This window comes from Orcinus orca, chromosome 17 (genome assembly GCF_937001465.1).
Source record: "Orcinus orca chromosome 17, mOrcOrc1.1, whole genome shotgun sequence".
Lineage (NCBI taxonomy): Eukaryota > Metazoa > Chordata > Mammalia > Artiodactyla > Delphinidae > Orcinus > Orcinus orca.
The window spans coordinates 46,196,081-46,309,649 of record NC_064575.1 but is presented as its reverse complement, the minus strand read 5'-3'; the positions used below and the strand labels follow the sequence as shown (position 1 = coordinate 46,309,649).

The following is a 113,569-nucleotide window of genomic DNA, read 5'->3' as shown; positions in this document are numbered from 1 at the left end:
CTGCCACCTCAACGTTATGCTCCTGGTCTGTACACACCCTTGTTCCAACCTACCAGCTCTGCTAAGCCTATGTTCCCTGTGCCTTTTCTGGCCTGTGACTTTTCTTGCTTTTTCACTGGCTAGGTGCCTAATTCCGCCTCCAGCCTCTCCATATCTGGAAACGTTCCACCATTACCGCTGCTGCAATTCTGCCCCCTAGCAGCTGAAACTGAAAACACTCATTTCTGACGGCAGTGACAGCACTCCCTCTGTCTAAACTCCCTCCATCTTCAGCCTCCGTTCCCAGAAGGACCCAGGCAGTGGAGAATCTCTCAACTCGGGGTGGGGGGGTGGGGGGAGCGGTTCAAGAGAACTGGCTTTCTCTGTGAGGTGGTGAAGGCCAAGGTATTTCTGTATTCAGTTACACTCTCCCCCTCAAAACCTCGATGGTATGTTTCCTTTTTTTCTCCATGTCCCTTATTCATGATACAGATGGCAGTCACTCCCAGGGCTGGAATGAGAATTGGGTATCCCTTCAAATAACAGATATTTTGCAAACGTTCAACATTTATTTAGTGAGGGTGGAGAGAAACTAGTTTTCTATTAATAAAAATGACTCGGACTAAAGGATTTATAACATGTACTCTTCCAAACTTCCTGGGAAGAACAGATTTTTGCCCTCCTGAGATAACTACTATTCTGACGTCTGTTACCGTAGATTACATTTGCCTGTTGTTGCACTTCTTATAAATGGAATCAGACAGTATGTGATTTTTTTTTTTTTTTTGGTCTGGCTTCTTTTTCACTCGTCACATTTTTGAGATTTACCCATGCTGTTGCATGGGATAGTTCTTTTTATTGCTGAATGCTATTCCATTGTATGGATAGAACAGATTTATTTATCCACTCCCCTAATTGTTTTTTTTTTTCTGCCGTGCCACGTGGCACGCGGGATCTTAGTTCCCCAACCAGGGATCAAACCCGTGCCCCCTGCAGTGGAAGCATGGAGTCCTAACCACTGGACCGCCAGGGAATTCCTCCATTCCCCTGCTGATAGACATTTAGACTGTTTCAGATCTCTTCAGGCTGTTATGAATAAAGCTACTCTGAACATTTGTATACAACTCTTTTCACGGATGTAGGTTTTAATTTCTTTGGGGAAGTTACTAAGAAGCAGAATTGCTGGGTCATAGGGCATATATATAAGTTTATTAGAAACTGCCAGTTTTCCAAAGTAGATGTGTCATGTTACATTTTGGGAGATATATAAAACCACTTAATTTTTTATTTTTAAATGGCAGTGCCACAGTTTTTTAAAATAATTAATTAATTAATTTTTGGCTGCGTTGGGTCTTCGTTGCTGCACGTGGGCTTTCTCTAGCTGCGGCAAGTGGGGTCTACCCTTGCGGTACACGGGCCTCTCACTGTTGTGGCCTCTCCCGCTGCGGAGCACAGGCTCCGGACGCGCAGGCTCAGCGGCCATGGCTCACGGGCCCAGCCTCTCCGTGGCATGTGGGATCTTCCCGGACCGGGGCACAAACCCGTGTCCCCTGCATCGGCAGGTGGACTCTCAACCACTGCACCACCAGGGAAGCCCTCAAGAAGCATTTTTAAGACCACATTTGAGTATTAGAGTTATTAATTGCCTTTGAGTTTGTCATTATTTCTTTTCTGTTTTTTCTTTATCTCTTCCTTTCTTCCTTTCATTCGTTTTGATAAAATACTTCATGAGTCATACGATATTTTCAATTCTAATTCAGGACTACGCGATTTTTATATAACCTTCTATATTACATCTGTGCCTTATTTTCTCCTCACCAAAAATCCTGGTTCTCAAGGACACTGGAGATAATAGAACTAGAATATCATTCTCTTGGCTTTATTTCTCTTCTTAATTAAAAAAAAATTGAAGGATAATTGACATTTAGTAAAACTCACCCATTTTAGGTGTACAATTTGATGAGTTTGGACAGATGCATGTAGATGTGTAGCCATGACTACAACCAAGATATAGAACATTGACACCTCAGACTTGATGTAAGCAGGGACTATAAAAGGGCATAAATAGTGGGAGGTGTTGTTTCGCTGGGGCCATATTTGGAGACTTGCTACATATCAAGCTTCCATCTGGGGCCCTCTTCTTTCCTTCTCATTCCGCATACTCTCCCAAGTAGTTTTATCTACTTCCACGTCTTTAATTACTGGTTCATGATAACTCACATCCATGTATCATGAACTCTAGACCTGACATGCCGTCATAGCCTCCTGAACGTGCCACATCATCTTTTCCTAAATCTGCTCCTCCCCTGCATGCCTTATCTTGGTCGTTACCAATTACCCAGTGATTTATCCTTTATCTTAGACCATAATATTCTCCCTCAGCTCTCCTTCAATTCCCACAGCAAACAGGTTTCAAGTCTGTCAAATACCTTTTGAAATATCTCGAGACTCAGTCCTTCCCACTATAATTTTTAGACTTGAACCCTTGCCATCTCTCACCTAAATAACCTTTTTGTTTGTGGAAACTTTCTCCTTCCAGGCTAATACTTCCCTCCTCTCCATCCCACCCCTCCTACTCACACTTCACACGTCTTCCTTCTTCCCATCTCTTACCTTCTTTTAGTTTATTCTCAATACTCTGCAGAGTTATATTTCTAGATATAAATCCTGTCATATAATTCTACTGCCTACAATTTCTTGAATTACTTGTCACTGTTTATAGGATAAAATGCAAACATTTCTGCATCCTATACAAGGTCTTTTTCACATTCTAAAATATACTTGTAGTTTCCCCAAATAAGCCATGATTTTTCCTTCCTGCATAAAGTTCTCTTTTCTTGGCATGTCCTTCCACAATTCCCTATCCATAAATTTCTTCCTCTCCTTCAGGAGATAGAGTAAGAGCTTCCTTTTCTGTGTAGTCTGTCTTGATTTTCCCAGACAGACGTAGGGTTGCTCTCCTTATGTTCTCATTATATCTTTTACATAACTCAAGTATGTTTCTTTTTTTTTTTTTCTGGCTGCATTGGGTCTTCGTTGCTGTGCATGGGCTTTCTCTAGTTGCGGCAAGTGGGGGCTACTCTTCGTCATGGTGCACGGGCTTCTCACTGCAGTGGCTTCTCTTTGCTGTGGAGCACAGGCTCTAGGTGCGTGGGCTTCAGTAGTTGCAGCACATGGTTCAGTAGTTGTGGCTCGCGGGCTCTAGAGCGCAGGCTCTGTACTTGTGGCGCACGGGCTTAGTTGTTCCGTGGCATGTGGGATCTTCGCAGACCAGTGATTGAACCCGTGTCCCCTGCATTAGCAGGCGGATTCTTAACCACTGTGCCACCAGGGAAGTCCCAGTTATGTGTCTTTATATAATCCTCACCACAACCACAACCCCATTCTGGAAAATATGCTTCTTCAGAATAAGAACCACCACTTTTTTAGTTGTACATTATCATTGCTAACATAGGGAATGGCTGTATCTGTTAAGAGTCTTCTGCTATTAACAATGGAAGCCCGACTCTAATTAACCTAAACCAAAGGGAATTTACAGGAGGGATATCAGCTCATAGAAGGGAAGGATGGAGAGCCAGATTTGGAAGTAGGAAGGGTCCAGGGCTGTTCTTAGGAAATAGGAAACAGAAGTGGACAGAACAGTCTTGTAGCTGGAGCAAACTGGATGAACTCCAACCATTTTCTGTCTCTTTGGCTGGGCAAATTTCAAGAAAGGAATATCCAATTGTCCTAGCTATGCCCATCCCTAGCCATGAAAGCAGGGCCCCTGATGAAGTACCATATAACTGATGAACTGGGATGAGGCAATTTCTTAAAAGGAAATAAGATGATTTTGGGAAGAGAAAATGGATACCCGGTAGCTAAAAAGACAACAAACATTCATTATACTAGCACATAGTAAGCACTCAGTAAATACTTTTATATGAATCAATGACTGAATGCTTGAAAATTTTATTTCCTGTCCTATTAAACAGCCATTCCCTGGATGCCTCAAGTAACCTCTCACTGCCCCTTCTCACATTTGCAGGAGCCGCCACCTCCATTGGGATGATCCTTTCTCTTCTCTTCTGCCTGGAAATGTGTTTGTTCCTCCAAGATTCACCTTAAATGAAACAACCTCTTGGAAACTTTCCACATCCCTTCCCTATCCTTCTCTATCGTGTGCTCTTATAGTCTACTCTCTTCCTCTGTCATATGCTTCATTGATTATGATTCTGTACACGTCAAGCTCCTGTAGAGTTGATTCATGTTGCGTTGTAGCAAAAGTATTCTTACTGATACACCAAGACAGAAACATCTCCTGCTCTCCTACACCTTACATACTAGAATATAGTATCAAAATTCAACTTCCAGTGTTGTAGGTTTGGCCACTGAACTCCCACTTTTACCAGTTTGGTCATTGAACCACCAATTTAAAAATTTTCTATGGGAAATCTTGTGCTGAGCTCCTGAAACTTAACTAATAAACTATAGAAACATGATATTATAAATTGTGGCCCACCTGTTTATATTTTTCAATAAATATTTATTGGATTGTGATGGATCCATGGAAGAATAAAGCCTGGTTCCTGGATAGTTTTTATCCCTATCTTCAAGAATTCACATGTATAGTCTATTGGGAGAGACAGATGTTTAAATAACTAATTATATCAGAAGGCAAAACGTACATTCACAAACAGGCCGCACAGCTCTTGTGAAATCTTAAAAAAACAGCGACTTCTTTTAAGGACCAAGAATTACCTTTTACCTCATTTCTGTCTCTCATGATGTCTGCTAGTGTGGTGTCCAAAAACGGGGCTCAGTAAACAGTGTTTGATTGTTTCTCTGATATAGAGGAATTGAATGACAGTATAAAAAAGGAACCTCAGCAGAAATTAAGAAAAAGAAGACAAGTTGTAAATAAATATGTTCTTGAAATGACATATAGTAAAATAGATGAGATAATGCCTACTTGGCACCTTAAAAGGTCAACCTGAGATTCCTGTTTATGCCTTATGTGTCATTTTATGTATAAACAAGATTGTCCCACTGCTGACTCATGAGGAAATTTTGTTTTACTAAATGACCTATATTATGTCCCGAAGCACAGTAGGTTTTCCCTGAAGGTCTCCAAAGATGTCCAGTTAGTTGTGCCTAGAAATAAAGTTAGTTTGGGAGAGTGGCATAATAGCTAAGGTTCCATTGAGAATTTTTCTATTTTTCTTTAGTTTTTTCTTTTTCTATGACAAACGTTTCAAAAGAATATTTAAAATATTTTTCAGGAAGAATATGTTTCCCAAGTGTTGTTTTTAATTTTAAGATTTAAAAAATAAATCTCTTTTCAGATCACCAAGTTCCAGTGTGAAATGGAGGAAAAAAGGCATTAGGAATAGGAGTCAATTACTGCAATCAAAAATATTATATATACTTTAAAATGTTTTACTCACGGCTTCGAGATTAATCCTTTACAGTTGAAATGGAAGGCTTTTATTAAAACCTAACAGTTCTAGAAAAAAATAGGAAATAAAAAGTTTAAAAACTCTTTTAAAATATAAACTGTGTTGTCAGTCTTCAAAATGCTTTTGTGAGACAGGATGGTGTATGAGACATGCAAGTTTGGTAATTACTTGACTGCACACAACCAGACATCTATTTCTGAAAACTGGTGAAAGGAGTTTCATTGCAGATGCCCGAATAAGTTTGTGATTATGTAATGCCCAGGTTAATTTCAGAAATCACTTAATTTCTGAAATTAAGAAATTTAATTGGGGTGGGGATTAAAGAAGGAACCCAAAAGGATCAAAATATAAAAGGGTCATGTCCAGATATGTTTCTTAACGCTCAAATCAGAAGCTTTGATTTTTACCCTTTTCTTTTTTCAACCTGCCAAACTGGCTTTTCTGGAGGCGGGCTTGATCCAGATGAGTGGCAGGTGGTAATATTTCTGTTTGGGTAAAATCTCCTTTGAATTTTTGGTCTCTTACTCCTTCCCCTTAACTCTTTAATCTTTCTCCTTTTTTCTTCTTTTATCTCTTTGTTGTGTGCTTTTTTTTTAACATCTTTATTGGAGGATAATTGCTTTACAATGTTGTGTTAGTTTCCGCTTTATAACAAAGTGAATCAGCTATACATAAACATACATCCCAATATCTCCTCCCTCTTGAGTCTCCCTCCCACCCTTCCTATCCCACCCCGCTAGGTGGACACAAAGCACCAAGCTGACCTCCCTGTGCTGAGATGATCTCCCTGTGCTATGCGGCTGCTTCCCACTAGCTGCCTATTTTACATCTGGTAGTGTATATATGTCCATGCCACTCTCTCACTTCGTCCCTGCTTACACTTCCCCCTCCCTGTGTCCTCAAGTCCATTCTCTATGTCTGCATATTTATTCCTGTCCTGCCCCTAGGTTCTTCACAACCATTTTTTTTTTTTTTTAGATTACATATATATGTGTTAGCATACAGTATTTGTTTTTCTCTTTCTGACTTACTTCACTCTGTATGACAGTCTCTAGGTCCATCCACCTCATAACAAATAACTCAATTTTGTTTCCTTTTATGGCTGAGTAATATTCCATTGTATATATGTGCCACATATTCTTTATCCATTCATCTGTCGATGGACACCTAGGTTGCTTCCATGTCCTGGCTATTATAAATAGAGGTACAATGAATATTTTGGTACATGACTCTTTTTGAATTATGGTTTTCTCAGGGTATATGCCCAGTAGTGGGATTGCTGGGTCATATGGTAGTTCTATTTTTAGTTTTTTGAGGAACGTCCATAATGTTCTCCATAGTGGCTGTACCAATTTACGTTCCCACCAACAGTGCAAGAGGGTTCCCTTTCCTCCACACCCTCTCCAGCATTTATTGTTTTTAGATTTTTTTGATGATGGCCATTCTGACTGGCCATCAGATAGATAGCTGATAGATACCTCACTGTAGTTTTGATTTGCATTTCTCTACTGATTAGTGATGTTGAGCATCCTTTCACGTGTTGGTTGGCAATCTGTATATTTTCTTTGGAGAAATGTGTTTTTAGGTCTTCTGCCCATTTTTAGATTGGGTTGTTTGTTTTTTTGATATTGAGCTGCATGAGCTGCTTGTATATTTTGGAGATTAATCCTTTGTCAGTTGCTTTGTTTGCAAATATTTTCACCCATTCTAAGCGTTGTCTTTTCATCTTGTTTATGGTTTCCTTTGCTGTGCAAAAGCTTTGAAGTTTCATTAGGTCCCATTTGTTTATTTTTGTTTTTATTTCCATTTCTCTAGGAGCTGGGTCAAAAAGGATCTTGCTGTGATTTATGTCATGGAGTGTTCTGCCTATGTTTTCCTCTAAGAGTTTTATAGTGTCTGGCCTTACATTTAGGTCTTTAATCCATTTTGAGTTTATTTTTGTGTATGGTGTTAGGAAGTGTTCTAATTTCATTCTTTTACATGTAACTGTCCAGTTTTCCCAGCACCACTTATTGAAGACGATGACTTGTCTCCATTGTATATTCTTGCCTCCTTTGTCAAAGATAATGTGACATATGTGCGTGGGTTTATCTCTGGGCTTTCTATCCTGTTCCGCTGATCTGTATTTCTGTTTTTGTGCCAGCACCATACTGTCTTGATTACTGTAGCTTTGTAGTATAGTCTGAAGTCAGGGAGCCTGATTCCTCCAGCTCTGTTTTTCTTTCTCATGATTGTTTTGGCTATTTGGGATCTTTTGTGTTTCCATACAACTGTGAAATTTTTTGTTCTAGTTCTGTGAAAAATGCCATTGGTAGTTTGATAGGGATTTCATTGAATCTGTAGATTGCTTTGGGTAGCATAGTCATTTTCACAATATTGATTCTTCCAATCCAAGAACATGGTATATCTCTCCATCTGTTGGTATCATGTTTAATTTCTTTCATCATTATCTTACAGTTTTCTGCATATAGGTCTTTCATCTCCCTAGATAGGTTTATTCCTAGGTATTTTATTCTTTTTTGTTGCAGTGGTAAATGGGAGTGTTTCCATAATTTCTCTTTCAGATTTTTCATCATTAGTGTATAGGAATGCCAGAGATTTCTGTGCATTAATTTTGTATCCTGCTACTTTACCAAATTCATTGATTAGCTCTACTAGTTTTCTGGTGGCATCTTTAGGATTCTCTACGTATAGTATCATGTCATCTGCAAACAGTGACAGATTTACTTCTTCTTTTCTGATTTGGATTTCTTTTATTTCTTTTTCTTCTGCGACTGCTGTGGCTAAAACTTCCTAAACTATGTTGAATAATAGTGGTGAGAGTGGGCAACCTTGTCTTGTTCCTGATCTTAGTGGAAATGGTTTCAGTTTTTCACCATTGAGGACGATGTTGGCTGTGGGTTTGTCATATATGGCCTTTATTATGTTGAGGTAAGTTCCCTCTATGCCTACTTTCTGCAGGGTTTTTATCATAAATGGGTGTTGAATTTTGTCAAAAGCTTTTTCTGCATCTATTGAGATGATCATATGTTTTTTCTCCTTCAATCTGTAAATATGGTGTATCACATTGATTGATTTGCATATATTGAAGAATCTTTGCATTCCTGGGATAAACCCCACTTGATCATAGTGTATGACCCTTTTAACGTGCTGTTGGATTCTGTATGCTAGTATTTTGTTGAGGATTTTTGCATCTATGTTCATCAGTGATATTGGCCTGTAGTTTTCTTTTTTTTCATGGCATCTTTGTCTGCTTTCAGTATCAGGGTGATGGTGGCCTCGTAGAATGAGTTTGGGGGTGTTCCTCTCTCTGCTATATTTTGGAAGAGTTTGAGAAGGATAGGTGTTAGCTCTTCTCTCAATGTTTGATAGAATTCACCTGTGAAGCCATGTGGTCCTGGGATTTTTTTTGTTGGAAGATTTTTAATCACGGTTTCAATTTCAGTGCTTGTGATTGGTCTGTTTATGTTTTCTATTTCTTCTTGGTCCAGTCTTAGAAGGTTGTGCTTTTCTAAGAATTTGTCCATTTCTTCCAGGTTGTCCATTTTATTGGCATATAGTTGCTTGTAGTAATCTCTCATGATCCTTTATGTTTCTGCAGTGTCAGTTGTTACTTCTCCTTTTTATTTTTAATTCTATTGATCTGAGTCTTCTCCCTTTTTTTCTTGATGAGTCTGGCTAATGGTTTATCAATTTTGTTTATCTTCTCAAAGAACCAGCTTTTAGTTTTATTGACCTTTGCTATTGTTTCCTTCATTTCTTTTTCACGTATTTCTGATCTGATCTTTATGATTTCTTGCCTTCTGCTAACGTTGGGGTTTTTTTGTTCTTCTTCCTCTAATTGCTTTAGGTGTAAGGTTAGGTTGTTTATTTGAGATGTTTCTTGTTTCTTGAGGTAGGATTGTATTGCTATAAACTTCCCTCTTAGAACTGCTTTTGCTGCATCCCATAGATTTTAGATTGTCATGTTTTCATTTTCATTTGTTTTTAGGTATTTTTTTTATTTCCTCTTTGATTTCTCCAATGATCTCTTGGTTATTTAGTAGTGTATTGCTTAGCCTCCATGTGTTTGTATTTTTTACAGATTTTTTCCTGTAATTGATATCTGGTCTCATAGTGTTGTTGTCAGAAAAGATACTTGATATGATTTCAATTTTCTTAATTTTACCAAGGCTTGATTTGTGACCCAAGATATGATCTATCCTGGAGAATGTTCCTTGAGGACTTGAGAAGAAAGTGTAATCTGCTGTTTTTGGATAGAATGTCTTATAAATATAAATGAGGTCCATCTTGTTTAATATATCATTTAAAGTTTGTGTTTCCTTATTTATTTTCATTTTGGATGATCTTTCCATTGGTGAAAGTGGGGTGTTAAAGTCCCCTACTAGGACTGTGTTACTGTCGATTTCCCCTTTTATGGCTGTTTGCATTTGCCTTATGTATTGAGGTGATCTTATGTTGGGTGTATAAATACTTAAAATTGCTATATCTTCTTCTTATATTGATCGCTTGATCATTATATAGTATCCTTCTTTGTCTCTTGTAATAGTCTTTATTTTAAAGTTTATTTTGTCTGATATGAGAATTGCTACTCCAGCTTTCTTTTGATTTCCATTTGCATGGAATATCTTTTTCCATGCCCTCACTTTCAGTCTGTATGTGTCCCTAGGTCTGAAGTGGGTCTCTTGTAGACAGCATATGTACAGGTCTTGTTTTTGTATCCATTCAGCCAGTCTATGTCTTTTGCTTGGAGCATTTAATCCATTTACATTTATGGTAGTTATCGATATGTATGTTCCTATTACCATTTTCTTAATTGTTTTGGGTTTCTTATTGTAGGTCTTTTCCTTCTCCTGTGTTTCCTGCCTAGAGAAGTTCCTTTAGCATTTGTCATAGAGCTGGTTTGGTGGTGCTGAATTCTCTTACCTTTTGCTTGTCTGTAAAGGTTTTAATTTCTCCATCGAATCTGAATGAGATCCTTGCTGGGTACAATAATCTTGGTTGTAGGTTTTTCCCTTTCATTACTTTAAATATGTCCTGCCACTCCCTTCTGTGTTGCAGAGTTTCTGCTGAAAGATCAGCTGTTAACCTTATGGGGATTCCCTGTATGTTAATTGTTGCTTTTCCCTTGCTGCTTTTAATATTTTTTCTTTGTATTTCATTTTTGATAGTTTGATTAATATGGGCCTTGGCATGTTTCTCCTTGGATTTATCCTGTATGGGACTCTCTATGCTTCCTGTACTTGACTATTTCCTTACTCATATTAGGGAAGTTTTCAACTATAATCTCTTCAAATATTTTATCAGTCCCTTTTTTGTTTGTCTTCTTCTTCTGGGACCCCTATAATTCGAATGTTGGTGCATTTTATGTTGTCCCAGATGTCTCTGAGATTGTCCTCAATTCTTTTCATTCTTTTTTCTTTATTCTACTCTGCCATAGTTATTTCCAATATTTTGTCTTCCAGGTTACTTATCCGTTCTTCTGCCTCAGTTATTCTGCTATTGATTCCTTCTAGAGAATTTTAAATTTCATTTATTGTGTTGTTCATCATTGTTTGTTTGCTCTTTAGTTCTTCTAGGTCCTTTTTAAACGTTTCTTGTATTTTCTCCATTCTATTTCCAAGATATTGGATATCTTTACTATCATTACCTGAATTCTTTTTCAGGTAGACTGCCTATTTCCTCTTCATTTGTTTGGTCTGGTGGGTTTTTACTTTGCTCCTTCATCTGCTGTGTATTTCTCTGTTTTCTCATTTTGCTTAACTTACTGTGTTTGGCGCCTCTGTTTAGCGGGTTGCATGTTCATAGTTCCTGTTGTTTTTGGTGTCTGTTCCCAGTGGGCAAAGTTGGTTCAGTGGGCTGTGTAGGCTTCCTGGTGGAGGAGACTAGTGCCTGTGTTCTGGTGGATGAGGCTGGATCTTGTCTTTCTGGTGGGCAGGTCTGCATCCAGTGATATGTTTTGGGGTGTCTGTGACCTTATTATGATTTTAGTCAGCTTCTCTGCTAATGGGTGGGTTTGTGTTCCTGTCTTGCTAGTTATTTGGCATAGGGTGTTCAGCACTGTAGATTGCTGGTCGTTGAGTGGAGCTAGGTCTTAGCGTTGAGAAGGAGATCTCTGGGAGAGCTTTTGACATTTGGTATTACATGGGGCTGGGAGGTCTCTGGTGGACGAGTGGCCTGAACTTGGCTCTCCCACCTCAGAGGCTCAGGCCTGACACCTGGCCAGAGCACCAAGACCCTGTCATCCACATGACTCAGAAAAAAAGGGAGAAAAAGAAAGAAAGAAAAAATAAATAAAATAATTAAAGTAGAAAAAAATTATTTAAAAAAATTAATAATTAAAAAAAAAAGAGAAAGAAGAGAACAAGCAAACCAAAAAACAAATCCACCAATGATAAAAGCACTAAAAATTATACTAACAAACAAACAAACAAAACCAAAATGGACAATCAGAACCCTAGGACAAATGGCAAAAGCAAAGCTATACAGACATAATCACACAAAGAAGCATAAACATACACGCTCACAAAAAGAGAAAAAGGAAAAAATATATATATATGAAATTAAAAAAGAAAGAGAGCAACCAAATCGGTAAACAAATCTACCAATGATAATAAGCTCTGAATAGTAAACTAAGATAAGCATAAAACCAGAAACAAATTAGATGTAGAAAGCAAACCCCAAGTCTACAGTTGCTCCCAAAGTCCACTGCCTCAATTTTGGGATGATTCATTGTCTAATCAGGTATTCCTCAGATGCAGGGTACATCAAGTTGATTGTGGAGATTTAGTCTGCTGCTCCTGAGGCTTCTGGGAGAGATTTCCTTTTCTCTTCATTGTTTGCACAGCTCCTGGGGTTCAGCTTTGGATTTGGCCCTGTCTCTGCGTGTAGGTCGCCTGAGGGCATCTGTTCCCCACCCAGACAGGATGGGGTTAAAGGAGCGGCTGATTTGGGGGCTCTGGCTCACTCAGGCCAGGGGGAGGGAGGGGTATGGAATGCGGGATGAGCCTGTGGCGGCAGAGGCCAGCGTGATGTTGCACCAGCCTGAGGCACACCATGTGTTCTCCTGGGGAAGTTGTCCCTGGATCCTGGGACCCTGGCAGTGGCGGGCTGCACAGCCTCCCGGGAGGGGAGGTGTGGATAGTGACCTGTGCTTGCACACAGGCTTCTTGGTGGCTGTAGCAACAGCCTTAGTGTTTCATGCCTGTCTCAGGGGTCCATGCTGATAGCTGCGGCTTGTGCCCATCTCTGGAGCTCGTTTAGGTGGTGTTCTGAATCCCCTCTCCTCACGCACCCCAAAGCAATGGTTTCTTGCCTCTTAGGCAGGTCGAGACTTTTTCCTGGACTCCATCCCGGCTAGCTGTGGCACACTAGCCCCCTTCAGGCTGTGCTCACGCAACCAACCCCAGTCCTCTCCCTGGGATCCTACCGAAGCCCGAGCCTCAGCTCCCAGCCCCGCCCACTCCGGCGGGTGAGCAGACAAGCCTCTCGGACTGGTGAGTGCTGGTCGGCACCAATCCTCTGTGCGGGAATCTCTCCGCTTTGCCCTCTGCACCCCTGTTGCTGTGCTCTCCTCCGTGGCTCTGAAGCTTCCCCTCCATGTACCCCTCTGTCTCCACCAGTGAAGGGGCTTCCTAGTGTGTGGAAACCTTTCCTCCTTCACAGCTCCCTCCCACTGGTGCGGGTCCCGTCCCTATTCTTTTGTCTCTGTTTTTCCTTTTTTCTTTTGCCCTACCTAGGTACGTGTGGACTTTCTTGCCTTTTGGGAAGTCTGAGGTCTTCTGCCAGCGTTCAGTAGGTGTTCTGTAGGAGTTGTTCCACATGTAGATGTATTTCTGATGTATTTGTGGGGAGGAAGGTGATCTCCACGTCTTACTTCTCTGCCATCTTGAAGGCGCCCCCTGCCGTGTGCTTTTGGCTTTGCTTGGTTTCCTCTGGGCTCTGATTGCCTCTCCAGTATTTCCCTCCGAAGCCCTCCTGCCCCCTCTAGTCCTGCTTTCCAGGGGCAATCTAGTCCCGTGCCTGTTTTCTGACACACTGTCCTGGAGATGGGACAGTAAACAGCAAACTTTGCTTTTCAACTGTCCTGGGTCAATTATTAATTATTGTGACAACTCTTTTTATTTTTTTATTGTGACAAATCTTAACGAACAAGTATAATTGTTTGTTGGTAGTGTGCTTGCTAAGAATACACGTGACATATAAAATGTGGGTGGTTCTCACACTCAGTGCAATAACTATGATAAAACAAAACAAAACAAGGGGCTTCCCTGGTGGCGCAGTGGTTGAGAGTCCGCCTGCCGATGCAGGGGACACAGGTTCGTGCCCTGGTCCGGGAGGATCCCACATGCCGCGGAGCGGGTGGGCCCGTGAGCCGTGGCCGCTGGGCCTGCGCGTCCGGAGCCTGTGCTCTGCAACGGGAGGGGCCACAACGGTGAGAGGCCCGTGTAACGCAAAAAAACAAAACAAAACAAAAACAGAAAATAACAAGTGTTGACAAAGGTATAGAGAAATTGGAACCCTTCCTTGTGTACTGCTTGTGGGAATGTGAAATGGTGCAGCCTCTGAGGAAAACAGCTTAGCTGTTTTCCTGAAAAAGTTAAACACAGAATTACCTTATGACCCAGTAATTCTACTCCTAGAATTATTGTTATTGTATACTCCAAAGAATTAAAAGCAGGGACTTGAGCAGATACTTGTACACCAATGTTCATAGTAACATTATTCACAATGGCCAAAAGGTGGAAACAACTAAAATGTCCCTCTACTGATGAACAGATAAACAAAATGTGGTATATACAGACAATGTAATATTATTCAGTCATAAAAAGGAATGAAATTCTGACACATGCTACAGCATAGATAAACCTTGAAAACATTTGCTAAAGTGAAACGAGCTAGACACAAAAGGACAAATATTGTATGATTCTACTTACTTGAGGTACCTAAAGTAGTTAAATTCATGGAGACAGAAAGTAAAAAAGAGGCTGCCAGGGGCTGGGGGTAAGGAGATATGAAGAGTTAGTGTTTAATGGGTAGAGAGTTTCAGTTTGGGATGATGAAAAGTTCTGGAAATGGATAGTGGTTTTGATTACACAACAGTGCTAATGTACTTATCTGATGCCACTGAATTGTATACTTAAAAATGATTACAATGGTAAATTTTATGTTATGTAAAAGACTAGTACTTTTTCCCAATGAGCCGTCTTTGGGCTTTCTGACCCAGCTCTGGATCTGCTCTGACTTGAAGGACCGAGAGGAGATTGAATCTGTCTTCTCCAACCTCTGCCTGGCGTCAAATTACCATCATTAAGTGGAGTACTTCCTAGAAAGCACTAATTAATAAGAATCAGAACTTTGGAAAAAGCCCAGAGCTGTGTATGATAACTGGCCTTGATATGGGACCTCTCTAGAGTTATATTGGAGAACATTATATTGAAAAAAACCCAAAACACAAAACCTCTTTCATTACCAAAATAACACCTACTTATTATAGAAAATTTTAAAAATGATGGTAACCAGGAAAAAAAAATCACCTATAATCCCATCTTCCAAAGAGAGATAACTGTAACATGGAGTATAATATATCTTTTCAATTACTTGTATTTCATCTATATTATACATATAAAACTGTTTTACAATCTCCTTTTTTAAAAAATTTGACAATTAAACATATCTTTTGATGGGAAACATTTAGATAAAATATTTAATGGTTATTTAACTAAATTGGTTCTATTAAGTTTTTTGTTTAACTTTAAAATAAACTTTTATTTTGGAATAATTTTAGATTTCCAGAAAAGTTGCAAAGTACAGAGAGTTCCTGTATACCCTTCATCCAGCTTCCATCTTCCATAACCTTGACACATTTTTAAACATAAATTTATTTATTTATTTATTTTTGGCTGCATTGGGTCTTCGTTACCATGTGCGGGCTTTCTCTAGTTGCGGTGAGCATGGGCTACTCTTCCTTGCCATGTGAGGGCTTCTCATTGCGGTGTCTTCTCTTGTTGCAGAGCATGGGCTCTAGATGCATGGGCTTCAGTAGTCGTGGCACGCGGGCTCAGTAGTTGTGGCTGGAGGACTCTAGAGGGCAGGTTCAGTAGTTGCGGCGCACGGGCTTAGTTGCTCGGAAGCATGAGGGATCTTCCCAGATCAGGGCTCAAACATGTGTCCCCCGCATTGGCAGGCGGATTCTTAACCACTGCGCCACGGGAGGTCCCGACACGTTTTAAGAAATATTTATTTACTTATTTATATATTTATTTGGCTGCGCCGGGTCTTAGTTGCTGCATGCAGCATCTTTGTTGCCGCGTGCGGGATCTTTAGTGGCAGCATGTGGGATCTTTTAGTTTCGGCATGCAGGATCTAGTTCCCAGACCAGGGACTGAACCCAGGCCCCCTGCACTGGGAGCATGGAGTCTTAATCCCTGGACCACCAGGGAAGTCCCACCTTGACATATTTGTCAGTAATAATGAATTCATCACCATTCATTCACATGGTGAATCCATGTCACCTTTTCTCAGGTCTGACCATGAATCAAACTCATCTCTACAACTTTTTAAAAATTTAGATATCAGCCCAATTGCCTCATCTATTGAACCTAAATTTAAGAAGGCAGTGCCAAACATTTTTTGTTTGTTTGAGTCCATGAGTGACTGGAACGTTAGGAGAGAATCTAGAAGACATGGTTAAAATAATTCAATAATTCACTAAATTGAATTGACTCTATCAGTTTTTTGATAAATTTGAGCACATTCCTTTTAGTAAATTCATCAATAGAGATATAAATAGAGGCAATTTTTCATGAAATCTATTAGATGATCATTATAAAATGACCTGTCACATCTGCATCTCTACTTCTACCTGCTTGAATAAGTCCTGCTGCCTGTCAGTGATCAAATGACTGCAATATTGTCTAGAACTTCTTTACATGAAATTATCCTCCCAGTTCCTCTTCTGTGAAGTGGCAGGGAGCCCTCAGAATACATTGCACTTGTCATTTTATAGCTTAGTGTTGCTTTTAGCATGGCTAAAGCACTGTTACCCTTTCAGTATCCGGGGCCCCTCCCTTTTTTTTTCAGCCACTTTTGAGAGCTCAGTCTGAAGTGTAAAAGGTGCACACATCTGTGTGAAAAGCTGAGTTCGCTTTGATTCTCTGCTACATGATCTACTGGGGCATGTCTGCACGCAGTAGTGGTCAGAATTTGTATCCTCATGACCTCACTTTTGCTTACAAAGCTCACTTTGTCACATGGGCCACTTAACCATTTTGGTGGAGCAGTAAACAAATAGGAAAGGCTCCCAGGAATTATATTATATGAGGAAAACAGGACTGAGCCGCTTTATGCAAGTTACTTCCCTAATTTATGTACATGTTTGGGTTGGAACAAGTCAAAGGCAAAGATTACGGCTAAAGAAAAATACTGCAGAATTTCTGGAGATAAAAGAGCTTCAAAGGTTTTTTCTCCCCCTGGTGGCCATATGGAGTCAGTACAGCAACTTGCAGAATTAAACTCTGCCTTCCCTCCCTGGCCTTTGTTGAAGTTCCTTAAAATAGACATTCCTACCAAAGAGTTCTTCATGACAAGAGACAATAGAGATTTTTAAAGCTTCTGTTTTTGAGTTCAAGAATTCTGTCCTAAAATGGGAATAATGTCAGCTACAAGGATATATTGTACAACACAGGGAATATAGCCAATATTTTATAATAACTATAAACAGAGTATAACTTTTTTTTTTTTTTTTGGTGGTACGCGGGCCTCTTACTGTTGTGGCCGCTCCCGTTGCGGAGCACAGGCTCCAGACGCGCAGGCTCAGCGGCCATGGCTCACGGGCCCAGCCGCTCCGCGGCATGTGGGATCTTCCCGGACCGGGGCACGAACCCGTGTCCCCTGCATCGGCAGGCGGACTCTCAACCACTGCACCACCAGGGAAGCCCTAGAGTATAACTTTTAAAAATTGTGAATCACTATATTGCACACCTGTAACTTATGTAATACTGTACATCAACTATATTTCAATTTAAAAAAGTTTAAAAAGTGGGAATAATATCAATACCTTAATTTGAAAACAGAAAGGACAATAATAAAAGACAAATTAAGGGTTCCAATGAATAAAACATAGTTAACAGTAGGGGCATTTAGGAACAATGACAGTATTAATCAAACATGAAATATGAAGCAAGACGGAAACAGCAGTTCTGGAAGAAAAAAAGCTACTACGACATTTTCAAATATTCAACAGATAGGTAAAATTGTACCTTTTTTATTCAGTTAAAGGGTATCTGTTTAACAGCGTCAATGTGTGTAACAGATTCGTGGGCAGAGAACATACTAGTTGCTCTTTTAAAATAAAAGCAATACCTACTTGTCTACAGTGTTATATCCCTCTGAACTAATGCACAAGTCCAATTTCTCCCTCCTACACAGAAAAACAGACTGTTGAAAGACTCTGGCCAAACTCAAGTGCTGCAGCATGGCAATCTGGACAGGTGAAGAATGAGAGTAAAGGTTATTTTCTAACAGCTTTCTTTGCTAGATGGCTCTAGTCAAAGGGTGTGGCTTGGGCTGTGGCCAGGTGGGGACGGAAGTTGGCCATAGGTGAATACAGTCTCACCATGGTAAGTCCTCTATGGGGAAATAAGTCAGCTTTATTCAGAGAATCTGTACCTCAAGGAAGCAATCTGGGGCTGCCACAGCATTCTCTCTCAGCACTGTCAGTGTTGGTTCCATGAAAGCATTTAGTCCGGCCTCAGAGCTTTCCCACACAGAGGTCCCTCACTGGTAACACCTTTCTCCACTCTTCACAGCACTGATTTCCAATCCTTCAAGCCTCAGCTTGTTACCCTCTTACACATGGCTTCCCTGACCATCACACCTGCTCTCTATCAGGACCCTGTTTTTTCCCTTGCTAGCACTCTTCTTACTTTTTTATTGTATTCCTTGGTTTGCTTACTTGCTTAGTGCCTCTCTTCCCCCATAGACTTTGACCTCCACTAGGGCAGGGTCTGCATCCATTTCCATCAACATTTGTCTAGCACAACACATAACTCATAGTAAAAACTGTATACATATATGTTGAATGATTGGACAAATTTAACATTGGCTAAAGATAGGAATATAGGTTTTTATCTCCTGTGCTGACTCAGACCTATGGCTATGAAGTGCTTGTGTTAGGAATCTGAGACCAAGTCTGTACTCAGTAAGAATTGAAAGATTGATCATTAATGGCGGGCTGAATAATGGCTCCTCAAAAATGTCTACAGCTGAATCCCCAGAACCTGTGAATATGTTACCTGACATGGCAAAATGAGGTTTGCAGATGTGATTAAGTTAAGGATTCAGAGATGGAAAGATTATTCTGGATTATCTAGGTGGGCTCCATGTCATCACAGGGAGGAGAAAGAGATATGCCAATAGAAGCAGAGGTCAGAAAAAGAGAGAGTAGAAGATGCTATGCTGCTGGCTTTGAAGATGGATGGAGGTAATTCCTACAGCCAAGGAAAGGAACAGGCAATCAAACAGATTTTCCCTTAGAGTTTCCAGAAGGAATGCAGCCCTGATGACCAATGTCAGACTCGTTACTTCTGCAGCTATAAGATAATAAATTTGTGATGCTTTAAAGCACTGAGTTTGTGGCAGTTTTTATACCAGATACAGGAAATTAATACACTCATCATTGTCACAATATTTTCACAATATTCCTGAATAATTTACAATAAGCTTTCATGAGCAGGTACAAGCTGACTCCAACATACCACTGCAGCTAAGAATGACCAGTAACTTGGGACTTCCTTGGTGGTCCAGTGGTTAAGAATCCACCTGCCAATACAGGGGACAATGGCAAGGCCCCCTTTAGGTTTCCATATTGGGCAGTGCAGCCCTGCCTCTTGTTGGTCTTCAGATTGCTTCCAAATAGGAAGGATATTTAGAAGCTGGACAACCAAAACAAACAAAGGTCCACTACAGAATTTGTCCATTTCTCCTTTGATTTAGTGGTCATATTATATTATATTTATTAAATATATTTGTATTTATTATATGTGTGTCTATTTCTCCACTAAACCATCAATTCCTTGTGGACAGTGACCTTATCTTTTCACCTCTATATTCATAGCTCCTAGCACATTGGTTGGCACCAGATCTATATAAAAGAATATTTATTCAATTTCATACCTGTGGAAAATGTCCATATTTTGTTCTTTGTATGTCCCTCATATTTTCCCTAGTTATTAGTTAAAATTAATTAAATAGTATCAGACCTAAACCTCTGCCATTTGCCCTTTAACATTTTGTAGGTGTCTATCCCTTGAATAAAACTTTAATATTACTAAAAACAAAGAATATTTATTCAATAGATCACTTAACGGATATAAACTATACTCTTATTTGACAGTATGTTATATTACCTGCTCAGTGGAGTTTTAGATGTAGCTTTTCTTCTAAGCTAAAATATATTTATATATTTTAAATATGCATATACTTTCAGTTTTTAAATACTTTGACTCACAAGAAGTTGCAAAAACAGTACTACTGAGAGTTCCTATATGCATTCACCCAACTTCTCCCAATGATAATCAATGTAAGTTTTTACATCCGTGGTTGAATATTTCTTGACCCTGCTGTCTCTTTAGTCACTTCTCATGTTGCCAACTGACGTGAATGCAGGGAACTCATGCTAGTAATCCGTGTTTCCTCCATCATTTATTCCCATCTTCTAATTTCCTCCTTTTTCTTTCTGTCTGTCTCTTTCTGTTTGCTTTCTACGGTTATTCTCTTTAATGCCTCCCCTTTCATTCTTCTTGTACTCACTTTAAACTATATTTAAAATGTCTTAATTCCAAAGATACTTGGAGGCATAATAAAATATGCATTAGTGTGTGTGCACGTGCACACACACACACACACACACACATACACACAGATAAACTGGTCATAAATTGGGGGTGAAAGGAAAGTTGGTGCTCAAGCACAGGAGTTTGTCTCATGTGTCCCTCTTCTCCCTGGAGTCCATCTACCAAGTCCACAGCCATCTCCAGTCTGGGCACTCTAAGGCCCCAAAAGTTCTTCCTCTGCTTGCCATGGATTAAATATCCTCCTTGATTACAGCCACATCTTCGGCAACTCCTGTCAGAGCAAGGTGGAGTTCACTACATGGAGCAGTGTATCAGTCTGCTTGGGTGTCATAACAAAATACCATAGTTGAGGGGCTTCCCTGGTGGTGCAGTGGTTAAGAATCCGCCTGCCAATGCAGGGGACACGGGTTCGAGCCCTGGTCCGGGAAGATCCCACATGCTGTGGAGCAACTAAGCCCATGCGCCACAACTACCGAGTCTGCGCTCTAGAGCCCGCGAACCACAACTACTGAAGCCCGTGTGCCACAACTACTGAAGCCTGCGTGCCTAGAGCCTGTGCTCCACAACAAGAGAAGCCACCACAATGAGAAGCCTGCGCCCCACAACAAAGAGTAGCCCCCGGTCACTGCAACTAGAGAAAGCCCATGTGCAGCAGAGAAGACCCAATGCAGCCAAAAATTAAATAAATGAATAAATAAATAAATTTTAAAAATACCATAGTTGAGTGCCTTAAACAACAGAAATTCATTTCTCATAGAGAACTTACTCTTGAAATGAGTGCATATAGCTGATTCCATGTGTGACAGGAGACAACTATTTAACTGGAAATTCTCCCAATTCACTCCTGTCTGGGAAGCCCAAGATTAAGGTGCCCGCCAATTTGGTCTTGGTGAGACCTCTCTTCCTGGCTTGCAGATGGCTGTCTTGATATGTCCTCACATGGTCCTTCCTCGGTTTGTGCATGCAGAGGCGGGGGGTGGGGCGAGAGAGAGAGAGAGAGAGAATGTATCTTCCTCTTTTTTTTTCTTTTTTTTCTGGCCATGCCACATGGCTTGCGGGATCTCAGTTTCCCAACCTGGGATTGAACCCAGGCTCAGGCAGTGAAATCGCCAAGTCTTAACCACTGGACCGTCAGGGAATTCCCTGTGTCTTCCTCTTCTAATAAGGCCACCAATCCTATTAAATTAGGACACCCACCCTTATGACCTCATTTTGCACTGTTGGTGGGAATGTAAACTGATACAGCCACTATGGAGAACAGTATGGAGGTTCCTTAAAAAACTACAAATAGAACTACCATATGACCCAGCAATCCCACTACTGGGCATATACCCTGAGAAAACCACAATTCAAAAAGACACATGCACCCCAGTGTTCACTGCAGCACTATTTACAATAGCCAGGTCATGGAAGCAACCTAAATGCCCATCGACAGATGAATGCATAAAGAAGATGTGGTACATATATACAGTGGAATATTACTCAGCCATAAAAAGGACCAAAATTGGGTCATTTGTTGAGACATGGATGGATCTAGAGACTGTCATACAGAGTGAAGAAAGTCAGAAAGAGAAAAACAAATATCGTATATTAACGCATATATGTGGAACGTAGAAAAATGGTACAGATGAACCTGTTTGCAGGGCAGAAATTGAGACACAGATGTAGAGAACAAATGTATGGACACCAAGCAGGGAAAGCCGCGGGGTGGTGGTGGTGGTGGTGGTGTGATGAATTGGGCAATTGGGATTGACATGTATACACTGATGTGTATAAAACTGATGACTAATAAGAACCTGCTGTATAAAAAAAATAGAAAAAACCTGTTTATTAGGTTTATAGACGTGTGCAATTTAATAAAAAACAAACACTACTGTTACCTTGGGGGAAAAAAACTGGTAGGTACTTTATTACTATTATTACATTATTATTTATTTAATTAATTTTTTTTTAAACTGACAGACACACACCTATAAAGTTCAGTAGAAGAAATTTTTCATTGTCTCTATTTCTCTTCTTGTCATTGTTATAATTCATTTAATTTCTTTCTTTATTTTTTTCCTTTTTTACTTAGAGTAAATGCAGCAGTAAATCAGCAGTTGAATTCCATTACAATTGTTATGTTGGAAGAGGAAGAAGGGGGGAAAAAGTCAAACACTTTCTTAGTAGAAAAACACACACACACACACACACACACACACGCCCTCCCCCCCCCAAATAAAAAACTGAACAGAAGGAAAAAGTGAAGAGCTGGGAAGTAAACACTAAGATTCCTCAAGCCCAACAGAGCTCACAGGAAAGCAGAAGAGCTGGTAGGGAGCAGAAGAAAGGCAGCAGATAGGTCCAGAAGCTAAGGCCAATCCTGTTCCTAAGGGGGTTGGGGGAGGGGAGATGAAGCCTGGTGAAATGGTTTCCCAGTCCCAAGGCAATGAAACATCTTCTCTCCTGCTCCACAGAGAAAGCAACACAGAGAAAAACTTCATTTTTAAGAAATTTGAGGGCTTCCCTGGTGGCGCAGTGGTTAAAAATCTGCCTGCCAATGCAAGGGACACAGGTTCGAGCCCTGGTCTGGGAAGACCCCCACATGCCGCGGAGCAACTAAGCCCGTGCGCCACAACTACTGAGCCTGAGCTCTAGAGCCCGCAAGCCACAACTATTGAGCTCACGTGCCACAACTACTGAAGCCTGCGCGCCTAGAACCCGTGCTCCGCAACAAGAGAAGCCACGACAATGAGAAGCCCACTCACTGCAACGAAGAGTAGCTCCCGCTCGCTGCAACTAGAGAAAGCCCGTGCACAGCAACGAAGACCCAACACAGCCAAACATAAATAAATAAATAAATATATTAAAAAAAGAAAAAAGAAATTTGAGAGCTATCCTAATTCTTCCACTTGTAAGGATGCACTGTGGGTGCCAGGAAAGGAAGGGGGAAATGTATGCGTGTTTCAGGGCCACGGGCACCAAGGCTGCCCCTGGAAAGGAAAGGAATTGAAGGCCTAAGTGGGGGAACCTAAGCTGGGTCCCTCAGAAGTTCAGTTTTATGGCTTTCTCAGCTGCTCTGGGACAGACGGCAGTCTGTAGGCCAAGAAGGCAGAAAAATTCCATCCTAAGTCACTGTGGTCTCTCCTATCTACTTCCCACAATTTTCTCAAAACTCTGGGCTAGAACAAAGGGACTTCAGAGTTCTCTTTTGCCTTGATGGCTTCCCAAAGACATCCTAAAATACCTGATGAGGGATGTGAAGAGAGGCTAGAGATTTAGAAAGTCCTCTGCTGCTGTGAGACAGCTGTGGGGGACCTTCAGTGCCAGTTGTTCCCTGTCCACAGGAACACGTGTTATGATATAAGGGGCCACAGGTAGGCTTCTGTGGTGCTACCCCCAGTGGTAGAGGGATTAAACCACTGGTTGCATGGTGGGTGGGTTTGGGCATAAGCCTGGAGGGACCAAACTAAAATTACTAACAAAGGAGAAAAGAAATAGGGCTCATGGGAGGTGGGGGACAGAACAGACTGTACAGTGGAACTGAAGATCATACCTATTTAGAGGGAGGTAGAAAAAGCTTGGTAATCAGTGGATCAAACTGAATGTGAACCCTGGGAAAGGATAGAAAACCCCTCCCTCTTGCCTGACTCCTCCTCATTCCCCTACTGTGGTCTACACTATCCTGAGATCCTTCTCCAGTTTCTCAGTTAATTCCCCAGGAAAGGCAAACCTCTACCCAAGAGCTGGGTTGGCAAGAATATAGGTGAAGCAAGAATCAGAATTGGAGGAAGCTGACAGTGGAGACTGGGTTGGAGTAGCTGCCGCCCATACTGTTTTCTACAGCCCCTCCCCAAACCTCAAATACACCTTGGATTCCATTTAATTAAAAAGGTAAGAAGGCAGGTAAATCAGTCAGAACCCTCATAAAACAACTATCACAACTGAACTACCATTAAAGAACAAAGTGCAGGGGGATTTAGTGGCTGGGGCTAAGGCCATCTGCAGGCCAGAGGGGGGAAAATGCTTATGTATAAATCAGAGCATGGGTATCAGAAACTTGTCCCTCCTCCAATTAGATCACAGCAGCACCCAAGATTCAGGCAACCAGTGAAGATTCTTTGGAGGACTCTGGGGTCCAGAGTCTCCCCCACTATGGGGGAAAAGCTATCTAAGAGGTTGGGTGAGGGGAAACTAGGTCTTGGAAGAGATCCAGAGGCAGATGACACTGCATCTCCACCTCTTTCACCTCTGCCCAGTTACTAACAACATGACTCTCACCTGGTGCCCAAGATTTTTCTTCCCATTCTCACCTCTACTTAGAAACACCCTCCACATGGCCAACTCATGAATACTGCAGTGTTTTCAAATATGAGAAACTCCAACCAAATAAAAACAAAAACTCCCTCTTGCTCTGAGCTTTACCTTCCCCCCAGGGCCTTTAATGTCATTGAACAGAAAACCTCCTTCCTCAGTTCCTGGGTTCACCACCTTCTCCATCCTGGGGAGGGGAGGAAAAGGGGATGCAGATTGACCGAAAGCAGAATGGGAAGGGGCAGGAGACGAAAAATGTTTTCTGAAAACATGGGGAGGAGGAGGAAAGATAAGTAGGTCACTGTCTTGTACCTATAATGCAAAGTAAAGAAAGTTTGCTTTAGAAGGTGAGTCCTGGGGGATCTGACCCCTGACCCCCAAGCCCCAGGGTAGGGGCTGGAGGCCAGTGGCAACAGCTGCCTGGTGTTGGTTGCTAGAGTGGTAAAAAGTGCCATGATGGAACTGTTAAGGGGCAGCCCTTGGGAGCCAGGGCTTAGCGCGCTTCTACCGTAGGGGCTGTGTGCTGAGCGGTGGGGATGGAGGTTATTTCTTAGTTCTCATGCTAGCTCAACACTTGTTTGCTGCTAGCCACCTGCTCCGTTGCTACAACACTGGCTCTTATTCTGCTGGGACTCTTCTTGGAGATCCATACCCAGGCTTTGGCCCAAGGCACCCCCAGATTCTAGGGTTCATTCTGGCAGTTTCTTAGCTGTTGCCAGGAAGGAATAATTCATGTTCATAGCTGTCTTGGCTTAAGTCTCCATAAACAATAAGCTGTTTTCATCTTCATACACCTGGGCCCCTCCATATTCTACCCTGTGCTTGCTGCCTGGGTCAGCTTTGGTCCCTGACAGGGCAATAACCATGCTAGGACTGGCCTGTCACTGTAGTTCCTTTATTCATAGTCTAGTGAAATACAAAGACAAACGTATGGAGTGGCACTCAATAATTCAGGGACAAATTTGTCATTTGTGGGTTTTATATGCTGGTAAGATAAAAATTTCAGTCTTAGGGAATTCCCTGGCAGTACAGTGGTTAGGACACAACACTTTCACTGCTAGGGCCTAGGTTCAATCCCTGGTTGGGGAATTAAGATCCTGCAAGCTGTGTGATGAGACCAAAAACAAAACAAAACAAATAAAATATATATATATATATTTCAGTCTTAATAACCTTCTCAATTTTAAGACCATTTGTATAGAGATAAATATTCTGTGAAATTTTCTGGCCAAAATAGCCTGTTATCCTGGTGAAGACACAGCCATATCAGAAAAAAAAAAAGTAATAATTAAATTTTTAAAAAGTCATGTTCTGGTTTTACTTGTAAATCAAAAAGAAAAAAGATTAGGACATGTTAATACATGTTTTGGAAGATATAGCTACTTTCATTCAGTTTGATAATTTGATCAGTCACTAAAAAATTCTTTAAAATTTGTAGTTTTTTTTTTTTTTTAAATTTATAGTTTTAATCTTTCTTTGGATTTTTCTGGGTTTTTAAAAAAACAATTGGTGAATTTTTTAATTAATCAGAATTAATTATAATTATATAAATTTATGCTTATGACACAAATGATAGTGATTGAGATGTATGCTAAGAGATTGTGTGCTTAAAAAAAACTAAATGAATTAAATAATCAAAATTTTAGTATCACTAACTGATAAATAAGCCAGTGTTTTTCAAGCCTTTATATGTGTTCAAAATGTCAAATAGGTGGCAGGACTTTCCAAGCGTGTTAAACTTGTGACTGAAGTTATAAAATATTGTTAAAGGTGTTTTGTTTACAGTTGTGTGTACAGTTATAAAAGGTTGTAGAAGGTTGTTTTGCTGACTATATTTTTACTAGAAATAGTCTACTTTAAAAATACTCTAGGTTATTATATCAGAAAAAACTCTTTTTGTTGCAAGTCATAGCAACTCAGTTTGATAGCCATTGACCTTCTTAGTTTCATGTGCTTACAGCTTCTGTGTGTTACAGGAGTGGGTAGTCATGGGAAGGGCTGTGGCTCTCCCAGGTTGAGTTGTGGACTCAGCTCTGAAGCAGTCACTTTGCCATGTGGACAGGTTAATCCAAAGGTATCATTTAGGGCATGGGGTTCTATGATTGCACTCCCATCTGGACCATAAGGAGTGAGGAATGGGTGGTTCCCAAAGGAAGGCATATTGGGCAGATAAGTCACATTTGTCCACTCAAGTTTCCTTTCAAAATAATTGTTACCTGTGAACAGCCTTGTGGGGCCTAAGTTTGGATTGTCCTCATTTGGAAAATGACAATACTGCTGGATTTACTCATTATTTTTATGAAATCATAAAAAGAATAAAGTTGTAATTTGCATCATTATAGATCTCAGGGTTTGTGGTGAAACTGAAGAGACTTTCTTACAGGATAATATTTATGTTTGGTAGGAAAGGTACCTCCGAAATTAATTATGTTCATTATCTTATTATTTAGAAATAGCATATCTGACTTTTTATTTTTTATTTTATTTTTGACTGTGTCAGGTCTTAGTTGCGGCATGTAGGATCTTCATTGCGGCATGTGGGATCTTTCGTTGTGGCACTCGGCTCAGTAGTTGTGGTGCATGGGCTCCAGAGCACGTGTACTCTGTAGTTGCAGCATGTGGGCTAAGTTGCCCCACGGCATGTGGGATCTTAGTTGCCTGACAGGGATCAAACCTGCGTCCCCTGCGCTGGAAGGCGGATTCTTAACCATTGGACCACCAGGGAAGTCCCTTAACAGAAGAAAACCATAGTGAATTTATATAATGCTCCACTATTTAAAAATTCTTCTCTAGAGTTTGGTAGGTTGTGTTAGTTTCTATAAAAACTTACTTGCAAAATTTAATTTCATTTAGCAAATGTAAAATTTAAGATGATCAATTCAGTTCTATTTTATTCAATAAACAATAACTGAGGGTAAACTACAGGCCAGGGACTGTGCTGAAAGCTGGGAGTACAAAGATGAACCAGGGCACAGGGCAGAGCCAGGGCACAGTCTCTGCCATCAAGGAGCCAATTGTGAGAGGGAAGAAACATACACACAATTTTAATATAATATGCAGGATACCATGTTAGAAGATTGCCCAGACATAGGGGAGAACTTAGAGTACCCAGCACATTCAGGAAAGGCTTCATGGAGGAAATGAGTTGAACCTTGAAGAAAGAACAAAATTGAGCTGGAAGAAGACGCTGAGAAACGCAAGGCTGGCAGAGGCTCAGGCCTTGAGCAATGGCTCAGAGGTGTGAATTAATATGGCACATGCGCGGAAAGCTCAAGGAGCTGGATACAGTTAGAACATAAATGTCAAGGTGAAGAGTGACAGGAGACAGAGAGAGGAGTGTCTTGACATTCTTGGCTATGATGCTAAAGAATTTGCCCTTAATGCAGGTTAGAGTTACATTTCAGATGGGCTGCTGTGCTGCAGTGTAGCCGATGGCTTGAAGAGGGGTAAGACGGGAGGGAGGGAGTCTAGTCACAATACTAATGCGACAGTCTGGTGAAAAGATGATGAGGGATTGAACTGGGTGAGACAAAAAATATTTTTTATTCATCTTTGACTCTCTAGTGCCTGGTATAATTCCTGGTACATGGAATGAACTCAAATAATATTTACAAATTTAGCTACATTTATTTTTTCTCTTCTGCATTCCAATGAAATCTCCACCTTTTGGCTTTAGAACCACATTTCTAGTGACTATCATAATACAAACTGGAGTTCTAGAAGCTAACTCTACAAATACATCATGCAAGATACAGCAAGAATATATATGCGGCTGAAGAACATCTGCTTAACGTGACCATAATTCATTCCACAAACATCACACTTCCCTTTGCTTTTCCTGGACCACAGGGTTGTGGATAAGAATACAGATTTAGAAGGATTGTTTAAATGATCATTGCAATAAAAAAAACTAAAGCCAAATGGCCCATCAACTAAGCAATGATTTGTGCATAAATAAGCAAATCTGCAGCTGTGTTGCCCATAAAAGACCATATACCTTGCTGGGCACTTGATTGATTTGTTGGAATATGTTTTAAAAAGTCTCTGAAACCAGAGTTTAGTCTGAAATTGGGCATTTCATATAAATACATTACCGAAGACTGAGGTATCAAGATGAGGAGAACTAAACAAAGCTAGTGGGTGAGGGCAGGAAAGGAGGAAAGAATCACATGAGGCCCCAAGCAGGTTAGATTATTAACCACTGGAAATCTGACACCATTCAAGCCCTTCGCTGGGTATCAAAGGGAGTTTCATCTGTGCCCACATTTCTTTTACTTTTTGATAAAGAATCACAGTTTTCACATTTCTTTTACATTACTAACTTTTGGACTTTTTTTCTCCAATGCCCTCTAAATCCATGAGATATTTTGGGAGAAAATTTACTAATGGTGATGTCATATGTAGCACCTACCTTTTTTTTTTTTATAAAGGGAACATTCTCACAAGATGTTTTACCAAGACATGTGTGAGATCTCTTCACTTTGTGAAATAGGGATGGGAGTGGAGCAAGGACAGTTTTTTTTAACATCTTTGTGTATTAGTTTCTGCTTATAACAAAGTGAATCAGTTACACATATACATATCCTCCCATATCTCTTCCCTCTTGCGTCTCCCTCCCTGCCACCCTCCCTATCCCACCCCTCTAGGTAGTCACAAAGCACAGAGCTGATCTCCCTGTGCTATGCGGTTGCTTCCCACTAGCTATCTATTTTACGTTTGGTAGTGTATTTATGTCCATGCCACTCTCTCACTTTGTCACAGCTTACCATTCCCCCTCCCCGTATCCTCAAGTCCATTCTCTAGTAGGTCTGTGTCTTTATTCCCATCTTGCCCCTAGGTTCTTCATGACCATTAAGGGCAGTTTTTAACAGGGAACATTTTCTGGGAATATTGGAAAGTCTGGGCGTCATTTTCCTGTAAAGCTCTTGTGATTTTAGAGTCTACAATTTACCCTGTGACAGTGTCCTTAACAGTTTGCCATTCCCAGAGCTAACTATTTAATACTGTTTCATTTCTTTCTAACCACGGTGTCACAAACGAGATAGAAAAGATTAAGCATGGCAACTATTGGCAGACAAAAGGCTCGTGAAATTGACACAATAATCTCATACTGCTAAAAAATTGTAAAACAGCATTAAATCTTCTGGTTGCAAAACCACTCCTGGTTCTGTAATTGTTTGTTTTCATAAATTTATTTATTTTTGGCTGCATTGGGTCTTTGTTGCTGTGTGCGGACTTTCTCTAGTTGTGGTGAGCAGGGCCTGCTCTTCATGGTCGTGCGTGGGCTTCGCATTGCAGTGCTTGTTTCAGAGCACGGGCTCTAGGTGCACAGGCTTCAGTAGTTGTGGCACACGGGCTCAGTAGTTGTGGCTCGCAGGCTCTAGAGCACAGGCTCAGTAATTGTGGCGTGCAGGTTTAGTTGCTCCGCGGCCTGTGGGATCTTCCCGGACCAGGGCTCGAACCCATGTCCCCTGCATTGGCTGGAGGATTCTTAACCACTGTGCCACCAGGGAAGCCCTCTGTAATTGTTGAGTTGGTGACTAAGTAGAAAGAAGTTGCTGCCACCAAAGACAGAGCCGAGTCTGAATACGTCAGACTTTTGCAATGACACAGTCTTTTTCAAGACATGTTCCATTGTTCCATGGCTGTTAATAGGTGTTGCTCAAAAAGAGGTTTCTTCAGTCAAAGAAGCTTGTGAAACAGTTGACTAAACAAAGTTCATCGGCCTCTCCGCCAAAGCATTCCTCAAAGCCTTCGCTAAACTAGTGAGCAAAGGGAACCTCTAAGAGGGGGTTACAGTATATATTATTTGCCAGCATTCTTTGATCAGAGGACTTTTTCTTTGAGGAGCATCCCACTGGACTAATATTAAGTATAACTGAGTTTGGGCTTTAGACCATAAACGTGAGGTGGATTTTAAAATGTGGTTTTAAGATAGTTTATGTAGTGGACTTTTGTCAGTTGCCTTCCCAGCAATATTCTCATCCTCTCCTTTCCTCCAATCCTCAGTTTCCTTTTTGGAATCCCAAGGTTCTGGGGAGACTGATTCTATCCTGAATCCAGGGATGAAACATATGACCTAGGCTAAGCCTGGGAGTGTTCCATCCAATAGGCTACAGTGCTTGGTTGGGGGTAGGCAGTTGACAGAACCAGTCCAATCAGAATTTTTCCTGAAAATGCTGATGGGAGAACTGTGTTGGCTTCCTCCTGCTGGATGTCAGAAAGCAAGCTATCCCAGGAACTTTACAAAAAAGGCAGTGTACAAACAGCAAGAAACTTGTCCTCAGGATTAGGTTTGGAGTTAGCCCTACCTTTGGGCATTTTGTATATAAATTCCCTTCACTGTTAAACCAATTGAGCTTGGTTTTCTATAATTTGTGACAAAATTCCTGCTTCCTGGTAGAGTTTGCTTACCATAGTAAGACATATACTATAAGGGGTTACCACCTCTTTTAAGAAACCAAATATTGATTTAACCATAAAAAAATTTACACCTTTGTCCCTCCAGTTGAATTTCAGTCTCACTTTCCTTTGTGATCTGTAATTGTTTACTGTTGCTATGACAAGGATGTTCCAAAAAAAGTGTATTGTTCCCATTTTTACACTCCTACACAAGTGTAATCAAAACCTCCTGCTCTGATTTCATCAAATCAGCATTTCTAGAACCCACTATGTACCAGGCAAAAAGGGTTCAAAGATATGACAGTTCTTGACTTTTAAGAAACTCACAGCCTAAGAGAGTTTTCCAAACTTTACAAATAATTTTACTTGAAATTGTGGGAAATAAATACAGAAACTGGAAGCATTATAAACAGTCTGTTTTACAAAGAAGTTTCCACATTTAGCACAGCTAATCTCTTCCCATTCTGCTTGCCCTTTCGAGATATTTTCAATCCAGCTCCAAAGAGTTGGCCCAAAGTAGACTGCCTGGGTCCCTCACCTCCTGGCTGCTCCCTTTTCTCTCCATGGAAGAAGTCATCTTCATTTAATACCCAGAAGTAGCTTCCTAGGCATCTTGGTTTTATTTATTTTATTACTTTATTTTTTGAGGTAAAATTCAAATAACATAAAATTAATCATTTTAAAGTGAACAATTCAGTGACTTTTAGTTCATTTACAATGTTGTACAACCACTACATTTTCATCACCCCAAAACATTTTCATCATCCCCTATCTAGTTCCAAAACATTTTCATCACACCTCAAAAAACTCTGTACCCGGGAATTCCCTCGTGGTCCAGTGGTTAGGACCCCTCTCTTCCACTGCAGGGGGCACAGGTTCGATCCCTGTTCGGGGAACTAAGATCCCACAAGCCACGTGGTGTGGCCAAAAAAAGCAAAAAATCCAGAAAACACTCTGTACCCGTTAAGCGGTCATTCCCCTTTCCCCCCTCCCCTCAGTCCTTGGCAACTACCAGTCTGCTTTCTAACTCAGTGGATTTACCTACTCTGCATAGTTAATATAAATGCAATCATGTGAGGTCTTTTTTATGTGGCTTCTTTCACTTAGCATAACGTTGTCAAGATTCATTCATGTTGTGGCATATAGTAGTATTTCATTCCTTTTTATGGCTGAGTCATATTCCCTTGTATATATATATCATAATTTTTTTTTTGGCCATGCTGTGCAGCTTGTGGGATCTCAGTTCCCTGACCAGGGATTGAACCCAGGGCATGGCAGTGAAAGCACTGAATCCTAACTACTAGACCACTAGGGAACTCCCCATAATTTGTTTATCAATACATCAATTGATAGATATTTGGATTGTTTCCACTTTTGAGCTATTGTAAACAGGGCTGCTATGATCATGTGTACACAAGTATTTGAGTCTCTGTTTTCATTTCTTTGGGTCTATACCTAGGAGTGGAATTTCTGGGTCATATGGTAATTCAGTGTTTAACTTTTCGAGGAATTGCCAAACTGTTTTCCACAGCAGATGCACCATTTTATATTCTTCCCAGCAAAATATAAAGGTTCTAATTTCTCCACATCCTCACTTCATCTTACACTTATTTTTGTTTTTTTGATTATAGACATATTATTGAGTACGAAGTGGTATTTCGTTGTCGTTTTATTTGCATTTCTTAAGAATCAGTGACGTTGAGTATGTTTTCATGTGCCTGTTGACCACTTGCAGATCTCCAAAGAAATGTCTTTGAAGTCTCACATTTTAATTGAACTGTTTTTTTTTGTTGTTGTTGAGCTTTAAAAGTTCTTTATATATTCTGGATAGTAGACCCATACCAGATATATGATTTGCAGATTACTTTCTCCCATTCTGTAGGCTGCCCTTCCACTTTCTTGATGGTGTCCTTTGGTTTCTAGGCATTTGACCCTTCATTCAGCAAAACCACATTAACTATTTATCTTGGACTGCCCTCTTTGCTTCAAGCTTCTGACTGAAAAACAGACTTCTTCCTTCAGTATCTGACATCACAAATGACCTCACCCTTCCTGGGAGACCTGCAAGAATGTAGCTTCATCCCTACAGTGTAATACTATCTTAATATAAGAAAGCACAATGATCACAACATTCACATAACGGAATTGCACGTATATGGTAACAGAGAGGTACTTTTTTTTCTTGCAGACATCCTCAGGGAATAGCCATAGGGGGTTGCGGGAAACTATTGACCTGGAATTCTGTCACCTTAAAGCTAGAAATCTTGTAGTGGGTCATGAGGTGATATTGTAGTAATATAAGTTTTTAATACTTCATGAAGTTTTTAGATAAGGAAAGTTAGAGAAAAATTGGTCATTGTGGACCTAGCCCTGCCTGGGGAATATGGTGTGCTAACCGACTGACAACAATGTTATTACATGTTAAGATGTTTCAGTTTCAAATAAAAGAAAACCTAACTCAGAAGGACTTAAACAAAAAGGATACTGTAGTGTCTTGTAAAACAGGAAGTCTGGAAGAATAGCTGTACCAAGGATCATTAATTCAGGGACTTAATCCTATCATCAAGAGCCCAGTTTCTGTCTTTATGCTCTGCTCCCCTCGGAGTATTGTGTTGTCCCCTCATGGTTGCAAGATGGTTACTGAAACTCCAGCAGCTCCAGGCATCACTCCACGTTAAAAACTGGAGTTAGGAAAGGAACTGTTTCATTCTTGAGTCTCTCTCTTTTTAAAAATTGTGGCAAAATATATATAACATAAAATTCACCATCTTAACCACTTTTCTGAAGTACACTCACATTTTGTGAAACCATCATTACCATTCATCTCCAGAACTTTTTCATCTTGCAAAACTGAAACTCTGTACCCATTAAACAGTAACTCCTTGCTCCCCACTCCCCCGAGTCCCTGGCAACCACCATTCTACTTTCTGTCTCTGTGAATTTTACTATTCTAGGTACCACATATAAGTGTAATCATACACTACTTGTACTTTTGTAATGGGCTTAGTATAATGTCCTCAAGATTCATCCACATTGTAGCATGTGTCAGAATTTCCTTCTCTTTTTAAGGCTGAATAATATTCTGCTGCATGGATATTTGTTTATCCAGTCATCTATCTGTTAACGAACATTTATGTTGCTTCTATGTTTTGGCTATTGTAATAATCCTGCTATGAACATGAGTGTATAAATTTATATTCGAGTCCCTGCTTTCAGTCTTTTTGGAAGTGGATTTGCTGGATCATATAGTAGTTCTATATTTAATGTTTTAAATTAAATAGGACCCACAATACTGTTTTCCATAGCCTCCACACCATTTTCATTCCTACAGTGTACAATGGTTCCAGTTTTTCTACACCCTTACCAACTCTGTTCTTTCTTCTTTTTTACACTATCCATCCTAATGAATGTGAGGTGATATCTCACTGTGATTTCAGTTTGCATTTCTGTGATGATTAGTGGTATTGAGCATCTTTTGCATGTGCTTATTGGCCATATTGTCTTCGGAGAAATGCCTAAATCCCTTTCCTCATTTTTTGTTTTGTTTTGTTTTATAAAAATATTTTTAAAATTGAGATATAGCTGCTGTACAACATTATATAAGTTTCAGGAGGCTTTCCTGGTGGTGCAGTGGTTAAGAACCCGCCTGCCAATGCAGGGGACACGGGTTCAAGCCCTGGTCCGGGAGGATCCCACATGTGGCGGAGCAACTAAGCCTGTGCACCACAACTACAGAGCCTGTGCTCTAGAGCCCGTGAGCCACAACTACCAAAGCCCGTGCGCCTAGAACCCGTGCTCTGCAACAAGAGAAGCCACCGCAATAAGTCTGCACTCCGCAACAAAGAGTAGCCCCCGCTCACCACAACTAGAGAAAGTCCGCATGCAGCAACAAAGACCCAACACAGCATAAATAAATAAATAAATTTAACAAGAACAACAAAAACTTTCAGGTATACAACAGTTATAATTTTTACAGGCTATACTCCATTTAGTTATTATAAAATATTGGCTATATTCCCTGTACTGTACAATATATCCTTGTAGCTTATTTATTTTATACGTAGTAGTTTGGACTTCTTGATCCCCTACCCCTATATTGCCCTTCCCCTCTTCCCACTAGATTATTCTCCTATATGTGTGTCCTTTTTGTTGTTGTTATACTCACTAGTTTGTTTTATCTTTATTTTTTTATATATAAATTTATTTATTTATTTGTTTGTTTATTTAATTTTGGCTGCGTTGGGTCTTTGTTGCTGCGCGCTTTCTCTAGTTGTGGCGAGCAGGGGCTAGTCTTCATTAGGGTGCGCAGGCTTCTCATTGTCGTGGCTTCTCTTGTTGCGGAGCACAGACTCTAGGTGCGCAGGCTTCAGTAGCTGTGGCATGTGGGCTCAGTAGCTGTGGCTTGCAGGCTCTAGAGCTCAGACTCAGCAGTTGTGGTGCACGGACTTAGTTGCTCCGCGGCATGTGGGATCTTCCCAGACTAGGGCTCGAACCTGTGTCCCTTGCATTGGCAGGCAGATTCTTAATCACTGCGCCACCATGGAAGCCCTGTTTTATTTTTTAGATTCCACTTATAAGTGATATCATATCTCTATCTGACTTATTTCACTAAGAATAATACCCTTCAAGTCCATCCATGTTGTTGCAAATGGCAAAATTTCATTCTTTTTTATGGCTGAGTAGTAGTCCATTTTGTGTGTGTGTGTATATATATATATATATATATATATGTCACATTCTTCTTTATCCATTAATCTGTTGATGGACGCTTAAGTTGCTTCCACATCTTGGCTATTTTAGGTAATGCTGCTACGAACATTGGGGTGCACATATCTTTTTGAATTAGTGTTTTCATTTTCTTCAGATGTATATCCAAGAGTGCAATTGCTGGATCATATGGTAGTTCTATTTTTAGTTTTTTGAGGCACCTCCAGGCTGTTTTCCACAGTGGCTGCACCAATTTACATTCCCACCAACAGTGTATGAGGGTTCCCTTTTCTCCACATCCCCACCAACATTTGTTACCTGTGGTCTTTTTTTTTCTAAGTTATTTTATTTTCAATTATTTTTTATTATGTAATTCTTTATTGGCCATGCCATGTGGCATGCGGGATCTTAGTTCCCTGACCAGGGATGGAACCCATGCCCCCTGCAATGGAAGCACAGAGTCTTAACCACTGGATCACCATTGTGGTCTTTTTGATGATAGCCATTCTGACAGGTATGAGGTGTTATCTCATTGTGGTTTTGATTTGTATTTCTCTGATAATTAACAATGTTGAGCATCTTTTTTTAAATTATTATTTATTGATTTATGGCTGTGTTGGGTCTTCGTTGCTGCGGGTGGGCTTTCTTTAGTTGCGGTGAGCGGGGGCTACTCTTCGTTGAGATGTGAGGCTTCTCATTGTTGTGGCTTCTCTTGTTGTGGAGCATGGGCTCCAGGTGCACGGGCTTCAGTAGTTGTGGCATGCGGGCTCAGTAGTTGTGGCTCATGGGCTCTAGAGCGCAGGCTCAGTAGCTGTGGCGCACGGGCTTAGTTGCTCCGCGGCACATGGGATCTTCCCGGACCAGGGCTTGAACCCGTGTACCCTGCATTTGCAGGCGGATTCTTAACCACTTTGCCACCAGGGAAGCCCATGGTGAGCATCTTTTCATGTGCCTCTTGCCAATTCTTATTTTTTTTTAAATTTATTTATTTTAGTTATTTATTTTTCGCTGCATTGGGTCTTCGTTGCTGCTCGTGGGCTTTCTCTAGCTGAGGCGAGGGTGGGCTACTCTTTGTTGCAGTGCGCGGGCTTCTCATTGCGGTGGCTTCTCTTGTTGTGGAGCATGGGCTCTAGGCGTGAGGGCTTTAATAGTTGTGGCTCGCGGGCTCTAGAGCACAGACTCAGTAGTTGTGGTGCACGGGCTTAGTTGCTCCACAGCATGTGGGATCTTCCCAGACCAGGGCTCAAACATCTGTCCCCTGCATTGGCAGGCAGATTCTTAACTACTGTGCCACCAGGGAAGCCCTGCTTATTTTTAAATTGTGGTTTTGTTGTTGTTCTTGAATTATATGTAGTTCCTTGTATATTCTGGATATTAATTCCCTATCGGATATATTGATACACAGAAATTTTAATTAATTTATTTTATTTTATTTTATTTTTAAAATTTTGATAGTCCAATTTATCTGTTTTTTTTCTTTTGTTGCTTCTGCTTTGGTGTTTTATCCTAGAAATTATTGCCAAATTCAATATCATGAAGCTTTTCCCCCATGTTTTCTTCTAAGAGTTTTATAAGTTTAGATTTAACAGCTAAAAAGTCTCTTCTGGAGGCCCACTTAGTCAACTTCCCCGAATGTCCATTGGCCTAAGTGGAACCACATGCTTCTCCCTAAATCAATCACTAGCATGAAGAATGTAGTAGCCAAAAAAAAAAAGAATGTAGTAGCCATGAAAGGAAATTAGGCCAAACAAGATTTGTTCTCTCAGGCTAGAACTGATGCCAGCTTTCCTAAAATTCATGGTTTTAGGGGAATGAGGAATGTGGTTAGGATTCTCAGCATAAGAAGAAGCAATCATGGGAACTCCCTGGTGGTCCAGTGGTTAGGACTCTGTGATTCCACTGCACAGGGCATGGGTTTGATCCCTGATTGAGGAACTAAGATCCCGAAAGCCACACAGCATGATCAAAAAAAAAAAAAAGAAGAAGCAATCATCTTTGTTTACTATAGTTGTCATCTCCCTTATTAGATATATCCCAACAGAGGGAAAGGAAATTTGGAGCTAACTCATCTACACTGGGCTTTGTAGTTTCCTGAGTCCATTAATCACCCCTACAACTGTGATTCCATAAGGTCTATCACAGTGAGTTAACATATGTTCTGGTTTTTCAATGAAAATTAAAAAATCGAAATTTGTTTATAAGTTTATTTGTGTGATTTTTTTAACTTAAATTAAAAAATTTTTTAAAATTTATTTTTTTGTCTGCGTTGGGTCTTCGTTGCTGCGCGAGGGCTTTCTCTAGTTGCGGCAAGCAGGGGCTACTCTTTGTTGCGGTGCGTGGGCTTCTCATTGCTGTGGCTTCTCTTGTTGTAGAGCGCAGGCTCTAGGTGCGCGGGCTTCAGTAGTTGCAGCATACGGGCTCAGTAGTTGTGGCTCTCGGGCTCTAGCGTACAGGCTCAGTAGTTGTGGTGCACGGGCTTAGTTGCTCCATGGCATGTGAGGTTGAACCCATGTTCCCTGCATTGGCAGGAGGATTCTTAACCACTGGGCCACCAGGGAAGTCCCCTGTGAGTGTGATTAAAATGGCTCTATTCTGATCACTCCTGAGGAAACCAGTTAACAAGAGTTTCTAATCCTATGGGGTCAAAGACAAGCTCCTAATTGCAGATCAAGTACCTAGACAATGATCATGCTAAGATGCTGCACCTCACCATGACTCTTGCCTCAGTCAGTCAGCCACACCTATTTACATTCTTATGGATTCATGGCTAATATTCTGACACAGATTCAGAATACATGGTCTCATTTGGGAATATAAAATAATGAAAAGATGAATATATTCCATAAATTAGTAAGAATAAAAATATAAAGCGATACACATAATCTCTCGCCATTCCCAGGAGTGGTTAGGTAGAAGAAAGAAATGAATACTTATTGAATACGTAATATTTGTTAGGCACCCATATGGAATTTTAGTAATTCACCACGGAGAATGGTGGATTAGAATATAATAATAATTTTTTAAAATGTTATGTGTATTTTGAGACTTCCCTAGTGGTCCAGTGGTAAAGAATCTGCGTTACAATGCAGGGGACAAGGGTTCCATCCCTCGTAGGGGAACTAAGATCCCACATGCCTCGGGGCAACTAAGCCTGTGTGCCACAACTACTGAGCTCATGTGCCTCAAAGAGGGAGCCCACGTGCAGCAACAACAGAACCCCCATGCCCTGGAGCCCTCGCACCACAACTAGAGAGAGAAAACCCGCATGCCACAACTAGAGAGAAAGCTGAGCACTGCAACGAAAGATCCCACATGCCTCAACAACCTGACGCAGCCAAAAAAAAAAAAAAAATTATGTGTATTTTAACACAATAAAAAAAAGAAAAGAAAATGATATTCATAGTCAAATAATTCTGACCCTTGGTATATTGCTTTCTAGTTTTTTATATGCATGAATTCTTAAAATTTTATTTTGTTTTATATACAATATTTGCAATCATAACACTGATGCATTTTTCCAAATAAAATAATTTTCCCATGTAAATCTAAGTTATTTATGAGTATCATTTTGATGGCTGTAAAATATTTTGTTTTATGATTATAGCACTGTTTACAGTTACTATTTTATTAAACATTTACATTATTTCCAATTTCTTTTTATTACAAATGATGCAATACAAATTTTGTAAATAAAGCTATTTCACCATTTTGTGATTACTTTCTTAAGTTTCCAAAATGAAAAGTATTGGATCAAAGGGCATGATTATTTTAAGGATACGTGTATGGTTCCAGTATTATCAACACTAACATATCAATATTCATTTAAATGTAGTATCACTCTACTAGATTTTAAAACATATTACTACAACATGGCGAAAATAAACATGTTATGGTATTGAACAAAAATTTTAAAAAACTCAATTTGTAGAACAAAACTTATGCCTGGTACAAACAAGAGTATCTTTACCTTTCAACCTGTTTTTTCTCCATTCTTTCTTTTAATAACCTTGTAAAAGCAACCAGAAAAGCTTCACCATTTCAAATCTTAGAAGTGAGGAAACTGTAAACCTAAGTAAATCCTAAACACAACATTGCAAATCAACTATACTCCAATAAAAATTAATTTAAAAAAAAAAACAACTAAGGAAATCCTACAACCACTCAGTAATGGGGTAAAATTAAAATGGGATAAGACACCAAGCTTGATCAGCCACTAGCAGCTTCCCAGGGTCCCTAGATCTGGTAGTGATACAGCAATTCGAGTATACAATAAAGAATAGAAACCCCTATTACCATCTAGCTGCTTGACATTCCGATGACTGTATAACGTTAACCGTGGCTTAAGTTTGTAGGTTTGCAATTAGGAGAGTTTAGTCACTTCTCCTCTGCCAGCAGGTGGCAGTAGATATTGTAACAGGGCCTTGGAGTCCAAAATGTAAAACCTTTGCCTGAGATTTAAATTTTCGACATGGCTTTTTAAGTTTAATAAACTTTATTAAAACAGCTGAATTTATTAACTCATTGTTTTGTACCCTCTTTATTTCTGTCATTAGTACTGACCAGAATTTTAGTGTCGAATAATCAGTAAACATTGAGTTCCATGCATTTATGCTACTCATTAAGGACCATTATTTTAACAAATTTTTATAATTATTTATTTATTTATTTTTTGGCTGCGTCGGGTCCTAGTTGAGGCACGTGGGATTTTTGTTGCAGCGTGAGGCTCTTCTTTGCGGTGCGCAGGCTCCAGAGCTCATGGGCTCTGTAGCTGTGGCACGCAGGCTTAGTTACCCCGCGACATATGGCATCTTAGTTCCCTGACCAGGAATCAAACCCCCGTCCCCTGCATTGCAGGATCAATTCTTAACCACTGGACCACCATGGAAGTCCCTATAACTTCTTTCTTTTTAATGTCTCTTCTCATTCGTTTCCTTTCCATATCCACTGCAAACAATCCAAATCCAGACTTTTAACCCCCTCACATGAATTATTTTAAGAATTTTCTTAATGACCATTTTGCTTCTAGTCTTTTATTTCAATTAATTGTAAACATCCCAGGAAGAGTAATCTTCCTGACACATTATTATATAATTTCATTCTTCTTTCAAAAACGTCAAGGCTCAACCTCAACTCCTCAGTTCACTCCCAGTTTACAAAACAAATTCCAGTGTGGAATTCACGGCAAACCTCCATTGGACCTCAACTGACCTCTCCCATCTTTAGCTCCTACATTCAAACTCATCTACTCACTAATCACACTGGTCTTTCTGCCTCTGCTCAATTTGTTAAACCAACCAGAAACTCTCTCCCCTCCTCTTTGGCCATCTCAATTTTACCTATCCTTCAGAAACCATTTAGCTCAAATTCCATTTCCATAAAGACTTAGCTGACCATCCCAATTCTCATTTATTCAACAACTCATTCAACTATATATAGAGGGTATATATATATATATATATATATATATGTGTGTGTGTGTGTATATGTATATATATGGTACTAATTGTGTTCAGGTACTATTAGGCAAGGAAATACAACCATAAAAATTGTGTAGTTCCTTCCTTCACGGGGTTTGCAGTTTCTAAAAGGAAGTTTAATTACAATGCAGGAATAAATGATGTAATAAAGTGTACAGTAAGAGCATTTAGGAGCCCCCTGCTTGTAGTGGGTGTGGTGGTCAGACAAATTTCCCCAAGTTCTAAAAAGTGAATCGGGAGTTAGCTGGCAAAGAAGGGGCACGGGCATTTCAAACAGAGGAAAAGAGCATGATTAGGAGGATAAGAAAACATTTATAACCTGAGGACCAAAACCAAAACAAAACGAAACCACTCGAGCATTGTAAACACTTAAGTAGTTTTAAATGCTCACTCTCAAATTCTGTACTTAAGCTAGGAACTTAGTTGGCCAAATCTGTATTTTAAAAGATCCCTCAGGGGACTTCCCTGGCGGTCCAGTGCTTAAGACTTCGCCTTCCAATACAGGGGGTGTGGGTTCGTTCCCTGTTTGGGTAGCTAAGATCCCACATGCCTTAGGGGGCCAAAAAACCAAAATGTAAAAAAAAAAAAAGCAATATTGTAACAAATTCAATAAAGACTTTAAAAATGGTTCACATCAAAAAAAAAAATCTTAAAAAAAAAAATAAAAGATCCCTCAGGTGTCATTCTGGAGGATACATTGGAGGAGAGCAAGACCAGTCAGAAGGCTGCTGCAGTACAACGGACAAAGGCAGAGGAGCTCAGCTCAGGGAGGGCAGTAAGGACGGAGAGGAGGGGCCACGTGTGAATGTCATTATGGAGGTGAGATGCTCAGGACTGACTGGATGAGACCTGAATGACTGCCAGGTCTCTGGCTTAAGCAAGTTAATGAAGAGTGGTGGAATAAGTGGATGGTGGTCTAAGGATCCCCATTTTATGGGATGGGGGTAACTGAAGATCACTGAGACTAAGTAACTCTCCCAAGATCACACAGCGAATGAGTGTCACAGCCCAGAGCACAGCTAATTCTGTTTGCTCCACCAGATCCATTTCCTGTCCTTCTCTGCCCTGCTCCATGACTTGATTGGCTGTACACTGTATCACCTGGGCCTTTCTGCCGTCTGGCTTCTAAGTGGGTTTGGCCCAAGGGAGAAACAGAGGTCAGAGTGTGGGAGGAAAGAGAGACTGCGGAATGCATTTTCCCTAGCTCTCTCCTGAAGTGAGGTAAAGCTGAAGTTTTATCAGAGGTTAAATTCCTCCAGACCAGTGTTTCTGAAACTATCAGTGGTGAATGACCTTTTTTAAAAATTACCACCCACTCGGTGGTTAAGAATCCGCCTGCCAATGCAGGGAACACGGGTTCGAGCCCTGGTCTGAGAAGATCCCACATGCCACAGAGCAACTAAGCCCGTGCACCACAACTACGGAGCCTGTGCTCTAGAGCCCGCAAGCCACAACTACTGAGCCTGCACACCACAACCACTAAAGCCTGCGCGCTTAAAGCCTGTGCTCCGCAACAAGAGAAGCCACCGCATTGAGAAGCCCGTGCACCGCAACAAAGAGTAGTCCCCGCTCACTGCAACTAGAGAAAGCCTGCGCACAGCAACGAAGACCCAACACAGCCAAATAAATAAAATAAAATAAAATAAAATAAAATAGACAGGCTCCCAGAGTGTTATGCCTTTATGAGGTTGGAAAAGAGTTGGAAAATAGCTAGGGTCATTGAAACTTTCTGAACAACTGGCACTAATGGGTGCGCTTATTTCGAGATAGTTTGTGTAGATAATAGTTACAATTTATGCTTCTCAAATCTTTTGGTAATCTCCAGACTACATTCTGAAGAATAATGTGGAAGTTTCACAGCAAGCCCTCGGCTTGTAGGGAATTATCATAATAAAGTCTCATGGATGAAGGGGACAGCTGTTACTTTTAATCAGTGTGCTCAGAGAGAGAGGAAAATGAAGGCCCTTTGTGTTCCCACTGGTGGATGGGTGTCGTGCAGTTGGCAGTTTGCCAGACTCCCAACTCAGTTGTTCTTGATGTACTTGCTCTCTGGAGAGGCTGAAATGCTTGGCAGTTCACTCCAACCCTCCTCCGGCTCTGTGTACTGATGTGCATGTCAGTCACCTTGGAAAAGAGCTCATCTGTTATCAAACGAATGCAGCATGGACTTATTGTGGGCTGCTTAGCTCTCTCCCACCATCTCTGCCTTTTTGTCACGTTGCCCCTGGCAAGTGTTCAGATTTGCATAAGTTGCTTTTCACATTAGAGGCAATTCTTGTTTTTCTTCAAATGGCTCTTTTCACTGCAGGGTGGTGAAAATCAAAGAAGGAAAGACACTGTAGCTGGTAAAACAGCAACAGCTACTATGGGCTGTTTACAGAGCACTGTTCCGGGGGAGTTTCTAATCTGATGAGCAAAAGAGACAGAAATGAAAGAAAAAGAATAGTACAGTCCAAGCATTTGATATATAAAACATGCATAATACATAATTTGATATCTGATTTGAAATAGTGAAAAAGAAATCAATTCATTCAATAAACATTTTTGAGTATTTAGTGTGTGCCAGGAACAGGGTATTATCACTAGTTTGGAAGAAGCTCATAGGCTAGAAGGGGGACACTCACCTATGAAGAAATGGCAAAAGCTAGTTGGGCACTAGACCTTAATCTGTTGAATATACTCCAAAGTACAGATAAAAAAATATCAAATCTGAGGAGTCAGGGAACTGTGTGGTGCAGGAAGTATATATACACCACATTTTGTTTATCCATTTATTCATGGATGGATATTTGGCTTCTTTCCACCTTTTGGCCATTGTGAACAGTGCTGCTATGAGCATTCATGTGCAAGTATTTGAGTACTTTTTTCGGATCTTTTGGAATATGCCTAGCAGTGGTAATATGGTAATTCTCTGTCATATGGTAATTCTATATTTTTTTTCAGAAACTGCCACACTGCTTTCCACAGTGACTGTACCAGTATATATTCCTCATGTACAAGGGTTCCAACTTCTCTACATCCTCACCAACTCTGATTTAAAAACAAAAAAACTGTAGCCATTCTAATGGGTGTGAAGTAGCTTACTGTGGTTTTGAGTTGTCTTTCCCTAATGACTTAAGATGCTGAGCAACTTTTCATGTATGTATTGGTCATTTGAACTTCTTTGGAGAAATGTCTGTTCAAGTTCTCTGCCCATTTTTTCACTGGGTGGTTTGTCTTTTTGTTGTTGAGTTGTAGAGTTTGTTATATATTCTGAAGAATAGACCATTATTATACATATAATTTGCAAATATTTTCTCACATTTTATAGATTGTCTTTTCAGTCTGTTGATAGTGTCATTTGATGCACAAAAGTTTTTAATTTTGATTAAGTCCTATTTATTTTTTCTTCTGCTCAAGTTTTTTGTGTCCTAAGAACCCATTGTCAAATCCCAGGTAATACAGATTTACTGATACGTTTTCTTCTAAGACTTTTATGGTTTCAGTTTTTATATTCAGGTTCTTGATCCATTTTGAGTTCATTTTTGTATATGGTATGAGTTAAGGGTCCAATTTCATTTTTTTTCATATAGACATCCAGTTATCCCAGCACCATTTATTGCAGAGATTATTCTTTCCTCCATTGAATGGCCTTGGTACCCTTGTTGAAAATCAATTTACCATATATGTAAAGGTTTATTTCTGACTCATCTTAAAAATTTTATTGAAGTATAGCTGATTAACAATGTTGTGTTAATTTCTGCTGCACAGCAAAGCAACTCAGTTATACATACTTATATTCTTTTTCATATGCTTTTCCATTATGGTTTGTCACAGCATATTGAATATAGTTCCTCATGCTATACAGTAGGACCTTGTTGTTTATCCATACTATATATAAAAGTTTGGGAATTCCCTCATGGTCTAGTGGTTAGGACTCCGCAATCTCACTGCCGATGGCCCGGGTTCAATCCCTAGTTGGGGAACTAAGATCCCACAAGCTGTGTGGCATGGCCAAAAAAAAGTACATTATTTAAAAAAATTAAAAAATACAAGTTTGCCTCTGCTAATCCCAAACTCCCAATCCTTTCCTCCCCTACCTCCCCCTTGGCAACCACAAGTCTTTTCTCTATATCAGTGAGTCTGTTTTTGTTTTGTAGATATGTTGATTTGTGTTGTATTTTAGATTCCACATATAAGTGATATCATATGATATTTTTCTCTTTCTGACTTACCTCACTTAGTATGATAATCTCTAAGTCCATCCATGTTGCTGCAAATGGCATAATTCATTCTTTTTTATGGCTGAGTAATATTCCATTGTATATATGTACCACATATTCTTTATCCATTTATTTTTTATTTATTTATTTATTTTTTTTGCGGTATGCGGGCCTCTCACTGTTGTGGCCTCTCCCATCGCGGAGCACAGGCTCCGGACGCACAGGCTCAGCGGCCATGGCTCACGGGCCCAGCCGCTCCGCGGCATGCGGGATCCTCCCGGACCGAGGCACGAACCCGTGTCCCCCGCACCGGCAGGCAGACTCCCAACCACTGCGCCACCAGGGAAGCCTATCCACTTATTGGTCGATGGACATTCAGGTTGTTTCCATGTCTTGGCTATTGTAAATAGTGCTGCTCTGAACATAGGGGTGCATGCATCTTTTTGCATTATAGTTTTGTCTGGGTATATGCCCAGGAGTGGGATTGCTGGATCATATGGCAACTCTATTTTTAGTTTTTTGAAGAAACTCCATACTGTTTTCTATAGCGGCTGCACCAATTTACATTCCCACAAACAGTGTAAGAGGGTTCCCTTATCTCCACACCCTCTCCAACATTTGTTATTTGTAGCCTTTTTTTTTTTAACATCTTTATTGGGGTATAATTGCTTTACAATGGTGTGTTAGTTTCTGCTTTATAACAAAGTGAATCAGTTATACATATACATATGTTGCCTGTAGACTTTTTAATCATGGCCGTTCTGACCAGTGTGAGGTGGTACCTCATAGTAGTTTTGATTTGCATTTCTTTAATAATTAGTGATGTTGAGAATCTTTTTATTTCTGACTCACTTCTATTCCATTGGTCTATATGTTTATCTTTATGCCATTGCCACAGTTTTAATTAATGTAGTTTTGTAGTAAGTTTTGAAATAAGGAAGTGTGTATCCTCCAAATTTGTTCTTTTTTTCAAGACTGTTTTGGCTATTTGTGGCCCCTTGACCATATGTGGCCCATATGAATTTGAGGAGCAGATTTTCCATTTCAGGAAAAAAATAAAGGCTGTTAGACTTTTGATAGGGATTGCATTGAATTTGTAGATTGCTTTGGATAATACTGTCATCTTAACAATATTAAGTCTTCCAATTCATGAACATGGAATGTCTTCCCATTTATTTAAGACTTCTTTAACTTTTTTAGCAATATTTTGTAGTTTTCCGTGTATAAGCTATTCACCTCATTGGTTAAGCTCATTCTTTAGGTATTTCATTCTTTTGGATACTATTGTAACTGTATGTAGGTTTTTGAAAGCCATATTGAGGGAGTCATATTCAAAGTAGAGGAAAACATGTAAGCAAGGGCACAGAGATGTGAAATACCTCTGGATTAAGGGAGCCATATCTAGATGGGAATCGCTGAATCATCAGAGTGGGACGAGGTGAAAGAGTGAGCAAGGAGAAGTGAATTTGGGGCCCTACACACTGTGAGAGGTGATGGGTAGCCAATCAGGGATTCTGAGCTCTCCCAGAAGTCTGGCTAATACATCTCTCTTTCTTGACCTCCTCTACATCTTTCTGCCCTCTCATTCGTAGCTGATGATTGCACAGAGACAACAGAAACCATCAAAAAGGAACTTCCTTATTTCCACATACTAAATCATTACTCCCATCTGCTGTGTACCCATGGGCTCCTTCTTGCCCCTGGTTACCAGGCAGCAGGTGTTCTTTTTAGCAAAGGTGACTTTCTACTTGTCTACCAGATACCATCCCTCCCTCCACTCAATACACTGCTTCTTGAAATATTCCCCCTCTTTATTCATCATCACTGTTTCTCCATTGCTTTATTCCCAGCAGTCTACATGCTCTATTATCCTCCATCTTAAAAATACTCTTTGATTCCATTTCCCCTCCAACAATTACCTCACTTCTTTTTTTTAAAACATCTTTATTGGAGTATAATTGTTTTACAATGGTGTGTTAGTTTCTGCTTTATAACAAAGTGAATCAGTTATACATATACATACGTCCCCATATCTCTTTCCTCTTGCGTCTCCCTCCCTCCCACCCTCCCTCTCCCACCCCTCTAGGTGGCCACAAAGCACCGAGCTGATCTCCCTGTGCTATGCGGCTGCTTCCCACTAGCTTATCTGTTTTACGTTTGGTAGTGTATATATGTCCATGCCACTCTCTCACTTTGTCACAGCTTACCTTTCCCCCTCCCCATATCCTCAAGTCCATTCTCTAGTAGGCCTGTGTCTTTATTCCCGTCTTGCCCCTGGGTTCTTCATGACCATTTTTTTTTTTTTTTAGATTCCACATATATGTGTTAGCATACGGTATTCGTTTTTATCTTTCTGACTTACTTCACTCTGTATGACAGATTCTAGGTCCATCCACCTAACTACAAATAACTCAATTTCGTTTCTTTTTATGGCTGAGTAATATTCCATTGTATATATGTGCCACGTCTTCTTTATCCGTTCATCTGTTGATGGACACTTAAGTTGCTTCCATGTCCTGGCTATTGTAAATAGAGCTGCAATGAACATTTTGGTACATGACTCTTTTTGAATTATGGTTTTCTCAGGGTATATGCCCAGTAGTGGGATTGCTGGGTCATATGGTAGATCTATTTTTAGTTTTTTAAGGAACCTCCATACTATTCTCCATAGTGGCTGTATCAATTTACATTCCACCAACAGTGCAAGAGGGTTCCCTTTTCTCCACACCCTCTCCAGCATTTATTGTTTGTAGATTTTTTGATGATGGCCATTCTGACCGGTGTGAGATGATATCTCATTGTAGTTTTGATTTGCATTTCTCTAATGATTAATGATGTTGAGCATTCTTTCAACACTCCCTAATACCATACACAAAAATAAACTCAAAATGGATTAAAGACCTAAATGTAAGGCCAGACACTATAAAACTCTTAGAGGAAAACATAGGCAGAACACTCTATGACATAAATCACAGCAAGATCCTTTTTGACCCACCTCCTAGAGAAACGGAAATAAAAACAAAAACAAACAAATGGGACCTAATGAAACTTCAAAGCTTTTGCACAGCAAAGGAAACCATAAACAAGACGAGAAGACAACCCTCAGAATGGAAGAAAATATTTGCAAATGAAGCAACTGACAAAGGATTAATCTCCAAAATATACAAGCAGCTCATGCAGCTCAAAAAAAAAAAAAAAAAAAAACCCAATCCAAAAATGGGCAGAAGACCTAAATAGACATTTCTCCAAAGAAGATATACAGATTGCCAACAAATACATGAAAGAATACCTCATTTCTTTGTTCTATGCAACAAAAGTTCTCGAAAGAGTTTACACACGTTTTTTGTACTCAATTCTTATTCATCTTAAAAAGTTTTATTTTTTATTAGGTAATACATGTACATGGAAATAAATTCTATTTCTGTACCTTAGCCATCAAGCTCCCGTCCCTGGAGGCAAAAATAACGATCAGTTTCTTGCATAATTATTTCAGAGATAGTCTATAAATTCAAATACACACATGGTATGTATGTGCAACACAAAGAGTGAAGCCTAATGTAATATATGGACTTTAATTAATAATAATGTATCGGGGCTTCCCTGGTGGCGCAGTGGTTGAGAATCTGCCTGGCGATGCAAGGGACACGGGTTCGTGCCGCGATCCGGGAAGATCCCACATGCCGCGGAGCGGCTGGGCCCGTGAGCCATGGCCACTGAGCGTGCGCGTCCGGAGCCTGTGCTCCGCAACGGGAGAGGCCACAACAGTGAGAGGCCCGCGTACAGAAAAAAAAAAAAATACTGTCTCATCAATTGTAATAAATGTACCATCCTGGGAATTCCCTGGCAGTCCAGTGGTTAGGAATTGGCACTTTCACTGCTGTGGCAGCCCAAGTTCAACCCCTGGTCAGAAAACTAAGAGCAGCGCAGTGCGGCCAAAAAATAAATAAATAAATAGATAAAATAAATGTACCCCCCTAAATAACGCAAAATAATAATAATAGGGGAATCCTTGATAGAAAAAATGGGATATATAGATAGGAACTCTGTACTATCTGCTCAATTTCCCATAAAACTAAAGCTGCTCTAAATAATAGTTTATTATTACTATTATTAGGCCATGCGTCTTGTGGGATCTTAGTTTCCCCACCAGGGATTGAACCCGCACCTTCATCAGTGAAAGCCTGGAGTTCTAACCACTGGACTGCCAGGGAATTCCCCCAATATTATTATTTTTTTAAATCTACCCCACACTACACTTAGGTCAAAAAGAAAATCAAAGATAAGAAAACGAGACTATGTAAAAAAATACCAATAATAAACGCACTACATGGTATACTAGTTACAGTTAAAGCAGAGCTTATGGAAGAGTTGGTAGACATAAATATACAGTAATAAATAAGAATATAAGTAACTTAAGTATCACCATAGAAATTAAAGAACAGCATATAAGCCTAGAGAGCAGAAGGAATTAGCAAATACAAAAGCAGAAACTAAAGAATCAAAAAACAGAAAAATGATAAAAGTAATAAATATAAATGCAAGAAGTGGTTCTCTGAAAAAAACAAATAGTAAAAGAGATAAACTGTTAGCTAATAGAGAGGAAAGTGGATGGCTGAGGAAGGAGGTGGGTGGGAGATTTACTTTAAAAATTTATTATTAAATATTTCAGACATATCAAAAGGTACAAACAATAATGTTAGGCACACCTGTGAAACAACCACCAACCTAAAAAATAAAACATTAACAAAGCATTTGAAGCCCATGTGCACTTCTCAATTACATCTCCCTCTGGTTCACCACTATCTTGAAATTTCAGTGTTTATCATTCCAGTGCATTTCTTTTTAATTTTATAACATATATGCTCCTAAAAATTTGTTATTTTATATCTTTTGAACTATTTAAATTCTATACACTCTTCAATGTGTGAAGAATAAGTGTTTGCTTAACCATTTGTTAGATTATCCACGTTAGTAGATATAGCACTGGTTCATTCTTTCTACATGTTTTATACTAGTGCATTGCATAAATATACCAGAGTTTACTGATTATTTCTTATTAATGACAATTAAGTTTACAGCTTTTTAAAACTATAAAGTTTTGCCATGAATATTCTTGTATCTGTAGGTATTTCTTTGGGCACATGTGCAAGAATTTTCCTAGAAGTGGGATAGGCACATGTAATTTTACTAGATAATTCCTAATTGCTCTCCGAAGCACTTGTGCCAATGTAGACTACTAAATAATTCCAATTGCTGCAATGTTCATCAACAGGGAGCCAGGGAGGCTTACTTTTCACTCGACATTTTAACTGTTCATGACATTTCACGTTTTACAATTTTTTGAATTTTATTTAAATAAATTTTCACAATAAGCCTGTGGATTAAGTATTATTATTGACAATGCAGTTTCCAGATGAGGAAAAAAAAAATCTCTTCGTTTTGAGTCAGTTTCCTTTCTTTTTTTTTTTTCTTTCTTTTTTTAAAAAAAAGTCTTACTTTCCAACCTCGCTGACTGCACCTTTCTCCTGCCAGCCCTGTAAAGGTTTCTTGCTGGCTGGTTCACTGGGCCAGGAGTCCTGAGTTGGCTGCGTTCCTCACTCCTCCTCCGCCGCTCCTAAGCCTGCTCCACACTCCGCCCCCGTCCCGAAGCTCTCGTGGCTCTAAAACGCGGTAGGACGACGCGGTTTGGACCATTGGAGACGCCGTAGTCCCTCCCCTTCTTCCTCTTCCCCTCTCGGCGCTCTGAGGGCGCCCTCCGCCGCGCTGGAGAAGGCTGGGCCGGCGACTTCCGGAAGCGCGACGCGTCGCGATAGGTTCAGGCTTGCGGCGCCAGCGCTTTGGTCACAGGAAGTACCGGCGTCTCTCCCTCTCCTGAGCCGCTGTCGCCGAGCTTGGAGGGCTGCCCCGGAAGTCCTCCCCTTTCCCCCGCCCGCGGCAAACATGGCGGTGGACTCGGCGATGGAGCTGCTATTTTTAGACACTTTTAAACACCCGAGCGCTGAGGTAAGCCTTCGCGACTTGATTCCGACCCTGTTTCTCGAATTGGGGACTCTTACAAAAAATCGTTAGGCGTGTCTCGACTGTTCCTCGTGCCGATTGCCGCTTTAATTCCTCACACACACTCTCCCTTCTCCTAGCTTGGGTGTGGGCGCCGCGTCTGGGGGGTGGGGGTGGGGGTGGCGGTAGCCACCCCCACCCCCTACATTTCCCTGCGGTAGTTTCGGCCCCGCGTCGTCTTTGGTTGAGTTGGCTGCTCTACTTGCTTTGGTCCCCCACCCACCTCCTCAACCCCCTGGGTCCGCTTTGGGCCTTGAAAAGGATCATGGTGCTCAGGTTTACCTCAGGTGATGTTTTGGAAGGGGTCTCGGACACCTTGTGTTTGACAGTAGCGTTAGTGACCGAGCGGGTCACGTTGGCTTCCTGGTTCCCAAATCCCTTTTGCTAGGTCTCTTTTCTAACGGGAGTTATGCCACCCAGATGTGACACTCATTCGGTTTAGGATTGCGGTGTTCTCCAGTTTGTCCTGAAACTTTAATACAACTTATCTCTTGGAAAGATTTCACACATTAGGACAAGAAGAACTTACACAGAACGTCCTTTGTCTGCAGCATACTTGTGAAGAGGAGAGAATTGTAGTCAAACTGTAAAGGACAATTGTGTTGTCGTTTTGAGGGGCGAGAGTGGGCTCTTGTAGAGTAATCGTTCTGTATGAACTTGAGCGCCCCTGAATGCATGACTGTTTCTGCCACATGTAAATTGAATAGTCAACCGGCCAAGAACGTACAGAAATGAAGTTAATAGAGAAATTCAAAGAAACCCCAGAGCTCACATTTCTCTTTCAGTGTAAACTTAATTTAGAGAACTTTTTTTTTTTTTTTTTTTTTTTAATTTGGCTGCGCCGAGTCCGGGATCTTCGTTGCCGCGTGCAGTGTCTGTTTTCAGTTGTGGCATGCGGGATCTAGTTCCCTGACCAGGGATCGAACCCGGGCCCCCCGCATTGGGAGCGCGGAGCCTCAACCACTGTACCACCAGGGAAGTCCTCTAGAGAACTTTTGTTAAAAAATTGAGGTATAGTTGATTTACAGTATTAGTTTCAAATGTACAACATGGTGATTCACAACTTTTATAGATTATACTCCATTTTAAGTTATTATAAAGTATTGGCTGCATTCCCTGTGCTGTATGATATATCCTTGTAGCTTATTTGTTCTATACACACAGTAGTTTGTACCTTAAGAGAGAACTTTTCTGTCTTCAGAGGTAGGGATGGTAGTGGGTAGCAGTTGTACTTTGGTACTTGTTAAATAAAAAGTTTGACAACCTTGGTCTTCTGATTATTTTAACGAATGGTTTATAGGTCTATAAAAATCAAATATTTGGAAACTTTAGCATATCTTACTAACAATGAATTATCTTGTGGTCTCTCATTTCATGTGGTTCAATTAGCTCTGTTTGTTCAATGACCATACTTTTCTGACTGCAGTTCCAGCTAGGCTTTAGAAAACTCACAGTGGAGGCAGTAGTTGGATAAGAACAAACCTATCATGCGTACAGAAATAGGGAACAGTTAAAAATGAAAGAAAAGCATATGATGAATTGGTTTAGTAGTTTACTAGTTTAGGAAAGTTAGCATTCATTCACTTACCATATATTTAGAAATCTAGTATTCATTCATTCTTAAGCAAGCATTGAGGACCATGGAGAGGATAGGACCGGTAGTAAATACCTTCTGGCATTGATTGAGGAAGGCTTAGTAGAGATCATATTTGAACTGAGTCTTGAAGTAGGAGTAGGGGTTTTTTGGGGATATGGAGTATTGGGATGTTTGTTCTCAAGGAGTTTATAACTAGTATTGGACATGAGGTCCACAAAATTATGATTCAAGTTAGATTATGATGAGTGCATAGAGACAGAGTAGAAATTTCTTGAGGTTTGTCTCCTTTATTTCTAAAATGCTTATCAGTGTCTGATATATTAGGACCCCAGTCAATATTTATTTAGCTCCCTTTGGTGGTACAAAAAAAGGCTCCGTGATTTCAGAGGAGGGACAGATCACTTTTCATTTGAGAGTATCAGGGAAGACTTCATCAAGGCAAGTGGCATATGAACTTGGTCTTTGGTGGAAGAGAATATGTTCCACAGTTATATATAGGAAAGGAGGGCATTCTCCTGGAGTAGTCAGTCCTTTGGAAGGGTATGCTGAGGCAGTAGTGTGAAGTGGCACCTGATAGGCAGTTTGAAGCCAAATCACAGAGTTCCATAAGTGGTCAGCAAAGGAGTGTGGGCTTTATTTTGTAAGAAATAAGTAGTTTTTGAGCAGGCAAATGATATGATTAGTAAAATTAAGGTAGGTTAGTACACCAGTACATTGGTACATCAGTAATGCCTAAAATGGTTCAGAATAATTAGAGGTGGCAAATTGAGAAGAAAAGGTGAGACATAATGAAAACCTGAGTTAGCAGATGGGCAGTAATCATTGATAGCATTTATTGAATGCTTATTTTGTGCAAGACGCAGTGCTTTGGTAATTTAAATACATTATCTCTAATTCATGAATCAATTTTGAAAGATAGTTATCCCCATTTGATAGATAAGGAACTGAGCATGAGAAGTTAGGTGACTTTCCTAAAGTGGCGTAGCTGAATTAAGACATACCAATGCACATTTCCTGGCTCTAAAGCTGTGCAGTGCTGTGTCCCAGTGGGATTAAGGAGGAGGGAATAGGTACAATATAAATTTTGGTTGTAGAATTGACAGGATGGCAACTGATAGTGTGAGAGTAGTTAAAAATGATAGAATTCTAGTTATAGAGAACTGGTGGAACTAGAGAACTCGTGGGGCCATTGTTAGTCATAGAAGAGTCTGGAAGTGGGTTTGAAGTGGCTTTGATGGGAACAAGATATTTTAGTTTTTGATTTGTTTAGTCAGACACCAGATAGATTCGCACAGTAGGAAGTTGGGAATCTGTTTAACAATTATTTATGAAAAACACTTTTGAAGGTGAGGCATAGCTCTAGGAGGGGCAGTACAGGTAGAAAAACAAAAAACCAAAATTTACTGCACTTGTTTTCAAAGGAATTTGTAACCTGGTAGAGAAAACAGGCATTTATTCAAGTTTCACAAGGGGAATATGTGAAGGTTTGAGTAGTGCTAAATGAATTACAAATTGTGTTGTGGTTTGTATGCCACTTTTTAAAAAATAAAAAAATGTTATTTTAGTAAATTTTAATTTTATTATAGAATAATTAGAAGTTACAGAAAAGCAAAGGCTTTCATAGTTCCACCTTTCGTAGTCTCATCTATCATTAACAACTTTCTTAAATTTTTCACAAGTTCTCTAGTAATTAAAAAAATATATATATATACATACACACATACACTTAAATGTATACACACACCACACACATTAAGGTACTGATAACTATAATACTGTTTTCTGGTTTCTTTTCTCACCTAACAATGTGTTGTGCATCATTATAAATGAAGAAGTACACCTATACAACATTTTAAAAGTAAGCTTCATTTTCAAACATTCTCTTTCTTTTTTGACTAGGTAACACACGTACGAGGTACCAATTCAAAAGTGTGTACAGTAAAAAGTAAATCTTTTATCCCTGTCCCAAGCCATCCTGTATAACAGCATTTTTATTGGTTGTGTAATAGTTCTTTAAGTGGTAATGCTATTATTTATATATTAAATTCTCATACATCTAGGCTTCTGACTTTTTACAGTGATACGATATTCTTGAGGCTAAATTGTTCTATATGTCTTTAATTAGTTCTTTATTACTTTCCAGAGTGGAATTGCTGGCTTAAAATTCAGTCTTACGAGGGTGATTGATGTTAGAAGGTCCTACTTCATTTTAGAGTTTAGGAAGTCAATTTGGAACTCAAACAGCAGTGATAATGCAAGTGGCAGGAATAGATGACATAGCCTTAGTTTACCCTTAGGAGAGGATAGGGAAGAGAAGATAGTTGCAGGAATAGGAAAGTAAGGAGAGACAGCTATACTGTGACCTTTAAACACACAATGACTTCTTCCTTAGATGTGGCTGAGTCATGGAACCTGACCAGTCTGTTCTTCACTTTTCAGGTACCTCTCTAATCATAAAACTTCCATTCCATGATTTCCCACTGTCACCCTGTCTTCCTAGGTTTAGGTACTCCTCTAGATATTTTAAGCCCCTACTTCATTGTAATATTTTTAACTTGGAAAACACAATTCAGTCATTTCTTATTAAGCACCTGTTAAAAGTCTTTCATTCATTAAATGAATATGCTCAGCACTATGAATATAACAGTAAACTGAGACTTGGTTCTTGTCTTCTTGAAATACCACTCCAACAGGAGAGTTAAAAGAAACAATTAGGGGGTTCCCTGGTGGCGCAGTGGTTGAGAGTCCGCCTGCCGATGAAGGGGGCACGGGTTCGTGCCCCGGTCTGGGAAGATCCCACATGCCGCGGATCGGCTGGGCCCGTGAGCCATGGCCGCTGAGCCTGCGCGTCTGGAGCCTGTGCTCCGCAACCGGAGAGGCCACAACGGTGAGAGGCCCGCGTACCACAAAAAAAAAAAAAAAAAAAAAGAGAGAATTTAGTTTGATAAGCACTCATCTAGACTTGATCTGGCTTAGCTTTTAAGAGAAAGTTGACATCTGAAAGGAGTTGGGACAGGAGCGTGGAAGGGTTCTAAGCAGAGACAGTAGCATGAATGATGGCATAAAGATGAGGAAAACCAGGGTATGTTGGGGCTATAAATTTGGAGTGGTGAGAAGAGACCATACTTGTTTATAAGACTGAGGAATTTGGCCTAGTGTCTAGAACTAGAGGAGTGACAGCAGAAATGGAGGGAAATGCACAGATTTGAGAGCTGTTTAGAGGTTTAATCAATAGGACTTGATGTTTGGATGAAGGAATTATTTAGGTGAGAGAGAATGAGAAAGAATCCAAGGATGATAATGTTTTCTGTCTTGGCCATTGTCTGGATGGTGGTGCCATCACTGATGTAGGACACTTTAGTTTTGGACTTGTTGAGTTTTTGGTGCCAGAGGGACATTCAAATGGAGATGTCCAGTTGACAGTTGGATATAGTGGTCTGGGGCTCAGGAGAGAGGTCCTAAATGGCGATACAGATTTTTGGAGTTGACTTCTGGCAGTGAATGAAAAACTTATTTCTTGTAATCTATTGATTGTGTTTAGCTACTCTGCCCTATTTTCCTCCCACATTTTGCCCTCTAGCCTTGGTGAACTATGCTTGTAATTTCTTGACCCTTCCAAGTTCTTGTTTGCATTCCTTTTGCACATGCCTCTCCCTTTGCCTAGAAAGCTCTTTATCCCTCTGTTCCACTGATTCTTGTTTTCCTTAAATACTTACTTAGATCAGGTGCTACTTCTTTTGGGAAGCCTTCCCTGACACTCTTCTTTTCCCCCCACAAATGTTTGCCCACAGTCTGATTTAGGTAAGTACGCTTCTGAGTTTTCATAGTTTCCTGTGTGAGTCTGTATCATAGCAATTTATTTATTCATCTACTACAGTAGATTGTACCTTAATGGCAGGGATTATGTCTTGTCTTTATATTCTCAGGACCTAGCATACCTTGGAACATTATAGACATTTAGTAAATGTTTCAAAATAAATATTTAATAAAAGTGGTAGCAACTAATATAGAAACTCTTCTACTTACAAACAAAATAGATTTTGAAAGGCTATTTGTAAAACCTCAAGTTGATCTTTTTAGGTCCACAGTGACGACACCCTAACTACTGCTAATACCATTCATTAATTAGCAGGGGGCAGGGTGGAAGGAGGTTAGAATAAATAAAGTTTTGTTCTAAGTTTCCTTTGTAAATATTAATGAGAATTTTTAACCATATAAGCAAAGGAGTATAAAAGTATAGTAGACTTTTTAAGTAGAGGAGCTCTTTACAGGACAGAAACATAGAGCCAAAGTTTGAGGCAGAATGCTTTTTCTTTTATATAAATCTACTGTAGTATTTATTGAATACCTACAGTATATTTGTAATAATTAGGATATAATTTCAGCTGCTCTCATAAAGTCAGGATAACAGTGGGTTAGATAAAATAAGATTTTCTCTTTCAATCTGGTTTTAAGTATTCTAGGGCTAATGTGACAGCTCTGCATTGTCAGAGACAGGTTCCTCTCCCATTCTTAGGGAATTGCCTGCATTGTCCAAGACAGCTTACCATAACATGTGTTCTAGAAAGGCAGCAGAGTATAGAAGAAGAGGTGGCAGGAATTTCTGAAGTCTGAATTTTCCCTTTAAGGACATGACCCAGAGTTGCCTACGTCATTTCCATTTACATCCCATTGATCAGAATCTAGCAATCACATGTTCACACTAGCTTCCCAGGACATGGGAAATTCAGTTTTTAGTTCACTTTTGCCCAACTCAAACTTCTCTAGAAGAAGAGTTGTATTGGAAAACAACCGGCAATCAGCCACACTTTGCATTCATCCTGTTTCTTTTATATCTTTGAGAGTATAAAGTACACTTGAATAGTTAACATTAAGATTTCTATACCTATATATTTAATTATATTTAATCTCTGAGCTTAAAATGCAAAATTGGAAAGTCATCCTCTGTCATATTTTAGGAAAGACTCATTTGACTAGTCTTTTGGTCTGTTGATAGGCACAGTATTCTTTGCAGCTTCAAGAGGCACTTAGGACTCAGTCTTTCTAGATGCAAATAATATGAACCATTCTTATTATAAACTTTGACCACTAGGTAATGATGTTTGGCTGAACTGCTAGGAAAAGTTGATGTAAAACAATCGTCCAGGGCTTCCCTGGTGGCGCAGTGGTTGAGAGTCCACCTGCCGATGCAGGGGACACGGGTTCGTGCCCCGGTCCGGGAGGATCCCACATGCCGCGGAGCGGCTGGGCCCGTGAGCCATGGCCGCTGAGCCTGCGCGTCCGGAGCCTGTGCTCTGCAACGGAAGAGGCCACAATAGTGAGAGGCCTGCGTACCACAAAAAAACAAAAACAAACAAACAAAAAACAATCGTCCAAAAACAATGTGAAAAATTTCTTTTTAAATTATTGATCTCAAGAGCTACATTTGTCTGATCTTGTGTCAAATGATACATAGAAATAAATGTACACTAAATTTATGCTATCCATTTATGTTATTATAATAAATTCTTAGTTTGTGGATTTTTTTTCCTTTTTTAAATTTGAGAGGGTTTACCTTAATTGTTTGGTGCCTAAATGGCTTCCCTGGATCTCTTGATATGAGTATGTAAGTTTGGTAAATTAAGCTAATTTAAATAGAGATTCACCGTCTCTCATCTATAATTCAGAAATTCAAAAATGGCAGAAAAATCTGCCCTAAATACATGTGGCCACGTGCTCTGATTTGAACTGATATGATGCTAGTTATAATCTTTATTTAGTGTGACTGTTTATACATGTTGCTGCAGAAGTATTAATGTTTTGGTTACAAGGTACTGCCCCAGAAGCCACTGGGGGTGTTAAGTAATATGTAGTGTTTGTATCATTTGCTTTCTAAAAATCTAAAAAGTCAGGATTCTGTTTTGTCTTTGGCCGGCACTGCCTGCTGTGCGGGATCTTAGTGCCCTGACCAGGGATCAGGCCCGTGCCCCCTGCAGTGGAAGTGTGTAGTACTAATCACTGGACCGCCAAGGAATTCCAAAAGTCAGGATTCTGAACGGTGTCTGGCTCCAGAGGTTTCCAGTAAAGGATTGTAGGTCTCTACTGGCCTAAGCAAAACATCAGCAGGGAAGCAGATGCAGGAAATGTTGTTATACAAATGGAGAGATTTAACTAGGTACATTTTATCATCACCTGTTTTTAAGAGTGGTTTTAATACCATTATAAAAAATGTAATAGCACTGTTTTAATGATGTGGTGTTTATTTTAAAATTTTTGTGGTATTCTGAATGAAACAAATTGAAGTGAATAAATTTTGAATAGACAAAGTGTTTTGCTTACAGTATATTCCTCTCCCCCCTTTTCTTAAAGCAAAGTTCTCATATAGACGTGGTTCGTTTTCCATGTGTGGTTTATATCAATGAAGTCCGAGTTATACCCCCAGGAGTAAGAGCCCATAGCAGCTTGCCTGACAGTAGAGCATATGGGTAAGTCAGTTTTCTTTTTTAAAAGTACTTTTGACTAAAGTTGATCTAGAAACATACTCTTAAATGCAAAAATTTAAGGTAATATTTTGTAAGTAAAAAACAAAAAACCTAAAACTTTATTCAGTTATGGTTATGTTATGTTGCATTGTAATTGACTCTAGGTTTTCTCTATAATCTATATATTATTATAAACTTGAAAAGAGTCATTATTTGACCTGAGTACTAGATTAAGTTTTTCTTTCTTCATTTCTTTTTTTAATTGGTGGAAATAGGTTTATATTTTCCAAATGATTCTAGGGTGGCACAGTATAGTAGATGAAATATTTTTAACGTGACTTTTTCCTTGAAAATAAGAATGAGTCTGAATATTTAGAAATGTATCTTTTATTATGTTGCTACATTTTTTATTATATTATTTTATAGTATCAGTTTTCATGACTTATTGGTGATCTCCTTAGCCTGATACACGTGTCTTTTTATAAATATGTAGCTTCACATTACCATTAGTTGTACTGAGCAAGTAGTTATTTGAGCATCATTTCTCTTTCTTAGTCTCTTTGTGAAATAAACCAAATATAAGACATGGTTCCTGATGTAGAGTTTTGGTTTTTTTAAATCTTTTTTTAATTTTAATTTTTTGGCCATGCAGTGCGGCTTGTGGGATCTTAGTTCCCAGGATTGAACCTGGGCCATGGCAGAGAAAGCACCAAGTCCTAACCACTGGACCTCCAGGGAATTCCCTGTTGTGGAGTTGTTGATAATTTTAACAACTGACATAAAACAGAGGAATTTGATCTTTGTTGTAACATGAATAATCATCTTCTTCTGATTTTAATTACATGAACTGGAGATGAAAGCTAAATTTTGGTTATAGAAACATGAATATGTATAATAAATATATCTGTGGGTTTTTAGCTTATAGCCTAGGCGTTACTCTTACGTATCAATGCCACATTTTGTTATGTCCATGCTGTGATAGCTCAGTTTCTATTACCTGAAAGAGTTAAGCCAGCTACAGGGGTGACTGTTAATGGTACAGATTCAAAGTTAAGGGCTCATTTCTTCATAATTGTGAAAAGTAGTTGGTTATTCCTAGAGGTAGATATAAAAATCTTCAAATGTTTTCAGGTCATTCAAAGGTAAAACAAATACAAAACAAAACAGTAAGAATGATTAGTATTTATAATGACAAATCATTGTAATTGACTTCATATCTTTTTTGCCATGTGTAAGGAAATAAAATCTCCTGTTTTCCTGTATTTCTTTCTACTTTTCCTATGTGTGTAGAATGAGAAAGATGGAGTAATGATAGTGTATCCAGCAGTCTTCTCTAATTGTACTGCTTTTGGTCAAGAAAGGTCTATTAGTTATCTGTTGCTGTATAACAAACTGTAGCAAATTTAGCAACCTAATCCCCTACTATTTCTGAGGGTCAGGAGCCTGGGAGCTGCTTGATTGGCTCAAGTTCCCTCATAAGGTTATAACTAAGATATAGGCTTTGGGTTGCAGTCTCAGAAGATTTGACTGAGGCTTGGGAATTTTAGAAGCCTGTTCACATGACTGTTGGCAGATCTTCAGTTCTTTGCCAGGAGATCCTTTCTATGGGTTGCTTATGTCACAGCATGTATTTTTGCAGGGTGAGTGATCCAAGAATGAAAGTGAGAGAGCATGCCCGAGAAGGAAGCCACAGTCGCTGTATTTTATAACAATATCAGAAATGGCATACTGTGACATACTTCAATATACTGCTTTTACTATATTCTGTTGATTACATATTCTACTGGTACAGTGTGGGAGGGAACTACACAGGGGTGTGAATACCAGGAAGCAGGGGTCTTTGGGGGCCATTTTGGAGGCTGGCTACCACAGCAGGCAATATGAATCTCTGCCATTAGCTGCAGTGGGTAAGAGTATTTGTTACATTTCCCCTCTTCTTATCTCTCTCCTTTTTCTTAGCTGGGCGTGAATGGCTGTTCATGTTTTAATAGTTCCAAATATGAAATTATTATCAGAAACAACTTTATGCACAGTATGTTATAGAACAGTAAAATAAAGTATTGATTCAATAATACAAATATGTAAGATGTTGGGAAGCCTGAAATCTCAAGGTTGAAAATAATGTTAGAGATGATATATTTGTGCAGCACACTTTATGATAGTATTTTTTCTCATTATGAAATTCAGAACTATGTCAGGTAAAATTAAAACCCCTGTTATCCCTCCATTCTGAGAGAATCTTAACATTTGAGGCCATGTGTTTTTAAATTTATATGTGTGCGTTTATATATATATATTGTTTTTTGTTTTTTGTAAATGTGGTATCTTATGTGAGGTTAGGTTTTAGAGTCAACAAGTTTTAAGATGAAAGTCTAGTGGAGTCAAATTACCATTGATTCTTTAAATCGCTTTTCGGTGACCAGGACCTGAGTCTTTGGTGCCTCCAGAGGAAAGAATTTGCATTTCAGTCCTTTTTCCTTTCCTTGAGATATTGGAGGCCAGGGTCTGGTTTGAAGAGGAAGGCTAGGAGAGAGAGACTAGAGTTGTTGAGCACATATAGTTGAATTTGGGTAAGATAAAATGTATGATGCTGCTCTGATCCCACTGCATGCTATTCTGTGTATTCCTTTATTTCATTTAACATTATGTCAGGAGTACTTCACATCATTTAAATTTATTTGAAAATATGATTTCTAATGACTGCATAATCTAACAAATCAATGTACTCTTATTTATTTGGCTAGTTCTTAAAGTGGAGACCATTAGATGGTTTTTAGTTTTCAAATTATTAGTATAATGCACCTCCTCTTGAAAAAAGTCTTTGTATATTAGTGTTTCCATAGAAACACTTTGTAGAGAAAAGTATTTCTGGAACAAATGGTGTGAACATTTTCTCAGTCTCCTGAATTTTATTGCCATATTGTCTTTCAGAATGATTGTACCTGTTTGTACTTCTACCAGAAATACATAAAGGAATCTCTTTCAGAGTACTCCGGGCATTACACTTTTTACCATATGGATTTTTTGTAAATAAACAACAAAGCATGCATTGTTTAAAAGTCAAGATTTTAGTTGAGCGGAAGGAATTTCAGCAAGGGTGTAGCAGGGTTTCATTCTAGTGCAAATTAAATAGGCTTTAATCTTGATTATAGAAGTCTATAGAAAAATCAAAATATTTATGTAAATTAGTGCTATACAAATTTCAATCTGGGCTTTAAGTCACAATTTAGGGCTCTGATGCTCAAATTATTATTACAGTCCTGTATGAATGTGGGTTAAATTGAAATTAAATGGTAATTATTATTTACAACTTAAAGTTAGTTAACTCCTGATTCTTTTTGCTAATAGAATAATGATATAAGGAATTATAAAACTAGATATCATGATTAATTAGCATTTGCCATTAAAATACATTAAAAAATTTAAATATCTGTGTGTTTTAAAATGGTCCAAGTAGCAGGTGAAAGATATTTGATGGCTAAAAATTTTTCAGTAGTACTCAAAGTGAATACTTGACTTCTTGAGAATTGGATGTGAATAAAATTACAGGAAATATTACAGTTAACTCCGTGTTTTTGTTATTTACATATTAGGAATAATTTATCTTAATTCTAGAATTGCTCTTAAATTTGTACTTACTTTGTTTTTTGTTTTAATTTAGGAACTGATTATTGTAAAGGCTGACCTTTCAACTTTGTTTCATTCACAGGGAGACATCACCGCACACATTTCAATTAGACTTATTCTTTAACAATGTAAGCAAACCAAGTGCCCCAGTTTTCGATAGGTTGGGAAGGTATGTACTTACTAGGTAATTTCACCAGCAACTCATAAGTTAGTAAGCAAAACCTTTTTATTCTTTAGATAGAAGAAAAGGCTGTGTATGGTGGTAGACCCAAGAACTCAGGGTTTAATTTTCTCAATTGACAATATTAAGGAAATGTCAAGCTCCTAAGAACATGTTGAGTTTATTTATAAAATAAAATTTTAAATGTGTGAAACATTAACCATCTTTTGTTTGCTTTTCATTGGTGTATGCATTATACATATCACATGATTTGATAATAACCTAATTTGGAAAAGATTACTTTTTGATTCTTAAAAAAACCTATATAAACACATTGAGATTTTGTCTATGTTTTTTAGGTCACACTACTACATAATTTAAAATTCCATAGTCACATTTTTGTAAAATGAGAATTTTGTTATAGTTACTCCTATTTTGAATTATATAATACATGCTAGGTATGACTAACACTAGTTGTTTTGATGTCTGCAGATTAATTAACCGTTAGATGGGTTTACTCATTTATAAAAATTCATTTATAAAGTAACAATTTTTTAAAGGCAGCTTAAAAATGGAAAATTTTCTGTCCCTGTCAGGAATTAAGTTTTCTAGATTTTGCTTATTCTTTTATTAATTCTCTACTCATTTATTATTAAATTATATTGGTAATTTAACTTCTTTTTAAAATGAAGGGAACCTAGGTAATCTGAAGCAGCTAATTTTTTATATTATAGAATGTTATTCTTATGTCAGTACCTGATGAAAATAGGTGCTTTTTAAAAATTTTGGTCCCAGTATACATTTTTTTTGAAGACTATAATGCTATGGATCTCTACTCTGGCTGTACATTAGAATTACCTGGGGTGCTTTTAAACAAACATTGATTCTCACACACACCTCAAAGCAATTGAACCAGAATCTCTGGGGGGTTTGTTTTATACTTTTTCTTGATATCATTTTGTGGAGAGTAAATTAAACCCAAACTTTGTAGTTCATTAAAACACAAATCTAGCATTTGATTGAAATATATGAATCTAGAAAAACTTCTTCATGAACTGTGATGTTCAGTGTTTGAGCCTATATATTTATTCCTACTCTTTTGGCAGCCTGGAATATGATGAGAATACTTCCATCATCTTTAGACCCAACTCAAAGGTAATTGTAGAAGTCAGTTTTCAACTTGTTACTACTGTTGTTCTCACCTCCATTCAGAGTTTTTGATCCTGATAAACCAGTGATGCAGAATGTCAACTTACTTGGTTCTAGTTCTGCAGAATATCATCATTTCTTGTCTGATTCCTCTTGTATTCCAGAAGCTATTTTAAAATGGAGCAAAGACATTGTAATGCTATTATCTACCCATATAGCTCTTTATTCTAATTTTATACTTGGGTCAGGAAGAAGCCAGCATCTGTGCTTTTCCTTCTTTTCATTTAGGTGGGCAAATTCAGAAGATGACAGGCAGGTAAATTATTATTAAACACCATTGTACCTTAATTAAGTTTTCTTTAAAAATTCATAATTCATACTTCTTCCTTGTGTATCAGAAGTGTCTTTTTCTTGATACCAAATGCCATTCTGAAAGCATCTAAAAGATTTGAATCATGGAAGAGCCGAAATCCAAAAATAATGGTGATCTAATATGGGACTACTCAGCCTGCTGTTTGTTTTTGGTGGGGGATGGGTATTTAATCCTCTGCACCTTGTTTAGACTAAAAATTGTATTCTTTATCTGTTTATCTTCCTTCCAGTGGTATTTCTGTTTAGAGTCTATTAATCTGTGGGCATAGTCTTTGAGCCTTTCTTCTGGTCCCTGATTTCCCTTTGCTAGAGTTTGCTAAGGTTAGCAAGGAGAATAATAATTTTTTTTCTTCCTCTAGAACCCTTCCTCTAGGGTTCCATTACCACTTACTATTTCATCTTTATCCAACACTGTAGAGTGGGAGGAGAACTCAGAAGTCAGGGGTTTTGGTTTCTAGCCAAATTTTTCTACTGACACTCTCATTTTCTTATTTGTTGATAATATTTGCTCTGATTACCTCTCATAGTTATTGTGAAGATAGAGTGATTAATAGATAAGCTCTGAAAAACGTAAAGTTATTTTATAAGGAAATATTGAGGGTTAATGGCATTGATAAAGTCTTTGATCTTTTCAGGATAAGTTTCTTTGCAAAAACAATTTGTTTAATGCCTCTGGTTATCCTTACTTTTTAAGTACAATATAGATACATAGAATATACCTGCATGTCATGTAAAAAGAATGCTGTATAATTTTATAGGCTTTATAATTCTTGAGACTGGGCACAATTTGTACTCTTGTGTATCTCCATGACCCCTGTAACTATTTGGGTTTAATTTATGAATTGGCAGTAGCTCCCCCTTAATTTCCTTCTCATTTCTCTTCTCTTGGTTGGGAATCTGGTTATGCTTTTTGAATAGGATTGGCCTAAAGTATAGAACTGGGGAGATGTAGTCCTGAGACAGTTTTAGGTATGGTAACTCTGGAGGGCCATGCAAAAGTTGTGCCTCTGGGTGAATTTCCACCAATATTGACCTTTGCATTTTCAGCATACTTTTATACTTTAGTTGAACCACAAAGTAATTTGATACCAGTTTACTTCTGACATAGTAAAACATTCATTTGAAAGATATCTCTTCCCCTCCCCCTCCCCCCAAATCAGGTGAATACTGATGGTTTGGTGCTAAGAGGCTGGTACAACTGTCTGACACTGGCAATATATGGATCAGTGGATAGAGTCATAAGTCATGACAGAGACTCTCCACCACCTCCACCTCCACCTCCACCACCTCCCCAGCCACAGCCAAGTTTGAAAAGGAATCCAAAACATGGTGAGAATTTAATTTAATTTAATTTAATTTTATTACTTACTTTTGGCTGTTTTGCGTCTTCATTGCTGCGCACGGGCTTTCTTTAGTTGTGGCGAGCAGGGGCTACTCTTAGCTGCAGTGTGTGGGCTTCTCATTGCGATGGCTTCTCTTGTTGCAGAGCATGGGCTCTAGGCACGTGGGCTTCAGTAGTTGTGGTGCATGGGCCCAGTAGTTGTGGTGCATGGGCTCTAGGGCATGTGGGTTTCAGTAGTTGTGGCTCATGGGCTTAGTTGCTCCACGGCATGTGGGATCTTCCAGGACTGGGGATCGAACCCATGTCCCCTGCCTTGGCAGGTGGACTCTTAACCACTGCGCCACCAGGGATGTCCCCATGGTGAGAATTTTAAATTTGCTTTTATCAGTGACACTTATGTTCATTATAGTAGGAAAAGGTAACTCAAAGAACTCTTCTACTTTTTGAACCTTGTTTAAGGTTTGACAAGTTATCTGTCAATCTCCCATTCTTTCCTATAAGAGTGTCTTTTATGTTGAAGTGGTTGCATTTTATTTTCCTCCACTACTTTGCAAAAATGCTTTTTTAATTGACCCAAGGTTTTTTTTTTTATTTAAAATATGTATATGATAATATAATCCATGGTTATTCATGGTTTACTATGAAAATTGTCTTTCAAAGAATTGAAGAATAGGCAGTAAATATGGTATGTGTTTTTGGAATACTTGTGTTAATGGCATTTGTTTTATCAGGACTGCATTTCAAATTTCCTTAGATGTCCAAATCTTAGCTAAGGCAGCTTTTCCTGCTTTTGAGAACCTTTTGCTTGTTAACTCAAGACAAGAAAAATAAAAACTCTAGGGACTTCCCTGGCGGTCCAGTGGTTAAGACTCCCTGCTTCCAATGCAGGGGGCGTGGGTTCAATCCCTGGTCGGTGAACTAAGATCCCACGTGCCTCATGGCAGGGCGAAAAAAAATAAAACAAACAGGGACTTCCCTGGTGGTTCAGGGGTAAGACTCTGCGCTCCAATGCAGGGGGCCTGGGTTCAATCCCTGGTCGGGAAACTGATCCCTCATACATGCCGCAACTGAGGGTTCGTGTGCTGCAACTGAGAGTCTGCATGCCACAACTAAGAGTCCACGTACTGCAGCTAAGACCTGGTGCAGCCCAAATAAATAAATAAATATTAAAAAAATAAAAATAAAGCACAAGCAACTTTATAAAAAAACAAACAAAAAACCTCTAATGAACTTTAGTGACTTTCATTTTATAGAGCAGACAGCTGGACTCATGTTTTCCAGGGTCTCTTTTCCTCACTCTAGTATTACTCATAAGCTGTTGAGCTAAGGAGATTTGGGAATAAATTTTGAAATTATAATTGAGGTCATAGGGAAAAATATTTTGCTTTACAATTAGCATTTTATGAGCACAAATAAAATGACCATTGTTTCTCTTAAATCCTTATATAATAGTGTGGTGTGAGATCTTTACTCTGATGGTGGTCACACACTGTAGTTTAATCTTTTTTCTTATATCGTACCTGCTAAGCACAGGTAAATTAATTGACCATATATGCATGGATTTATTTCTGGGCTCTCTGTTCTGTTCCATTGACCTTTGTGTCTCTTTTTATGCCAATACCATGCTGTTTAAAGTACTATTGCTCTGTAACGTTGTTTGTAACATTGTGTGATACCTCCAGCTTTATTCTTCTTTCTCAAGATTGCTTTGGCTCTTTGGGGTCTTTGATGGTTCTATACAAGTTTTAGGATTGTTGTTCTATTTCTGTGAAAAATGCCATTGGAATTTTGGTAGGGATTGCATTGAATTTGTATATTGCTTAGGGGAGTATGGACTTTTTTTTTTTGGCCATGCTGTGCGGCTTGCGGGATCTTGGTTCCCTGACCAGGGATTGAACCCAGGCCCCCTGCAGTGGAAGTGTGGAATTATAACCACTGGACCGCCAGGGAATTCCCCCTAGTATGGACATTTTAACAGTATTAATTCTTCCCGTCCATGGGCACAGAATATCTTTTCATTTATTTGTGTCCCCTTCAGTCTCTTTCATCAGTGTCTTGTAGTTTTCAACATACATGTATTTCATGTCCTTGTTTAAATTTATTCCTAACTGTTTTATACTTTTGGATACAATTGTAAATGGGATTTTCTTAATTTCTCTTTCTCGTAGTTCATTATTAGTGTATAGAAACGCAACCTATTTTTGGGTATTGATCTTGTGTCCTACAGATTTACTGTATTTGTTTATTAGTTCTAATAGGTTTTTAAAAAATTTTTATCTATTTTTATTTTTGGCTGCATCGGGTCTTTGTTTTGGCATGCGGGATCTTCATTGCAGCATGAGGGATCTTTCGTTGCAGCATGTGGGCTCTTTGTTACAGTGCATGGGCTTCTCTCTAGTTGTGGCAGGTGGGTTTTCTCTCTCTAGTTGTGGTGCGTGGGCTCCAGAGCACGTGGGTTCTGTAGTTTGCAGCACGTGGCTCTCTAGTTGAGGTGCACAGGCTCAGTAGTTGTGGTGCGTGGGCTTAGTTGCCCCGTGGCATGTGGGATCTTAGTTCACCAACCAGGGAATCAAACCCACGTCCCCTGCGTTAGAAGGTGGATTCTTTACCACTGGACCACCAGGGAAGTCCCTCTAATAGGTTTTTAATGGAGTCCTTAGGGTTTTCTTTATATTATACAGGTTTCCCCTGCTGTCTGAAATAGAGTGTTCCTATGAAACCTTTCATACACCAAAATGGTATAAAACGAAGAAACAGTTACCTTAGGACACATCTTGCTAATGGACGCACAAAATAAATTGAGATAAAGCCCAGATGCTCACAGACATAGTTCAAAGCTATGGTGGCTAAATGCTGAGATGCTGAGTGTAGTTGCCAGGGAAGGAGCTTGGCAGTGCCACTCTCACTCTTTGGGGTTATGTTGCCTGTATAACAGCTCAGTGCAAAACAAATGCTTAACACTTATTTTCTCTTTTCACATTTTTTTGTAGAAGTGAAAATCCACTTTGGATTTCTTTTGGTTAGTGAAAACACGTACTAAGATAGGTCTTTTGTAAAAGTGAAGTGGCATAAAATGAACTTCCAAAAAGCAGGATGTACCTGTATCAGGTTATCTGCAAAGAGCGACAGTTTTACTTCTTCCTTTCCAATTTGGATGCCTTCTATTTCTTTTTCTTGCCTAACTGCACTGGCTAGGACTTCCAACACTGTGTTGAATAAAAGTGGCAAGAGGTGGGTATCCTTGTTCTGTTCTTGATCTTAGAGGAAAAGCTTTCAGCTTTTTACCATTGAGAATGATGTTAAAGCTATGGGCTTGTCACATATGGCCTGTTATGGTGTGGTACATTCCCTCTATACCTGTTTTGTTGAGAGTGTTTATCATAAATGAATTTGAATTTTGAAAAATGATTTTACTGTATCTGTCGAGATGATCATATGATTTTTAGCCTTCATTTTGTTAATGTATCACATTGACTAATGTGCAGATGCAGAGCCACCCTTGCATCCCTGGAATACATTCCACTTGATCATGATGTATGATCCTTTTAATGTATTATAGAATTCGGCTTGCTAATATTTTGTTGAGGATTTTTGCATGTATGTTCATCAGAGATATTGGCCTGTAACTTTCTTTTCTTGAGGCATCCTTGTCTAGTTTTGGTATTAGGGTAATGCTGGCCTTGTAAACGACTTTGGAAGACTTTGAGAAAGACTGGTATTAATTTTTCTTGGAATATTTGGTAGAATTCAGCAGTAAAGATGTATCGTCCTGGACTTTTGTTTTTGGGAGGTTTTTGATTACTGATTCAATCTCCTTACAGTAATTGGTCTATTCAGATAGTCTATTTAATCATGATTCAGTCTTGGTAGGTTGTATGTTTCTAGGGCTGTATCCATTTCTTCTAGGTTGTCCAATATGTTGGTGTGTAATTGTTCATAGTAGCTTGGTGTGATCCTTTGTATTTTGGTGGTATCAGTTGTAGTATCTCCTCTTTCATTTCTGATTTTGAGTCCTCTTTTTTTCTCGGTGAGTCTAGCTAAAGGTTTGTTAATTTTATCTTTTCTAAGCTTGTAGTTTCATTGATCTTTCCTATTGTCTGTAGCCTTATCACAGCATCTGACATAGGTAAGTAGTTACTCTAAACTTTTGTTAAATATATTGACTTGTCAGAAAGAGAAAGACAAATACCGTTGTGATAGCACTCATATGTGGAATCAAAATATGGCACAAATGAACCTATCTACAAAGCAGAAGCAGACTCACAGACATAGAGGACAGATTTGTGGTTGCCAGGAGGGAGGCAAGGTTGGTGAGGGGTGGATGGGGAGTTTGGGCTTAGTAGATGCAAAGTTTTACATATAGAATGGATACACAACAAGGTTCTACTGTATAGCACAAGGAACTATATTCAATATGGGATAAACCATAATGGAAAAGAATATAAAAACAAATATATATGTGTATAACTGAGTCACTTTGCTATACAGCAGAAATTGATACAATATTGTAAATCAACTATGCTTCAATAAAAAAATAAAAAAACAAGTGGATAAAAAATTTACTGACTTCTAAAAAAACTTTTATTGGAGTATAATTTTTATTTACAATGTTGTGTTAGTTTCAGGTATACAGCAAAGTGAATCAGTCATACGTGCACATATATCCACTCTTTTTTAGATTCTTTTCCCTATTATAGAGTATAGGGTATTGAGTAGTGTTCCCTGTGCTGTACAGTAGGTCCTTATAAGTTATCTGTTTTATATTTAGTAGTGTGCATATGTCAATCCCAATCTCCCAGTTTATCCCCTACCCCCTTTCCCCCCTGGTAACCATAAGTTTGTTTTCTATATCTGTGACTCTATTTCTGTTTTGTAAATAAGTTCATTTGTACCATTTTATTTAGATTCCACATATAAGCAATATCATATGATATTTGTCTTTCTCTGTCTGACTTCACTCTCGCTGACTTGTTTTAAAATGGGCACTTAAGCTCATATATTGCATATACATACACATATATATGTATGTGTGTATGTTTTTAACTTTTTATTTTGAAATCATTATAGATTTATAGGAAGTTGCAAAGAAATGTATAGGGAAGTCCTGTGTACTCATCCCCAGATTCCCCTAGTTAACATCTTTTACAACTCTAGTACAATATCAAAATAAAATTGGCCTTGTTACAATCTGTAGAGCTTGTTCACCTTTCACCAGTTATACATGTATACGTGTGTGTGTGTGTAATTTTATGTCATGTCTAGCTTTGTATAACCACCACCAAAATTAAGAGACTTGATTGTACTATCACAGTATTCCCTGGTGTTATGCCTTTACAGGCAAACCCATCCCACCTGTCCCTAACTTTTGGCAATCACTAATCTATTCTCTGTCTCTGTAATTATATTATTTCATGAATGTTACAAAATGGAATCATGAAGTTGGGATCTTTTTGAGATAGGCTATTTTCATTCAGCATAATTTCTTTGAAGTTTATCTACTTTCTGTGTGTATTAGATCATTCTTTATTGTTGCTGAGTAGTAATACATAGTGTGGATGTATCATAATTTATTTAACTTCAATCATTGAAGGACATTTAGGTAGTTTCCAGTTTTTGACTTTTGCAAATAAAGCTATTATGAGCATTCATGTACATCTTCCTGCAGGAAAATAAGTCTCCATTTTTCTGGGATAATGCCCAAGAGTTACATACATTATATTTTGGTATATGGGACATCAAAAATTCTAACTTTCCCATTATAAACTAATTAGCAAAATTTCTGTTACACGTCAAGAAGGAAAAAGTTAATAAATTCTGAAGATGAAAACTCAAATGATGAATAGCATTTTTGTCATGCATTTATTTCACTATACTTATTCATTTGAAAGTTCTTTTTCTTTTTCTAATAAAATTAGCTGATGGGGAGAAAGAAGATCAGTTTAATGGAAGCCCTCCAAGACCACAGCCAAGGGGACCAAGAACTCCACCAGGACCCCCTCCACCTGATGATGATGAGGATGATCCCATGCCATTGCCAGGTAGAAATATATCAGTGATAGTTTATTTTCCCCCTCTTGATTAATGTTAATAGTACTTTTTGATTAAAGAAAAAAAATTAGATGCTGGTAATCAAATCTTGATGAATATCCTCTGCCCCCATTCTGCGCAGTGTTTTCTTGTGTTTTTTTGTTGGCAAGTGAATTTGTTAAAAGAAAAAAAAATCAGTTAATTAATTCGAAGCTGAAGCAACATTACTTTGAAAATAAAATGTTAATGTGCTATAGTGGTATGTACAGAACAGCACCAGTGAAAATAAACAGTAGGTATTGGAAGAGATAAAAATCTGTATAGTTACTTAATAGCTAAAAAAGAAGAGGATTATTGTATTAGAACATAACATAGCATACTTTATTAATTATGAGCTGTGTTTATTTAATACTTTGTTTAAAGTATGTTTATTTAATACTATTAATATTTATTAATAATTAATAAAGCATACTTTATTAATTATGAGCTAAATCATCCAAAATGTCATTAAGTAGTTGCAGTATCCAATCCTTCTGCCTCATGTTATTTAAACAGTTAAAATAATCTGTGCCTTAAACCTCAATTTTTCAGTGTCTGGTGACAAGGAAGAGGATGCTCCTCATAGAGAAGATTACTTTGAGCCCATTTCTCCTGATCGGAATTCTGTTCCTCAGGAAGGTCAATATTCTGATGAAGGAGAAGTAGAAGAGGAACAACAAGAAGAAGGAGAAGATGATGAAGATGATGTGGATGTCGAGGAAGAAGAGGATGAGGATGAGGATGATCGCCATACAGTAGATAGTATCCCTGAGGAGGAAGAGGAAGATGAAGAGGAAGAAGGTGAAGAAGATGAAGAAGGTGAAGGTGGGTTAAATTAGCTAGGACTTCTGGTTTTAAGTGCTAGAAACTAGCTTGATGTAGCTTTTAGTAATGCAGAAGAATTTGTAGCAGAGATAAATGGCTTTCAAGAAACCTGAGTCAGATTGTAGCTGGGCCTTAAGACTTGACTAGAGCTGGGATTTCCGTCTCTTCTTTGTTTTGTGTTTCTAATTTATATTCTGTTAACTAATTGTTATATCTCTATTCACCCCACATCTTTAATCTCCTCTCTTTAACCAGCCAGTCTAAACTACCTGGCTGTGTCTCAGATCCAGATCCAGTTTTCTGGGAGAGAGAGTCTCTTTGGCTTGCTATGGTATCGCTGCCCCTTGATACCATCAGCTTTGTCCAGGGAAGCAGGGATATGCAGCAAATACATGGTGATTAGGGATTTGGTGATCTGTTTTGAGAGTAAAGGAGTGGTGTTTTAAGCTGGGTGGAATTGCTAAAGATGTCTGCCACTTAGATATTTTGGCAAAATGCTACATTATTTTTAGAAATTCAGAAGGAAAAATCTCAATTACACAGGGACATATGGCAGCATTATGCAGTCCTTTAGTTAGGCTTTATTTTTCCTTTGAAAGCAAAAAGAGATACTTAAGCTAATTGGCTCTTAATTTCTCCAATAAATGGAATGTAGTGTTAAAGTATTTATGTAAAATGACAGATTATCTGCCTTTTTCTTTTATAAGATAGTACAGGTGAGCATCATTCTACGTGAGAGAGAGGACCATTCTAGTATCACAGTGGCCCTTTTACAAAATATAAATAATTGGGTTATTGAGTGATAATCTTTTTAGCTTACCCCATTTCCAGATTACCACAAAATCCTTTTTAGATTTATTGTGTTTGACTGGCAAGTAGTAGTTAGATTTCATGCAGGCTTTGTTAATCAGAGGACATTTTAATAGAGAAGGTGAGAGAATGAGGCTGGTTAATTTGATTTTTACCAGAAGATATCTGGTGGTTATTCCAGAGTCAAGTCTCTATAGGCCCTTCCTTTTCAAATATGAGTGTATTGCTATGGCTAAATTGTTTTGAGCTAAAGAATGTCAAAAGAGGGCTGTTACTTGAGGAATACTGTAGGCTGTAATTGCACATCTCTGTTTTACCACGGCCAGGTAATAGTAGTGTTAAAAAGTAAAACCAACAAGTTTTCCATCTCTGGTCCTGTATTACTTCTAGTCCTGTATTAATAAATAGAGGAAAAAGCTGCATGTGTCATAATATGAAAACTCTTTGTTTTGGCAAAGCTGAGCACTTCATATGAACAGATTTTCCCTAAAAACATAATACAGAACTGGGGAAACTGTGTGACAGGTAAATACAGAGAAGTGAAAGTGAAGGAATATGAAATTCATGTTATAAAAAGAACATAGAATGCTTTTTCTGGAAATATTTGATGTAGCTTGGTATTTATGGTACTAATTCTTAGTTAATTTAATAATTTTGGCCCATCAATTTATTTTTTCCATCTTAAAAATACTGTCTTATGAGTGCAAGCTTAATTTCTTTCCTCCTGAAAGAGGTATTTTTGGTTTGTTTTTTGAGGCATTTCTAATTTAATTTTGTGAGGAAAAGATCTGTAGCAGAGTTAGTTGTAAAGCTGAACAGATATAATAGAAAACTTCGCTTATGAAGTTTCTCCATAATTATTCTATTAGAAACTATATAATGTTAGTAATTGTTGATAAGATGTTGGGGCAGAAATTAATTTTGTTGAGGAAATCATTAATTTTTATTTTTTGCCACACTATTAAATGATTTTTTTGACAAACCAGATTGGTCTGCATTAAACAACAATGATGTAACAACTAAATATTATTCAAACTGATTTTCAGGGGATGATGGTTATGAACAAATTTCCAGTGATGAAGATGGAATTGCTGACTTGGAACGTGAAACATTTAAGTATCCAAACTTTGATGTTGAATACACTGCTGAAGACTTAGCTTCAGTTCCTCCTATGACGTATGATCCATATGACAGGGAGCTTGTACCACTCTTATACTTCAGCTGTCCATACAAGACTACGTTTGAAATTGAAATCAGTAGAATGAAGGATCAAGGTCCAGATAAAGAAAATTCAGGGGCAGTAGAAGCCTCAGTGAAGTTAACTGAACTGTTGGATTTGTATCAAGAAGATAGAGGTGCAAAATGGGTAACAGCTTTAGAAGAAATTCCAAGTTTAATAATAAAAGGATTAAGTTATTTGCAATTGAAAAACACAAAACAAGACGCCCTTGGCCAGTTGATAGACTGGACCATGCAAGCTTTAAATTTACAAGTAGCCCTTCGCCAACCCATTGCCTTAAATGTCCGACAGCTCAAAGCTGGGACCAAATTAGTGTCCTCACTGGCAGAATGTGGGGCCCAAGGAGTCATGGGACTGCTACAAGCAGGAGTGATCAGTGGATTATTTGAGCTCCTGTTTGCTGATCATGTCTCATCTTCCCTTAAGTTAAATGCATTTAAAGCTTTGGACAGTGTCATTAGTATGACAGAAGGAATGGAAGCATTTTTAAGAAGTAGGCAGAGTGAAAAAAGTGGCTATCAAAAACTGCTGGAGCTCATACTTTTAGATCAGACTGTGAGGGTTGTCACTGCTGGTTCAGCTATTCTTCAGAAATGCCATTTCTATGAAATTTTGTCAGAGATTAAAAGACTTGGTGACCATTTAGCAGAGAAGACTTCTTCTGTTCCTAACCACAGTGAAGCTGATCATGATACAGACACTGGACTTGAGAGAACAAACCCAGAATATGAAAATGAGGTAGAGGCTTCAATGGATATGGATCTTTTGGAATCCTCAAATATAAGTGAAGGGGAAATAGAAAAGCTTATTAACCTCTTAGAGGAAGTTTTTCATTTAATGGAAACTGCACCTCATACAATGATCCAACCTCCTGTTAAGTCTTTCCCAACAATGGCACGTATTACTGGACCACCAGAGAGGGATGATCCATACCCTGTTCTCTTTAGGTAAGACATTTTTGGCTTTGGGAAATATATTTTACCAGTCATTAGAGGCAGTTTTATGTGGTTGGTTTCTTTTTTTTTTTTTTTACTCTGTCTGTAGGTCAAGGATACTTGATATTTTAAAATAAGTGGAACTGAGAAATATGTTACTGTGGGTGAGCTATATTTAGTTAATACTTAAAGTTGTAGTAGCAACTTAAGTTAAAGATAGTAATAATCAACAACAGTGCTTATATAAGCATGTCTGTGAGCAAGAATAAATGAGAAACCGCTGAGTGGCTTCTGGGAAGGTGGTACAAAGAGGATGGAACAGGAAGGAAAGAGCTTTTCAGTGTAAACCTTTTTGTACCTTATCACTGTAATACATTGTAGATTAAACTGATACTTTACTAAATTAATTTTACAGTCCTGGTTAAAGATATATTAAAGGTTTAATTGCCATTTGTTTCTGCCATCTAACTCTCTAGTTATCTATTGGTACAGTTTTGCCATTATTAGGTACCCACGGTAGATTTTTAAAATTTTGTTTTAATTTTTGAGAGTTTCCTTTTTGGCATTTTGCCTGTAAATAATTTTTCAACTAAATGCAAAAGTTGCATTTTTATTATTTTATTCCTTATTTCTGTGATTATTTTTTGCCTTGCTTTGGAACATAGTGCATTAACAGAAAATCAGTACTTGTCCATTCTAAAATCTGTACCTATCCATTCCTGTTTTTAGCTGAAACTATCAGATCTTGCCTTAGTTTGAGTTCTTACAGGAGTGTAAGATGATAATTGTTAAAGCAAGGTCTGGTAGGAGATGAGGTCAAGAGTACAAAGTAGGAGTTTGGCTTTGAACAAGAGAAAGGAAACCTTATATGTATACAAATACAGGTATCTTTGTAGTGTGGAGACAGTAGAGGAGACAAGGCACTTCTCACTGATCCTATTTTTTTTTTTTTTTGCGGTACGAGGGCCTCTCACTGTTGTGGCCTCTCCCGTCGCAGAGCACAGGCTCTGGATGCGCAGGCTCAGCAGCCATGGCTCACGGGCCCAGCCGCTCCGCGGCACGTGGGATCTTCCTGGACCGGGGCACGAACCCGTGTCCCCTGCATCGGCAGGCGGACTCTCAACCACTGTGCCACCAGGGAAGCCCGTTGATCCTATTTTTGATAAAGTAGGAATTGAAGTCATGCACTGAGGGTGACTGAGTATAAGAAAAGGGTGAAGCTCTCAAATAGTCAGTGAGGGGAAACGAGTAATTAATGGCCTGCTAAGTCTTGTTTTTCCCCCATAATTGGAGGAGGTATGTTTGGGTATCAGACTTTAGGAAATAAACGGCTTTGAATGCTGTGCACTAAGGAATTGGGATTTTTGTTTTTGTTTTTGTTTTGGCTGCACTGCATAGATTGTGGGATCTTAGTTCCCTGACCAGGGATCAAACCCGGGCCCCTGGCAGTGAGAGCAGTGAGTCCTAACCACTGGACTGCCAGGGAATTCCCAGGGATTTTGTTTTTAGAATGTGGGAAGATCTCGAATATTTTGGAGTAGCAGATCTGGTATGATCAAAGTAGTGTTCTAAGATTATATTATAGTTACAAGATGTATTGCAATGGAAGAGAAATTGGAGTTATTAGGTAGATAAGCCTGTCTGAAGATTCTAGGTGGTAGGTGTTGTGCTAAGTACTTGGCCTGATATAGTGGCATTTACAGAAAATGGGAAGACAGATATTGTGCTACTGTTGAGAGTTTGTGAAAAAGCATTACTAGGACTTGGCAACTGAACCTAGTAAGAGAAAGTAAGAAGGAGCTTTGATGTTTCTAGCCAAGGTAACTATTGGAACTGTGGTTTTATGGACAGAAACTGGTAAATTAGGAGGGAGAGTGAATTTTGAAAGAAATAATTACATTTTGGAAGGATTAGTTTGAAGTGACGGCAAGGTTCATTAATATACCATGTTGGGGTCTTCAAGATAACCCCCGAGATTTGCTAGACGGAGTCACAGGACTGTGTTGTAATCACGACCACGATTTATTATATCAAAAGGATACAAAACATGATCAGCAAAGAGAAGGGGTACATGGGATGAAGCCTGGGGAAACGAGTCATAAACTTCCAGAGTCCTTTCCTCATTTAGACACAAAGGACCCGCTTAAGTCCTCCAACAACAAATTGTGACATGTGTGAAATGTTGCGTACTGAGCAAGCTCATTGGAATCTCAGCATCCAAGCTTATTATTGGGGGATAGCCATGTAGGCACCCAGTACCTAGCATGTATCAGAATTCCAGACTCCCAAAAGGAAAGCAGGTGTTCAGCGTAAACCATATTATTTGCATAAACAGTTTAGGTGCATTGAGTATTCTTACCAGTTGATGGGCGGAAACCCTCCCAAAATCCAAGTCCCCAGAGGCCAGCCAAGGGCCAACCTTGCAAGCAGGGCTTTCTAAGAATAAACATTCTGAGGCCTGCCATGTTAACTATTTTCTGAACGTTCCATGAGGTGGTTAAGGATGCTCTTAGAGCATAATAATGTTCACCTTTGTGGTAAGAAGTTAGTGGAGGTGTTTTTATCATGACAGAAGCCTGAGTTTCAGCAGAAATTGATTGAAGAGGCAATTTTATGCTATGTGATTACAACTATATGACATTCTGGAAAAGGCAAAACTGTGGAGACAGTGACTGCCAGGGATTGGGAGGGAGGGAGGGATGAATAGATGGAGCACAGAGTATTTTTAGGACAGTGAAAGTACTCTGTCAGTAGCAGTTGGGTCTATTTAGGGGTGTTAGGTAAATTCAGACTTTTTCTACTAAAACTATGGGTACTAAAAAAATGGTTCTTGGATTTGATAAAAGAGTCTATTGTATTAAATACTGAAAATTGATAATTTGAGGTTTTTTCCCCCTAGAGGTACTAATTCAGATATACTACCTATAGTAAATCTGAATATACTATAAGTTTTTTATGGTATATGTACTATATTCTCCCTAGATATACTAATTCAGATATACTGATATGCCATGGGTCGAGTAGGACCATGGTTAAAAGGAAGGAGCATTTGATAAGTGGCCTGGAAGGAAGTCCCAGATTTTAAAGTCATGGTTGATTCTGGAAAGAGAAAACTTGTCACAGTTACTTATTAAACATCCTTTGAATGCTAGGAAAAAGCCTTACAGAATTTTCACTTTTGTTTGGCCTAATGGATAGAAGGCTTGCTACTTACAGTACTATTTTAGTTAAAGCAGTATATTGCTGAAGATAAGGATTATTGCCATTAAATTTTTTACCTCTCTCCTGTCTAATGAATATTGAATAAATGAAGAATGTTTTACACTGACTTAACATATATTTTATTACTTCTTCTACAGGTATCTTCACAGTCATCACTTCTTGGAGTTGGTTACCTTGCTTTTGTCAATTCCAGTAACAAGTGCACACCCCGGTGTGCTGCAAGCCACAAAAGATGTTTTAAAGTTTCTTGCACAGTCACAAAAGGGTCTTCTTTTTTTTATGTCAGAATATGAAGCAACAAATTTGTTGATCCGAGCTCTGTGTCACCTTTATGATCAAGATGAAGAAGAAGGTCTCCAATCTGATGGTGTTATTGATGATGCATTTGCCTTGTGGCTACAGGACTCAACACAGACTTTGCAGTGTATTACAGAACTGTTCAGCCATTTTCAGCGTTGTACAGCCAGTGAAGAAACTGACCATTCAGATCTCTTGGGAACTCTTCACAATCTTTACTTGATTACTTTTAATCCTGTGGGAAGATCAGCTGTTGGCCATGTTTTCAGTCTTGAGAAAAATCTCCAAAGTCTTATTACTCTAATGGAGTACTATTCCAAAGAAGCCTTAGGGTAATTTTATGCTTAATCCTTAAATTTTCTATTTTATTGGAAAACCACATCACTAATGGGGTAGTTTCTTGAAAGAATGTGTTTTGAAAATAAAAACTATAATTTTTTGACATAACACATAACTTCTTAATTAAGGTTTAGAATGGTGAAATCTCTAAGTTGTGGCTGTAAAGAAATGAAATAGCAGCTTCTTCCAGTTTCCCCACGGTGTTAACAAAGATTGCAGCTGTAGTACTGCTAATTTTTGTGGAGGGGAATCCTAAGGTACAGGAACATACGTATACCATAAGAGTCATGAGGGCTATCTTGCTGTCTTTTGCCCTTCTAAGCTATTCTAAGCTATTCTAAGGTATTCTAAGCTAATACCTTCTAAGCTATTCATGGTGCTCGGATTTCAGAAGTGTTTTGACTGGATGAGGGGGATTGAGAATGACAGTAGTTTTCAAGAACTTGCCCTATAGGGCAGAGGGTTTTAGTGTATGAGAAGAGAAACATGTTCTTCCTGGTTCATGCCATGCAAAGCAGTGGCATCCTTTGCATCGGGGTCTTGATATGACTCCTTGAGTGATGGATTTTTTGGGGGCACCTGTAAAAGGCAAACAACAGTGACTTCTATGCCTAGCTGTATATTAACAGTTCTGTAGTGGAAGTCTGAATAATCATGGTGGTAGGTTGATTCATCACACTTGTTCCTATTTATCCAGAGTGAACAACCATTTTAAAGGAGACCAATGAAGTGTACTTCCTAATCTTTCATTGCTAATGAAGTACACTTATTAATATTTCATTGTTCTGATCTTATTTCTTAATAGAATTTCACTTTCCATTTTGATGCATGTGCTTCGTTATTACATACTTTTAAGTAGTGGTTTCAGGTGAATTGAAGGTGAAACTTTAAAGTGCGATTTCCTGTTTTCAGGAAGTCAGTCATGTTTCATTGTGAAATTCCTTGATCCCTTTAAAACCAAGTAGAAAACAATGTTAAAAATTGTTCCTAAAAATTTATTTTCATATCAAAAACTTTAAAACCTTATTTTGTTTCAGTGATTCCAAGTCTAAGAAGTCAGTAGCTTATAATTATGCATGCATACTTATTTTGGTGGTGGTTCAGTCTTCCAGTGATGTCCAAATGCTAGAACAGCATGCAGCATCTCTCTTGAAGCTTTGTAAAGCAGATGAAAATAATGCTAAATTGCAAGGTATGGTACTTGAAGTTATTTTAAGCATTTATGATATGTGAAGAAAAAAAGCCTTTGAATATCTGTAGTTAGTACTTTATCATGTTTTGATAATATACCTGGTAATACCCTGTTTTTAACTTTCTGAAAGTTAAGATACCTTTTATGGAGGTATTTTATATGGTGTTCTTAAAAAGATTTTTAGGAAATTGTTCAAAGTACCTTTTTCTGAAAAGCCATGGAAATTTCTGGGTGGTTGAAGTTCCTAATCAAAGTAGAATTAAAGATGAACTCAGAAGTTCAGTTTTGTTTATAGTTTGCATGTGTGTGTGTTTTCTATATATGTATTTCTAAGTACAACACTGTTGTAAGTACAACTTAGAAATCCATCTGTGGTTAACACGTGCTATTCTCAAGTGAAGAATGATGAATATGAACATTATTTTCTAAATGTATGTTGAATGAAGTTTATGGCAAACCTTATTATGTGGGCAGTCTTGAAAAGTTTAAGGTATCTAATTACAAGTTTTTATTATTTTATTTTGGTTCTTGGCTTTCTGACCTTGCCAAGTAGAAAATTTGATAACATTGAGTAAATGTTATGATAGCATGTGGCCTCTTTTCTTTCTTTTTTTTTTTGTTTTGGCTGCACTGCATGGCATGTGGGATCTTAGTTCCCCAACCAGGGATCAAACCCGTTCCCCCTGCGGTGGAAGTGCAGAGTTTTAACCACTGGCCCTGGACCGCCAGGGAAGTCCCAGGCCTCTTTTCTTTTTAATCCTAAATTTTATGTGCGATACCACCAGTAAAAGTTGGGTACTGCACTCAATTTTCTATATTGAAAATAGATTTTTTTCCCCCTGAAGTATGCCTTTATAAAAGGAGGGTATGCAGCGTCTTCAAAGGTAGTATTAATGCCTTACTACATTTTCTGTGTGATGGGTACACTAGTATTTGTTTTATTATTCCTTATATCTTTCATTTGAACACTATATATTCTACATATATGAAAGAGTTAATTTAAAAATGCGTAGGAAAATACTCAGATGTAAACAGTTGTAATCCTCAGGATTGTAGTACCAAGGAAGGGTGACTACTATTTGCACTTCCCTTCATTCATTCCTATAAAGTGTCTAGAACTTATTACATGAGAATGGTTTTCTAAAAACATTTTTGGTGATAAAGTATAGGTTTTACGGCATAGCTTCTAGGAGAGTTTTGAGTTCGGTTGCAGTAAATGGTATATTTCATGTGTTTCTTTTATAAACAAAGCTTGCTGTTATTAGTTTTGGGGTGATAGTGATTACTTTTAACTTCGTAAAGGCAAATTAAGAAATTGATAAAATTTAAAATTCATGATAAGGGAAAAGGCACTCGGCATATGTCCCCCCATGGGTTTGATCCTGTTAGAAATGAATACATTTTGTGTATGCTTTTTTGGGGGTGTGGGAATCAGTGGCAGCATTAGGTGAATAAACATTATGTTATTATATTGGTTTATGAGCAGTCAATTTTATAATTCTTTTTTAATGTTGTAAGTTGATTGCTGCAGAAATATTCAGTATAGTTAGATGTAACCATGTAAATGTTTTAAGTTTTCAGAAACCAAAAATCTAAGGGTGGTAACCTCTTTTTTTTAATATATATATATATATATTTTTTAACATCTTTATTGGAGTATAATTGCTTTACAATGGTTTGTTAGTTTCTGCTTTATAACAAAGTGAATCAGTTATACATATACATATGTCCCCATATCTCTTCCCTCTTGCGTCTCCCTCCCTCACCCTCCCTATCCCACCCCTCTAGGTGGTCACAAAGCACTGAGCTCATCTCCCTGTGCTATGCGGCTGCTTCCCACTAGCTATCTGTTTTACGTTTGGTAGTGTATATATGTCCATGCCACTCTCTCACTTTGTCCCAGCTTACCCTTCCCCCTCCCTGTATCATCAAGTCCATTCTCTAGTAAGTCTGTGTCTTTATTCCCGTCTTGCCCCAGGTTCTTCATGACCATTTTTTTTTTTTTAGATTCCATATATATGTGTTAGCATACAGTATTTGTTTTTCTCTTTCTGACTGACTTCACTCTGTATGACAGACTGTAGGTCCATCCACCTCACTACAAATAACTCAATTTCGTTTCTTTTTATGGTTGAGTAATATTCCATTGTATAAACGTGCCACATCTTCCTTACCCATTCATCTGTCAATGGACAGTTAGGTTGCTTCCATATCCTGGCTGTTGTAAGTAGAGCTGCAATGAACATTTTGGTACATGACTCTTTGAATTATGGTTTTCTCAGGGTATATGCCCAGTAGTGGGATTGCTGGGTCATATGGTAGTTCTGTTTTTAGGTTTTTAAGGAACGTCCATACTGTTCTCTATAGTGGCTGTATCAGTTTACATTCCCACCAACAGTGCAAGAGGATTCCCTTTTCTCCACACCCTCTCCAGCATTTATTGTTTGTAGGTTTTTTGATGATGGCCATTCTGACTGGTGTGAGGTGATACCTCATTGTAGTTTTGATTTGCATTTCTCTACTGATTAGTGATGTTGAGCATCCTTTCATGTGTTTGTTGGCAATCTGTGTATCTTCTTTGGAGAAATGTCTATTTAGGTCTCCTGCGCATTTTTGGATTGGGTTGTTTTATTTCTAAGCCAGTATAGTAGGACATTACATTTCATTTTAAAGCTTGTTTAAATAATTAGACATAAGTTCATTCCTGTATAAAATTTAGTTTATTGAAATGAACATGGATCTGATAATCTAAAACCATGGTTTTTCTCAGGAAAAGAATACCTTTACTTCCCTTGTTTTAAAGGCTTTTATTTTAAAATATTATATTATGAATTACTGTTTTTGTTTTTAAGAACTTGGCAAGTGGCTTGAACCTCTGAAAAACCTTAGATTTGAGATTAACTGCATCCCAAACCTAATTGAATATGTTAAACAGGTAAGTAAAACTTAAAAGTGCCTTGATTTTATAGAACTGTGTGGTAGTATATAGTAATACTGTTTTAAAACACTTGTATAGGTAATGCAGTTAAGTGTACTTGATTGATTTACTCGTCTTGTGGGTATAGACTGGTACTGGGAATAGATGGGTATGTAATTGTGTGTATAATGAACACAGATGCACACAACTTTATTGCTTTCTATCACCAGCTTCTGTCCTACTTTTTTCCCTCTCAAATAGGAATATTATCACCTACCATTTTGATGACATTTACAAAAGTGTTTTAAAGTTAAATGCTATGATAATGTAACATATAATTATAGTTAAACTTTAGTGGAAAAGAATTTCCCTCAAAATTTGTATTTGAAAATTGGTAGAGTCAGTTCCAGATAATTGCAATGGGGACTAGTTCTGTTAATTTGGGATGGTTAAATCTGCAATTGAAGTAATTAATGAGAGTTGAAAATCACATAATTCATAATATTACAGTTGAAAAATGCATATACACTTCAAGTAATTCATAATGAAAAAATTCATTAAAATCATTGCATTGTTAGTTTTGGAAGTTTGAAAAGTTTTCTTTGCTCCTTAGCTGATCCAATGTGTATCATAGGAAGAAGGGCTAAACGTGCCCATAGATGCATAAAAAGTTTTAAACTAGCAGGGCAGAATGGACCTTGAATTATCTCCTTTTTCATTTAACAGATGAGCTATATGTGTTGTGTATGTGTCTGTGTGTCTGTGTGTGTAAACCACCTTGGTCTTGGAGCTGCAGTGTGTTATTGAAGTAATGTATGTATATTATCTAATCTTTTGCTGTTTTGACCCACCAACAAAGAGCTATTTCGGTTTTATCTGCTTCAGATTTTTCTTCACTAACTTGTCTCCCTTCTCATTTTTCCTCCATCTCCCCTAAGAGTACTTTTTCCTCCTATAATGCCATCATATTCTTCTGTTCTTTATGCCTCAAATGATATCTAGAGTTTTTCATTATGTTCGGTCTTTTTTTAAGCAGAAGTACAGTAGTGTCCTGTAAATTTAGATGGTCAGGTATTTAGGGTACTTGTGCATGGTTAGGAGAATATATAAAGTATCCAATAAATATCAGATGGTTTCACTTAAAGTACTTAACCAGTAAAAAGTTCAGTAGTAGAAATTTGAATACATACTGTAATTAAGAGTTTTAATTTTTGTGTAAATCCTTGTCCCATTAATTATGGTTATTATAAATGACTCTCATTGTAAGATGTACTAAAGACAGTTGATCTAAGACTGAAACTTCACTCTGTGGTTCCCTGCTGCCATATGTAATTTGTGAATTATTGAAAGACAGCAAGGAAGAAATTAGAGGAAAAGATAACCTAAGGTGGGAAACATGTGAGGAAAAGGATTTTCTTATTTTTAGGTTTCTCCTCTGAGGTTTAGAAGCTGAATTAGTAACATTTTAAAGTGCTATTTCTTTTAAGTTTTTTTTAACCATCTATATGCTGCTCCTTGGAAACTACAAAAATAAAGCAACTTAAACAACTATTTGTTGCCAGGAAGCATAGCGTGGGCAGGTGCTAAGGACATAGGCAACTGTATTTCTTTTTCCTCTAGCCATGCCCCAAATGGCCATCATAACTAGATTCTTGTGGTATCTGCATTTTTCAAAATGTATGTTATGTAGTGTTAAAACATTCCATCATGCTTCCTCAATTTTCAAAGAGCTTTAGTACCCACAGGGCTTTGTAAAATCAGTCGTTTCTTCCTTTTTGGGAAAGAGGATGTATAGTAAGAGTATCCAAAAAGGAGCTATTTTAAATTCTTAATCCAGAGAGTTTCATACATAATCTGTATGTAGCCTTTGTTTTAGTCAGTACTTTTTAATATACTTGTGTTTGCAATTACTCATTTTATGTTCAAAATGTCATATATGGTACAACATATGCCAAAGATTATATAACCTTTATAAACTTCATTAGGCTTATTCATGTTTTAAATTTAGTTAAGAAGTTTAAAATGATGTAAGTACTTAACTTGAAACTCATATTTTTAACTAATACCTTCTCTGGGCCTGATAGGTACCGAGAAATTAAACTTTCTATTCATTTTTATTTTTGAAGAATATTGATAACTTGATGACCCCAGAAGGAGTTGGCCTTACTACTGCCTTGCGTGTTCTCTGTAATGTGGCATGTCCACCACCTCCTGTTGAAGGTAATGTGGCTACTGTACTTAAAAACTACTATTTTTTAGGCCTAGTATAAATATCATTTATTAAATAAAATATTCAAAATCTTAACCAATGATTAATATGTAAGTAATTAGAGTTTTTTTTTTTCTCCCTTATTTATATAAAGGTCAACAGAAAGACCTGAAATGGAATCTTGCTGTCATTCAGCTTTTTTCTGCTGAAGGAATGGACACCTTTATTCGGGTGCTGCAAAAATTGAACAGTATTCTGACTCAGCCTTGGAGACTCCATGTCAACATGGGGACTACCCTTCACAGAGTTACTACTATTTCAATGGCTCGCTGCACACTTACTCTTCTTAAAACTATGTTAACGGAACTCCTGAGAGGTGGATCCTTTGAGTTTAAGGACATGCGTGTCCCTTCAGCACTTGTGACTTTACACATGCTCCTGTGCTCTATCCCTCTCTCAGGTCGTTTGGATAGTGATGAACAGAAAATTCAGAATGATATCATTGATATATTACTGACTTTTACACAAGGAGTTAATGAAAAGCTCACAATCTCAGAAGAGACTCTGGCCAACAATACTTGGTCTTTAATGTTAAAAGAAGTTCTTTCTTCGATCTTGAAGGTTCCTGAAGGATTTTTTTCTGGACTCATACTCCTTTCAGAGCTGCTGCCTCTACCATTGCCCATGCAAACAACTCAGGTATCACTTCCATATAACATGCATCTTATAAATGACTGCAATAACACTTTTTAAAAAGCCAGTGATTTTGTTTAAAAAAAACAAACCCTCATCTCCTTCCCCTAAGAAAGACATAAAATAACTGGATGAGGGTGAGATAAAACTGAAGCAAGTTGGTCATTAAGGAAATACGGGAGTAACATTTTAAATAAATTTTTGTTAATGTGAATTTTATTATGCTGTTATGTGTACTTGTACTTTTGTTATTTTTAAATCCTTTTCCCCCACCTTTATCATGTGTTAGAATTTGCCATTAACTAGGTTGCTTCACCAATGGACTCTGCTCTACTGACTGCTAACCTGAGAACAATAAGATTTTTTTAGATGCATTGAATTCAAGCAAATGTTTAATTGTATAACAGAAAATTAAATGTTTTAAGCATGCAGTAAAGATGTTCTTTTCATAACAGTTCTTCCTGAACAGTTTTTGTGACTATAAATAAATATTTTTAAAAATCTACGTACACATTATACTTTTTTAACAGGTTATTGAGTCACATGATATATCAGTGGCACTCAACACCCGAAAATTGTGGAGCATGCACCTTCATGTTCAAGCAAAGTTGCTCCAAGAAATAGTTCGCTCTTTCTCTGGCACAACCTGCCAGCCCATTCAACATATGTTACGGCGTATTTGTGTTCAATTGTGTGACCTTGCCTCACCAACTGCACTTCTGATTATGAGAACTGTGTTGGATTTGATTGTAGAAGACTTGCAAAGGTATTTTGATTTTGCATTAAAAATTTTTTTCCTCAAGTTATTTTTGACACAGATTCATTTTTTTTAACTTAGATTTGGAAACCAGGGTTTAGTGTGCTCAGATAATATGTGTACATATAAATATACACATATACATATATACAAACACACAGACACATGAATATAGATTAATTTTAATTAGGAAACTTTATGTCATTATTTCATGTGCAAGATATCTTGACGTGTTTCAAGATTGGGGTGTTTGAAAGGTGAGCTATGAAGTACTCTGATTTAAGAAAATACATTATTAAAAACCTGAATTTACAAAATTTTATAGTAATTGTAAAATGCCAGAGAAGTTGTGATACCCAAGGAATGAAATGTTTTATATAAGATTTGTGTAAGTTGATATGTGTTGAAAAACAAATTATTAAGTAATGCCTTAAAATCAAGAATTTTGTTCACTAAATGTGTTGATTTTATTTCAGCACTTCAGAAGATAAAGAAAAACAGTATACTAGCCAAACCACCAGGTTGCTTGCTCTTCTTGATGCTCTGGCTTCACAAAAAGCTTGTAAATTAGCTATTTTGCATCTAATTAATGGAACTATTAAAGGTGATGAAAGATATGCAGAGATATTCCAGGATCTGTTGGCTTTGGTGCGGTCTCCTGGAGACAGTGTTATTCGCCAACAGTGTGTTGAATTTATCACATCCATTTTGCAGTCTCTCTGTGATCAGGTATTTATAGTTATTTTTATAAATTTTTTTTGTGTGTATGTGTTTCTTAAAAGCTTCTCTTTGATGTAAATCTTGGCTGTTAACAAAGAGATCGCATCTGTTTCATTACTCTTACTGTTGTTTAGGGAGATAAATTTGACCAGTGAGCCAACAATAAAATGATTTGGTGCTATATAACTTTCTTTGACTTTGTACTTCACAGGTTTCTCTGAATAGCTTTTTTCATTTTCTTTATGAGACACTGTCTTTGGATATTTACTTTACGTACCATTGTATTCTTTGGGGTTGGTTATGTCTAGTATGTTCATTTTCCTTCTAATTATATTATACACCAATTCACTCTTGAATATTATAGTTTTGTGATTGGTTGAATTAATACCATGGTTTCTTGTTTGGACAATTTTTTAAAAAATCTTTTTTGGCTGTGCCCCACGGCATGTGGGATCTTAGTTCCCTGACCAGGGATCAAACCCGCGCCCCCTGCATTGGAAGCATGGAGTCTTAACCACTGGACCGCCAGGGAAGTCCCTGGACAACTTTTGAAGGCGTCACAGGCTACTACATTTTAGTGTGTTTCAGACTACTGTGCTATAAACATCTATAAAGACGTTGACTAAAAGTAGTCATATTTCTTCCTGCTGTTTATATTATTGACTTCCAGTTTATAGTTCCATGAATTAATGAGAATTGTTTTAACTTTTAGAGCCCATTGTTACTGCGATATTTGGAGATTTCTATGCCTAATGGCATTTTAGCTTGTCAGAATGCTCCTACTATCTAAATCAATCAAATATGATTTTTCCAGGCAGAATATTTTTAATAGGATCCCATCATGGAAGATTACCTTTTTCTAGCTAACCAAAACCCAGTTTGGTTACATTTAACACTCAAGAAGGAACATTTTTGGTGTGACTTGTTTTCACAAAAAGGGGATCTGGTAGAAAACAGTTTTGGACCAGGTAAAAAGGCTTATTTTAAGTCTTTATACCTCAGAATGTGCAGTCAACTGGTGTTTGTTAATGTAGTTCACGTTGGGTTGTATGACTGTGATGAGTTACACTTTAGCATCCTAGCTGCCCTGATCACTTAAACCTCTTTATTGGCTGGCCTCACCTTATTATATTTCCGTTCTATTCAAGCTTTGTTTTATAGTTCTAACCCAAGTTGAATACTTGCTTCCAGTGTGTTGAGGTGATTAAAGGCGATAACACATACTTAAAAATGTTTCTGTAATGTCTGCTTTACTTCTATAAAAAGAGTAGTGTGAGTTTTTAGTTATTTTTAGGTAAACTTGTTGACATTGAAAAACTTGAATTTTAAACGTATATAAAAACTACAGGAAAATATTGGAAGACTGCGCCTAAATGTTTTTTTTGCTCCATCCATTTCTTTTTGTGTTGTTTTTAATTCAAATATGGATAGATTTATTAAAATTTATTTCTCTGATGCTTTCTTTATAAATTAAAAAATATTCAAATGAATGAATAATACAGTAATTTAAAATCTTTTAGTACCAAAAGTACTAACCTAACCATCTGAAGATAGAAATTACACTCAGTGTAATCCAGAAGGAACAATTTTTCAGAGAGATGTTCTTTTAAAATAAGAATACTGTGAGTCAGGCACAGTTGCCAAGTGGTAAGGCGTTGGTCTCATAAAGTAAAATACTGTGAAACAACATATTTGTCTTTATTTCTTTAGGTGTGTATCCTTGTATTAACCTTTATAGAAGGACAAAACAACTCCTTTGTTCTTAATGTGTTTGAATCTATGTTTGGGATGGGACAGTAACCATAGTTTTTTGATAATTACTAATTGCTGTGTATTTCAGAAATAAAAACGCTAAGTGATAGTGACAATCATTTAAAAAAATTGTTTTTTCCCAACTCCCCTCCTCCCTCACAGGACATTGCACTAATTTTGCCAAACTCTTCTGAAGGTTCTATTTCTGAACTGGAGCAGCTCTCCAATTCTCTACCAAACAAAGAATTGATGGCCTCAATCTGTGACTGTCTCCTGGCTGTGCTAGCCAACTCTGAGAGTAGTTACAGCTGTTTACTGACATGTGTCAGAACAATGATGTTTCTTGCAGAGCATGATTATGGATTATTTCATTTAAAAAGGTAATGCTTTATCTAATTTAATATACTCTTGTATTTAAATCCCCCCATATTTATTAATTCATAGCTGTTGTAGAAGGTTGAAGGTATGATTTCTTTCATGTAGAGAAATTTCGTGTTTATGGAAAAGATTCATTAGCAATGAAAAGTGCTAATAATAAAATCTTTAGGATTAAAAATATAAATTGAATAGATAGACATATTAATGCAGGCATCTTGCAGTATTTAACAAGGAAATCTTATTGTTCCAGGGTCATTAATTCATGCTCTAAGATATTTGTTTTGTTGGTACATTCACTTGTAGTTCTTCAAAGATGACGGTAGTGTGATATTATGGACCCTAAAGCTGAAAGTGCTGATTCTGTGTTTTTTCTCTAGAGGAATGGCTGAGATGAAATTTGTTTGAAATGATGTAAATCTCATGGTGCTCAGTCTCTCAAGTGTAATTTCTGCTCCCATCTCTCTCTCCATGCCCTCATCTTTTTCTTCACTAGGGAGATAGTGGCTACTACATAGTTTTCCTTGGAATTTGTAGAAGTATGTAGAAATACGAGATAGAAAGGATTAGGAAACATGTATTTGTACGTCTCATTAATTCTTATAACATTGGTTGAAAACTTATGTTCCAGCTACTGTGCTTGGTGCTGGCTGCTACCTTTTCCACCTGCTTAGTCTGTCTGTTCTCTTGTATTCTCTCTCAGTTGATGGCAACTGCTGAACATCCAAGTTCTCCCCCCCACCACCTCCCAATCTCTCACCAAAGTCTTTAAATTTTACTTCTTGAATGTCCTTTTTCCTATTGCCTGGATATTTACTCTATATCCCTTAAGACTCATACATTACACATACAAGAAAACCAAAAAGCTTTCCTTGATTCCTCCATTCCTAGCTGGGTTAGGTGCTTTCACAAATACCCTTTGCATACCTCTGCCATAGCACGATATGTGATGTCGTTGGCTCTGCTAGATTCATGTAAGTCATCATAACCTATTCCCTTTTCTTTCTTTAGTTCTGATCTTTCTGCTAAGCTCCAAGTAACCCATGTATCTGTTTGACATCTCTACTTGGCTATCTAATGGGCATCCAAACTGAGCTAAAGCAGAGCTCTTGATATTCTTGCTTCAAACATGTTTCTGTCGTGCTTGTCCTGGTAAATGTTAAACTTCAAGATTCTTGATTCTTCTCTTTTCCTCACTCCCTACATCCAGTCCATCAGTAAGTCCAGTTCATTATGTTTCCAGAATACCTCCTGAATCTGATGACCCTTCTCCACCTCCATAGTTACCACCCCTATCCGGTCCACTCTTTTCTTTCATGACCCATTGCAGTAGCCTCCAATCTTCTCTTCTTACTTCAACTATTGTCCCCCTAAAATACATTTTCTTAGCACTCAGACTGATCTTTTTAAACTTAAAACAAGATATGTGTCACTGTTTTGCTTAAATCCTTCTGATGGCTTCTTGTTGCACTGCAAATAAAATTCAAACTCTATAATGATCTTTAAGCCTCTATACAGTCTGACCCTTGCTTATCTCTTTGACTTATCTCATAGCTCTTTCATCCTCAGTTTTGCTCCCTGTCAGGCTCATTCCTACCTCCAGACTTTTTTTTTTCCTAAATGCTTTTCCCCTAGATTCTTATAGGACTTATTTCCTCACTTCACTCAGGTATCTGTATCAATATATTTCCTGTCTAAATGCCTGTCTAAAATAGCCTATTCTTTGTGTCCCCATTCCTTATTCCCCTTTATATTTTTCACTGTATTTATACTGTTTGACATTACATTATATAGACTTATTGCTTATTTGGTTGTCTCCCTCACTAGAATGTAAGCTGCACAAGGACAGGGACTATTTGCTTGACTGTACTCCCACCAGCACCTAGAAACCTGGTTCATAGTAGACATTATGAAGGAATACAAGTCATTTTGTCCACAAATATTTATTGAATGCCCTCTTCTCTGGGCCAGACACTGTTCTAGGTGCTGGGGATTTAATTAAAAAAAAAAAAAGCCCTGTCTTCTTGATGCTTTCATTCTGTTAGAGGTAGACAGATGCTAAACATGTAAATAAAATACATAGTATGTTACAGAAAAACATAAAGTAGGGCAGAGGGATAGTGAGTGCCAAAGTGAGGGTGAGAGTTGTCATTTAAATGAAGTATGGGGAGGTGATCAAGGAAGCCCTCACAGAGAAGGTAGCCCTTGAACAAAGAACTGAGGGAGGTGAGTGAAACGTTAATATCCTGGGGGAGAGCCATTGCAAATAGCATGCCTAACTTGTCTGAGAAAAAGCCTTGAGGCCATGGTGGTTGCTCCTAAAGTGAGTAAGCAAGGAGAAAAATGATAGGGCCTAGGGTCAGAGAAGTAATGGGTAGGTGTGGGGAGGGCAGATCATCAAGGGCCTCTAGGTTTACTTATAAGGGCCATTGTAAGGTTTTGAGCAGAGGTGTAGTATGATCTGGCTTTTTAAATAAACAGATCACTATATACTTTTCATCTAGTCCTGAAGCAGGCCCCACTCAAGAAAAAAATTTTTTGAGATAATATTAGACTTTAAGAAGAATTACAAAAATAATAGTACAGAGTTCAGATATACCCTTCATCCAGCTTACCCTTGTGTTGATGTCTTATATAGCCATTGAATATTTACCAAAACTAAGAAACTAAGCTTGGCATAATACTATTAACTAAAATACAGAATTTATTTAGGTTTTACCAGTTTTTGTAGTAATGTTCTTTTTCTGTTTCAGGATCCAAGATAGGATCCTACCTTGCTTTTAGTTTTAATGTATCCTTTGTCTCCTGTATCCTCATTTTTCATGACCTTGACATTTTTGGAGAGCATTTGTATAATGTCCCTCAATTTAGTTTTGTCTTATGTTTTCTCATAATTAGATTGAGATTATGCTTTATTGAGAAGGATACTACAGAGGCAGTGTACCTTTCTGAGTACATCATATCAGGAAATACATAATGTATTAGTGATGATATTAACCTCGGTCACTGACTGAGGTGCTGTCTGCCAGGATTCTGCACAGCAAACTTAACTAATTTTCCGTTTTTAAGTACTAAACGTTTTGAAGAATATACTTTGAGACTATGTAAATGTCCTATTTCTACTTAGAACTTTCGTCCACTCATTTTACTGTCCATCAGTGAATCTTGGCATGTGGCAGTTATTACTGTGGTGTTCTAATAGTGATTTCCTATTTTTCTCATTCCTTTCTCATTTAATTGTCCTTCTGTAAGAAAGAACTTTTCCCTAATTTTTTACTTATTTGGGTATATCAATATGGATTCATGGACTTTTTTTTCTTGTATAATAATTGAACACTATTGTTATTTATTTTGTTGTTCAACTTATGTTACTGATTTTGGTTCTTCTTATTGGCTAGAGCTGGGAAATATATGTGTCCTAAATCATGCATATACACAAATCTACGTTTATTTTTTCATCTACTTATTTTATGTATGTACTTAAAAAAATATCTTTCCATTTATCTATCTGTCTGTCTGTCTGTCTGTCTGTCTTTCTGCCTGCCTGCCTGCGCTGGATCTTAGTTGCAGCATCTTTAGTTGCGGGATCTTTAGTTGCGGCATGTGGAATCTTTTAGTTGAGGCACGTGGAGTCTAGTTGCGGGATTCGGGGTCTTTAGTTGCGGCATGTGAACTCTTATTTGCGGTGTGTGGGATCTAGTTCCCTGACCAGGGATCGAACCTGGGCCCCCTGCATTGGGAGCATGGAATCTTAGCCACTGGACCACCAGGGAAGTCCCTGTATGTATGTATTTTTTTAAATGAGTCCATACAGATACTTTGATTCTAATACAATATCAGAAGGTTGATTCTAGCTTTCCCCCTTTCTTTGTAACCTCACCTATGTTTTATAATACACGGTTCTGTGGATTTTGACAAATGAGTAGAGTCATGTGTCTAGCATCTCATTTCCATGCAGAGCTATCTCCATCACCCCAGCAGTCCAGTGTGCTACCCTTTTATAGACAACTTCTCTACAAGTTTACCAGCAAAATGCCAGATTTTGATATTGCTAGTTTTTTTTTTTTGTAGACATTCTAAAAGGTGTGTAGTGGACCCCAGTTTTTGATAGACTGTATAAGTAAGGTTCACTTCCTTAAGGTTATAAGTAGAGGCTAGTAATTGGTATAGTCCAATTTTGAACCTTTACTTTTTCCATTAATTGTATTATCTCTGTATTTAATATCATTCCTGTTCGTTGTGCCTTGTCCATTTTATTATTTTATAAAGTTCTCAAGAGCACGAGTCTTCTTTCTCTCTTTTGTATTGCTTTACCCAAATCTTGAAATTTTCTTTTGATCAACTATGAACTGTGTAAATGCATAGAATAATTTTAGCAGGGCTGTATATTGTCATGATTTTGAATACATATCGTGATTGTTTCTTATGCTGAAATCTCTTTATATTAGGGGTTGGTAAATTGTGGGCCACAGGCCAAATCCAGCCTTTCTTGGAACATAGCCAGTATTTATATGTTGTCTGCAGCTGCTTTCCCACTGTATCAGCAGTTGAGTAGTTGTGACTGAGACTGATGTTTTGTATAGAGAGAAACAGATTGAGTTGTGTATAACCCCATAAAGCCTAGAATATTTATCATCAGGCTCTTTACATAAAAAGTTTGCTGATGCCTACTCTGTACCCTCAATTTCTTTCTGTCAAATTACAATGTCATAAAGTTAATCATTCTTTGTAGTTACATAAGTTAGGCTTTCTGGTCAGGCTTTTGAGACAGCTATAACCTCACGTTAGAGAAATCCTCAGGTTATAAAAAGTGTAAAAAAGGGAACCTGCAAGTTTATTTTGCTAAGTTTTATAGCGTTATTATTGGGGGAAATTTTTTTCTTTCAGTGTTTTTGAAGTTTATCTTTAAAAGGAGATATCAACTATAAAAAATGCTTTGTTAAATGGTTTGTGTGACAGGTAACACCAAAGTAGTTTTTTACATTTTTTGAAATGTAAAATTTTAATTTTACTAAATTTTAGGCTGTCTGAACTGATATAGTTCATTTTTTTAAATTAATTTATTTATTGTTTATTTTTGGCTGTGTTGGGTCTTTGTTGCTGTGCGCGGACTTTCTCTAGTTGCGGCAAGTGGTGGCTACTCTTTGTTGCAGTGCACGAGCTTCTCATTGTGGTGGCTTCTCTTGTTGCAGAGCATGGGCCCTAGGTGTGTGGGCTTCAGTAGTTGTGGCACATGGGCTCAGTAGTTGTGGGTCACGGACTCTAGAGTGCAGACTCAGTAGTTGTGGCACACGGGCTCAGCTGCTCGACGGCATGTGGGATCTTCCCAGACCAGGGCTCAAATCCGCATTCCCTGCACTGGCAGGTGGATTCTTAACCACTGCACCACCAGGGAAGTCCTGAGATAGTTCATTTCTTATACTAGATTTATATGCTCAAATTTTAAGAAATTGCCTATTTTCTTTATTCACAGTTCTTTAAGGAAAAACAGTAATGCTCTGCATAGTTTACTGAAACGAGTGGTCAGCACATTTAGTAAAGACACGGGTGAACTTGCATCTTCATTTTTGGAATTTATGAGACAAATTCTTAATTCTGATACAATGGTAAGTATATATATGTATTTGGTATTTCTTATATTTATAAACTTTTACATATGTTAAAAAAATCGCTTGGGTTCAAAAATATCTTGGAATAACGTTTTTTGGAATTTGGAACTAACAGTACTGTTTTTTTCTGTGTCCTCACCCCACTATAAGTACGGGGTTTTGATTTATCAAAAAAGTAGATGTTTAAGAGTAGAATTTATTGAACTCTAATTTATTAGGCATCATTATTAATTTGTGAATACTCTATGATTTACATTTTCTTAAAAGAGAGAAAAATACTACCTATAGTGCATTCATTTTTTTACCTCATTCTTTACATTGAGTTACCTTGCTAGAGTCAGTCAGAATAGTCAAATTTTATCAGTCTCTTAATCAAATATTTACTTAGTGTCACTTAATTGTACATTTACTGGCTCTGTTTTGGATGTTGTGATTTTTGGGGTGAATGTAAAGCTTATTATACTGGAATATTTTGGATCCATCATAGATGCGAATTAAAGATTATTTCCCCAGCTTTAAAATCTTATTGTTAAAATCTAATTAAAAATTTCTCTCATTAGTATTTATCAAAATTGTGGTATATATTGTGGACACAATTCTAGAAGCCACTAATAGGCCTGCCTTTAAAAAGTGTCAAATAAGTTTGGGAATGTCTCCCAGATGGAGCTCAACTGCACATTAGTATATTAAAAGCTCTAAAAGGCCCTGGATGAATAGAAACTTGCTTTACTGCAATTTAATCCAGTTTTGTCCAAATGTATTGCCTGCAGAATACTTGTGCGTCTGTGTGTGTGTATGTGTATGGCTGTTAACATCCTATGGGTTTGATATTCTGTCAACATTGATTTAAGAAGTGCAGCTCATATTTAAGATTTCTGTTTAGAAAGAGTTATCGAGGACCTGTATAGTACAGTATTAACAAAATAAATGTATGTGATGATTTCATAAGAAAAAATTAAATTTACTGTTTAGTATATTTCCCTTAGGCATACAATTTATACTGAGAATATTTCCTCCAGTAAGCCCTTCTTGGCTGCCTGTTGTGTTTGTAGTTATTGTTGTGCCAGTTTTATTGGCAAATTATTATTTGTTCTGTGTCATATGTAGTTTATTAAAGTGATTAAACTTACCAGATGCTTTGATTCTGAAAGATTGGTATATTTAACAGTAGGACTGTAGCTACCTACTCTAAAGAGATTTTAGTGTCTTACTTGATGGAAGACCACTTATTAGTTTTACCAGATGCTAAGTGACATGTTGTTAATATCAGTTTGACAGATTTTTTTTCTTTTTTTATCCAACAAGAAGCCATAACTTTGTTAATGATAAAAACAGTACAGATTTCTAACCCAGCTGCAGTTACTCTTTTGAAACACCAAAAAAGGCCCTCTTTTCAGATGGTTACATTGTTAATTTCGTAATAGCATTTACAATATCATTACTGTTGTTCTTCAGGGCTCAGACTGCCTTTGCTCTTGACACATTTGCTTGTGACATGACCAATTCTGTGTCCTTAACTTCCGCACCTGTTTCATCAGTCTCTTCCTCTTCACTCTCCTCCTCTTGTACAGTTGGAGTCTGTGTGTTTTCTTGAATGTTTGAGACAGCTTCACCTTGAACTTTGAATTTCTCAGCAGCTGCTAACTGTGCTTGCTGAGATAAATCCTTGATCTTGGCTTCCCCCAAAACTATGTAGGTATCTGAAGCTAGGCTCTTGTATACTTCTGGTTTTGTGATGACAAAAAGGATATTCTTAGATTTCCGGATAGTGACTCTAGTAACCCCTGTAACCTGTCGAAGATCCAGTTTGGACATATCCTTCTGTGCCTTCTTTTCATTCTGGCTCTGTTTTGCTTTACTGACTGGTTCTTCATTGATTTCAGCTGCTGCTGCCAGCTGGGCTTGTTGTGTGGTTGCCTGTGTAGAATCCTGTTCCTCAAGCTCTGGTACTGATTCATCACTGTCAGATTCTGTTCGAGACCCTGTCTCACCCTGGGACTGTGGCAACTCCTGCTCTGTAGCAGGGACGGTTTCTGTGGCTTCACCAGGCATTTTGTGCGGGGAACGTGGAACCAAGATGGTGGCAGAAAGAGAGCAAGTGAGAGCGTGACCCATGCCTGTTGCAGGACAGTTTTCTTAAACGTGTCATCAGTTAAACAGTTTCTAATCAGAAACCACTAACCAGTGTTCATTCATGCTGTCCAGGTTCTTCTGGGCCCTCAGGACTGCTGATTAATGCTTTTATTCATCCCTCATCAATAAATTTGCTTTTCTTACTTCCTTCATTGAGAAGGTCAGTACCACCCTGTTTAATTTCTAAATTCTTTCCCTCTCCCTTAGATTCTTTCCCTGTTCTTTCTACTCTGTTGTATTCTTCCTTAATCAGAGGAAAATGTACCCCTGTATCACTTCCTTTCTATCTATGAGGTACATCTTACCCCTTTTAATAACCTGCCCGATTCCTTTTCCATCTTCTGTGTTTCCCTCTCCCGTCTACCCTTGCGTTCTGGTGGATAGAATCTCTGAATATCAAAAATCAAATTTGTTATCTTTCCCCATACACTTGGTTCATCTTTTCTGTGCCCTGCTTTTATACCATTGATCTTTCCTGACCATCAAGTTAGAAACCATGAATACTGGCTAACTTTCCCCTTTTGTTCACCATCTTCAGCAACTGCTCATTCTTGTCAGTTTCATTCACAAAACCTTTCATACTTCATTCCTTATTTTGTATTTCACTGCTATTACCTTGGTTTCTCCTTTTTGCTCCTTTTTGCATAACATTTTCATAACATCCCATAAAATTCACCCTTTTAAACAATTTGGTGGGGTTTCGTATACTCATAGAATTGTGCAACCATCACCACTATCTAATTTCAGAATGTTTTCATAACTCCACAGAGAAGCTCTGTGTGCCCATTAACAGAAACTCTCCATTACTTCTTTCCCCTAGCTCCTGGCAACCACTAATCTCCTTTTCTGTCTCTATGTCAATTTCTGCAAAGAGACTGCTGGGATTTTGATAGGGATTGTATTGAATCTGTAGGTCAATTTTGGAAATATAACTGTCTTAGTACTATTAAGTTTTCATATTCATGACATGGCATGGCTTTCCATTTATTTAGGTTGTCTATATTTCTATGATGTTTCGTAATTTTCAGTGTGTAAGTCTTGTACCTCTTTTGTTAAGTTTATGTCTCTAATTAAATTGGGAATTTAAAAAATGCTGTTGTAAATGGAATTGTTCCTTAATTTCATTTCTGAATGTTCTTTGCTAGTGTTTAGAAATGCAATTGATTTCCGTATATTGATATTGTGTCCTGAAACCTTGCTGAACTTGTTTATTAGTTCTGAAAGTGTTTTTAGCGGTTTCCTTAGACTTTTGTAAATACGAGGGTATCCTTTCCAATTTGGATACCTTTTATTTCTTTTTCTTGCTTTATTGTCCTCTCAAGAACCTCCATTGCATGTTGAATAAAAGTAGCAAGAGTTGACATCTTTGTCTTGTTCCTAATCTTAGGGGGAAGGCTTTCAGTCTTCCACCATTAAATACAATGTTAGCTATGGTTACTCATAGATATCCTTAATCAGGTCAAAGAAATTCCCTTCTATTCGTAGTTCACTGAGTGTTCTTATCATGAAAAAGGGTGTTGGATATTGTTAAATACTTTCTGTGTGTCTATTGAAATAAATGATCATGTTGTCTTTCTCTGTATTATATTTTACATTGATTGCTTTTTACATGCTGAACTGACCTTGTATTGCTGGAATAAATACCACTTGTTCGTTGTGTACTATCTTTTTGATATGTTGCTAGATTCAGTTTGCTTTACTTTATTGAGGAATTTGGGGTCTATAGTCAATAGGGATATTGGTATGTAGCTTTCTTGTGATATCTTTGGCCTCATAGAGTGAGCTAGGACGTATTCTCTCCTCTTTCATTTTTTGGAAGTTTGTGAAGGATTGTTGTTAATTCTTTAAACATTTGGTAGAATTCGTCAATAAAGCCACCTGAGCTTTTCCTTGTTGGAAGCGTTTTTGATACTAATTAAATAGTTTTACTTATAAATCTGTTCAGATTTTCTGTATCTTCTTGAGTCAGTTTCAGTAGTTTGTGTCTTTTTAAGAATTTGTTTCTCTTCATTCAACTACATTACTAACTTGATGGCACACAAATGTTTATATTTCCTTATAAACTTTTTTTATGTCTGTAAGGTTGTTAATGATGGCGCTTTTTTCATTCTTGATTTTAATAATTTAAGTCTTCTCTCCTTTTTTCTCCCCTTTTGTTAGTCTAGCTGAAGGTTTGTCACTTTTGTTGATCTTTCTAAATAATCACATTTTGGTTTCTTTGATTTTCTTCTGTTTTCTAGTCTCTATTTTATTTATTTCTGCTTTAATCTTTATTGTTTCCTTCCTTTTACTTGCTTTGGGGTTAATTTACTTTTCTTTTGTTAGTTTCTTAACTTGGAAGGTTAGGTTATTGATTTGAGATCTTTCTTCATTATTAATATAAGTATTTACAGCTATAAATTTCCCTCTGTGCACTGCCTTTGGTATGTCATGTTTTTGGTTTTGTTCATATCCAAATATTTTCTAATTTTTCTTCTTCTTTGGCCCCTTGGTTATTTAGGAGTGTGTTTAATTTCCACATAATTGTGAATTTCCCAAATTTCCTTCTGTAACTGACTTCTAGTTTTATTCCATTGTGGCCAAAGACCATACTTTGTATGATTTCAATCCATTTAAATTTATTGAGGCTACTTTTACAGCCTAGGGGTATTTTCTATCCTGGAGAATGTTTCATGTGCAGTTGAGAGGAAGGTGTCTTCTGCTGCCATTTGGAGAGATGTTCTATACAGGTCTGTTACGAGTGTTGGTTTATAGTTGTTTAAGCCTTCTGCTTCCTTGTTGATTTTCTGTCTAGTTGTTCTATCCACTGCTGAAAGTGGGATGCTGAAGTCTCCAACTATTGTTGAATTGTCTCTTTCTCCTTTTACTTCTGTCAGTTTTTGTTTCATGCATCTCCGGGCTCTATTGTCAGGTGCATATATGTTCATAATTGTTATATCTTCCTGATGGATCAACCCTTTTGTTGTTATAAAATGTCCTTCTTTGTCTCTAGTAATAGCTTTTGTCTAAACTTTTATTTTGTATTATTGGTATAGCCACTCTAGCTTTATTTTGGTTATTGTTTGTATAGTATATTTTTTCCTACCCTTTTACGTAGAGCCTGTTTGTATTTTATAATCTAAAGTGTGTCTCTTATGGACAGCATAGTTGGATCAGGTTTTGTTTTGTTTTTTACATTCTGCCAATTTTTCCCTTTTGATTGGTATATTCAAACCATTAATGTTTAATTATTGACAGGGAGGATTTATGTCTGCTGTTTTGCTCTTTACTTCCTACATATCTTTTTGTTTTTCTTTATCTCCTTTTTTTTTTTTTTTTTGCTTTAAACAGATGCTTTCTACTGTGCTGTTTTAATTTCCTTTTTCTCTCTTTTACCTTTTTTAAAGAAGTTATTTTCTTAGTGGTTGCCCTGGATACTACATTTAACACCTTAATTTAATAGTCTCTTTCTGATTAATCCCAACATAATTTCAGTAGTATACAAAAACTGCTACAATATAGCTTTGTTCCTGTGCTGTTATCATACTAATTACATTTTTATACATTGTGAGTCCATCTTCACAGTTTTATTATTATTGCTTTATTCTGTTGTCTTTTAATTCAGATAGGAGAAGAAAAGAGTTACAAACAAAAATACGTTTATACTGCCTTTTACCTAACCTTTACTGACATACTGTTTTTTCATGTGGGTTCAGGTTACTGTCTAATATCCTTTCATGTCACCCAGCAGGACTCCTTTTAGTAGTTTTTGTAGAGTAGGTTTGCTAGTGACAGATTCTCTCTCACTTAAAAAAAAGAATTGAGAGCGTCTTTATTTCTCCCTCATTTTTGAAGGATAGTTTTGTCAGTTATAGAATTCTTTGTTGATAGTGTTTTTCTTTCAGCACTTTGAATATGTTTTCCTACTGCATTCTGCCTTCTGTAGTTTCTGACAGTAAATCAGTTGTTAATATTTTATTAGTTGAGTCACCTCTCTCTTACTGCTTTCAAGATTCTCTCTTTTTCTTTTTGGCTTTTGACAGTTTGATCATGATGTGTCTAAGAGTGGATCTCTTTGAGTTCATTCTACTTGGAGGTTGTTGATCCTCTTCAAAGTGTAATGTTTTCATCATATTTGGATAGTTTTCAGTCATTATTTCTTTAGATATTTTTTCCTGACTCTTTCTTTCTTCTTCTGAGACTCTTTATTATGTGTGTGTTGGTGTTCTTGATGGTACCTCACAAGTCTCTGAGGCTATGCTTGTTCTTCATTCTTTTTTCTTTCTGTTCGTTAAAATGGATAATCTTAGTTGACCCTCTTCAAGTTCACTGATTTTTTTTTTGCCCACTCAAATCTGCTGTTGAGCCCCTCTAGTGGATTTTTTTTTTTTTAAAGATTTTTTTGGGGGAGGGCACTTCCCTGGTGGTCCAGTGGCTAAGACCCTGTGCTCCCAATGCAGGGGGCCAGAGTCTGATCCCTAGTTAGGGAACTAGATTCCACATGCTGCAACTAAGAGTTTGCATGCCGCAGGCTAAAGATCTCGACACAGCCAAATAAATAAATATTTCTTTTAAAAGATTTTTTTTTGATGTGGACCATTTTTCAAGTCTTTATTGAATTTGTTACAATAATGCTTCTGTTTTATGTTTTGGTTGTTTGGCTGAGAGGCATGTGGGATCTTAGCTCCCTAACTAGGGATCGAACCCACAACCCCTGCATTGGAAGGCAAAGTCTTAACCACTGAACTGCCAGGGAAGTCCCTCTAGTGAATTTTTTGTTTCACTCATTGTACTTTTCCACTCCAGAATTTATATTCAGTTTTTGTATAACTCTTAGCTGTTTATTGATATTTTCTTGCAGAGTACTGTATCAGCCTTCTTTCCAGTTTCCTTCCAAACATTTACTTCTTTGGTACATTATAAATAGTTTTGTGTGAGTTCATAACTTCCTAAAGCAGACATCGGATCATATCACTCTACCCTACAATACCTTTTCATATCTGTAGAATAAATTCCAAACTTTTTAGCATGACATTCAAGACTATTCACTGTATGGCCAAAAAGTTACCTTTGCAAACACTTCTTCTCCCTTACTGGGAGCCATCATCCACAAGTCTCATCTACTATATGTGTCTCCTTGGCCATGCTTCTCTTAGTTTGTTGCCCTCTCCCTCTCCCTCTCCCTCTCCCTCTCCCTCTCCCTCTCCCTCTCCCTCTCCCTCTCCCTCTCCCTCTCCCTCTCCCTCTCCCTCTCCCTCTCCCTCTCCCTCTCCCTCTCCCTCTCCCTCTCCCTCTCCCTCTCCCTCTCCCTCTCCCTCTCCCTCTCCCTCTCCCTCTCCCTCTCCCTCTCCCTCTCCCTCTCCCTCTCCCTCTCCCTCTCCCTCTCCCTCTCCCTCTCCCTCTCCCTCTCCCTCTCCCTCTCCCTCTCCCTCTCCCTCTCCCTCTCCCTCTCCCTCTCCCTCTCCCTCTCCCTCTCCCTCTCCCTCTCCCTCTCCCTCTCCCTCTCCCTCTCCCTCTCCCTCTCCCTCTCCCTCTCCCTCTCCCTCTCCCTCTCCCTCTCCCTCTCCCTCTCCCTCTCCCTCTCCCTCTCCCCCCCCGACCCCCCCCCCACCCTGGTCAAACTATGCCTATTTATAGTGCCTATTTTTAGTGCCTATTTTAATGCATCCCAATTTGTGAAGCCTTTTGATATTACTTTTCTTTCTGTACACTTCACAGCATGTTATTGAATGATTTCTTTTTATAGATCATTTATATGCCTATTTACCATTTCCTACTCCACTATCTGTTAGGTCACTTAGGTCAGAGACCATGTCTTACTAGCTTTTTCCCAGTGTAATTGTACAGTGTCTTGTGTAATTTAATAGTTGAAGTGTTTGACAAATGATTAAGGAGATTTGAAATGGTATCACAAATTTGATAGAATTTTCATTTTTCTGAAATAACTGTGTAGCTTAAAAAATCTCCTTAAAAATTCTTTTATTACTTCTCACAGTAATGTATATATAGAAAACATCAAATTGTGATAAATTTGACCTTAGATTTTCTAAGACTACTTTTAATAACAAGTAGGTAGAATAGAATTTAAAATGCATTTTATGTTGTTTAAAACTGTTTGTTTATAATAATGAAAAAGCAAGATAGTAGAGATGAAAATTTTACATCATTCCAAATATTTTAGTTAGTTCATAGTTTTCCCCCTCTCTTTTAAAAAACTGATTTTCTTCTGTTTTCCCTGACGTTTAAAAATAATAATCATTATAATACTTTCTGATTCAGCTATACTGAACTTCCCACCTCTGGTTAAAGTGGTATGAAAAACTAAGAGTGAGGAAAGAAGTCAGATAGATGCCTTGATAATTTGTATTCTGGTTAATATACTTATTTCTATAAAATAAATTTAGTCTGTAATTCATACATTTTAACAACATGTAGGGGACAGTTCCTTTAAAGATAACTGTTCACAGTCTGTTAGTGCATTTTGATTGCTTTTAACTCATTTAGTTTAATTTTTAAAAAATAAAACATGAACTAGACCATCGTCAACCTAGTCTTCATTGCTACCTCCAAACAGAGCAGTTAAAACCCTTGTAGACATAATGGTTTATTAATTTCTTATTAAAACTGTATGTTCTCTTCCATAGTACAATGTAAATGACTTCCTCAGTCTAGTGTTTTCTGAAAGGAACAAGTGTGCTTCAAGCACAGTATCAGTTTGAGTGGGAATCTGTGAAGCATAATTTTCATTTAGTTTTCACCGAAATGTGTCCAGTTACAGGACAAATGGTAGGAGCTACAAACAAATTTTAATTGTTACTGTTAATTTAAAAATACTGACTCTTACATTTGGATTGGTAGGACCAATATTCATGTTGAACCATTTAAAACAGGGCCGTGTTCTGAAGATTTGAAACTACTTAAGTGTTCTTTCATATGTGACAATATGGATGGATTTATTGTCATGAACTGAGATTTGTTTTGCCTGGTGAATTTTTTTCACCATTCCCATATTCATTTTATTATGTGGCATACTTTTTTTTTGCGGTAAGCGGGCCTCTCACTGTTGTGGCCTCTTCCGTCGCAGAGCACAGGCTCCGGACACGCAGGCTCAGCGGCCATGGCTCACGGGCCCAGCCGCTCCACAGCATGTGGGATCCTCCCGGACCGGGGCACGAACCCATGTCCCCTGCGTCGGCAGGCGGACTCTCAACCACTGCGCCACCAGGGAAGCCCTATGTGGCATACTTTTTTAAAGCAGAAAATGTTAACTTTCTGTATGACCGCACATAGTCTTAAATATGATAGTTACTGTTTTCTTTAGTTGTTTGCCTTATCTCCAGAAAAACAAATTCAGCTTTCATTAGTTCTCTGTTATAGCAGGCATTTTATTAACTTGAGTATCAATTAATGTATTACGTTTCCTGCAAGTGCCAGTGTATTTGTCATTGGATATTTTTGTTGAGAAATCTTGGTGCCAGTAATTTGAATACAAGTGTTTACCTATTTATTTTGTGAGTCTTAACTCAAAGAAAACTTGTTTCAGCTTTGAGCTGACTAATTCTTAAAACTAGCCATTCATACTGATGTAAAAACAAAAACATTGAGGGGAAGATTGCAGCAGTCTTAAATATCTGAGTAAGTTTGGAAGCATTTTTTGCAAATTTCTCTGCTCTCAAATTTAACTTGTGTGTGACATTTACAGGGATGTTGTGGAGATGATAGTGGTCTCATGGAAGTAGAGGGAGCTCATCCATCACGGACGATGAGTATTAATGCTGCAGAGTTAAAACAGCTTCTACAAAGCAAAGAAGAAAGTCCAGAAAATTTGTTCCTTGAACTAGAGAAGCTTGTTTTGGTAAAAAAACAAAACAAAACAAAATAAGAAGAGCTCATTCCCAAGACATATTTTCTTCTCAGTTTGACTTGTACAAGTTTTCTTAGTGACTTTTTAAAACAGTGAACTCTCAGTCGGGTATTTATACTCTGAATTAATAATTTGGAGTGAAGTCTTCCATACTATTATGAATTTTTAAAAAAATTTTGTTATGTTTTATTTTTGGCTGCATTGGGTCTTTGTTGCTGTGCGCGGGCTTTCTCTAGTTGCGGCGAGCGGGGGCTACTCTCCGTTGTGGTGCGCGGGCTTCTCATTGTGGTGGTTTCTCTTGTTGCGGAGCACGGGCTCTAGGCATGCGGGCTTCAGTAGTTGCGGCGCATGGGCTCAGTAGTTGTGGCACGTGGGCTTAGTTGCTCCACGGCATGTGGGATCTTCCCAGACCAGGGATTGAATCCGTGTTCCTTGCATTGGCAGGCGGATTCTTAACCACTGTGCCACCAGGGAAGTCCCCATACTATTATGAATTTTAAGGAGTACATGAAGGCAGTACTTTTTGAATTATCTATTGTTTGAATGCAGGGTGCCCCCTGCTACCACTCTTTAGAAGTAACAACAATCGTTTTTGGTGTTTGTTTTATTTTAATATGTTTAATGTTAAGTTGATAATTTCTTGATGGTGTTCCAAATTTCTTAGTAGTGAAATAACACCACCTTTTCTACTAAAGAGTCAGTAGATGATGGGCATAAATGTTCAGGTTTTACCTGCACCTTCTTATTCTGCTTTTGTTTGTATCTAGGAGCATTCAAAAGATGATGACAATCTGGATTCTTTGTTGGACAATGTGGTTGGACTTAAGCAGATGCTGGAGTCATCGGGTGATCCTTTACCTCTTGGTGACCAGGATGTAGAACCAGTACTTTCAGCTCCAGAATCTCTCCAGAATCTGTTTAACAATAGGTAAAACAAGCAATGTTTTGTGGTTGAATAGATATTGTATATTTAATGGCTGGGATCTAGAGAGGGCCAGCAACTTATTTTTTTCTAAGGGCTAGATAATAAAAAATCTAGACTTTGCAGGCCACATTCAGTCTCTCTGTTGCATATACTTCTGTAGCTTTTTGCTTGTTTCTTTTGTTTATTTTAAAAAAGCTTTAAAAATGTGCAAACCATTCCTAGCTTGCAGGCTGTACAAAAACAGGCTGGCTCAATGGGGGTCATAGTTTACTGATCCCTGATCTAGAGGATATGCCTCTTGATCTTTGGAGCACTGTCCTTTTAGAGCATAATGAATATTTAATATGATGAAATTATTCTCTAAATTTAGAAAAATTACACATTGGTACAGTGTTATAAACTTGGCTTTTTGTTTTATTTTATTGAAAGATCAAAATTTGTCATAACAGGATTAATTTCCAAGTTACTGGTTTTTAAGAATACTTAATTCTTAAATAGCTTCTTGAAGGAGTCTTTTTTTTTTTTTTTTTTTTGCGCGGTACGCGGGCCTCTCACTGTTGTGGCCTCTCCCGTTGCGGAGCACAGGCTCCGGACGCTCAGGCTCAGCGGCCATGGCTCACGGGCCCAGCCGCTCCGCGGCATGTGGGATCTTCCCGGACCGGGGCACAAACCCATGTCCCCTGCATCGGCAGGCGGACTCTCAACCACTGCGCCACCAGGGAAGCCCCTTGAAGGAGTCTTTTTAAGTACAAATCTTACTAATACTTTTAGAGGGTAATATTTTTAATTGTGCTGTTCACATGTTTTCCTTAGAAGTTAAGCTAAAATATTTAGTTTTGGAATTCTGCTTTTTAACAAATACTTTCTGTATTCTAGAACTGCATATGTGCTAGCTGATGTCATGGATGATCAGTTGAAATCTATGTGGTTCACTCCATTTCAGGCTGAAGAGATTGATACAGATCTGGATTTGGTATAAGTAATTTTATTACTAAATATTTAGAAAAAAATTCTGTTGATGTTTTTGTTTCTTTGCATATTGTTAGGACTAAAATAGATTATATATTATATGGCTGTTAAAAGTCTGTCTTGGGACTAGTACTGCATTATTTTTATGTCAGTTGCCCACTTAATGGTGTCCAGGACTCTTCGTTTTTATATGCTACCTGTTTTGCCTCTTTCTAGTTAGTGATCTGTATATTTGAGAATGAGTGGAAAATCACATTTTTGCGTATGTACTCTGAAGCACTTTGGTTTCTTATATTTGTAGGGTATAGAATAGTATCCCACAAAATTATAATTAATTCCTATATTTGGGTTTAAAGGGAGGAATCTGTTCTCTTGTGGTATCTGCTCTTAATTTGGGGAAATGTAAAAAATATATTTGTTAAAATAATATAGTATGAATCCAAATTGACATTCTTTAACGTAATACTGAATAGGTAAAAGTATAGTTAAAGATTTTAATGCAGTCTGTTTAATGATTCTCATAGGGAGGATGATTTCAGTCACATCTTATTGTACCATATATTGTTTTTTCTTGATTTAAAAAAAATATATATTTTTTCGATAACATCAGATTTATTTGTAAATCAAGAGGAAGGGTACTCCAGAAGAAGAGTGGATACTCAAAGAAAGAAATATATTTGGATATTCCCTGGTCCAAAAAATGCTAGTATTCATTATGGACAATAAAACTAAAAGAATGATTTGCTTCATATTTAAGGTGTATTTGGTGTATTGAGAACTCCTTTTCCTTCTTTAAGATATCACATGCAATTGAATTAAAATTGCATTAAACAATTTTTTTTCTTTAGTGTAAGTTGTTCAGTGATTCTTTAGAACTGTAGTGAGAGAAATGTTCTATAATCTGCCCTGTCCAGTTAGCCACTAGCCCCATGTGACTTTTGAGCAATGAAATGTTGCTAGTATGACTAAGGAATTGAATTTTATTTTGATTTAATTAATTTAAATTTAAGTAGGCACTTGTAATTAGTGGTTACCATATTTGGCATCACAGGTTGAAAATATTTGTTCTAACTATGTTGAATCACAGCTGTCTTGAGATGATGGTTATGACCTTATGGGGTTTAGGGAAATTTTTGGTCTTTTAGGTTTGATTAATTTGAATAAAACTTAAACATAATTTTCATTCTTCTGAAAGTTGACTTAGGTTGGAACCTCATTAAATTCATAGAACTAGGAGATCTGTGGCACAGAATCCTTTTATAATATGTAGTGACTATACAAGGCTTGTGGAGTATGTTATTTTCAGATTATTTTGGAAAAGTTCTGGAGATACTCCATTGTTACTTTATATAGAGAAATACTGAGATCCTTGTCAGACAGCAGAGGTTTCCCAGACTAATAGCCCTTCTGTGAGTAGTAATGCTACCCACCCCACCCCCACATGAAAGCAGCTGAATTCCTAAGGTATTTTTTTTAAAACTACCAATGGTGTTGGGTTTTGAAACGATGAAGGACCTATCATTGATTTATTATGAGACTCAAATATAGTTCATAGGAGATAAGAATTCCTGTAATCAAATGTTATGTTAATAGTACATTTAAAATGTAATGTCACATTAATAGTTACATTTAAGATATATCTGTGGTTTTGTTTCATTTTTATGACTGCAGGTAAAGGTTGACTTGATTGAGCTCTCTGAAAAATGTTGTAGTGACTTTGACTTGCACTCGGAATTAGAGCGCTCGTTTTTGTCGGAACCATCATCTCCAGGAAGAACCAAGACTACTAAAGGGTTCAAACTTGGGAAGCACAAGCATGAGACCTTTATAACTTCAAGGTAAAATTTCTTTTAATAAAGATCTTGGTTGGGGTCAAATAAGCTTATTTATTTTAATATGTTTTGATAGACACATGACTATTAAAGGAGAAAGGAAGCTGGCATAATACTTGAGTCATGAATATTGTTTTGAATTTTTTTTTTTTTTTTTTGCGGTACGCGGGCCTCTCACTGTTGTGGCCTCTCCTGTTGCGGAGCATAGGCTCCGGACGCACAGGCTCAGTGGCCATGGCTCACGGGCCCAGCCGCTCCGCGGCATGTGGGATCTTCCCAGACCGGGGCACGAACCCATGTCCCCTGCATCGGCAGGTGGACTCTCAACCACTGCGCCACCAGGGAAGCCCTTGAATTTTTTAAAAGATAGTAATTTGGCCAGGACATACCTGGTACACTTACTATATTGTTGTACTTAATGAGAGTTCAGAAGGTTTGAAAAAGAGCAAACTGGATTATTTTAAACAATTATTAGTCATATCAATAAAATGTGAGTACCATTCTTAGCTAGTTTTGTTGTATTTCCCTGGCAAGTCATAGAGATATTTGCAGTAACAAAATTGGGATAAGAAATAATTGATATATAGTTTTCAGTATTGCAAAGATTGACTTATATTTTCACTGGAAATGTGTAAAGGAGAAAGTTTTCATGGAGTATTTTTGTTTTCATAGTGGAAAATCTGAATACATTGAACCTGCCAAACGAGCTCATGTTGTGCCACCACCAAGAGGAAGGGGCAGGGGAGGATTTGGACAGGGTATACGACCCCATGATATTTTTCGTCAGAGAAAACAGAACACAAGCAGACCACCGTCTATGCATGTGGATGACTTTGTTGCAGCCGAAAGTAAAGAAGTGGTCCCTCAAGATGGAATACCTCCACCGAAACGGCCACTCAAAGTATCTCAGAAGATTTCTTCTCGTGGTGGATTTTCAGGCAATCGGGGAGGACGGGGTGCTTTTCACAGTCAGAATAGGTTTTTTACACCACCTGCTTCAAAAGGTAATGAACTATGTATGTTTTCTAATGAGTTATTCTAATATTAGAATATTGAATAGAAGCAATTCAGATAAAGTATTTTTCTGTTACTAGAGTTAATCTGGCTCTAGGCCAATGGTACTATTTGCAAAGTCCTTTATTGTATAGGAAAAATCATTTTTTAATTTAATTTTTGATTAATTGCATATTTAGCAATGATTTTAAAAGAAGTATTGGCTAATTATTTTCCTTTTTACGTTGAGAATTGTGTTTATCCTTTCTGAATAATATCCATACATAATTTTCACAGTTGTATTTATCAACAGTTCCCTTAGGATTGTTCTGTGTAGTTCACCATTGATTCTCTTATCTACTTGCTTCCTAATGTTATATTTAATCTATTTTAAATTTTTCAAGATTTTAGAGTCTGAGTTCTAAAATATAAACTTATAGAAATTATATTTTACTGGTGGATTGATGACATGTTTTCATGCTTCTGAGTTAAGAGGGTGGGAGCAAAAGAGCATAGGTGTTTACATTAATAATAAACCCATAACTTTGTTAGGAACTGTTTTAAACACTTTGCATGTAATACTCTTATCAACCCGATGAGATAGGTTCTTTTAGTAGCCCCACTTAATAGAAGAGAAAACTTGTCAGTTAGCTGACCAGGACACGTAAAATATAAGTGGCAGAACCAGTATTTGAACCCTGGCAGTCTGGCTCCAGAGCCTCTGCTTCTGACTACATATGATGCTGCCACTCTACCTTTATTCCGTGTACAAAATTTCATAGTTTGTCTTCCATTGCTTTTGAAAATTAAGAAAAACATGTCATATCTTCCTTAATCCAGTTGAAGTTGTGGAAGAAGTAGATTTTGATCATGTTGCCTATGTTTAGGAAACTACAGTCGTCGGGAGGGAACAAGAGGTTCCAGTTGGAGTGCTCAGAATACTCCTCGAGGAACTTACAATGAAAGTCGTGGAGGCCAGAGCAATTTTAACAGGGGCCCTCTTCCACCATTACGACCACTTAGTTCTACAGGTACACTTTGTTCTTACTTGATACTTCTGAGAGAGAGGGAGGTGAATCCTTTTCAGATTGTTGAATGTCATATATTCTCATTCTGGGAGAGAATATTTTAGAATGTAGACATATAATTCTAAAGTCAATTTAATTTTATTTCTGTGAGTGAGTGTCCAGCTTCTGTATAAATACTCAGAATTTTAGATTCTGAACTATGTGTGTATAATGAGTAGTTCCATATTGATGTGCTGTTTTTTAATAGTTCAATAAAGAAGGGAAATCAATCCTTAAGGTACCTTTTTGACCAAAGTAAACCGAGATGTCTTTGTAGAGTATATAAGTTGACTTTTTTTTTTTTTTAATAAGTTGACTCTTGAACAATGAAGGTATGAACTGCAAGGGTTGTCCACTTATATGTGGGTATTTTTAACAATAAATAGGATCCATGGTTGGTTGAAATCGAGGTTGCAGAGGAAGCTCTGGATATGAGGGCCAACTATAAATTATACTTGGATTAACCCTTGAGTTGTTCAAGGGTCAACTGTATTCTGTTTCTGTTTACAGTATTGTCTTGTGTATGTAAGCATATAACCTTTTTTCCCCCCCTAAAACATTCCTATGTCAAGTCCAAAATTCTGGTCAGATGTAGCTTTTGGTTTCAAATGCACATTTTTTGTTTTTTTTGGCTGCACCACACACCATGCGGGATCTTAGTTCCCCTACCAGGGATCACACCTGTGCCCCTGCAGTGAAATCGCGGATTCTTAACCATTGGACTACCAGGGAAGTCCCAAATGGACATTTTTTAAATAACAGCTTTATTTGAGATGTAATTCTTATGTTTAGACAATTTACCTATTTAAAGTGGACAACTCAGTGGTCTTCAACACATTCACAGAACTTACACTTGGGTTTTAAAGGAGCAAACAGTAATCCCTGTCTTGGTTTGAGCTCGGTGGTATAGATTAGTATTTATGTCATGGGAAAGGAAAGGATGTTGCAACTAAAAATTATATTCTTTTCTTTTATAGGCTATCGCCCAAGTCCTCGTGACCGTGCTTCCAGAGGTCGTGGGGGACTGGGGCCTTCCTGGGCAAGTGCAAATAGCGGCAGTGGAGGCTCAAGAGGAAAGTTTGTTAGTGGAGGCAGTGGTAGAGGTCGTCATGTACGGTCCTTTACACGATAAAAATTTTTTTTGGAACATCCTAAGTGTATATGAACATTTCATGAGGACAGTAAAAATAAAACAAGACATTGGAGGACCAATTTAGACTTAGCAGTTATCTGGATACATCTGAGAGAATATTTTTATCTGAAGAAAGCAAATTTTGTTTGATACCTAACACAAGATTTCAATAAAAATCAAAACTTTGTATGTTTGTATATATTTTTTCCCCTTCTTATATGACTATTTAGAAAATCTCTTAGGTAAAATGAACAGTGAAATAACGTTTTTGTTTTAGTGTATTTCTTGCATATACCACAGACGTCCCCAATACTTTCTCAGCTCATGTTGCCCTTTACTGTTTCTATAGTTTTTTCACAATACACCAGGCCCAAAGAAATGCCTAATGATTCCATTTATTAAGCAGTTAGGTGCAAACAACTTAATAAGAATTTAACAAGTAACGGTGGTTGCTGCACAACTTCTCAAACCTTGGAATCAGCTTGAACACTGCCAGTATTCCTGTTCCACTGTGATTTTTGCGTAGTACTTACTTCAACTGCTGAAAATCCAGTTTTGCAAAGATGCACTGCCATGGGAAGGAATATAATGTTATCTAA

General features: G+C 38.1%; 2 protein-coding genes across 5 annotated transcripts; one reads left to right on the top strand and one right to left on the bottom strand.

Moving 5' to 3' along the window:
• The first annotated feature begins 51,116 nt into the window (after positions 1 to 51,116).
• On the top strand, positions 51,117 to 113,157 carry VIRMA (vir like m6A methyltransferase associated). 4 transcript variants are annotated; one of them, XM_049700214.1, is made up of 24 exons: positions 51,117 to 51,356; positions 59,356 to 59,471; positions 63,178 to 63,264; positions 64,362 to 64,410; positions 65,937 to 66,105; positions 72,034 to 72,156; positions 72,737 to 73,003; positions 74,866 to 76,006; positions 79,354 to 79,845; positions 80,890 to 81,044; positions 83,897 to 83,979; positions 86,088 to 86,181; positions 86,325 to 86,869; positions 87,394 to 87,629; positions 88,097 to 88,349; positions 90,255 to 90,472; positions 95,941 to 96,073; positions 105,891 to 106,043; positions 106,820 to 106,980; positions 107,854 to 107,950; positions 109,618 to 109,784; positions 110,451 to 110,782; positions 111,659 to 111,802; positions 112,816 to 113,157. In XM_049700214.1, exons 1-24 carry the CDS (start codon positions 51,294 to 51,296, stop codon positions 112,968 to 112,970), a joined length of 5,433 nt encoding a protein of 1,810 aa, XP_049556171.1. In that variant the 5' UTR covers positions 51,117 to 51,293; the 3' UTR covers positions 112,971 to 113,157. The 4 variants fall into 4 exon arrangements, with proteins under 4 accessions (XP_049556171.1, XP_033294172.1, XP_004275429.1 ...); XM_004275381.4 differs by having other exon boundaries at positions 51,118 to 51,356; positions 72,737 to 73,009; XM_033438281.2 differs by lacking the exon at positions 105,891 to 106,043 and having other exon boundaries at positions 72,737 to 73,009.
• LOC101287404 (nascent polypeptide-associated complex subunit alpha-like) lies at positions 97,356 to 98,147 on the bottom strand. The gene has a single exon (XM_033438283.2). It carries the CDS (start codon positions 98,126 to 98,128, stop codon positions 97,535 to 97,537), a length of 594 nt encoding a protein of 197 aa, XP_033294174.2. The 5' UTR covers positions 98,129 to 98,147; the 3' UTR covers positions 97,356 to 97,534.
• Positions 113,158 to 113,569: the final 412 nt, after the last annotated feature.

Coding starts and splice junctions, on each gene's coding strand:
- VIRMA (XM_004275381.4), top strand. CDS start 51,294: ATGGCGGTGGACTCGGCGATGGAGCTGCTATTTTTAGACACTTTTAAA. Junction 59,472..63,177: donor CCTGACAGTAGAGCATATGG/GTAAGTCAGTTT, acceptor TTTCATTCACAG/GGAGACATCACCGCACACAT. Junction 96,074..105,890: donor TTCTTAATTCTGATACAATG/GTAAGTATATAT, acceptor TGACATTTACAG/GGATGTTGTGGAGATGATAG.
- LOC101287404 (XM_033438283.2), bottom strand. CDS start 98,128: ATGCCTGGTGAAGCCACAGAAACCGTCCCTGCTACAGAGCAGGAGTTG.